Source organism: Lynx rufus, unplaced genomic scaffold, assembly GCF_022079265.1.
Source record: "Lynx rufus isolate CCGP_SWC_20201006 ecotype Redwood Valley unplaced genomic scaffold, mLynRuf1.p SCAF_14, whole genome shotgun sequence".
NCBI lineage: Eukaryota > Metazoa > Chordata > Mammalia > Carnivora > Felidae > Lynx > Lynx rufus.
In genome coordinates this window covers 53,278,650-53,422,828 of record NW_025814828.1, presented here as the reverse complement: position 1 = coordinate 53,422,828, position 144,179 = coordinate 53,278,650, and the positions used below count along the sequence as shown (strand labels likewise).

General features: G+C 36.9%; 2 protein-coding genes and 2 pseudogenes across 2 annotated transcripts in view; 2 read left to right on the top strand and 2 right to left on the bottom strand.

Moving 5' to 3' along the window:
* Positions 1–20,886, top strand: part of SATL1 (spermidine/spermine N1-acetyl transferase like 1) — a 24,945-nt gene extending 4,059 nt beyond the window's left edge. Inside the window, exons 3-6 of the mRNA XM_047076285.1 lie at positions 4,713–4,793; positions 5,199–5,300; positions 6,117–6,157; positions 20,716–20,886. Coding sequence (XP_046932241.1) covers positions 4,713–4,793; positions 5,199–5,300; positions 6,117–6,157; positions 20,716–20,886 — 395 coding nt within the window. The remainder of the gene's footprint in view (positions 1–4,712; positions 4,794–5,198; positions 5,301–6,116; positions 6,158–20,715) is intronic.
* Positions 20,887–24,028: 3,142 nt separating this feature from the next.
* Positions 24,029–139,122, bottom strand: APOOL (apolipoprotein O like). The gene is made up of 9 exons (XM_047076283.1): positions 139,090–139,122; positions 91,391–91,495; positions 57,192–57,311; positions 55,579–55,633; positions 53,984–54,082; positions 42,419–42,510; positions 39,328–39,441; positions 39,001–39,118; positions 24,029–24,580 (listed from the first exon to the last, which is right to left on the bottom strand). The coding sequence occupies exons 1-9, from the start codon at positions 139,102–139,104 to the stop codon at positions 24,492–24,494; spliced, it is 807 nt and encodes a 268-aa protein (XP_046932239.1). The 5' UTR covers positions 139,105–139,122; the 3' UTR covers positions 24,029–24,491.
* Positions 53,686–53,801, bottom strand: LOC124509762 (uncharacterized; annotated as a pseudogene).
* LOC124509563 (vacuolar protein sorting-associated protein 72 homolog) lies at positions 82,799–83,795 on the top strand (annotated as a pseudogene).
* Positions 139,123–144,179: the final 5,057 nt, after the last annotated feature.

Below are 144,179 nucleotides of genomic sequence, written 5' to 3'. Positions count from 1 at the left end.
CCCACCTCCTTCAACCCATAGTTTGTTCTCTATCATTAAGAGTCTCTTGTGGTTTGTTTCCCTCTCCACTCTTTTCCCTTCTTTTTTTTTTTTTTCTAATTTAGATAGCTTTTATTTCTTTTTCTAATAGTTCTGGGTATAACTTCCAGTACAATGTTGAACAGCAGCAGTTAAAGTCAGTATCTTTATCTTGTTCTTAATCTTAGGGGGATGCTTTAAGCCATTCACCATTGAGCATGAAGTTAACTATTTTTTTAAATGAGTATCCTTTATTATGTTGAGGAATTTCCCTCTATTCCTAGATTTCTGAGGGATTTTGTCATGAAAGGGTATTGTATTTTGTCAAATGCCTTTTCTGCATTGAGATGTTCATGGTTTTTTCTTTTGTTATGTTAATGTTATATATTATATTAATTGATTTTCTTATGTTGAACAATCCTTTCATTCCTAGGATAAATCACACTTGGTCATGGGTCATGGTGAATGATTCTTTTACTATGGTGTTGGATTTAGTTTGCTTATACTTTGTTGAGGATCGTTGCATCTACATATATACAGTTTATTTATTTATTTTGAGAGAGAACACACAATAAGGGGAGGGGCAGAGAGGGAAAGAGAGAATCCCAAGCAGGCTCTGCACTGTCAGAGAGGAGCCCAATGCAGGGCTCAAACTCACAAACCATGAGATCATGACCTGAGCTGAAACCAAGAGTCAGACACTTAACTGGTTGAGCTACCCAGGCGTCCCATCTTTGCATATATACTAATGATGGATACTGGTCTGTATTTTTGTTCTCCTGTGATGTCTTTATCTGCCTCTGATATCAAAGTAATACTGACCTCATAGAATGAGTTAAAACATATTTCTTCCTCTTCAAACTTTTTTGAAGAGTTTGAGGATTGTGTTAATTCTCCTTTAAATGTTTGATAGAATTCACCAGTGAAACCATCTCAAAGTCCCTGACTTTTCTTTGCTGAAATTTTTAATTACTAATTCAAACTCTTGTTATAGGTCTTCTCAGATTTTTCTTTTCTTGAATAAGTTTAGGTCATTTGTAATTTTCAAGGAATTTGTTCATTTCTTCTAGGTTATCTAATTTGTTGGTATACAATTCATAGTATTTACTTATAATCTTTTTTTTTTATCTCTTTAAGGTCAGTAGTAGTGTTTTATTTCTGATTTTAATTACTTGCATCTTCTGTCTTTTTGTCAGTCCAATTGTCAATTTGTTGACATTGTCGAAGAACCAACTTTTGGTTTTATTGATTTTTCTCTATTGTATTTCTATCCTTTATGTTGTTTATATCTGTTCTAAACTTTATTATTACTTCCCTTCTGCTAGCTTTGGGCGTAGTTTTCTCCCTTTTTTCTAGTTTCTTAAGGCATACGTTTTTAGGTTATTGTTTGAGATCTTTTCTTTTTTAAATGTGGGCATTTATAGCTGTAAGTTTCTAAGCACTGCTTTCACTGCATTCCACAACTTTCATATGTTGTATTTTCATTCATTCATCTCTGTTTTCTAATTTCCCTTGTGATTTCTTCTTTGACCTATTGGTTAAGAGTGCATTAATTTCTAAATATGTGATATTTATAGTTTGCTTCTGCTGTTGATTTCTAGTTTCATTGAAAAGATACTTTGTATGATTTAAATCTTCCAAAATTTATTGTTTTGTGGCCTAACATATAGTCTATCCTAGAGAAACTTCCATGTGCACTTGAGAAAAATGTGCATTATGTTGTTGTTGGATGGAGTGTACTGTATATTTCTTTTAGGTCCATTTGATCGGTATTGTTCAAATGATCTAGTAAATTAATTTTCGTCTGTCTGGTTGTTCAGTACATTACTGAAATTGAAGTATTGAAGTGTTCTACTATTATTGTAGAGCTATCTTTTTCTATCTTCAATTCTGTCAATATTTGCCTCATGTATTTTGGAGCCCTGATTGGTACATAAATGTTTATAAATGCTGTATCTTCTTGGTGAATTGACCCTTTTGTTATTATTATATAACCTCGTTCTTTGTTTCTTGTAATAGTTTTTAACTTAGAGTCTATTGGGTCTGTTATTAGTACAACCACCTCAGCTTTCTCTTGGTTACTATTTGCATGAAATATCTTTTTCCATTATTTCACTGTCAACTTTTCTATGTGTGTTTTTAAATCTAAAATGAGTCTCCTATAGACAGCATAGAGTTAGATTATTTTTTTAATCCATTCTGCTAAACTCTGTCTTTTGATTAGACCATTTAATCCATTTACATTTAAAGTAATCACTGAGGAGTGACTTCTGCCATTTTGCTGTTTTCTATATGCCATACAGTATTTTTGTTCCTTATTTCCACCTTCTTTTGTGTTTTGTTGATTTTTGTGTTGAAATGTTTTGATTCCCTTCTCAGTTCCTTATGTGTATATTTTATAACTATTTTCTTTGTGGTTATTACTGGGACTAGATTTAACATCCTAAAATTATAACAATCTAATTTGAATTTATACTAGTCTAATTCCAATGGCATACAAAATAATAAATTTCCATTCCCCCCCTTTGTATGTTATTGATGTTAGAGATTACATCTTCACAGACTGTGGGCCCAATAACATATATTAATAACTAATTTTATGCAGTTATCCTTAAATCATATAGAAAATAAAAGTGGAGTTACAAACAAAATTAAAATAACTCTAGTCCTTTCCTTATAATTGCTCTTGCATTTACCTTTAACTAGGTGCCTTTATTTTTATTTCTTCATGTGGTTTTGAGTTACTATCTAGCTTTCTTTCATGTCAACCTAAAGGACTCCTTTTAGCATTGTATCCAGGGAAGGTCTAGTGATAATGAAATCCCTCAGGTTTGTTTGTTTGCTTTGGTGGTGATCTGGGGATGTCTCAATTTCTCCTTCATTTTTGAAGCACAGTTTTGGTGGAGACAAAATTCTCAGTTGACAGGTTCCCTCCAGCATTTTTAAAGATCAATCCCCTGCCTTCTGGTCTCCAAGGTTTCAGATGAGAAATCAGAAGATGATCCTATTGGGGTGCCTGGGTGGCTCAGTCAGTTAAGCATCTGACTTCAGCTCGGGTCATGATCTTGAGGTTTGTGAGTTCAAGCCCCGCATCAGGCTCTGTACTGACAGCGTAGAGCCTGCTTTGGATTCTTTGTCTCCCTCTCTCTCTCTGCACCTCCCCCACTCACACTCTGTGTGCGTCTCTCTCTCAAAGATAAACAAACATTAAAAAATTTAAAACAAAAAAGATGATCCCATTGATGATCCATTGTATGTGACAAGTTATTTCTTTCTTGCTGTCTTCAAGATTTTTCTCTTTGTCTTTCAGCAGTTTCATTATAATGTGTCTTGGTGTTGATTTTTTTGGATTTATACTACTTGGAGTTTATTGAGCTTCTTGGATTTGTAGATTCATTTCTTGATTCAAATTTGGGAAGTTTTCAGCCATCATTTCTTCAAATATTCTTTTTTACTCTTTTTCTCTCTTTTATCCTTCTGAGAATCTGTCTTATACTGTGTATGCTGGCCAACTTGATAGTGTTCCACAAAGCCCTTAGGCTCTGGTTTACTTTTCTTCATTATTTTTCTTTTCCTGACTTGATAATTTCAATTATCCTATATTCATATTCACTGACTTTTTTCTTCTGCTAGCAGAGGTCTGATTTTTAACCTCTACAGTGCATAACTCATTTCAATTATTATACTTATCAGCTTTAGAATTTCTTGTTCGGGGGTTCTTTTTTTCAATTTGTATTTTGTCATTGATATTCTTATTTTGTTCATACTTTTGTTTCCTGTTTTTGTGCATGTTTTTCCTTTAGCCCTTTGGGCATCTTTAAGACATTTGTTTTTGTCTTTGTCTAATAGTATATCTGGGCCTTCCTCAGGTATGTTTTCCATTGATTTACTTCATTCTTTTGAATGGGGCATACTTTCCAATTTCTTTGTATGCCTTGTGATTTTTCTTGAAAACTGGACATTTGAGTCTTCTAATATGTTAACTCTGGAAACAAATTCTCCCCCTTCCCAGGGATGGATGTTTTTTTGTTTTGTTTTGTTTTGCTTTTTAATTGTTTTGGTGTCTCTGTGTCAGAGATCAGCCTGAGTTAAATGTTTATGGTGTTCTGAATGTTTACGGTGTTCTGAGGTTTTTTTTCTGTATCTTTCCCTTGTCATGCATGGTAGCTTTCTAGATTCTCTGTATATGTGGTTGGTTTTGAATGCTAAACAAAACAGGTGTGGCTCCTTTTACATCTGGAAGCTGCTTTATTTGGTGGAGATTGGAAGAATGATGGCTAACTTCAAAGCTCTAACCTCAGCCTTCAGAATAGCAATTCATGGTAAGAACACAGAACTCCAATATTTGGAGGATAAGTTCCCTAATGCCTACCCTGGCTCTAGCAAACCACTCAGCAATTCTAGTTGCTATCCCTACAGCTGCTGCCATGAGGCAAGCAGGGCAGGGGAAGCTTGGAAGCCACCAGTGGGATGATGGCTGTATTTGACCAAAATTAACTGCAATTTACCAGCCAAGCTGCCCTCTGGAAGCTTCAAGTATTCAAATAAACTCTAGAGTTCCAAAATATTTACTTCAGGTTCTGCCAGTACAGTTGTATAGGTGAAGAGATGAATTCTTGATGCTGTCTACTCTACCATCTTCCTTTCCTCTACTATAAACTTTCTAACATATTGTATATGAATTAATATTTCAGATTTACTCGGGGATGGCTTTGGGAACAATCCCCTTTTCTATTGCCTGATTGCAGAAGTACACAACCAACAAAAACCATCAGGTAAAAGAAATCCTTCTCCAATTTAATCTGTAGTATACTTTCTCTACCCTGAAAACGAAGAACAGTTTGATAGCATATGATTACTATTAAACAGAGAAGAATATAAGTACATAAACTCAGGTGTTTTTTTTTTTAAAGAAAATGTGTGGTATATATTTATGTTTGTATATGCATAGAAAAAAATTGGAAGAATATACTCTACATTGTTAAAAGATGGCTTATCTTTTAAAGATTGTGTTATAAGGGGCTTAAGCTTACATTATACATTTTTGTATTGAAATTTTGTCCAGTAAGCTTTTATTAGTTTAATAGCTAAAGAAAACACTAAGATATTCAATTTTAGAAGAAAGAACACTGTAAGATTTAAAGCATTAACTTCGTTGTACCCTCTCTTCCCTTTTCTAGGCAAAATGACTATTGGATTTGCCATGTACTACTTTACGTATGACCCCTGGATTGGCAAGTTAGTTTACCTAGAGGACTTTTATGTCATACAAGCTTACCAAGGTCAAGCTACACTTATATATTACTTATAGTTTAAAAATTAAAATGGTATATTTTAAAGAGTAGAGATAGGGTTTCAGTACAAATATGGTGTTTAAGTTAGTTTATGTAACTCACTTCTATTTCATGAACCTGATCACTATTCTAGTTATCCCCGCATATGGTGAAAACTCAATCACAGGTTAGAAAAATACTTTCTTATTAGTTCCCATCAAGGCTTGAATAAGCCAAATTATCATAGCTACCTTTTTATCTTTAAAAAGCATGCTTTTATATTTTGGGTTGTTTTGTCTAAAAGTGAATAAGAAATATACTATATTATGATAGTGACAGGGTCTCATTTCTGCTTCACCAATCTTTAAAATAAATCCAAAATCTTTTCTATTACCTTTGGAACCTCATTAAAATTAGGAAAAAAAATTAATACATTAATGAGTTGAGTTTCAACACAAGCTATTAAGAATATATAATGGTCAGATACAGGTTTTAAATTTTACTTCTTTAAGATTAAAGTAAATAAATGTGTTAAGTGGATTTTTTCAACTCATGGTTCATTTCCTATTACCTATTTATTTATTTTTTTTTAATTTTTTTTTCAACGTTTATTTATTTTTGGGACAGAGAGAGACAGAGCATGAACGGGAGAGGGGCAGAGAGAGAGGGAGACACAGAATCGGAAACAGGCTCCAGGCTCTGAGCCATCAGCCCAGAGCCTGACGCGGGGCTCGAACTCCCGGACCGCGAGATCGTGACCTGGTTGAAGTTGGACGCTTAACCGACTGCGCCCCCCAGGCGCCCCTCCTATTACCTATTTAAAAGGTCTAGGTATTGGAGCAGAAATGCTGAAAAGGTTAAGTCAGGTACATATTACATTTAGTATTGGTATTCTATATACTATCTTTTTCTTCATTAAATATTATTTAATTGGGTATAAATTGGATAATTTTTCTCACATTCTGAACATAACCTCAAAATGTACTTACTTTTTGTTTCAACTAAACTAGATCTTCAAATCAGATACTCATATAAATTATATTTGAATTATATGTAACCAAAAATTGATTTCTATATAATCCACAACCATACTACATACCTCTGCTATAAAGCAGAAGTAAGCAAAAGGGAGATTAGAAGGCAATTCTACCCATAAAATAGGTCCATGGTATGAATATAAGAATAACATAAAAACGACTTCTAGAAGTTGGAGGAGTAGGAGCCTCCTAAGCTCACTTTGGCCCAGGAACACACCTAGATACCAGCTACTTCAGTGCAACCAACCCAGAAAATGACCCAAAGACTAGCAGAACAGACTTTCCACAGTTATTCAAAGAGAGAAGGCCACATTTAAAAGGATGAGACAGGCAGAGATAAGGTCAGGAACCAAATTCTGGGGAGACTAAACACAAGTGAGAGGGACACCATAAGCACACAGAAGGGAGCCCAGGCATGGGGGAATCTTCCCTGAAGACAAATCCCCCTAACATTTGGCTTTGAAAACCATGGGACTTAACTTCCTGAGTTTTTACAACCAGCTGGGCTTAACTCTAAGAACTTTAGCAATCAGTGGGATTAGTACTGAGAGCAAAAGGGAAATAGGAAACTGAGTCCCCAACCTTAAAGAGACAGTATAACAAACAACCTCACCAGATACAACATAGAAGCAGCAGTGTGAAAAGTGCCTGGGGTATCCCAGAAGATTTATTTACAAATCTCAGAATATGTGCTAGAGGGGCAGAGATCTTTGGGAGACTACTCAAAGAATAAAAGAGGTGCTGGGAACCATTTCTCTCCTTGTGCTCCCCCCCCCCCACCGCTTACCTCCCACCCTAGATAGCTGGAGACTTGCAGGTAATAGGGGGTAGATTGCATCTACCTTACAAATACCATTCATCCCACCCAACATTCCACTGTGGATCCACTCTGTCAAACCTGCTTCATTCAGCAGGAGTCCCAAAGCAGCTCCTGCCATGTCTTATTCAAGCAGCTCTGGCAGTGACCTGCACCAGTCCAAAATGACTCCTGCCCTGGAGAGAGGGAAAGATAACCACACACATCAGTTCGACTGTAGCCTTAAGCAGCCAAACCTTATAACTGGCGGTGCAAAGAGAGTACCAAGCTGATCAGTGCATCTGGAACACTAGAAGATGGACTGGGGTTAGGGATGTGATCTGAAAACTAGCCCTGTCCACCAACCAAAATCTCTCAGGGGTAGCACAGGGAGAGAGTCCTACAGCTTGGGGTTACTGTAGCTATAGCAGTTTGGGGGCAGGCATCTGGTCTGCCAGCCCTGCCCACTAACAAAAGCCTCTCAGGGTATAAGGCAGGGAGAACACCTTGCAGGTTGGTGCTACCACAGCCCTAAGAGACAAAATGGTGACAGGCATCTGATTTGTCTGCAGCCTCTGCCCACCAAAATAAACCTCTCAGGAGACAACACAAGGACAACACTGCAGTTTGGCATGACCTCAGCCCCAGCAAACCAGGTATAGGGAAGGCATTTGATCTGACTTCTGACAATGCCCAACTATAAGTGCACTGTAGCCACAGAATTGACCCTTAACAGCACAGGACCAAACATGGCCCATAATAGTCAAGTACAGGAGGCAAGTACAACCAACTGGAATGAAAGCAAATAAGGCTTAACCACAACAGTAGGGTACACGCAAACCACATAGAAGATATCCATGAAGCATCTGGTTCTGGTGAAGAGAGGACATTGTGCTACAGGGCACCACAGGACCTCTTCTTTGTAAGGCCACTACATTCAAGATCAGGAGTCATAACTGACTTTCCTAATAAATATAAACAGAGAGTTAGACTAAATAAGACACAGGAATATATCCAAAATGAAAGAACAAGACAAAACCACAGCAAAAGAGCTAAATGAAATGGAGGTAAGATACTTGATAATGAAACCAAATTAATGGTCATAAAGATATTGGACTTGAGAAAAGTGGAAAATCTCAGGGACACCTTCAACAAGAGATAGAAAACATAAAAAGAACCGATCAGATGACTAATTTAATAACTGAAATGAAAATTAGACTAGAGAGAATCAATAGATTAGAGGAAGCAGAACAGATCAGTGAACTGGAAGACAAGAGTAACAGAAAGTAACAAAGGTGAACAGGAAAAAGAAAAAGGAGGTAGAAAATTTATTTGAAGAAATAATAGCTGAAAACTTCCCTAAATCTGGGGAAAGAAACATACACCCAGATCCAGAAGGCACAGAGTCTCCACAAAATCAACCCAAGGAAATTCACACCAACACACATAATAAATAAAATGGCAAAAAAAAGTAGTGATAGAGAATTTGAAAAGAAGAGAAAAGAAAAGGTGCATACAAGGGAAACACCATAAAGCTATCAGCTGATTTTTCAGCAGAAATGGCAGGCCAGAAAGGAGTGGTATAATATATTCAAAATGATGAAAGGAAAAAAAAACCTGCAACCAAGAATACTCATTTCATGGCTATCCAGCAAGGTTATCATTCAGTATAGAAGTAGAGATAAAGAGCTTCCCAACCAAACAAAAATTAAAGTTCATCACCACTAAACCAGCCTTACAAGAAACATTAAAGGGAATTCTTTGAGTGGGAAGAAAACGTGATAATCAGGAGTAAGAAATTATGAGAGAAAAAATTTTCATTGAATACAAACAAATTAAAAGCCATAGATAAATCACTTATAAAACCAATATGAAGGTTAAAACACAAAAGCCGTAAGATCAAGTGTATCTAGATATATCAAAGGATTCACAAAATGAAAAGATGTAAAGTAGGACATATTATACATAAAATGTGGGGGGAGTATAAAAACTTACTTCTCTTAGAATGGGTTCAAATGTAATCAACCATTAACTTAATATAGACTGCTACACTGTATGCATGCTATATATGAGCCTAATGAAAAACCACAAATCCAAAATGTCTAATGGGGCTCCAGGGTGGCTCAGTTGGTTGAGCTTCTGACTCTTGATTTTGGCTTAGGTCATGACCCCAGGGTTGTGGGTTTGAGCCCCACATTGGGCTCTGCACTGAGTGTGGAGCCTCCTTGAGATTCTTTCTTTCTCTGTCTCTCTCTCTCCCTTCCCTCTGCCTCCTCCCCCACTTACACTCTCTTAAAAAAATGTCTAATAGATACACAAAAAATTAAGAGAAAGGAACCCAAGCATATCAATATGGAAAGCTATCAAAGACAAGGGAAGAGAACAAGAGAAAAAGATAATTGAGAAGAACTAAAAAGATACCTGTAAAACAACTAACAAATGACAATAATACCTATCAATAATTATTTTAAATGTAAATGAACAAAATGCTGCAATCAAAAGACAGAGGGTGACTGAGTGGATATAAAAGCAAGCCCCATTGATATGCTACCTACAAAAGTCTCCCTTCAGAACTAAAAGTTACATGCAGATTGCTAGTGAAGGGATGGAAAAACATTTACCATGCAAATGGAACTGAAAAGAAAGCTGGGGTACCAATACTTATATCAGACAAAATAAACTTTACACAAATACTGTATAAGGAACATTCTCCAGAACAGACCACGTTAGGCCACAAAACACGTCTCCATAAATAAAAAGATTAAAATCTATCATGCATCTTTTTCTAACCACAATTACATGAAAACTAGAAATCAAACACAAGAAAAAACTGGAAAGAACACAAATACATGGATGTTAAATAACATGCTATTAAACAATGAGTGGGTCAAACAAGAAATCAAAGAGGGGGGAAAAAAGTACATGGAGACAAATGAAAATGAAAACACAATGATCCAAAATCTTTGGGATCCAGCAAAAGCTGATTTAAGAGGAAAGATTAGAGCAATATAGGTCTACTGGAAGAACTAAAAAAAAGCTCAAGTAAAAAACCTAACCTTACACATAAAGGAGCTACAAAAAGAACAAAGCCGAAAGCCAGTAGAAGGAAGGGAATAATGAAGATTACAGCAGAAATCAATGAAATAGAAACTAAAAAAAGAAAAGCAATAGAACAGATAAATGAAACCAGGGGCTAGTTCTTTGAAAAGATCAACAAAATTGATAAACCTTTAGACAGACTCATTAAAAAAAGAAGAGAGAAGACTCACAAAATTAGAAATGAAGGAGAAATAACAACCAATACCTCAGAAATACTAAGAATAAGAGAATATTATGAAAAATTGTATGCAACAAATTAGACAACCTATAACAAATGCATAAATTTCTAGAAATATATGACCTTCCAAAACTGAATCAGGAAGAAACAGAAAATTTGAATAGACTGATTACTAGCAATGAAGTTGAATCAGCAATCAAAAACTCCAAACAAATGAAAGTCTAGGATCAGATGGCATCACAGATGAATTCTATTAGACATTTAAAGAGGAGTTAATACCTTTTATTCTTCAGTTAATCCAAAAAATGAAAAAGAAGGAAAGTTTCCAAACTCATTTTCCAGTATTACCCTGAAACCAAAGCCACATACACTACAAAACAAGAATACTAAAGGCCAATATCTCTGATAGACATGGATGCAAAAATTATCACGTAATATTAGCAAACCAAATGCAACCATTCATTTTAAGACAATTATTCCCTATGATCAGGTGGGATTTATTCCATGGATGTAAGGGTGAGTCAATATTCACAACTCAATATGATACATCACATTAACAAGCAAAAGGATAAAACTATATGATCATCTCAGTAGACGTAGCAAAAACATTTGACAAAGTACATCATTCATTCATGAGAAAAACTCTCCACAAAGGAGGTCTAGAGGAAATATACCTCAACACAATTAAGGCCATATATGGAAAACCCACAGTTAACAGCATCCTCAATGGTGAAAAACTGAGAGCTTTTCCTCTAAGATCATAAACAAGACAAGGATGTCTACTCTTACTATTGTTATTCAACAGAGAACTAAAGTCCTAGCCACAGAAACCAGACAAGAAAAAGAAAAGGCATCCAACTTGGTAAGGAAAAAGTAAAACTTTCAGTATCAGCAGATGACATAATATATAGAGAAAACCCTAAACATTTCAACCAAAAACTAGTAGAACTGATAAATGAATTCAGTAAAGTCATGGAATACAAAATTAATATACCAAAATCTGTTGCATTTCTATAATACTTATAAAGAAATATCAGAAAAATAAATAAAACAAGTCCACTGACCATTGGACAAAAAAGAGTAAAATGCCTAGGAATAAACTTAACCAAGGAGGTGAGCAATCTACTCCAAAAACTACAAACCACTGATGCAAGAAATTGAAGATGACACAAACAAACGAAAAGGGATTCCATGCTCATGAGGTGGAAGAACCAGTATTGTTGAAATGTCCATACTACCCAAAGCAGTCTACAAATTGAATGCAGTCTTTATCAAAATACCAATTTGTTTTCACAGAATTAGAAAAAAACAATCTTAAAATATCTATGGAACCACAGAAGACCCTGAATGCCCGAAAGCAATCTCAAAAATGAACAAAACTGGAGACATCACAATCCCAGGTTTAAAGATATACTACAGAATAATCAAAACAGCATTTTACTGACACAAAAATAGACACATATATCAATGGAACTAAACAGAGTTCAGAAATAAATCCATGCTTTTAATGCCAATTAATCTATGATAAAGGAGGCAAGAATATCCAATGAGAAAAAGACAGTCTCTTCAACAAATGGTGTTGGAAAAATGCACAGCTACATGAAAATAATGAAACTTGACCATTTTCTTACATCATACACAAAAATAAACTCGAAATGGATTAAATATCTAAGTGTAAGACCTCAAACCATAAAATTCCTAGAAGAAAACATAGGCAGTAATTTATTTAACATCAACCATAAAAATATTTTTTAGATGTCTTGTCTAGCAAAGGAAACAAAAGTAAAATTATGCTATTGGGACTATAGCAAAATAAAAACCTTTTAGACAGGAAAGGAAACCATCAGCAAAACAAAAAGTGTATCTACTGAATAGGAGAAGATATTTGCAAATGTCATATCTAATATCAGGATAACATCTAAAATAATGTAAACAACTTATACAACTTAACACCAAAACAAATAATCTAATTAAAAAGTGGACAGGGGACCTGAATAGATATTTTCCCAAAGAAAACATACAGATGGCCAACAGACAAAAGAAGAGATGCTCAACATCACTATCAGGGAAATGCAAATTAAAACCACAATGACATATCACTTTATACCTGTCAGAATGTCTAATATCAAACATACGAGGTGAGGATGTAAAAAACAAAAAAGGAACTCTCATTTACTGTTGTTGAGAACAGAGGTGGTACAGCCACTGTGGAAAACATTATGGAGGTTCCTCAAAAAATTTAAAAAAGAAGATGGTGGCATAGGAGGATACTGGGCTCACCTTGTACTGCTGATCACTTAGATTCCACCCATATTTGCCTAAATAACCCAGGAAACCACCTGAAGACTAGCAGAACAGACTCTCCAGAGCCAAGCATAGACAAGAGGCCCACTGAACAGGGTAGGAAGGGTGGAGAGGCAATGTGTGCTATATGGACGGGCGGGAGGGAGTCGGGCAGCGGAGGGGCAGCCCAACAGGCAAGGCAAAGCCCCTGAAGTCTGGCTTGCAAAAGCGGAGGGGCCGGACTCCGTGAGTTCTGACAGCCAACGGGACTTAATATCTGGAATGTTAAAGGTCAACAGCTCTGCACTCGGAGCGGGGAGGGTGAGAGGACGCAGGGAGGGGAGAGTTGTTGAGCCCCGGAAGAGAGAGCTCAGCTCTGAGGGGGAGCAAAGGTGGTGTGAAGCATGATCTCCCTCTCCCATCCTCCAGCCGAAATTCCAAAGGGAACCAGTTCCACTCACCGAACTTGCTTGCACCCTGCAAACGCCCAATGCTGTGCTTCTATGGATCCATCTCTCCCGGTGCTGCAGGGCCCCTCCAACGGCAAATCAAGCTAAGCCTGCCCCTCCCGCCCCTGTGCACCCCTGCTAATATGCCAGATCCCATTGAAGCAGCACAAGCCTGGCAGGGTGCAAGTAGCCCATATAGGGGCCACACAACTCCACAGTGAGTCCTGCCCCTGGGAGAGGGCAAGATATGGTACACAGCAGTCTGATTGTGGCCCCAGCGGTGGGCTGGGGGCAGACATCCAACCTGACTGCGCCCCGCCCACGAAGGAAAGTTATTCCACACAGCACAGTGGAAGTGCCCTGCAGTTTGGAGCCACCACAGGAACTACCCGAGTGACGAAATGGAAGAATTTTCCTCAAAAGAAACTCCAGGAAGTAGCGACAGCTAAAAAATTGAATAGGAAAAAAAAAAGGTTAGAGAGGGAGAGATCCAAAGCATAAGAGATTCTTAAAAACTGAGAACAGGGGCGCCTGGGTGGCGCAGTCGGTTAAGCGTCCGACTTCAGCCAGGTCACGATCTCGCGGTCCGTGAGTTCGAGCCCCGCGTCGGGCTCTGGGCTGATGGCTCGGAGCCTGGAGCCTGTTTCCGATTCTGTGTCTCCCTCTCTCTCTGCCCCTCCCCCGTTCATGCTCTGTCTCTCTCTGTCCCAAAAATAAATAAACGTTGAAAAAAAATTTAAAAAAAAAAAAAAAACTGAGAACAAACTGAGGGTACATAGGGGGTGGGAGGGAGGGGAGGGTGGGTGATAGGTATTGAGGAGGGCACCTTTAGGGATGAGCACTGGGTGTTGTATGGAAACCAATTTGACAATAAATTTCATATTAAAAAATACAATACAATACAATAAAATAAAGACCATCTACTCAATGTGAAAAAAAAAAGAACGATTTAAGCAATATAACAGAACAAGAATTTAGAATAATAGTCATAAAATTAATCGCTGGGCTTGAAAAAAAGCATAGAGGAGAGCAGAGAATCTATTGCTACAGAGACCAAGGGACTAAGAAATAGTCATGAGGAACTAAAAAATGCTATAAATGAGGTGCAAAATAAAATGGAGACAGCCATAGAACACATTGAAGAGACAGAGGAGAGAATAGGTTGAAGTAGAAGATAAATTTATGGAAAAAGAGGAAGCTGAGAAAAGGAGACATAAAAAAAAATCCAGGCGTATGAGGGGAGAATTAGAGAGCTAAGTAATGCAATCAAATGGAACAATATCCATATCATAGGAATTCAAAACACAAAGAGAGAGAGAAAGGGGCTGAAGGTGTACTTGAACAAATCATAGCTGAGAACTTCCCTGACCTGGGGAAGGAAAAAGGCATTGAAATCCAAGAGGCACAGAGAACTCCCTTCAAACGTAACTTGAATCGATCTGCATGACATATCATAGTGAAACTGGCAAAATACAAGGATAAAGAGAAAATTATGAAAGCAGCTAGGGATAAACAGGCTCTAACTTACAAAGGTAGACATATAAGAATGGTAGCAGACGTATCCACTGAAACTTGGCAGGCCAGAAAGGAATGGCACGAAATCTTCAGTGTGATGAATAGGGAAAATATGCAGCCAAGAATCCTTTATCTGGCAAGTCTGTCATTCAGAATAGAAGAGATAAAGGTTTTCCCAAACAAACAAAAACTGAAACAATTAATCACCATTAAACCAGCCCTACAAGAGATCCTAAGGGGCATTCTGTGAGTGAAATGTTGCAAGGACCACAAAGTACCAGAGACATCACTACAACCATGAAAGCTACAGACATCAGAATGACTCTAAACCCATATCTTTCAATAAAAACACAATGTAAATGGACTAAATTCTCCAACCAAAAGACATAGGGTATCAGAATGGATAAAAACAAACAAACAAACAAAACAAGACCCATCTATTTGCTGTCTACAAGAGACTCATTTTAGACCTGAGGACACCTTCAGATTTAAAGTGAGGGGATGGAGAACTATCTGTCATGCTACTGGAAGTCAAAAGAAAGCTGGAGTAGCCATACTTATATCAGACAAACTAGACTTTAATTTAAAGGCTGTAACAATGGGGCGCTGGGTGGCTCACTCGGTTAAGCGGCCGACTTCGGCTCAGGTCATGATCTCGCAGTCCATGAGTTCAAGCCCTGCGTCAGGCTCTGTGCTGACAGCTCAGAGCCCAGAGCCTGTTTCAGATTCTGTGTCTCCCTCTCTCTGACCCTCCCCCGTTCATGACCTGTCTCTCTCTGTCTCAAAAATAAATAAACGTTAAAAAAAAAAATAAAGGCTGTAACAAGAGATGAAGAAGAACATTAAATAATAATTACAGGTCTATCCATCAGGAAGAAATAACAATTATAAATGTCTATGCACCGAATACGGGAGCCCCCAAATATATAAAACAATTAATCACAAACATAAGCAATCTTATTGATAAGAATGTGGTAATTGCAGGGGACTTTAATACCCCACTTACAACAATGGATACATCACCTAGACACAGGGTCAATAAAAAAAAGAAGGGCCCTGAATGATACATTGGATCAGATGGACTTGACAGATATATTTAGAACTCTGCATCCCAAAGCAACAGTATATACGTTCTTCTCAAGTGCACATGGAACATTCTCCAAGATAAATTACATACCGGCTCACAAAACAGCCCTTCATAAGTATACAAGAATTGAGATCCATGCACACTTTCAGACCAAAATAATATGAAACTTAAATCAACCACAGGAAGAAGTCTGGAAAACCTCCAAAAGCATGGAGGTTAAAGAACACCCTACTGAAGAATGAATCAGTCAACCAGGCAATTAGAGACGAAATTGAAAAATATATGGAAACAAATGAAAATGAAAATACAACAATCCAAATGCTTTGGGATGCAGCGAAGGCAGTCCTGAGAGGAAAATACATTGCAATCCAGGCCTATCTCAAGAAACAAAAATCCCAAATACAAAATCTAACAGCACACCTAAAGGAAAGTGATGCAGAACAGCAAAGACACCCCAAACCCAACAGAAGAAGAGAAATAATAAAGAACAGAGCAGAAACAAACAATATAGAATCTAAAAAAAAAAAAAAAAAATTACGCGGATCAATGAAGCCAAGAGTTGTTTTTTTAAAAAAAGTAAACAAAATTGATAAACCTCTAGACAAGCTTCTCAAAAAGAAAAGGAAGATGACACAAATAGATAAAATCATGAATGAAAATGGAATTACAACCAATCCCTCAGAAATACAGCAATTATCAGGGAATACTATGAAAAATTATATGCCAACAAACTGGACAACCTGGAAGAAATGGACACATTCCTAAACACCCACACACTTCCAAGACTCAATCAAGAGGAAATAGAAAGCTTGAACAGACCCATAACCAGCAAAGAAATTGAATCGGTTATCAAAAATCTCCCAACAAATAAGAGTCCAGGACCAGATAGCTTCCCTGGGGAATTCTACCAGACATTTAAAGCAGAGATAATACATATCTTTCTCAAGCTGTTCCAAAAAATAGAAAGGGAAGGAAAACTTCCAGACTCATTCTATGAAGCCAGCATTACTTTGATTCCTAAATCAGACAGAGACCCAGCAAAAAAAGAGAACTACAGTCCAATATCCCTGATGAATATGGATGCAAAAATTCTCAATAAGATACTAACAAATTGAATTCAACAGCATATAAAAAGAATTATTCACCTTGAACAAGTGGGATTCATTCCTGGGCCGCAGGGTTTGTTCACCATTTGCAAATCAATCAATGTGATACATCACATTAATAAAGGAAAAGATAAGAATCATATGACCCTGTCAATTGATGCAGAAAACGCATTTGACAAAATTCAACTCCTTTCTTGATGAAAATCCTCAAGAAAGTCGGTATAGAAGGAACATAAACATCATAAAATCCATTTATGAAAAGCCCACAACTAATATCATCCTCAATGGGTTAAAACTGAGAGCTTTCCCCCTGAGATCAGGAACACGACAGGGATGTCCACTCTCACCGCTGTTGTTTAACACAGAGTTGGAAGTTCTGGCATCAGAAATCAGAAAACAAAAGGAAACCAAAGGCATCAAAATTGGCAAAGATGAAGTCAAGCTTTCACTTTTTGCTGATGACATGATACTATACATGGAAAACCCGATAAACTCCACCAAAAGTCTGCTAGAACTGATACATGAATTCAACAAAGTTGCAGGATACAAAATTAATGTACACATATCATTTGTATTCTTATACACTAGTAATGAAGCAACAGACAAATAAAGAAACTTATCCCATTCAAAACTGCACCAGGAATCATAAAATACCTATGAATAAACCTAACCAAAGATGTAAAAGTTCTGTATGCTGAAAACTATAGAAAGGTTATGAAGGAAACTGAAGAAGATACAAAGAAATGGAAAAACATTCCATGCTCATGGATTGGAGGAATAAATATTGTTAAAATGATAATACTACCCAAAGCTATCTACACATTCAATACAATCCCAATCACAATTGCACCAGCATTCTTCTCGAAGCTAGAACAAGCAATCCTAAAATTTGTATGGAACCAAAAAGACCCCAAATACACAAATATTGAAAAAGAAGACCAAAGTGGGAGGCATCACAATCCCAGACTTTAGCCTGTACTACAAGGCTATAATCATCAAGACAGCATGGTATTGGCACAAAAACAGACACATAGACCAATGGAATAGAATAGAGACTCCAGAATTGGACCCACAAAAGTATGGCCAACTAATCTTTGACAAAGTAGGAAAGCATACCCAATGGAAAAAAGACAGTCTCTTTAACAAATGGTGCCGGGAGAACTGGACAGCAACATGCAGAAGAATGAAACTAGACTACTTTCTTACACCATTCACAAAAATAAACTCAAAATGGATGACGCACCTGAATGTGAGACAGGAAACCATCACAATCCTAGAGGAGAAAGCAGGAAAAGACCTCTCTGACCTCAGCCGCAGCAATTTCTTACTTGACACATCCCCAAAGGCAAGGGAATTAAAAGCAAAAATGAACTATTGGGACTTCATGAAGATAAAAAGCTTCTGCACTGCAAAGGAAACAATCAATAAAACTAAAAGGCAACCAACGGGATGGGAAAAGATATTTGCAAATGACATATCAGACAAAGGGCTAGTATCCAAAATCTATAAAGAGCTCACCAAACTCCACACCCGAAAAACAAATAATCCAGTGAAGAAAAGGTGAGAAGACACGAATAGACACTTCTCTAAAGGAGACTTCCAGATGGGCAACAGGCACATGAAAAGATGCTGAACATCTCCCCTCATCAGAGAAATACAAATCAAAACCACACTCAGATACCACCTCACGCCAGTCAGAGTGGCTAAAATGAACAAATCAGGAGACTATCCCTGCTGGAGAGGATGTGGAGAAAGGGCAACACTCTTGCACTGCTGGTGGGAATGCAAACTTGTGCAGCCGCTCTGGAAAACAGTGTGGAGGTCCCTTAAAAAAATTAAAAATAGACCTACCCTATGACACAGCAATAGCACTGCTAGGAACTTGCCCAAGGGATACAGGAGTGCTGATGCATAGGGGCACTTGTACCCCAATGTTTATAGCAGCACTTTCAATAGCCAAATTATGGAAAGAGCTTAATGTCCATCAACTGATGAATGGATAAAGAAGTTGTGGTTTATATAGACAATGGAATACTATGTGGCAATGAGAAAGAATGAAATAGGGCATTTTGCAGCAACATGGATGGAACTGGAGAGTGTTCTGCTAAGTGAAATAAGTCATACAGAGAAAGACAGATACCATATGTTTTCACTCTTATGTGGAACCTGAGATCCAGAAGACCATGTGAGAGGGGAAGGGGAAAAAAAAAAGAGGTTAGAGAGGGAGGGAGCCAAAACATAAGAGACTCTTAAAAACAGAACAACCTGAGGGTTGATGGGGGGTGGGAAGGAGGGGAGGGTGAGTGATGGGTATTGAGGAGGGCACCTGTTAGGATGAGCACTGTGTGTTGTATGGAAACCAATTTGACAATAAATTTCATATTTAAAAAAAAATAAAATAAAAAAATAAAAATATGATTATTAAAGTAAAATAAATCTCATATTAGAAAAATAAAATAAAAAATCGAATGAACTCTACACAAAAAATTTAAAAAAGAAATTACCATATGATACCATAATTCCTCTACTGAGTATTTATCCAAGGAAAATGAAAATATTGATTCAAAAAGATATATGCACCCCTATGTCTACTGTAGCATTATTTACAGTAGCCAACCTGTGGAAGCAACCTATATGTCCAACAACATATGAATGGATAAGAAAGTGTGGTATGTATATACACATACATATACATAAACACACAATGAAATATTACTGAGCCACAAAGGATGATTTGCAACATGAATGTACCTAGAGGATATAACTGAGTGAAATAAGTCAGAGAAAGAGAAATACTTTATAACTTCACTCATATGTGTAATTTAAGAAACAAAACTAATGAATAAAGAAAAAAGTCAAACAAAACAACACTCTTAAATACAGAGAACAAACTGGTGGTTGTCAGAGGGGAGGTGGGTGGGAAGGATGTGTGAAATAAAAGAGGATTTTTTTTTTTATATATATGAAGTTTATTGACAAATTGGTTTCCATACAACACCCAGTGCTCATCCCAAAAGGTGCCCTCCTCAATACCCATTACCCACCCGCCCCTCCCTCCCACCCCCCATCAACCCTCAGTTTGTTCTCAGTTTTTAACAGTCTCTTATGCTTTGGCTCTCTCCCACTCTAACGTCCTTTTTTTTTTTTTTCCTTCCCCTCCCCCATGGGTTCCTGTTAAGTTTCTCAGGATCCACATAAGAGTGAAACCATATGGTATCTGTCTTTCTCTGTATGGCTTATTTCACTTAGCATCACACTCTCCAGTTCCATCCACGTTGCTACAAAACTCTCAACAATAGCCAAATTATGGAAAGAGCCTAAATGTCCATCAACTGATGAATGGATAAAGAAATTGTGGTTTATATACACAATGGAATACTACGTGGCAATGAGAAAAAATGAAATATGGCCTTTTGTAAAAGAGGATTTAAGAGTACACTTGATGAGCACTGAGAAACAGAATTTTTGACTCATTATATGGTACACCTGAAACTAATATAATATTGTATGTTAATTACACTTTAATAAAAAAAAAAGCATAGTATAAAAACAAGGTCCTTTTGTTCTTTGGAAATGCATATGAAACTTTTAGAAACTTTTTTTATAGAATAAATAAAAAAAACTGAATAGGATTTATAGAAAAAACAATGAGTAGACTTTGCAAATTACTTCTGGACTTTTTAAAACTCAACAGGGCTTTTTTATTCTTATAGCTTTAGAGAATTTCAAGGGTAACTATTGTATTATTATTTGGAAGTATTATACAGACACAGTAACTTGCAAATTGACCTTAAATAAATGTGTTAATGAAGATTATGCTTTCAAGTAAAAATAATCTCTATTTGTTTTTAAACCTCTATTTGTTTTTAAACAGATAGCCATCAGAAGCCAATGTAACTGCATGCACTTTCTTGTTGTCATTTGGAACCAGGCTTCTATTGACTACTACACTCATCGAGGGGCTTTAGATCTTTCCTCTGAGGAGGGGTGGCATCTGTTCAGGTTTAACAGACAAGAACTCATGGATATTGCAAAAGAAGAGTGAAAGATGACTCATTTCAACTAGCCCCAACATGTGCTCCAACAGTTGAATGTCACCTGAGTCCAACAGCAGTTTGACTTTGAGTGTTATACAATACAGCAAGTGATCAAACTCTGGTTTGAGCAGATCTTTTACTTTGAAACAGATTTGGCAGATACAGTCAACTTTCCTTTCTTTATCCAAACTAATATACTAATGACTAGTAGCAGAGCTGATGATCCAAAAGAGCAGATAAATCAAGAATCACTTAAAAAAAATCACTTTATACTTAGCATTAGGATATTTTTTACCTACCATATCTCACTAAATTTAAGATGCTTGTATTTTCACATCTTTAACACAGCTGAAATTGGGATAAGTATAATGATCAACTTGCATCATTTTAAGAAAAAAGGTAAATACTGTGTCTTAGATTTGATGAAATATGGATTCGTTTGATTATAAAACGATCTAAGGTACAAAAAACTCATTTAAAATACTGAAGCTAAATTTTGAGGAGCTTACTTATGAAAACTTGTAAGTGAACTATTTCCCCACCTTGAGCAGCTCAAGTACCACTGCCTCCTTAACATCACCTCAGAACAACATTTTATCTCTGAGCATTTATAGCTCTTTGGTTGTATTTATCTTAGGGAAAAAACTACATATAACACTGTATATACATACGTTTCTTTCCTTTCTAGTAGAATATAAGCATTTTGATAGAATTATAATTACTTTCGCATCCTGTATTGCAATCAGCATAAAACGTGACTTCTTACTATGTACTAGCTATTTCATGGGCATAAAAGTTACACAATGATAAGTCAGTCCTACCTATAAGGTATCTTGTCTGTGAAAAAATACTAAACTAGTTTTAGTTTTATAATAAATTGGATGGGTTGGCACAGCTGTAAACACCATTTCTATAAAGGTATGTAGAATAGAGAGCATTTAAATCCTACCTTGGAGGATTGAGAAAGGTGACACTGGAACAAGGTCTGAAGGATGAATACGAAGTTGGAATATGGAACAAGATGAGACAAAAAAAAAATTCTAAGAGGAAACACCAGCATAGGCAGAAAAAAAAAACTTAAAATAACAAAGCATGTTCAAGAAGCAAGCAATATAGCATTATAGATAAAATATAGATTAGCAGTAAGGTGGGAGAGGAAAGGGAAGATAGGATTAAAGTTGAACTGGGATCATAAATGAAGGGCCTTGTAGGTCATGCTTAGGGGTCTTGATTTGAGTGTATAGGCAATAATGAGTTTCTGAAAATTTTAGAGACAACTAACCCTAATGGTTGTTAGGAAGACAACTATGTCATAATATTATGACTGATGAGTTAGAAGAATAGGGTAGCAGACACTATATGTTAACTGAAACTCAACACCCATTCCATATCTCTTACTCCTTGCCTTCCTCACCACAGAAAAAAAGTATGATTTGCCAATTTTCCTTGAGCTAAGTGTGGCCACATGACGAGTTTTGGTCAAGATATAGACAAGAATTCTGAGAGGAGTTCAAAGAAAGCATTTACTTTTCTGATAATAGAGGGTCAGAATCATCTAGTACATTTATCCTAATTTTTCTTCCTATTTTGAATGTGTAGGTGCTCCCCAGAGAAACAACAGCCATTTTATGAATATAAGGTGACAAATCAACATACTAAAGAGCAGAGTGGAAAGAGAAAATGTTTAGGTTCTTGATGTCACTAATAAGCTACTGAACTAACCCTGTACTGTCTAATTCCATACTTGAAATAGACTCTTATTTAAGCTACTGTTAACTGGTTTACTGCTACCTGCAAACAGAACACATTCTGAAGTGACAGAAAGCAAGACTGATAAAGGGCAGATGGAGGGCTATTGTAACAATCCAGGAAGGTGATGATGAAAACTTGAACGGGAGCAAGGATTAGAGAAGAGTAGAGAATGTAGAGTGGATTTGAAAAACATATAAATAAGAGAGATGTAGAGACAATTTAGTTTTAAGCATATTCACATTGGGGATATATATGGAATGTAAGGTAGATGCAATAATAAATAACTAGAAAATAGGTCTATGGCTCTAGAGAAATATGGGAGCTGGAAATATAAATGGTGGCTGAAGCCAGTGAAGTATGTTAAATGAAAATGAGAGATCACATAAAATGAGAAAAGATGACTAGGAATGCAACCTGAAGAACCACAGCATTTACGGGATTCAGAGCAAGAGAATGATGAAGAATGACAAGATAAGCAGGAATAACAGAGAGAAAAGGGAGGAGTGAGTTTCAAGGAGGGAGTGTTCAAGAGTCAATAATTCCAGAAAATTCAAATAGGTATAGAGGCCAGGGATCACAAGTTAGTATGGAATCAAAACTGAAGAAGTAAGAAAGTGACACTAATTATTTTTTTATGAAGTATGAAAATCATAGAAAAGAGAAAGGAAAGATAGCTTGAGAAGTAGAGGCAGGGTCAAAGAAAGGTTTTTGTTGGAGTGCTTGGGTAGCTCAGTTGGTTGGATGTCTGATTCTTGATTTCAGCTCACATCATGATCTCATGGTTTCTAAGTTCGAGTCCCTCACTGAGTTCCACGCTAAAAGTGTGGAACCTGCTTGGGATTCTCTTTCCCTTTCTCCCTCTCTGCCCCAACCCGCATGCTCTCTCTTTCCCAAAATAAATAAACTTTTAATTTTACTGTTGTTTTTGGACAAAGACTATCTGAAGCTATTTAGAGACTGAGGAAAAGAAACAAATGAAAAGAGAAACCAAAGACTGAAGATTAAACAGGATGGAATATGGTACTGGAAAACATGGGAAAGAATGAGATCAGGAACACAAATAAATATTAGCCTTAATGAGGGGGGTATATGGCTGAAAAAAAGGTAAGTCTTGAAGGCAGTGGAGAAGAAGTTGAAAATGGTCATGTCTAATAGCTAATTTTTTTCCCTGTATGTAATAGGAGACAGTCATCTTTGGTGGGTACAGGAGACTTGAGAATAAAAGGTTTGTAGTACCTCTCCTGAAGAACAGAATAGGAAACCACCTAAGGAGCCAGTAAGATTGCTAAGCAGCACTGGGGTCTCTTGTAGAATATGGTCTTCTTAAATAGAGGTGTTTTTGTACATTTAAGAGGAGTTAACATTAATAAAACAAAGAGACGAAGCCAAGTCCAAGCGTCATAAAATATGAATATTTTATTCCAGCTCTGGGAAATGAAAAAATGGGGAACACATCCTTCCACACAATATTCTAATTTAGCTGACATTAGTTTCAAAAAGGTAAAACAAATATATATGTGTATCTGTATAAATATTTATGTGCCCACATACATATTTGCTCAGATTTTAGTCTCATCAGTGTTTATATATTTAGTCTATTTTTGTAAACACTGCTAAAAATCATTAAATGCATCCCAATACTTCTACTTCTGCCTCTTTGTCAATCATTTAATATTGTTTGAATTGAATTCAGTTTGTGTTTTAATCACTTATGTGATTAGTCAAACTGTACATTACATTAGAAGATGTACGGGAAAAACTTGGTTTAGGTTATATTCTATGTATCACAGTTACCCTTTACATGATTTTTTCATCATTATTTTCGACTTCACACATCTTGTAGTTCTGTATGCAGACTATTTCAGCTTCTAGTGCTGTACATATCTATATCTTCTGGATGGGACTGCCCGTGATCCATGAGCTTGGGGTCAGGCATAAACTGTGTAGCACCTGATAAAGTATTAAAATGAAAAAAAAATTAGTCATTCATTTCACAAATTTATTGTTGGTACTGGGAATGCAGCAATGAATAAAAGAAAAATCTCTGTCAACATCGACCTAACATTTAAGTTGGGCAAGAGAGATAATAAATTAAGTAAAAGATATATCAGATGATAGTAAGTGCTACGCAAAAGAATAAAACAGGGAGGGGCATATAGAGTGCTTGAGTGATTTGCAATTTTAAACAGGGTGGCCTTCTAGTTAGGTGATAACTGAGCAAAGAACTGAAGGAGGTGAGTGAGGGTGTGAGCCCTGTAGATATTGGAGGAAAATACCTTGCAAGTATAATGGACCTGATGCATGTCTGAGGAAACACAACATGGTCAATATGGCTGGAACAGACTAGGTAAGCCACACAGAGCTATAGTGTTTCTCTTTTATTTTAATGCTAGATGGACAATTTTGAGCAGAGCAGTGACATGATGTTGTATTTTTTAAAAGATCACTCTTGTCTGTGGGGAGAAGAGACTATAGGGAAATAAGGGTGGAAGCGGGCAGACCAGTAGCTGTGGAGGTGGTGAAAAGGGATTGGATTCTGGGTAACTTCTAAAGGTAGAATGGACAGAATTTCCTAAGTGGTTTGAACATGCTATGTGAGAGAGACTCTAACTTGAGAAACTAGAAGGATGGAGTTGACATTTACAGAGATAGGGAAAAATGTGGGAGAAGCATGGGAAAGGCAAGTGAAGTGCCAAGTTTTGGATGTGTTAAATTTGTATTGCTTACTAGATATCTGAGTACAAATGTTGAGTAATCTGTTGGAAATGTGAGTCTCTACAGCTCAGGAGAGGCCTTGGCTGCTTTATAAATTTTATAGTACTAATTTATATGCGACATTCAAATTACAGGACTATGAGATCATCTAGAGCATCAGAGAAGAGGTCCTTTGATGAATGCACCCTGTGGATACTCCAATTTTTTTAGTTAAATAAAATTAGGAGAATGTATGAGAGAAGGCTGAGAAGGAACAGCCAGTCAAGTGAAGTGAGAGACTCAAGAGCAAGTGGTATCCGACAAGCCAAGTGAAGAGATTCTTTCCACGAGGAGGGAGTAATCTTCTGTGTTAAAAATTACTGATGGACTGCAAAAGATGGAGATTGAAAATGTACCAGAGTTGGCAATATGTGGACCAATGATGATCTTGATAAGCGGATATTGTGCCAGACAAGATACTACATTATTTTCATTCATTATCTCATATTACCACCATGAGACAGATGATATTTTTATATTATCCTTGTTTTACAGATAAGGACATTTTAATTTAGAGAGGTCAAGAAAATTGACTAATCTCACTTAGTTGATAAGAGGAGCCAAGACTGAATCCAAGTTAGTTTGACTCTCTAACACAACAACCCTGGCTCCTGTAAAAAGGGGGCTAGAGCAGTAACAATGTCACACAATTATTTTTAATATTCAGTATAATAATACATACAAAGTTCTGCATATAACAACCTGGGCATGGCAAGTAGACAAGAAACAACTATTTTTATATTTACTTTATAAGATTTTAATTTTTTTCAGAAACTTGTTTTTATTTTAAATGTTTTTCAAAATGATTTATTTTAAAATAATTTTGTTACATTTGGGAAACATATCTTTTTCCCATAGAGGAATTTAATTTATAGTTTTATGATAAAAACAAAGGGGAGAAATAGATTTACATACAATCATTTATGCCTATCTCTTAAGAAACTTTTTCTATTCCATAAAGTGTGATATATCTATATATAACTTCACCACATATATTAAAAAGATCATAAGTAATCACTATCCATACACTAATACAGTTCTCCATAGGATAGTAGTTTTTTTTTTTTTGGATAGAAATTCTTAACATGGGGTCCCTTTGGCGGTCTGTGGATAAAGTTCATGTTACCTATGAATTTAAATGTAGGAAATTTGTCTTTATTTTCATTAACCTCCGACTGAAAATGAACATTTTCTTCAATAATGAATGAAGGCAACAAACCACAACAGTATTAGCATGACCTTAGATTCTGTCACTAATAGAAATCATAAATATTTTCATATCATGCTGCAGTTGCAAATATCTTGAAATATTTGTACTTAGCACAACTTTAAAACTATGGCTTTTATTATATATGTTAGATACTGTTGTTAAATAACTTTAAGGGAGCTCATATATTACCATGTATTTTGTTTTATCCATTTGAAAGCATTATTCTGCGAAGGGGTCCATAACACACAAAAAAGGTTAAAAAACTGGTTCTGCCTGCTCCCTTCTCATTGTATCTTTAACCGCCGCCTTTGCTCAGTATGAGTGAAAAGTGTACTAAGAGAGTTTTCTTCTTATCAGACATAATATAGTAAGCATATGACAAATAATTATTTTATATAAGTCTGAATGTGCCTAATTTGCTTAACAATGCCCATCAGTTGACTAAGTTCTCTAACACTTCTACTTACTTCCTTAATATATATTCTTGTCTACAGTCTAGCCAAAGCTTCAGCTCACCCAAGTTTGAAAGGCCCCTTTGCATTTGGATCTCTCTCTCTCAAAATCTGTTGAAAAGTTTCAAAATTTTAATTTATCCATACCTTATGTCAGGCAAGAAATATGCATAGAGAAATGCCTTTGGAGCTTTTCCTACAATCCACCTGCCTAACCTCTGGAGATTCTAATTTATAATTCTTAGGCAGAGTGAATTTTAGGAAAAACAAACAAACAAAAAAACAACTTCAGTAATTGTAACATGGATCCCTCTGGTTTAGAACCACTTAATGTAGGTCACTTGTTTTCTGCCTTTTAAAAAAGATTCATCTGCTTTTCTGAATAATTAAGGATTACATCTTTTGCTCTTAGAAATTTCTTCACCCCTTGAACTGATCAAGGGCTCCCTGTCTTCCCAAAGGATTAGCAGTCATAAAACTCTTCTTGAATCTCAATCCCCTAACCCTTTTGTTTGCAATCTATCATATTTTTAATCCTTCATAAAAAGTTGTTTTTATACATAAAGTTGTTTAGAAGACTTTTCAAAAAGCTGGTGGTATCATGTTGTGATGAGCACAGGTGTTATATGGAAGTATCGAATTACTATATGGTACACCTGAAACTACTATTACATTGCATGTTAACTAACTGGAATTTAAATAAAACTTTAAAAAAAAGAGCTGGTGTGGGGCACCTGGGTGGCTCAGTCGGTTGAGTGTCACACTCTCGATTTCAGCTTAGGTCATGATCTCACAATTTTGTGGGTTCGAGCCCCACATCAGGCTCTGTGGGCTCACCCTGCAGAGACTGCTCAGGATTCTCTACTCACCCCCCTCTCTGCCCCTCTCCTGCTCATAGTCTCTCTTTCTCAAATAATAAGATAACATTTTAAAAAAAGAGCTGGCATTACAACAAACAGGAAAAAATAAAGATATTTAAAGTTATAAAATAAAAATAAATTAGTGCCTTAAAAAGCCCTTAGGTGTTATCTATTCACTGATAATTTAGTTCACATATTATCTCATTTATATTTCAGCAGTTAGGTACCAAAAAGTGGGACAGATCACTAATAAATTCCTGAGTGAAGTTAAGATAGTTAAAAATTCAATTTTTGTTTCTTTTGTATAAATTTGAGATCATATTCAGCATTCAGCTCATCAGTAATTGAAATACTTAAATATACTAGTCACTGCAAGTTACTTTCTCACCCTTTGTTCTATTCCTTTCATTCTTTTTTTCTCTCTTTGCTTCACTTTAGCTATATTCTATTGAATTGTATCTGAGTTCATTACTTCTGTCCTCTTTTACACAGTTGGCTCTTAAATCCATCCAATGAGTCCTTAGCTTCAGGTACTATATTTTTCACTTCTAGAATATCTGCTTGATTTTTTAAATAGATTCCAATTCCTGTGAAAATCTCCATTTTTTCATCTATTTTGTTCTTGTTTTCTATTTAACATATTAATCACAGTTAAAGTCCTTTTCTGCTAACTTCAATATTTAGATCACCTGTAGGTTTGCTGTTATTTTGTTTGTCAGTCACATCTTCCTACTTCTTTGCATGACTAATATTTTGTTTGTTTATATGGTGGACATAGAAAGCATGGTATCTTCTACCAGAGAAGTGACCCTTATCCTCTTAAGGAAGGGTAAGGTACTTATCATCTTAATCCAGACACTGAGCTGAGTTGCAGTGTTAATAAGAGTCACTCAACCTCTGGTTCCTCTCTTTTCTTCAGGTATAGCACTCCAAAGGTGCTGATTGAGAGCCTGATGAGTTTCTGTCTCCCTTGCTATAAAAGACTAGGAAATTTGGTTTTGCCCTTCAGATGTTTGGAGCTTAGCTATTTAGTCTCTTGTCCCATAGAAAATCTAGCAAATATTATGAGGGGGAGATGAGTCGTGTATTTATGGCACACCTCATCCTTCTACAAGTAGTATCAGCAATCTTTTTCTGCAATGGGCTGGAGTAAATATTTTGATTTTGTAAACCGTAAGGTCTCCTTTGCTCAATTCTGCAACTATAGTATGAAAGCAGCCACAGTCAATATATAAATGAACGAGTGGACCTGTATTCCAATAAAACTTTATTTACAGACACTAAGACTTACATTTCATATGTTCTCTTTTCAAAAAATGTATTTTTTATTTATTTAGAATGTTTTTTTTTTCAACCATTTAAACTATGTAGAAACTATTCTTGGCTTGTGGAAGGTACAAAAATAGATGGTGAGCCAGATTTAGCACAAAGGCCATAGTCAGCCAACCTCTGGTTTAGAGGGACATTAATCTTGTGAGAATGAGAGAGATTTCATTCTGCTTTCATCAGATTTCAGAGGTCCATGTAACCAAATTTCCTAATTTGTTATGCCTAAAATAACATAATTTTTATTATAAATGTATATGGATGACAGAGAACAAATGAACTCATATTCAGAGCCACAACATATAATTGGATAGTATACCCAACATAGTCTGTACGGTGGTAAGTAGTAGCTATTTAGCTCTCTAGCTAAATAATGTGCTCCCAAACTTTGCTCAATGGAAATAATCTTGTTTATCAGCAAAATGGCTAATTACTCTAGGCAAATGATAATGATATTTTCTAACACATTGAGACCTTAGCATGTGGTTGACATTGTACTTTGTGCTTTACATGCAACATCTCATTTAATCCTCACAACTATGTGAGAAAAACACTATTATTATCTCCCATTTATGGATGAAGGGACAGGCTTGAGATATTTGATAATTTGCCACAGGTAACAGAACTAGCAAATGTTGGATCTAGGATTCATATCCAGGTCTTATTCTTAAATCTGTGCTCCTAATTACTACTGTATTCCATGTCTTGGACCTTTAGGATTGCATGTGAAATGTCAAAATGGTGAACCCAAAAAGTATTCTGTATAATCAACTCTGAATGATATATGATAAGGAATAAGGATGAATAGTACTGGCAAATCTTGCTCCTCTACATGTGAACTTTGAATGATTTTCATATACATTACCCATTACAAGTGGGTAAAATGTTCCAGAATCCAGATGTGTGAAGAAAAAACATTGACTAGGGACGGTTCGGTGCCACTGTTAAGGTGTAATGTGTTTCATCTCTACAAAGATACTCTGAAGTTGACAGGTGTTTAGAAAGCTGACGGGATATATTATATACTTGTGGGAATATGATCAACTGTGGATTATCAGAAAGAGTCTAGGGGCACCTGGGTGGCTTGGTCGGTTGAGCGTATGACTTCGGCTCAGGTCATGATCTCATGGTCCGTGAGTTCGAGCCCCGCATAGGGCTCTGTGCTGACAGTTCAGAGCCTGGAGCCTGTTTCAGATTCTGTGTCTCCCTCTCTCTCTGCCCCTCCCCTGTTCATGCTCTGTCTCTCTCTGTCTCAAAAATAAATAAACGTTAAAAAAAATTAAAAAAAAAAAAGAGTATAAAACTGCAAACCATCCTGAAACAGAGAAGATGGTGGCAGAGTAGAAGGATTCTAGGCCTACCTTAACCCATGAATACAACTAGATAACTGTCAAATAATCCTAAATACCACAGAAATTGACAAGAAGACTGGAAGAACAAACTCCACAACGAAAGGTAGAGAGAAGACCACACTAAAGAAAGTAAATAGTGTGGAGACGAGGTTTAGAAGAAAAATAGATGGTGACCACTACAGTGGGCAGGTTGTTGCAGTCTCAGAGAAGGGTGACAGACAAACACACAGAGGAGTGCACAGGGAAAATGAATCCCCATAGCAAACTGTCTTGGAAAGTGAGAGGGCCCAAATTTTAGGAGTGCTTCCAATGAGTGTGGTTTAAAGCCTGAGTCCTAAAGGTCAGTGGGCTTGGCTCAAGGAGAGCCTGGAAGCATTGGAGCTGTTCTTGGAGAGAAGGCAAAGCAAACAGCTTGTGGACATACAGTGTGGAAACAACAATCTGAAGAATACCTGGGGCACACAGGGCAGTGGTTATTTGCTCATCTCAGAGCCCGTTCAAGAGAGGCAGCATTCACAGAAAGTCTCCTCCAGAAACAAAGGAACTGACAGACACCAACTCCCCAAACCCTAGCCCCTCAACATGCACAGAGCCAAATGCAGAAACCAGCACATCCCCCACACTCACTACCTAACTTACTTATAACAAGCCATGCCCCCACACCTGGTGGAAGTACCCCTCCTAGGCATACTTGCCTCAGTCCCAGAGCAGAGGGCCCTCTCCCCCAGAAGACCAGCCCCAACTCCTACCCAACTAAGTCTCCCAACCCGGGAGATTTGCAGGTCCTCAGTTCTGGCAGTGGTGGTGATAGGTTTCATTTCACAAGTACACCAGAGCACACCTAGTTAAAACTCGCCACATTCAGACCAGGGACCAAACACTGCCCACAAGAGGCAAATAGAGCCTCTGCAGACAACTGTCCTAAAGGATAAAGTGGCCAGGACATAGTAATAGAGCACAGGCAGGACACTCCTGGAAACACCAGGCCCCGGAGAACAGGGAACACAATACTAGAGGGCACTACAAGATATCTTCATAAGGCCATTACCCCCAAGAACAGAAGATGTAGCTGACTTTTCTAACACACAGAAGCAGGCACAGAACCTTAGACAAAATGAGAAGACAGGGGGTTTTGTCTTCAATGAAAGAACAATACAAGATGACAACCAGAGAGCTAAGTGAAACAGATATAAGTAACATGTCTAATAGAGAATTGAAATAAATGATCATAAAGACACTCATTGGAATTGAGAAGAGTGGAAGGCATCAATGAGACTCTTAAAACAGAGATTCCTTAAAACAGGAATAATAGAGTATAGATATATGGTTCAATAAACAAAATGAGAAACACACTTGATGGAATTAACACTATGCTGTAAAAAGAATGAATTAATGACCTAGAAGACAGAATAATGGAAAGTAATCAACTTGAAAAAAAGAAAGAAAAAAGAATTATACAAAATGAGAGTAGACTTAGAGCACTCAGTGACTCCATCAACAGTAATATTATTCACATTACAGGAATACCAGAGGAAGAATATTCACATTATAGGAATACCAGAGGAAGAAGAGAGAAAAAGGGGAACAGAAGATGTATTTGAAGAGATAATAGCTAAAAAGTTCCTTAATCTGGGGAGGATAGAGATCTAATAGGCACAGAGAACCTGCAACAAAATAAATAAAAACAGACCCACACTAAGACATACTATAATTAAATGACAAAATATAGTGGTAAAGAAAAAAATTTTAAAGTGGAAAGACAAAAGTAGACAGTTACATACAAGGGAAACCCCATAAGGCTACCTAGCGATTTTTCAGCATGAACTTTGCAAGCCAGAAGGGAGTGGCATGATATATTCAAAGCGCTTAATGGGAAAAATCTGCAGCCAATAATACTCTACTCAGCAAGGCTTTAAGAATACAAAAAGAGATAAAGAGTTTACCAGATAAACAAAAACTTAACGAGTTTGTGTCCACTAAACCAGCCCTGAAAGAAATACTAAAGGGAGCTCTTAGAGTGGAAAGGAAATACCAAAATTGACAGTATACAAGTAGGAAACACAAAAGCAGGAACAATGATTATTTCTGTAAAAATCGGTCAAGGAACTCACAAAATGTAAGGATATAAAATATGAAACCATATACCTAAAACATAGAGAAGAGAGGAATTTAGAATGGGTTCAGGGGCACCTGGGTAGCTCAGTTGGTTGAGTGTCCGACTCTTGATTTTGGCTCAAGTCATGATCCCAGGGTTGTGGGATCAAGCCCCGCATTGGGTTCCACGCTGAGTGTGGAGCCTGCTTGAGACTCTCTCTATACCCCTCCCCTGCTCAGTCATCCTCTCTCTAAAAAAAAAAAAAAAGAATGGGTACAAACTTAAATGACCATCAGTTACTATAGACATCTTAAGCCAAAGATGTTATATACAAATTTAATGTAATGATATATCAAAAACCAGTAACAGATACACAATGAAAAAAGAGAAATCAAATATATCACTAAGGAAAACCAGCAAACCATGGAAGAGAGAAGGAAAAGAAAAGATCAGAAGAAATCTCCCAAAACAACCACAAAAACAGATAATATATTGGCAATAAATACATATTTATCAATAATTACTTTGGATGTAAATGCTATAAAAGTTCCAATTAAGAGACATGGGGTGTCAAAGGATTAAAAAACAAAACAAAAAAAGTAACAAGATCCATCTATGTACTGCCTAGAAGAGACTCATTTTTGACCTGAAGACACCTGCAGATTGAAAGTGAGGGGATGAAGAAACATCTATCATGCAAATGGATGTCAAACAAATTTATATTGGACACAACAGACTTTAAAACAAAGACTGTAACAAAAGTCAAAGAAGGGTACTATATAACCATAAAGGGGACATTGCAACAAGAAGACAGAACAATTTTAAATATTTATGCACCCAACATGAAAGCACCCAAATAGATAAAACAGTTAATAACAAACATAAAGGAAACTAAAAGATAATAATACAATTATAATAGGGGATGTTAACACACCCCACTTACATCAGTAGAGCATCTAAAACAGAAAATCCACAAGGAAACAATTGCTTTGAATGACACACTGGACCAGATGAATTTAACAGATATATTCAAAACATTTCATCCTAAAGTAGCAGAAAACACATTCTTTTCAAGTGCACATGCACCATTCCCCAGAAGAGATCACATATGAAGTCACAAAACAAGCTTCAATAAACTGAACAAGATTAAAGCATACCATACATCTCCTCTGACCACAATGCTATGAAACTAGAAGTCAACCACAAGAAAAAATCTGGAAAGACCACAAACACATGGAGTTTAGTTAAAGAACATGCTACTAAACAATAAATGGTTCACCAGGAAATAAAAGAAGATAGAAAAAAATACATGGGAACACATTAAAATAAAAACACAACAATTCAAAACCTTTGGGACTCAGCAAAAGTGGTTCTAAGACGGAAGTATAGAGCAATACAGGCTATCTCTAGAAGCAAGAAAAATATCAAATGACCAGCCTAACCTTACACCTAAAGGAACTAGAAAAAGAATGAAAAAACAAACCTAAAAATAACAAAAAGGAGGAAATAATAAAGATTAAAGCAGAAAAAATGATATGGAAATTAAAAATACAACAGGTCAATGAAACCAGGAGCTGGTACTTTGAAAAACCTGATAAACTTGATGAATGTACAGCCAGACTTATCAAGAAAAAAAGGGAAAGGAGTCCAATAAATCAAATCATAAATGAGAGAGGAGAAATAAAACCAACACTACAGAAATACAATTATAAGAGAATATTATGAAAAATTATATGCCAACAAATTGGACAACCTAGAGGAAATGGATAAATTCCTAGAAATATATAAACTACCAAAGATGAAACAGGAAGAAATAGAAATTTTGAACTAACTGAATAGATGCAGAAAAAGCATTTGACAAAGTACTTCCATTCATGATGAAAACCCTTAACAAAGTAGATTTTGAGGGAACATACGTCAACATAATAAAGGCCATATATGAAAAACCCATAGCTAATAATACCATATTCCATGGGGAAAAAACAGAGCTGTTCCCCTATGGGCAGAAATAACACAAGGATGTCAACCCTCAGTTTTATTCAACATAGTACTGGAAGTCTTAGCTATAGCAATCAGACAACAAAAAGAAATAAAAGGCATCCAAATTGGCATGAAATAAGTAAAACTTGCAATCTCTGCAGATGACATGATACTATATATAGAAAACCCTAAAGGGGCGCCTGGGTGGCTCAGTCAGTTAAGCATCTGATTTCGGCTCACGTCATGATCTTGCAGTCTTTGAGTTTGAGCCCCATGTCGGGCTCTGTGCTGACAGCTCAGAGCCTGGAGCCTGCTACGGATTCTGTGTCTCCCTCTCTCTCTCTGCCCCTCCCTGCTCGTGCTCTGTCTCTCTTGCTCTCAAAAATAAATAAAACATAAAATTAAAAAAAAAAAAACCCTGAAGACTCGACCAAAAAAATGCTAGAACTGATTAATGAATTCATTAAAGTTTCAGGATACAAAATCAACATGCAGAAATCTGTTGCATTTCTATACACCAAGAATAAAGCAGAAGAGGGGTGCCTGGGTGGCTCAGTCAGTTAAGCGTCCAACTTCAGCTCAGGTCATGATCTCTCCATTCCCGAGTTCAAGCCCCAAGTCGGGTTTTGTGCTGACAGCACGGAGACTGTATCCTGCTTTGGATTCTGTGTCTCCCCCTCTTTCTACCCTTCCCCTGCTCATGCTCTGTCTCTCTCTCTCAAAAATAAACATTAAAAAAAAACTTTTAAAAAAGACTGAAGCAGGAGAAAGAGAAATTATGGAATCAATACCATTTACAACTGAACCATAAACAATAAGATACTTAGGAATAAACCTAACCAGAGGTGAAAGACCTTTACTCAGAAAACTATAAACACTGATGAAAGAAATTGAAGAGGACTCCAAGAAATGGAAAGACACTCCATGCCATGGATCAGAAGAACAAATATTCTTAAAATATCTACGTAAAGCAATCTACACATTTAATGCAATCCCTATCAAAATACCACCAGCACTTTTCACAAAGCTAGACCAAACAGTTCTAAAATTTCTATGGAACCACAAAAGACCCCAAAGTGCCAAAGCAACCTTGAAAACGAAAAGCAAAGTTGTAGGCATTACAATTCCTGACTTTAAGTTACATTGCAACACTGTAGTGATCAAAACAGCATGGTACTGGCACAAAAATAGACACATTGATAAAAAATGAACAGAATAGAAAACACAGAAGTGAACTGACAACTGTATGGTCAATTAAACTTTGACAAAGCAGCAAAGAAAATCCAATGGGAAAAGAATGTCTCTTCAACAAATGGTGTTGGGAAAATTGGACAGCCACATACAAAACAATGAAACTGGACCACTTTCTTACATCATACACAAAAAATAAATTCAAAATGGATTAAAAGACCTAAATGTTAGACCTGAAACCATCAAAATCCTGGGGGAGAACACAGGAAATAACTTCAACATTGCCTGTAGCAACTTCTTTCTAGATATGTCTCCCGAGGCAGCGGAAACAAAGTAAAAAAAATAAACTATAGGGACTATATCAAAATAAAAGCTTCTGCACAGCAAAGGAAACAATCAACAAAACCAAAAGGCCATGTATGGAATGGGAGACGATATTTGCAAATGACATATCTGAAAACGGGTTAGTATACAAAATATTTAAAGAGTTTAAAATGCAATGCCCCGGGGCGCCTGGGTGGCGCAGTCGGTTAAGCGTCCGACTTCAGCCAGGTCACGATCTCGCACTCCATGAGTTCGAGCCCCGCGTCGGGCTCTGGGCTGATGGTTCAGAGCCTGGAGCCTGTTTCCGATTCTGTGTCTCCCTCTCTCTCTGCCCCTCCCCTGCTCATGCTCTGTCTCTCTCTGTCCTGAAAATAAATAAACGTTGAAAAAAAAAATTCCTTCCAAATTTATTAAAAAAAAAAAAATGCAATGCCCCAAAATCTAATAATCCAATAAAAACTAGGCAGAAGACATGAATAGACATTTTTCCAAAGAAGACATAGAGATGGCCAACAGACACATGAAAAGATGGTAAACTTCACTGATTATTAGGGAAATGTAAATCAAGACTACAATAAGATATTACCTCACACCTGTCAGAATGGCTAAATTCAACAACACAAGAAACAATAGGTGTTGGCAGGGATGTGGAGAAAAGGGAACCCTCTTACACTCTTGGTGGGAATGCAAACTGGGTCAGCAACTCTGGAAAACAGTATAGAGGTTCTTCAAAAAGTTAAAAATAGAATTACCCTATGATTCAGCAATTGTGCTAGTGGGTATTTATCCAAAGGATACAAAAACACTAATTCAAAGTGATACATGCACCCTTATGTTTCTAGCAGCATTATTTACAATAGCCAAGATATGGAAGCAGCCCATGTGTCCATTGATGGATGAATGGAGAAAGATGTGGTGTATGTGTGCATACAATGGGAGTATTATTTAGCCATGAGAAAGAATGAAATCTTGCAATTTGCAACAACATGGATAAAAAGTATAATGCTAAGCAAAATAAGTCAATCAGAGAAAGACAAACACCATATGATTTCACTCATATGTAGAAGTTAAGAAACAAGTATCATATGATTTCAATATATAGAAATTGAAAACAAAACAAATAACCAAGAGAAAAAAGAAGAGAGAGAAAGAGGGATACGCCAACTAACAGACTTTTAACTACTGAGAACAAACTGATGGTTACCAAAGGGGAGCTAGGTGGGGGGGATGCATGAATAGTTTATGGGGATTAAGGAGCACACTTGTGATGAGCATAAGGTGTTGTATAGAAGTGTTGAATCAATATATTGTACACCTGACACTAATACAGTGTTTGTTAACTATATTGAAATTGAAATTAAATAATAACAAAAATAAATACTGTAAATCATCAGATTAGAATTGAGAGGTGACATAATAAAACAGTAAAACTCTTATCAGGCTTGTTACTCAGTGACAGCTTTTATAAAGATTAACATAGAGAAGACAGTTGAAATCAGAGACTAAACTCTGGTTTTAAATGAGATAATCTATACACAATAGAAAGAGTTTGGACTTTGGTGTTAGGAAGATCCAGGCTATAAATACAACTCTACTACTCATAAGCTATAGGATTTTGGAGAAGTTACTTAAGCTTCCTAAGTCTGAATATGTTCATCATGAAACGGTCATAATTACATGTACACAAGAGTTTTTTGTTTTGTTTTGCTTTTGGGTGAGAATAACATATTATATTTATAGCTCTTTACACCACAGTAGGTGATCAGTATACGGCACATATTATCATTACTTCCTACTTCCTTATCTCTGAGTTGGTCCTGCTTCCTTTGCAATAAAACAATGAGCATTCACATTGTACAGAGAGACAATCCTGTGCAACCCAGGAAATAGTGAGTTTATGTGAATACACCCCTCAAATGGTACTAAACACTCTGCTGCCTTTTTAATGATTGCAATAAAACCATGGTAGTATTTGCCTAGAAAGTATAATTGTCACTATGTGGCCCTACAAAGTATTAATTGCCAGCATCTAATATTAAAACGTTTTTAGTATTATAATTGGTGTTATTTCACTATTTCATGCTGAATGTTCTCCTGGTATCTAAACTAAATAAAAGTGATGGTGGAAACTAAGAATGATAAGGGTATACAGCATAAGAAATGGAAAGCTAATATTTCTTTTATGTAGATTTGACTCATAGTCTATAAATTGGAATCTTCTACATTAGGTGCATATGTAATTAGGAGGCGCATTTTCCTCCACCTCATCACAAAGCTCACATTTATAGAGTGATTTAAATGCTTCACTCATCCAACCCACCAGTGCTACTCTATATTCCCATATGCAAAGATTGGTATTATGAACTATGTGGCAATTAGAGTCCCAAGTACCCAAGTATCTCATTATCTAAAAAGATATATAGACTACTATGTTATAGGAAACATATATATAGGACTACATATATATATATATATATATATATATGTGTGTGTATGTAGTCATAGGACTACATAGTAGTCCTATATATAGGACTACATATATATATATGACTATGTAGTCATAGGACTACATATATACATATATAGGACTACATACATATATATATACATGTATATATATATACATGTATACATATATGTATATGTATGTATACATATATATATATATATATATAGTAGTCCTATATATAGGACTACTATGTTTTTCCTGTTATAGGAAAAAACATTTATGAAGAAAGCACAAAAATAAGTTCAAACTACTACTAACAATACTATAAAATTATTTAAGAAAAGAAGGAAAACAAAATTGAATTATTTCCAACAAACCTGAGGTAGATTCCGATTCTGTCTTTGTTTCAAAGATGAGTTCTGTTGACAAAGGCACTGAAAATTTCAGGTTGTGAGTTGTTTTTGCAGATATTTCTATTTCACCAGAGTTTTCTATCTGTTTAACAAAAAGATTTTTCCTTCATAAGTAAATCATATTGCTAAAACAATAAAACATACTAAAAATGTACAGCATGCAATGATATTATGTTTCTTCATCTCCTTTCATTCTACCCTTGAACTTTGTCCAGGACTCCCATTATAAGCCAATCTCCACCCCAACCAAGAAAACTCAATGTCTACCTTTTTGATTCATTTAAACTCTACCTTAGTTCTTTCTTTAGGTTTAAGGAGTGACTCTTTTTTGTTGTTTTTTGTCCACAATGATTTAACTGCTTCATAAATTTGCTGGCTTGTAGTATATGCCTTTTTCCCAGTTACCTAATTAAAACAAGAAGTGAGTCAAATAAGTTATATTTTTAAAAGGTAAAATAACAAGTATTAAAAAAATTATCTCAGGTATTTTATGTGAATACTCAGGACAGAATCAATATCACAGATTTAAATCTCTAGATCATACAACACAAAGCCCCATTTTCTAAATCTTACATGAAAAATTATTTGCTTCATGTAAAAATCTAAAAAATATATAGTTACTACATCACCAAGAGTGAATCCTAATGTAAACTGTGGACTTTGGGTGATATGTGTCAATGTAGGCTTATCAACTGCAAAAAATGTACCACTCTAGTGGGGTATGCTGATAATGGAAGATACCAAGCATGTGTGGGAACAGGGTGTGTATAGGAAATCTCTTACCTTCCCCTTAATTTTGTTATGAACCTAAAACTGCTCTTAGAAAAATACTTAAAAATGTGTAGTTTGCATTCACACTGTAACATGTGAATTTAAAACTATGTCTTTTTAATAGAAGCAGGAAAGATAGTTTTGAGATAATAAACAGTTGACTGAGAAAATAAGATTTTAAGATGCTATGAAATTAGTGTTTTTGTTCAAATGTTTATGGTGCTTTCTCCTGTCATAAATAAAAAGCACTAATGTATTTCTCCAGAGAATAATACTCTTCTGGTAGAAACATAAAGTTAAAAATGAACTACAAACACACTGAAGAAAAGGCTGCTGATACTTTCCTTCATATCTTTTTCCCTTTAAAAATGTTCTGATTCCTTCTTTCTATTATTTCCCCACCCTTTTGTTCCTTATGGTTAAAGTAATTTCAATAGCTATTGATTTTTAAAGATTTAAAGAGGTTTTGGGAGATTTCCAGGATTACACTTTATATAAACATAAACTTATAAAACTTTTTAGAACTGTGACTTTCTTGCTTAGATTTTTTTTGCTAACTATTACCTACACTTAAGAAAAATAAATCAGTCAACTAATATAAAGAAAATCCTCTTCCTCCCCCCAATGTAACATTTGTTCACAGTTGTGTGCATATTCTTCCTGAGTTTTTCCTCTTATATGTGCATTAGATACAAACACAATTTTAAGACAAATGGAATGTTGAGACGTATAGATAGATCTACCAAAAAAGATGAGATTTATATGCACTGACATGGGTTTCCATGATGAATCACTGTAGTGAAGAGATGAGAGAACAGATATACACTACAATCTCAATTATGTTTTATTTAATTAATTTATTTTTTTAATATTAAATGTATTGTTAAATTGGTTTCCATACAACACCCAGTGCTCATCCCAACAGGTGCCCTCCTCAATGTCCATCACCCACCCTCCCCTCCTGCCAACCCCCATCAACCCTCAGATTGTTCTCAGTTTTTAAAAGTCTCTTATGGTTTGGCTCCCTCCCTCTCTAACTTTTTTTTTCTTCCCCTCCCCCATGGTCTTCTGTTAAGTTTCTCAGGATCCACCTAAGAGTGAAAACATATGGTATCTGTATTTCTCTGTATGACTTATTTCACTTAGCAGAACACTCTCCAGTTCCATCCACGTTGCTACAAAAGGCCCTATTTCATTCTTTCTTATTGCCATGTAGTATTCCATTGTGTATATAAACCACAATTTCTTTATCCATTCATCAGTTGATGGACATTTAGGCTCTTTCCATAGTTTGGCTATTGTTGAGAATGCTGCTATAAACATTGGGGTACAAGTGCCGCTATACATCAGCACTCCTGTATCCCTTAGGTAATTTCTAGTAGTGCTATTGCTGGGTCATAGCGTAGATCTATTTTTAATTTTTTGAGGAACCTCCACACTGTTTTCCAGAGTATAGCTTGATCACATAACAAACTACAAAGGGCACTATATCTTTGTCATTCCTAAAATACTGAGTAGACAGTTTCACCTACATCAATAATTAAAGAAATGTAGTAACAAGAATACAAGTACAGAAAGTCCTTCTGGCAACACTACATACTACTTCAAGTGCAAGGGGGAAATGTTAAATGTTGCTAATTGAAAGAAACAAAAGAAGAAAAAACTGCATAACCCAAAACTCTCCTTCTGAATCTAAATATATATTAAAAGTAAAATACTGACACAAACTGTTCAAATCATTGAGAGAATGTTTGGATTTGTAGGTAAGCTGAAAAGAAAATGACAAAGCATCTATAATATGGACTCAGGGCAAGTGTTACTTAGTTCCAGGTGGTATCAAAATTGAGTTTGTGTATATAAATTTTTTTTTTTACCTTCAGAAGCCTCTGTTATCTATCAATTCACTGTTCCTTGCATCATGTTAATCTGATGAACTGACAGCAGCCAGCAGGTATAATTTTCTAATTAAAAATTGAATTTCACAGAGCCCAACAACAGAGCAGTATTTCTCCCCATAAATTATAATTCAGAATTCACTGTATCTGGACTTAATCCCAAAGTGGCATTTATATTGTTGAATTATATTTAAACAAATTCATCCTATTTATTTGTGAGACTAAATAATTAGGAATAGCATTTACCATGCTCAAATGTGAATGTGATTTTGCCAAGATAAGAGTTGATACCAACCATATTTCTCTGAAAATTGAATGTTGCAGATACTTATGACATTTAAATACTGTCACATTAAGAGTTTAAACAAATACTGAAATGTAGGTATCACTTAAGAAGAAATACCATATGACTTCACTCATATGAGGACTTTTAGATATAAAACAGATGATCATAAGGGGAAGGGAAGCAAAAATAATATAAAAACAGGGAGGGGGACAAAACATAAAAGACTCTTAAATATAGAGAACAAACAGAGGGTTGCTGGAGGGGTTGTGGGAGCGGGGATGGTCTAAATGGGTAAGGAACATTAAGGAATCTACTCCTGAAATCAATGCTGCACTATATGCTAACTACCTTGGATATAAATTAAACAATAAAAAAATAAAAAAAATAAAACAAGCCAAAAAAAAAAAGGAAAAAAAGAAAAAGAACTTACCTTTGCAATTATTATTGACTGAACTGGGTAGCAAACAGTTGCTCCTAAAGTGGCCAGTCCCAAGGGATAAGCAATTTTCTTAAACCTGGAACCTATGAATTTCAAATAAACTGTTATATTCCAAACAGATGCTAGCAGAGACTTGATGCTTTTATAACTTTAATATTCTCTTTGTTCCCCTTTAAGTCATTATCCTATGTTAATTTACTCTTTAGATAATTATATCAATTAAATGGTAGCTAAAATATCCTTAAGGATCACAAATCAAATAAAACCTCTTAGTTGTCATGCCCAAGTTTAGAAAAGTGTTCTCAATTTAAAATTGTTAATTAACTACACATAGGGGGTTAATGATTTTCTTCTTTTTAAAAACTAGGTATTTTTTTCATATCCCAAGAAACCCAAAGTTGTAAACACATTTGTTTCAAGTATCTCATAAAGCATGATAATATGGAGAATTGAACAACTATCATGCTTGTGACACCATGTTAAAGTGAAATGGGCTCTCTTTACATACCCTGTTTTGATTATGTCCTTAAGAAGACGAAAGATGCAACTAACTAATCAGCTAAGGACTTTGAACTCATTTCAAAAAAGTTCCTAATCTAAGCATCCAGGAGACATTTTCAAACTTTTTTTTAACAGCAAAATCCTTTAAAATATCTTCAAAATACAATCTCACTACAAACTTCATATATAAAACTTACAAAGTTGAAGCTACTCTGGTTAGCCTGGGGGAGGGAAGCTTAGTATTAAGCCCTACCTGCATGCTCTTCCCTTATCTCCCTAACAACTGTAAACACTTTCAAGGAACCCTAAGTTCTGTAGAATAGTTTGAAACCCACCACTCTAAACCATAGCTTAGTTCCAACAGACAATTGGTTCAAAACAATATGTATCTTAAATGCTTGAATGGGTACCTTGGACTCTTTAAATATGATTTGGGCAATTAGATGATGGGATTTCTAATTGGGTAAGTACTTTTATTCTCTGAAACAGCTCTTACAACCCTTACTTTAAAAATGAAACAGCCTATTTGGCATATCAGTAAAGACTAAAGAAAAAAATAACTGGCAGTGTTTGCAAATAAAAGTGAGCTATTTTTGCATCTGGCTTACCCAATAGTAAGAAAGCCTTCTACAGCCATGTCTACAAGACTGAGCTAGGGGGGCGCCTGGGTGGCGCAGTTGGTTAAGCATCCGACTTCAGCCAGGTCACGATCTCGCGGTCCGTGAGTTCGAGCCCCGCGTCGGGATCTGGGCTGATGGCTCAGAGCCTGGAGCCTGTTTCCGATTCTGTGTCTCCCTCTCTCTCTGCCCCTCCCCCGTTCATGCTCTGTCTCTCTCTCTCCCAAAAATAAATAAACGTTGAAAAAAAAATTAAAAAAAAAAAAAAAGACTGAGCTAGGGAAGGGCTGCTGGGTGGCTCAGTCAGTTAAGGGTCCAACTCTTGATTTTAGCTCAGGTCATGATCTCACAGTTCATGAGACTGAGCCCTACATCGGGCTCTGCGCTGACAGCATGGAGCCTTCTTGAGATTCTCTCTCTCCCTCTCTGACTCTGCCCCTCCCCTGCTCACTCTCTCTCTCAAAATAAATAAATAAGCTTAAAAAAATAAGACTGAGCTTGGGAAAGGTGGGTAAGTAGGCTACTTCAACCTCTAATTTAGCTTTCTTTTGGTTTTAAACTGTTTTGTCTGATAATGTGAAAGAGGGTCTAGATCTGCTAAAACATATCTTAAGTTAGAAGAAAATCTGTCTTAACTTGCTCCTTTACTCTCGTCCTGCTCACTATTATTCTAATATCCATAGTTTGGTTTTTGATTTTACTGACCTAACATCTCTTAATGCAGGTTTCCTTGACTTAGCCAAATCCCCCTAATTATGCTGCTCCTAACCTTGGAAAGTGACATTTTTTCCTTGATGTATCATTTTAAACATTAAAAAAACTTCTCTTTACTTGATAAGAAAGGCCAGTCTACCAGAACATAAATTTCATTTGAATTAAATAGCCCTACTCCAATAAGTAGGAAAGGCTCTAGACACAGCCACTAAACAAGTTATGTACTATGAAATCACTGAGTGATTTTCCTTCTCTGGACTTCTATCTGTAGCTAATGGGATTAGACTAATCAACAGCTTTCATATATTTTTTGACCACGTCTCATATTAAAGAATAAATTTTACATTATGAGCTATGACCTATCTTTTTTTTTTTTTCTTAAAGTACGCTCCAGGCCCAGCATCGAGCCCAACACGGGGCTTGAACTCATAACCCTGAGGTCAAGACCTGAGTTGAGAACAAGAGTTGGGACACTTAACTGACTGAGCCACCCAGACTCCCTGACCTATGACCTATCTTACACACACACACACACACACACACACTCCATGGAAACAAAAATTTCACAATATTTACCATACTAAGTACAGAACACTGATATTTGCTGTTCTCCCCTAATTTTTTAATAAAATGTCTCTTGAGATTCACTATGTTTACTTCACTAATAATAGGTTGAGATCTGCAATTTGAAAAACATTGGGTTAGATTATTCTAGTTCTAACATTTAGCAACAATGTGAATGACCTAAGGAACATATTCTTTTGCAAGTGGATTATGAGTTTCATACTGAGAATCAAGTAGTATGTTTTTCTTTGAGTTTTACTGCTATATAGAGTGATCTGAGTTTTCAATTTTTTTTCCTAATAAATAATTTATAATATGTATCCAAGCAAAAGCTGCTCAACAGTGTTAGAATTAAAAATGAGATAACAGGAACCATTAATATTAGCTATAAGGGAGAGTGTTAGGTCTACTGAGATGCGATATATGGGCTGAAGTTAGAATGCTGGAATGTTCTTTCAATTCACAAACGTTTTGTATCTGATTAGGTATACTTGAGACTACCTTTTTTTTTTTAGAGACAGAGACAGCACAAATGGTAGAAGGAAAGAGAGAGAGCATCTCAAGCAGGCTCCATGTCCATTGCAGAGCCCAACACGGGGCTCAATCTCACAACCTTGAGATCATAACCTGAGCCAAAATGAAAAGTCAGACACTTAACTGACTGAGCCACCCAGGCACCATGAGTTGAGACTACTTTAGGGACCAAAGTTGGGCAAACCAACCATAAGGTGTTTGATATTAGATTTCAGACTGGTTCAGAGCTGTGACTTCAAACCACATGTAATTTAGTATGGGGACAATCACTGGCAAATGAGTTGTGGAGGTACATAAATGGAAGGTGACCAAAATGGCTATTGACCAGAGAACCATAATAGCTTAGTCGGGGTTTGCATGAGGAGGAAAAGCAGTAATGCCTACTTAGAGGAATTTCCATACCCAAAGGTTGAAGATGGGAAAATATGAAATTCACCATATGCTTATGAAAGGTAGTTATTTAATAATGTGCAGAAAAGAGTTAACATAGTATCTTGAGACTGCCATTGTTAGAAAGGTCTGCTTGCAAAGCTGGCCCTTCGCTGGCATCTGGGGACTTGAAAATATTCTCTGAATGATAAGAATGATGCACTGTGCCTAAACTGCTTGTTGAAATAATATGGTTTATGCTGAAAAACTACTTTCCTTCTGGGAGTCTGGAGTTCTGGACATACTAGAGAGATAGTGCTTATGTGATCAGCCACTAGTAATAACCTTGACTGCTCATTCTCTACTGAGCTTCCTTGGCTGACAACATCTAACACATATTGTCACAATTCATTAGTTGAAGAATTAAGTACATCTTATATGACTCCACAGGGAGAAGATTCCTGGAAGGTTGTTCCTGGTTTCTTACAAGCTTTGCCCCATGTGTCTTTTCCCTCTGCTTACTTTACTTTATAACTTCTCACTGTAATAAAGCCTATTATTACAGACTGAGTCCTCTAAGTCTTCCTACTTATTCATCAAACCCATGGGTGGTCTTGGGGACCCTCGATAAAAGTGGTAGAGTCAGAAGGAATGGCAAGGTTGACAGAGACACATGGTAAAAAGAGGGACAAAAGATATTAAGCATATCAAGACTCATGTGCTGAATGAGAGTGATGAGTTGTCTAGTTTCACAAACTCCATTCTGAGGTGGCTAATGTCAGTTCTAGCAACCTTGGTCAGGATGAGAAGATAAGAGAAAAAAATATTTTTCTGGTACCAGCATCTCTGTCTCCAAAACTTAATATAGCCCCCAGAATATGGATAGTTATGACAAAGCAGAGAAAACAAGTTTGAGTGGTTTGTATACATTTTTACATTAACATAAAATTCCCAAGGTCTTTTTTTGTTTAATAGCCAGAGACTCTAAAATTTTTTGTAGAAAGGGAGTAGAGGATGATGGTGGAGGACTTTAGGCTCACCTCATCCCAGAAACACAAGTAAGTAAGTAAGTAAAGTAAGAGGACTTTAGGCTCACCTCATCCCAGAAACACAACTAGAGAACTATCAAATCATCCTAGATAAACCAGAAATAGATATGAAGACTGGCAGAACAACCTCTACAATTAAAAGGAGAGAAGAGGCCAAATCAAAGAAGGTAGGAAGTGCAGAGATGTGGTTTAGGGGAGCAACGGATCCTAGCTGCTGCAGAAAAGAGGGAGCCATGGTATAGAGAAGGGCGAGACAGAGGGAAACACACAGGGAAATGGAAAAAGAGACTTCCCCAAAGCCATTGGCTTGGAGATTGAGAAGTGCTAATTTTTTGAGTTTCTGCAACCTGTAGGAATTAAAACATGGAGTTTTATAAGTCAGTGGACTTGGCTGTGATACAGCAAGGCAGGCACTGCCCTGCTCCTGGAGAGAAGGGGGGCAAATAACCTAGGGGCAGAAAGTGTGGAAACAGTGATAGGAAGTGCGCCTGGGGCACACAGTGGGGAGCTTGTTTGCTCTTAATGGAGTGCATCCTTGAGAGGCAACATTCACAAAGATACTACTCTGGGAACAAAAGAGCTGTCTGGCACCATTTCCCTCTCCTGCCCCTCAGCACAAACATAGAGCTACTGACAGGAAGTAGTGAAGTGCCAACACTGCCTGCCTAATTTATATACACCAAGCCCTACCCTCTGCATTCTGGTAAGGCTGTCCTTCTCAGTCACACTTGCCTCATTCTCACCATGGTGGGACCCTCACCCAGAAGACCAGCATGAAACCCTACTAACACTGTATCTACCAACAAGAGAGTTCTACAGGGCTTCAGTTCTGGTGTAGGTGGTGCTAGGTCTCATTTCACAAGCGGACCAGAGCACACCTAATTTAAACTCACCATATTCAGGCCAGGGATGGAAACTGCCCATAGCAGACAAAGAGAGCCTTTGTAGATGACTGGCCGGAAGGATACAGCAGCCAAAACACAACAGCAGAGTGTATGCAGCACATACCAGAGATACCCCCTGAAGGGCCAGGTCCTGGGTACTACAGCACCTCTTCTTCATAAAGCCACTTCTCAGGAGCAGGAGATGTGACTGACTTTTCTAACACAGAGATAAAGGTAGAGACTTAGACAAAATGCAAAGATGGAGTAATTGATCCCAAATGCAAGAACGAGATAGGGCAAGGGCCAGAGATCTAAGAGAAACAGATGTCAGCAACATGTCTGATGGAGAATTTAAAGCAATGATCATAAGAAGACTCATGGGCTTGAGATAAGAATAGAACACATAGGTAAGAGCCTTATCACAGAGATAAGAGAGTTAAAAAGGAACCAACTGGAGACAAACAGTGCAATAAAAGAGATAAGAAACAGGCTTGATGCAATGAACAAGAGGCTGGAAGAAGTAGAGGAACGAATTACTGACCTGGAAGACGAAATAATGGAGATTAATGAAGTTAAACAAAAGAGAGAAAGAATAATTATGGAACACGAAAATACACTTAAGGAACTTAGCGACTCCATCAAATGTAATAACATTTGTATTATATGAATACCAAAAAATGACAAGAGAGAAAAGGGGACAGAAAATTTCTTTGAAGAAATAATAGCTTAAAACTTACCTAAATCTGGGAAAGGAAGCATACATCCAGATCCAGGAACAGAGAACTCCCATCAAAATTGACAAAAGCAGGCCAATACCAAGACTTATTGTAATTAAATTTGTGAAATATGGTGATAAGGAAAAGAATCTTAAAAGCAGCAAGGCAAAAGAAGTTCTTAACTTATCAGGAAAAACTCACAAGGCTAGCTGGAGATTTTTCAAAGAAACTTTGCAAGCCAAAAGGGAATAACATAACATATTCAAAGTACTGAATGGGAAAAATCTGTATCCAAAAACACTCTATCCAGGAAGGTTATCACTCAGAATAGAAGGAGAGATAAAAAGTCTCCCACACAAACAAAAACTAAAGGAGTTAATGACCACTAAACCAGCCCTGCAAGAAACAGTAAAGGGGACTCTTTGAAATAGTAAAGGAGGCCAAAAGTGACAAAGGCAAGAAAGGATAAGAGAAAATCTACAGAAACAAGGGCAAAACAAGTAATAAAATGGCAATAAATACATATCTATCAATAATTACTTTGAATGTAAATGGAATAAACACTCCAATCAAAAGACATAGGGTATCAGAATGGATTAGAAAAGAAGACCCATCTATCTGCTGCCTACAACAGTCTCACCTTAGACCTAAAGACACGTGCAGATTGAAAATGAGTAGATGGAGAAAACTTTGCCATGCAAAAGGATGCCAAAAGAAAGCCAGAGTAGCAACATTTATATTGGACAAAAGAGACTTTAAAACAAAGACTGTAAAAAGAGACAAGGAAAGATACTATATGATAATAAATGCACAATCCAACAAGGAGATATAATAATTGCAAATTATGCAGTCAACATGGAAGCAACCAAATATACAAAGTAGTAACATAAAAGAATTGACTATAACATGATAATATTAGGTAGGGGCTTTGATACCCCAATTACATCAATGGACAGATCATCTAAACAGAAAAACAATAAGGAAACAATGACTGTGAATGACAGAGATGGACTTGACAGATATATTCAGAATATTCCATCCTAAAGCAACAGAATACACTGTTTTCAAGTGCACATGGGACACTGTCCAGAATAGATCACATGTTAGGTTACTAAACAGGCCTCAAGAATATCAAAAAGACTGATACCATTCCATGCACCTCTTCTGACCACAACACTAAGAAATTAGAAATCAACCACAAGAAAAAAATTTGGAACAACCACAAATACCTGGAAGCTAAACATGCTGCTAAACAATGAATGAGTCAACCAAGAAATCAGAGAAGAAATTAAAAAATAAATGAAAACATAACGGTCCCCAACCTTTGGGACACAGCAAAAGCAGTCCTAACAGAAAATATATAGCAACACAGGCCTACCTCAAGAAGAAAAATCTCAAATATGCAACCTAACCTTACACCTAAAGGAGCTAGAAAAAGAACAAGAAGCAAAGCCTAAAGCTAGGATAAGGAAGGAAATTATAAAGACTAGAGCAGAAAAAAATGATATAGAAACTAAATAAAACAAACAAACAAACAATAAAACAGATCAATGAAACCAGGAGCTGGTTCTTTGAAATAACTAACAAAATTTATAAAACTCTAGCTAAACTTATCTAAAAAGATCCAAATAAATAACATTACAAATGAGAGGAGAAATCACAACCAACACCACAGAAATACAAAAAATCTTGAGAATATTATGAAAAACTCTATGCCAACAAATTTGGCAACTGGGAAGAAATGGATGAATTCCTAGAACTAACAAAACTGAAAAAGAAAGGTGGAGAAAACTTGAACAGACCAAAAAGCACCAAAGAAATTGAATCAATAATCAAAAATCTCTGAAAAAACACAAGTCCAGGGCCAGATGGCTTCACAGGCAATTCTGCCAAACATTTAAAGAAGAGTTAATAACTATACTTCACAAACTATTCCAAAAAAAAGCAAAGGAAAGAAAACTTCCAAATTCATTTTATCAGGACAGTTTCACCCCAATACCAAAACCAGATAAAGACCTCCTAAAAAAGAGAACTATAGGCCAAAATTCCTGATAAACATGGATGCAAAAATTCTCAATAAAAAACCAGCAAACCAAATCCAAAAATATATTAAATAAATCATTCACTATGATCAAGTGATATTTATTCCTTGGCTACAGGGTGAATCAATATTCACAAATCAATCAATGTGATATACCAAATTAATAAAAGAAAGGATAAGAACCATATGATCCTTTCAATAGATGCAGAGAAAAACATTTGACAAAGTACAACCATTCATAATAAAAACCTTAAACAAAGTAGGGTTAGAGGAAACATACCTCAACATAATGAAGGCCATATACTAAAAACCCATGACTAATACATGCTAAATGAGAAAAACTGACAACTTATCCTTGACAGTCAGGAAAGAGATGGGGATGTCCACTCTCACCACTGTTATTGAACATTTTACTGGAAGTCCTAGCCACAACGAGATGACAAAAATAAAAAAAGCCATCTGAATCGGCAATGAAGAAGTGAAACTTTCACTATTTACAGATGACATGATACTATATACAGAAAACGTGAAAGACTCCACCAAAAAACCGGAGTAATAACTTCAGTAAAATGGCAGACACAAAATCAATGTATAGAAATGCATTTCTATACACCAATGATGATGCAGCAGAAAGAGAAATTAAGGAATCAGTCCTATTTACAATTGCACCAAAAACAAGATACCTAGGAATAAATCTAACCAAGAGGTGAAAGAACTATACTCTGAAAACTATAAAACACTGATAAAAGAAATTAAAGATGACAGAGGAAAGGGAAAGATATCCCATGCTCATGGACTCAAAAAACAAATATTGTTAAATTGTCTATACTATCCAAAGCAATCTTGGCTCAGTCGGTTAAGCATCCGACTCTCGGTGTCAACTCAGGTCATGATCTCATGGTTCATGAGTTTGAGCCCCACGTTGGGCTCTGCGCTGATTGTTTGGAGCCTGCTTGGGATTGTCTCTCTCCCTCTCTCTCTGCCTTTCCTCTGCTCATGCTGTCTCTGTCTCTCTCAAAAAAATAAACAAGACAAAATTCCAACAGCATTTTTCACAGAGCTAGAACAAAAAACCCAAAAATTTGCATGGAACTACAAGAGACTTTGAATAGCCAAAGCAGTCTTGAAAAAAAAAAAAAAGCGAACCTGAAGACTCACAATTCCAAACATCAAGTTATATTACAAAGCTGTAGTGATCAACACAGTGTGGCACTGGCACAAAAACAGGGACATAGATCAATGGAACAGAACAGAAAACCTAGAAATGAACCTACAACTATATAATCAATTAATATTTGACATAAAAGGAAAGAATACCTACAAGAAAAAAGACTGTCTCTTCAACAAATGGTGTTGGGAAAACCATTGGTGTTGGGACAGCCAAATGCAAAAGAAATTCGACCACTTTCTTACACCATATACAAAAATAACCTCTAAGTGGATGAAAGACCTAAATGTGAGATAGGAAACCACAAAAATCACAGAAGACAGACAAACACAGGCTGTAACTTCTTTGACACTGGCCATAGCTACTTCTTTCTCAATATGTCTCCTGAGGCAAGGGAAACAAAGGCAAAAATAAACTATTGGGACTTCATCAAAATAAAAAGCTTCTGCACATCAAAAGAAAAAATCAACAAAACTAAAAGGCAACCTATGGAATGGGAGAAAATATCTGCAAATGACCTATCTGATAAAAGGTTTGTATCCAAACTATATAAAGAACTTCTAAAACTCAACACTCAAAAAACAATCTGATTAAAAAGTGAGCAAAAGACATGAATAGACATTTTTCCAATGAAGACATACAGATGGCCAAGAGACACTTGAATAGATTCTCAACATCACTCATCGTCAGGGAAATACAAATCAAAACTATAATACCTGTCAGAATTGCTAAAATTAACAGATAAGAACCAAGATGTGTTGGTGAGGATGTGCAGAAAGAGGAACCCTCCTGCACTGTTGGTAGTAATGGAAATTGGTGCAGCTTTTTGGAAAATAGTTTGGAATTTCCCAAATAGTTAAAAATAGAACTATGCAAAGTCCAGCATTTCCACTTTTAGGAATTTACCCAAGGAATACAAAAATACTAATTCATAGGTTTACATGCATCCCAATGTTATAACAGTATTATCTACGATAGCCAAAATATGGAAACAGCCCAAGTGTCCATCAACTGATGAATGGATAAAGAAGATATGGTATATATTTACAATGGAGTATTACTCAGCCATAAAAAAACATGAAATCTTGCCATTTGAAAGGACATGGATGGAACTAGAGAGTATTATGCTAACTGAAGTAATCACAGAAAGACAAATACCATATGATTTCACTCATATGTGGAACTTAAGGATCAAAACAAATGAGCAAAGGGAAAAAAAGAGAGAGAGAGAGGCAAACCAAGAAACAGACTCTTAACTATTATAGAGAACAAACTGATGGTTACCAGAGGGAAGGTGAGTAGAGGGATGGGTTAAACAGAATAGGGTTTAAGGAGTATACTTGTGATGAACACTGGGTGTTGTATGGAAGAGTTGAATCACTATATTGTACACCTGAAACTAATTATTACACTGTATGGTAACTTATTTAAATTTAAAAAATATTTAAAAAGATGAGAAACAAAGTATAATCATAATTAATTGTATTTGTAATTATAATTACAATTTTAATAGGAATAGCTATATTTTTTAAATTGTATTTGATATGATCATACAGAAAAGTCAACACTTTTCGTCTACAGTTCTATCAATTTTAATACATGTATAGTCACATAACCACCAGTATAATCAGGATATGGAACAGTTATTTTCACTCTTAAGAAAATCTCATGCTATCACATTATAGTCACACCTTTCCACTCCTAACTCCTAGGAACCACTGACCCTTTTTTTTTTTTGTTTGTTACTATAGTTTTGTCTTTTTGAGAAAGTCATATAAATGGAATTATACAATATGTTAACTTTTTTAGACTGGCTTCTTATTGTCAGATTCATCAAGACTGTTGCATGTGTCAATGGTTTACTCCTTTTACTGGTGAATACAATTTCTTTGTTTAGAAATGCCAAAATATAGTTTACTCCTGAAAGATATTGAGGTTGTTTCCAGCTTTTGGTAATCATAGAGTTACTATAAACATTTATGTACAGATTTTTCATTTTTCCAGGGTAAATACCCAGCAGTGGGATTACTTGGTCTCATGGTAAGTACATGTTTAAGTTTACAAGAGAAATTTTCAAACTGATTTCCAGTTTTTTTTTTTTTTTAATATGGAATGCTTCACCAATTTGCATGTCGTCCTTGAGCAGGGGCCATGCTCGTCTTCTCCGTCTTCTCTGTATCGTTCCAATTTTAGCATATGTGTTGCTGAAGCAAGCACTGGAATAGCTATATTTTTAAAAACACATTCTTAATAAAAGTAAACATGCTGTAAAATAGACAAATTTTTTTCACAGTAGCCTATCCTAACAATATTCAATAAAACATAAGAGGTTTTCCCATGACAGTAAAATTCACAATATATTGGTATTAAAAGAGAAAATGTATTTTTTTAAACCCTACCTTTTCTTGCTGAAAACAAGCCTGCTAATCCTGAAACTGTAATCACTCCAATTTTTGGAAGAAAATCTCTAGGTGGATTCTTCAGATAGACATAAGCATCTTTTAAGAAAGACATAAGCATCTTTTAAGAAATAAGCTAAAAATTAATATAAATGACTTATTATAACTAGGCACTGTATATATGATGCAGAAAAGCTAAAGAAATTTGTTATCATAGTAGCAGATGGTGTAAACACTTCAGAAAAGCTACACAAAAGAATGATTTGAATAGTAATTTAAAAAGGTGTTTAAAATAGTCCTTGTTACAAAATAAAATCTTCCTTCCACAGCTGATTTGATAATTGTTTTCTTAATACAGGCAATTATTACTCTTTAATTAAATATGATGCACGAGTATACACTTTAATGTGAATTACTGTAAACTAAATGCCTGATTGTGTATATACTATATCCCTATCATTGATTCAAAATGCTTCTGGCATTATGTGTTCAAACTGTGGCAGGATCCAGTAAGAATGGAAATACTTTATTAGAGAACTTTGAATAACTAACTAGGGATACATGTAACTTCTAGACCCTGCATGCCACTACTCCCCAATACCCAGAGGAGCCACTGTTCTTGGTTAAAACCAATGATCAGGATTAGAAGTGACCCTAGACCAAAAGTAGATGAAGAGTGGACACAAGTCTAGATTTCCTGGCTTTTTATATACATAAATTATTTGTTTCCATATAACTCAAGAAAATACATTCTTCTATCACAATTATTTAATGCCAATCACTTATTTAATCGTATTCTTCAAGACAAATGAGGAATATAGTTTGGAATTCCAACATACCTTAAGTAATGATAACACATACTTAAGTAATGATAACACATTACTTAAGTAATGATAACACATTATATGGAAACATTTAAAAATGATCTTTCTGTCTCCCGTATACACTTATGTTGACAACTGGCTGAGGCCAAGAATATTAGGAAGATATGTCTACTGCCAAATACCATTATCAAACTAAAGAGTCAAATACAAGTGCTATCCAACATTAGCTCAAACATTCTAGAGTGACTAGTGGGTATAGTGTTTCCTAGGAATAGATAGCAAAATTCTACATATTTTAACAGCAAATAGCACTTATTTAAACTAACTGATAACAATGGAGACATATTGCTAATTTGTGGTTTGAGTATATAATATGGGCTTTGCAGCTAAAACAGACCTCAGTTTGAGTCCAGGTGCTGCCATTTACTAGCTATGTGACCTTGGTAACCAACTTAACCTTTCTAAACCTCAGTTTCCTTATCTGTAAAAAGGGAATAATTATAATACCAACACTCATAGAATTATTATAAAAATTAAATTAGATAAATTATGTACAATGTTTATCATAGTGTCTTTGCATATAATAATTGCTTAATAAGTGATCGGTACTATTACTTTGTTACTGTTATCATAAAGTGCTATACAGAGTATTTTCTCAGTTCATAAAACATGATAATGAATAACATAACATGTTTATTTTTCTCACATTTAAATCTGTCAAGTTAAAAAGACAACAGAACATTTCTAATTATGGATGGTTCACTCACCTACCTTTTCCAAATTGTACTGTATCCATTATCCCATTTTTCACAAAGACATAAACACCCTAAGCAAAAAGAAAAAAAAAAAAAAAAAAGGACAGCTGAGTTTTTCAAGATGTTGACAATTAAACAGTCCACATCTCATGAGACCAAGTGTTGAGTTACCACTACACCCAAATCTAAGTCTAACTTTCCCATTTATTCACTATGAGAATACTTGTTTTACTTAGCTTCTTTTCATTTCTTGCTTTTCATTCTATTTAACACGAATAATACTTATTTACTATTTTCCTCATATAAACAGGTGAAGTAATGCCTACAGTCAGAGCATCTCACAGATAATTTATTGCAGAAACACAAAGGTTTATCATCTTATTTTATAAAGGCTTAAAAAATGAATGAAATTTAAATAAAGCAGGGATAGAGGTATATTTCAGCTTAGCAATATCTGACTAATAAAGATATGGCAGCAACAACATAATGTTTGTGAAGGAAGTAATAACAACAAGCCTAAAGTGCTTCGTCTTCTCCTTTTTTTAGTGTGCATTAGAATGGGAAAAAAACCTAGACATTTATCTTAAGATACAAATCATCCTACATAGACTAGTGTTTGTTTTTATAGAGGAACATAAATTATCTACAAATCAAGATTATATAAATCCACTGAAGGGATTAAAGTCTTCATTTTTTCCTTTTACCTGTTTCTAACTATTTTAATGCAACAAATATAGTTATATTCATTTACTGAGCAATAGGTACTATCTCAGTTACATCAGAAGGAAAATGAAGGCACAGAATGATTTACCTATAGTAATCATCCACAGTCATGCTTTACTCTATTGAAGAAACCAGAAACGCAACTGAAATATATGGTCTCCATCTCTAAACTAGCTGCTATGAAACCATGGAATAAAAACAACAAAAAAGATTTTCAAAGCAAAGAACACAGAAATAATTACATTAGACAAGAAAGAAATAAGTCACTGTTATTGTGTTATCTTGGTATTAGTAACTTTGTCTTAGAGATTTTAATGCAGAGGTTCATCCTGTTCATCATGGTTTCAAGCTGTACAAACCAACACAGATCATAAATGCCACTGAATTACTTCTCTTTAAAGACTGTCTCTTGGGGCGCCTGGGTGGCTCAGTCTGTTGAACGTCCAACTCTTGATTTTAGCTCACATAATGATCTCATAGTTGTGAGATTGAGACCCATTTCAGGCTCCACGCTGAGCATGGTACCTGCTTGGGATTCTCTCTCCCTCTCTCTCTGCCCCTCCCCAACTTGTGTCCTTTCTCTCTCTCTCAAAATAAGTAAATAAGCTTAAAAAAAAAAGGACTGTCTCTTGAGAACACTACACCTTCAAAGTTATAATATCTATTGACCAGACGACTGCAAACATGGGTGCTTCAGTCAACATTCCTAGCTGAGTCCAGCCTTCTAGCCATCTGTGACAAAGCGCTACAGATGTGAATGAAGCAGTCTTAGATCCTCTACATTAGCCCATTCACCTGATGAATAACACTGAAGAACTTCTGACAATACCAAATGCAACATGAGAATCACGTGTCCAAACAAATCAAAAACCTCCAACATTAAACCACTATTATAACTTAACTTACCTTACACCAGCCAATATAATGACCAGTTGTTTTGCGGATGGATGCAAAGCCCATTTGTAAATGACCAGGCTGCTCTTCAACATATTTAGACTGCAGAGGTGGTGTGGTATATATGGGGAGCTAGAGACAAAAAAAAAGTTCATGTTAAAAATATAAAATGATGGACATCCTTTTCCAGGAGTAAGGCAGAAGAGAAATCCTCATGAACCTTCCTCCTATAAAAGCAACTAAAAATGCTGACAAAATATTCTTAAAAACCATCTTAAATGGGAGGAATGATCCTGTAAGCTGTTTATAAAGACTGTTCAGAAACCCAGAATTAAAAAAAAACAGCTGAAATGCAGAGATAAACAATAGAGTCAGCTTTTACCTTGTTGTCATTTGCTGTAAAACAGATGGTTCATGGAGTATGGAATCAAGAAACAAAACCCAGAAAAAGCTTGAGGTGGGCAATCTTAGTGGGGACCCTATAAAGCTGGCATCTCAAAGTTATAATATCATCAACTTAAAAGTGAATTAAGAATAAACAGTTCACTGCAAATAACTGTTAGGAAAATTGACTGTATCAAAGTCTGGGCACCAAGTACAGAGGAAAAAAAATATTTCCTAAGAACTGGCAAACACAAGTGAGAGCTCATATAACCTGCAGCATTTTAAACTAACTGGGTAATTGGAGAAATCTTAAACCAATAATACATTTAAAGTACTTCTAAGCTGGTAGCCCTCACATATGCTTGGCAGAAACAAATCTCTCCCCTCTGGAGGAAGCTACCAAGACTTGAAAGAATTTCAACAGATAAAGTTCCAAGAAATATGAGCCCATAATGTTAAGAAGAAGAAGAAGAAGAAGAAGAAGAAGAAGAAGAAGAAGAAAAAGAAAAAGAAGAAGAAAAAAACAAAGAAGGTAAATAAAGTTAGAAAACACAAGGAAGTATCTGGACAAGAGCTAGCAGAAACAACAAAGAACAGACTCAGATCCACAAAGAATGTATAAATGGAACATGTAATATCAAGCACATTTATTGTTGTTTTTAAAGAAATAAAAGAAGGAAATATGGGTTCAGAGGAAGAGAGTACAAAAATTACCAAAGCTAATGTAAACAGAGAACTTCTGGAACTGGAAATTAAAAAAATAAAGAACTCAACTGGCAGGCGAGGGAGATGGCAGAGTAAGGGGACCCTAAGCTCACCTGGCCCTGTGGATACAACTAAGTAACACATCAGTGTAAATAACCCAGAAAACAATGCAAAGACTGGCAAAACAAATTCCATGACAAAAGGTGGAGAAGAGACCACAACAAAAAGTACAGGAAGAGCAGAGACCTGGTGTGGAGCTAAAAGAGCCCTGGGCATCCAGAGTCAGGAGGGGAACCTAGGGGCAGAGAATTCTGGCAAGAAACAATCACAGTGGGGAGCCCACACAGGGATGGCAGGGGGAAGAATCCCCAAAATATTTGGCTTTGAAAGCAAGAAGGGTCAAATTTTGTGAGTTCTTAAAGCCAGAGGGACTTAAAACTTGGAATTTTAAAACTCAGCAGTCTTAGCTCTGGAAGACCCCAGAGGGCATTAGGAAGCTCAGTCCCACCCTTAAAGAGATAACACTATAAGCAGTCTGATGAGATCTAGAGTAGAAGCAGCAGTTTGAAACACACCTGGGGCAAACAAGGAGAATTATTTACTCACCTCAGAGCAGTCCCAGATAGTCTGGGATCCCAGGGAGGCCCTTCCAGGAATAAAGGAGCTGGCAAGTGACATTTCCCTCCCCTGTCCCTCAGCATAAACACAAGGCCACCTGAAGGAACCAGTGCAGCACTGACACTAAGTAACTTTCTTATACCAAGCCCCACACCCTGTGATTTGGCAGATCCATCCATTCCAGTCATACGCTTTGGGTTCCCTATCCAGAAGACCAGCATTAACCTCACCAACAACGCATCTCCTGATCCACACATTTTCCAAGCCTCAATCCCAGGGGGCAATGACTGATCACCCCCCAGAGACTATGTGCACACCTTGTTAAAACTAAGCCCCTCACATACAAAAACTGGGGAGGGGGTAGGTCACCTGGCTCAGTCGGTTAAGCATCCAACTCTTGTTTTCAGCTCAGGTCATGATCTCATGATTGTGAGATTTGAGCCCCACATCAGGCTCTATGCTGATAGCACAGAGTTTACTTGGGATTCTCCTTCTCTCCCTCACTCTCTCTGGCCCCCTCCCATGCTCTCTTTCTCAAAATAAATAAATAAACAAACATTAAAGGAAAAAAACCTCACACCCCCTACCCACGTGTGCTTTTTGAACCAGCCCTGGACATCCCCAGTATCCAAACTACGTGCCCCCTGTGGAAGAGGACCAGTGCCACCTTGTTAAAAGTGTGCACCCCTCCCACTACTTTCAAGAGCATAAGACCTAGCTGAGTTTCCTAATGCACAGAAATAGACACAGAGAGTTAGACCAAATGAAGAGACAGAGAAATATGTCCCAAATGAAAGAACAGGCTCAAACCACAGCAAGAGAACTAACTGAAATGAATATAAGTAATATGCTAGATATAGAATTTGAAATAATGATCATAAAGATATGCACTGGACTTGAGAAAAAGTAGAGGACATCAGTGAGACCCTTAAGAAAGAGATAAAAATGAACCAATAATAGTTGTAGAACACGATGAATGAAATTAAAAATAAACTTGATGGAATTAATAGCATGCTAGAGAAGGCAGGAAAATGAATTAATGACCTGGAAGACAGAGTAATGAAAAGTAATCAAACTGGGCAGGTGAGGAAAAAAATGTGCAAAATGAGAATAGACAGGAAACTCAGTCACTCCATCAAGAGTAATAACATTCACATTAATTGGATTCCAGAATAAGAGAGAGAAAAGGGGGAAGAAAAGTTTTTTTTGAAAAAATAATACCTGAAAACTTCCCTAATTTGTGGAAGGAAACAAGATATCCCAATCCACAGACATCCCCCAACAAATTCAACCCAAGGAAGTCCACACCAAGGCACACAGTAATTAAAATGACAAAAAAAAATTGTGATAAAAAAAGAATTTTAAAGGTTGCAAGAGAAAAAAGATACTTGTATACAAGAGAAACACCATAAGGCTATCAGCAGATAATTCAGCAGAAACTTTACAGGCCAGAAGGGAGTGGCATGATATAAGAAATGAGCAGAAAGGGAAAATACACAGCCAAGAATACTCCATTCAGCAAGGCTATCATTCAGAATAAGGGAGAGAGAAAGAATTTCTCAAACAAAAACTAAAGTATTTCATGACCACTACACTAGTCCCACAAGAAATATTGAACAGGACTCTTTAATGTTTATCTATTTATTTTGGGAGAGGGAGAGAGAATCCCAAGTAGGTTCCACATTGTCAGTGCAGAGCCTGGCATGGGGCTCAATCTCACAAACGGTGAGATTATGACCTGAGCCGAAATCAAGAGTTGGAGGAGGCTTAACCAGGTGAGCTGCCCAGGTGCCCCTGAAGAGGACTCTTTGAGTGGAAAGGAAATATCATAAGAGTATGAAAAGTCAAAAATACAAAAGCAGTAAAAACAAATACATTTGAAAAAAGCAGTCAAGGGATTAAAATATGACACCATATATCTAAAATGTGGGGAACAGGGCATACTGGACAAGTTGCAATCAAAAGAAAACTACTATAAGCTATATTAATATTAGACAAAATTTTTAAAAATATTAGACAAGATAGACTTTAAGACAAAATCCATTATTAGATATAAAGTGACTCTATCAAGACAAAAAGCTTAAATAACTAGAAATATTATAATCTTAAACTTGTATGCATCTATTAACATATCCTCAAAATATCTGAAACAAGAACAGACATATTCACTATCATAGGTTTAACTTAACTCTCTCAGCAATTGGTTGATCAAAAGAAGATTTAAAAAATAAATAAATAAGATTTCTGCAACATCGTGGCATTCTGAAAAAGATCTGAAAACTAGATGAACTACTTCTCCACAAAAAGCATAAAAAGACCACACTGAGACAAGTAAGTGAGACAAAGATACAGTCTCACCAAAAACAGCTCCCCGGCAAGGCAACACACAATAGGGAGGAATCTAACAATCCAGTACTGCTTCTGGAGGAGCAAGGGATTGATGGCCCACATCAACCATCCCAATGCCTGGAATCTGCACTTCAGAGATGGCGCCACACACAGAAAAGTCTACCTGAGAAAACCAAAGGTATTAACATCCAAGGGACCCAATTCACTACAGGAAACTGAGACTACCCTTTTAAAGGGCTTCTTTCACTCATACTGAGATCCAGTGAAAAAACAACAGTTTGAAAGCACCTACACTATATGTAAAGGAGAATTATTTGCCTACCTAAAAGCATCCGATGGAGAGGGAGGGGACAGTTGAAATTCTCTTCAAAGACAGAGGTGCTGACAGACACTAATTTTATATTCCCCACCTACTCTGATAGCACAGGTGGGCGCACTCAGACATGGCAATCTCTCACTGACTTGGTAATACAGGTAGAGTGAAAGAAAGGTTGAGGCACTATCCTGCTGCCTTGCTGAAGGCAGAGAGTGTGAGCGGTTGCAGCACTACCTTGCTTCTAGCTGGGGCAAGCTAGCACAAACAATCACAGCACTCTCCCACTCCCTGGCTAAAGTCACTAAGCACAGACATTTGTGACACTCTGCCCTTCCCTGGCTAGGGCTAGCAAGTGCAAGTAGTCATGGCATTCTCCTACAGACAAGGCATTCTCTCATTGAATTCTTGAAGCCCAAAGGTATGGGTAGACAAAATATTTCCCCTGCTGCCTTTCTAAAACCAGTGAGTATGCCCAACCCCCTACACTCTCCAGCTAAAGCCAGTGGGCATACACAGTTCCCAAAGAAGATACACCTTGATGACTTAGGCCTGGAGGCCAAGGAGGCTGGCTTCCCTGAGTTCCATGGAAATGTAAAAATTGGAAAGATAGTCTTTAGCAGGTCTCCAACCCAGGGCACTGCAGACAAGAGAATGAAACACAACCCCAGTCTTCCTATGAAAAAGTCCTATATGCTTAGCCTGGAGCTTTAGTCTAGGGACAGGCTTCAGGTTTCCCATATATCTAGAGGCTAAGGAGGTATTCCCAGGAACATAAACAGGGAGATGTCATCCTTGTACACCCCTTTGACTTTGAGATGTCCCAGAAAGGAGCTTATATATTCATCTGGAACCCTAATTTTTGCAAGTATCAACCAGGGCATACCAAGATCTCATGAAATGGAGGACAGCAGAAATTATAAATGTGGCACTACAAAAATGTAAATACTTACATGCTTTCAAAGCTGCTTCCTGATATCAGTCTGAAATTAGGTGCTAAGTAAGATTACTCCACTTGTAATGATGACAGTCTTGGTACACCCTCACAATAGGAACACATTACGAAAACATCAGGTAGACTAAACAACCACAAACGTTTGAGAGACAACCAAGCACTAGGGCAAGGTTGAATAAGAAGTATGTATCATCAACTACATAAGACCACCACTTTAAGATAGGAGAGGCAACTGTTTTGCCTAATACATATGAACAGAAACAGAGTCAAACAAAATGGAAAAAAAAAACAGTAATATGTTCCAAATGAAACAAGATAAAACCTTAGCCAGGGTGGGGGGGTGGGGGGGAACCTTAATGATACAAAGATAAGTAATCTACCTGATAAAGAATTCAAAGTAATGATCCTAAAGATGTTCACCAAACTCAGGAACCAAACAGAACAGACACAGTGAGAATGTCAACAAAGATGCATAAAATATAAGAAGGTACCAAACTGAAGTCACATAGCTGAAAAATACAATGAGCGAACTGAAAAATACACAACAGGGGTTCAACAGCAGACTGGATGAAGCAAAATGGATTAGTGATCTGGAATACACAGCAATGGAATTCACCCAGACAGAGCTGGAAAAAGAAAAAAGAATTGGGAAAAAAAAGAGAGAATTTAAGGGACCTCTGGGACATCACCAAGCAAAATAATGTTGGCACTGTAGGATAACAAAAAAAAAGAGAAAAGGACAGCAAAATTATTTAATGAAATAATGGCTAAAAACTTCCCTAACCTGGGGAAAGAAATAGACATGTAGGTCCTGGAAGTGCAGAAAGTTCCAAACAAGATGAAACCAAAGAAAGACATATCAAGACACATTATAACTAAAATGTCAAAAGTTAAAGACAGAATCTTCCAAGCAATAAGAGAAAAACAAATTGCTACACACAAGGGAGATCCCTAAGGCTACCAGAAGATTTCTCAGCAGACACTGCAAGCCAAAAAGGAATGATATGACATATTCAAAGTCCTGAAAGGAAAACAACTTCTAACCAAGAATAGAGGCAAGATTATCCTTTACAACAGAAGTAAGAGAGTTCCAAATAAACAAAATCTAAAGGAGTTCATCACTATTAATCCAGACTTAAAAAAAAAATTTAAAAAGACTATTTTAACCTGAAAAGAAATGACACTAATAGAAAGAAAACAAAACAAAAATACCATTAGAAAAGGTAAATGTATATTAAAGGAAGTGGACCAGTCACTTATAAAAATGCAATAAAGGTTAAAAGACAAAAGCAGTAAAATTAACTAAAACTATAATAATTAGTTCAGAGACATAAAATGACATAAAAAAGATAAAATGTGGAAGGGGAATAAAAATGTAGTTTTAGAATGTGTTCAAATTTAAGTTGCTATCAACTCAAAATACAGTTATATATATGATATATGTGAAACTCACAGTAACCACACACAAAAAAAGTTATAGTAAACATATAAAAGAAGATGAGAAAGGAAACCAAACATATCACTAAAGAAAGCCATCAAACCACAAGTGAAGACAGAGGAAAAGAACAGAGAAGAACTACAAAAATGGCCAGAAAACAATTAATGAAATGACAATAAGTATATAACTATCAATAATTACTCTAAATGTAAATGGACTAAGTTCTCCAATCAAAAGACATAAAGTGGCTGAAAGAATAAATATCCAGGACACATTTATATACAACCTACAGAAGACACACTTCAGAAGTAAAGACAAACAGACTAATAGTGAAGAGATGGAAAAGTATTCCAAGCAAATAGAAAAAAAAAACAACAAAAAAGATGGTGTAGCTACACTCATATTAGACAAAATATTACTTTAAAACAAAGACTGTAAAAAAAAAACAAAGAAGGGTGCTACATAAAATAAAGGGGTCAATCCAGCAGAAAGATGTAACATTTATAAATATATATGCATGAGCCATAAAACACCAAAATATAGAAAGGAAATAATAAAAGCCCTAAAAGGAGAAATGGACAGCAACACAATAATAGTAGGGGATTTTAATACCACACTTATATCAATGAATATATCATTTACATAGAAAATCGACAAGGAAACATTGGCCTTAAATGACACATTAGATGAGGCAGACTTAATAGATATATACAGAATATCTCATTCCATAGCTGCAGAATACACGCTCTTTTCAAGTGTACATGGAATATTCTCAAGGATAGATCACATGTTAGGCCACAAAACAAGTCTCAAAAATGCAAGAATGAAATCCTATCAAGCTTGTTTTCAAACCTCAATGGTATGAAACTAGAAATCAACTATAAGAAAACTATAAAAACTATAAACACATAGAGATGAAACAGCATGTTACTGAAAAACTACTGGGACACATTTTCTGGGTAATAGAAGAAATCATGAGATAAATAAAATAATACATAGAGACAAATGAAAATAGAAACATGACATACCAAAAGCTATGGGATGCAGCAAAAGCTGCATGTCATAAGTTTATGGCCTATCTCAAGAAACAAGAAAAATCTCAAATAAACAATATAACTTTTCACAAAGTAACTATAAAAAAGAAGAACAAAGCCTGAAGTTAGTAGAAGGAAGGAAATAATAAAGATCAAAGTGGAAATAAATGAAGAGACAAGAAAGACAATAGTAAAGATCAAACTAGGAACCAGTTTCTTGAGAAGATAAACAAAATCAGTAAACATTTAGTTAGACTCACATACACACACATGCGTGCATGCACACACACACACACACACACACACACACACAAAAGAGGAGGGGCTTCAAAATTAAATCAGAAATAAAGGAGTAGTTGCAACCGGTACTACAGAAACATGAAGCATCAAATAAGACTACAGGGAACAGTTATATGCCAACAAACTGGAAACTATAAATAGACTTATAGAAACATGCAATTTTCCAAGACTGAATCATGAAGAAATAGGAAATATGAATACACATAATTGAGTCAGTAATCAAAAAACTCCCAAAACACAAAAGTCCAGCACCAGACGGCTTCATTGATGAATACTACCAAACCTTCAAAAAGGATTTAATATGCATCCTCAGAATCTTCCAAAGAATTGAAGATGAGGAAACTCTTCCAAACTCATTGTATGAGGCCAGTATTACTCTGCTATCAAACTAGACAAGGACGCTGGAAAATAAATACAGGCCAATATCCCTGATGAACACAGATGCAAAAATCCTCAACAAAATATTAGCAAACTGAGTTCAACAGTAAACTAAAAAGATCATACATTATGATCAAGTGATTTATTTCAGGGACACAAGGATATTCAACATCTGCAAATCAAACATGATACACCATGGTAACAAAATGAAAGATAAAAACCACATGATCATCTCAATAGGTAGAGAAACATTTGACAAAATTAAAAAACCATTTATGACAAAAACTGTAAACAATGTGGGTAAGGAGGAACATACTTCAACATATCAAAAGTCATATATGACAAACCCAGGGCTATTCAATGATGAAGAACTGAAAAGTTTTTCCCCTAAGACAATGAATAAGACGAGGATGCCCACTCTCTCTGCTTTTATTCAACATAGTATTGTACGCTTAGTCACATCAATTAGGTAGGAAAAAGAAATAGAAGGCATCCAAATTGGAAAGGAAGAAGTACAACTGCCGTATACACACAGCATATTATGCATGGAAAACCCTGAAGAACCCACAAAAAATAATTTGTTAGAACTAATGCATGAATTAGATAAAATTGAAGAATACAAAATTAACATACAGGAATCTATTGTGTTTCTAAACACTAATAACTATCAGAAAGAGAAATCAAGGAAACAGTCCCATTCACAATTGCATGAAAAAAGGAAAATGACAAGGAATGAATTCTTCCAGGGAGGTGAAAGATCAGTAGAATGAAAACTATAAGACATTAATTAAAGAAAGTGAAGACACAAAAAATGGAAATATATTTCATGCTCTTGGACTGGAAGAGTTAATGTTAAAAATGGCTATAAAACCCAAGGCAATTAACAGATTCAATGCAATCCCTATAAAAATTCCATGGCATTAATTCTGTGGCATTTTCCACAGAAACAGAAGAAATAATCCTGAAATATATATGGAATGACAAAGACCCTGAAGCTAAAACAATCTTGACAAAGAAAAAAGCCTGAGGTATCACACTATACCTGATTTCAAACTACACTACAAAGCTATAGTAATGAAAAAATTATGATATTGGCATAAAAACAGACATACAGGGGAGCCTGAATGGCTTAGTCAGTTAAACAACCGACTTTGGCTCAGGTCATGATCTCGTGGTTCGTGGGTTCAAGCCCCATGTCAGGCTCTGTGCTGACAGCTCAGAGCCTGGAGCCTACTTCAGATTCTGTGTCTCCATCTTTCTCTCTCTCTGTTCCTCCCCTGCTCACACTCTGTCTCTATCTCTCTCAAAAATAAATAAACATTAAAAAAAAAAAAACAGACACACAGATCAACAGAACAGCAAAGAGTCAAGTAATAAAACTATCCATTTATGGTCAATTTCTGTCAAAGGATGCAAGAACATACAATATGGAAAGGAAAGTCTCTTCAGTAAATGGTGCTGGGAAAATTTGACAGCTACACAGAAAAAACTGAAATGGTGGGAAAATAGAACCTTTGGAGCCATACAGATTTTGTCATGTATCACAATGTTAATTTTGCATGTTTTGGATTCTCTACTGAAGATTTTGCTTAAAAAAATTCAGGGAAAGAGTAAAGAAGGCAGAGTTGTAGGAGGATCTTCTCAGTGCTTTGTCCCTCAAACACAGCTAAATAATTATCAAGTCATTCTGAACACCCAGGAAAACTATCTGAGAACTGAGGGAACAAACTGCACATCTAGAGGAAGAAAAGAGAAAACACTGTGGAAGGCAGGAGGTGTGGAGACATGATGTGAGGGAGAAAACAATCATGGATAGTACAGAAGGGAGGGAGCCCTGATCACAGAGAGAAGAGAGAGACAGGAAGAGAGAGACAGGAAGAGAGAGAGAGACAGAGAAGAGAGGGAGATAAAGTAGCACTGAGGAGACTGCACAAGAAAAACACCTCCCCCAAAACATTGACTGGAGAAATGAGAAGGGCTGATTATTGCAAGTTTTTACAAGCAGCTGAGCTCAAAGTCTAAAATTTTAGAAGTCTTCATGATCACTCGTTCTGAGGATCCCCTGGATCACACTGGGAGAGACTTCCTGCACCCAGTGCATTTGGAAGAGGTGACACTGCCTCTCAAGGAACAAAAGAGCCAGTGGGTGCCAATGAGCTGCCTGATTAATTAGCATTCAGAGACACACCTGCTGAGAACAGCTACCTGGATGCCAAATGTTTGCTTTACCATACAATCCAAGCCCATGCGTGGTCATGCAACTACTTTTCTAGGACAAACCGGTACCAGCCAAAGCACAGCAAGAGCCTCCCCCAGAGGATCAGCATGGATCTCTGCCATGCCAGGTCCCTAAAATTTGCAGTTCTGAAACACAGTTGCACACCTGAGATAAAACAGGAGAACTGGGCTGCTAGGAATCAAGACAACTTCGACATGGACAGGATAAAGGTAGTAATCTGACAGAAACCTGGGACACAAGATGAGACTGTTCACTCTTCTGTGAGTGATTCCTGCACAGTGGCAGACGTGAACTCCCTTATCCAGGTAAGAGGGCAGGCTGACACCATTTTTCAAACTTCCCATCAGCATGGACAGACTTCATCAAGCAGCACAGAGCACACAGAGGAGGTTTGAGCCTCTTGAAACAAGTTCCACACCACTGTGCTGTGCAGGTGCCTTTTTACTGGGGAAAGTGTGATTGAGAGCCAGAGCAGTAGCAGGTATCTCTTCCAGAAGACCAGCACAAAACCCCCACACACAACAGGTACACTGACCACAGAGTGCTGCAAAGTTCAGTTCTTTTTTTTTTTTTATGAAATTTATTGACAAATTGGTTTCCATACAACACCCAGTGCTCATCCCAAAAGGTGCCCTCCTCAATACCCGTCACCCACTCTCCCCTCCCTCCCACCCCCCATCAACCTTCAGTTTGTTCTCAGTTTTTAACAGTCTCTTATGCTTTGGCTCTCTCCCACTCTAACCTCTTTTTTTTTTTCCTTCCCCTCCCCCATGGGTTCCTGTTAAGTTTCTCAGGATCCACATAAGAGTGAAACCATATGGTATCTGTCTTTCTCTGTATGGCTTATTTCACTTAGCATCACACTCTCCAGTTCCACCCACGTTGCTACAAAAGGCCATATTTCATTTTTTCTCATTGCCACGTAGTATTCCATTGTGTATATAACCCAGTGAAGAAATGGGCAGAAAACATGAATAGACACTTCTCTAAAGAAGACATCCAGATGGCCAACAGGCACATGAAAAGATGTTCAGCGTCGCTCCTTATCAGGGAAATACAAATCAAAACCACACTCAGGTATCACCTCACGCCAGTCAGAGTGGCCAAAATGAACAAATCAGGAGACTATAGATGCTGGAGAGGATGTGGAGAAACGGGAACCCTCTTGCACTGTTGGTGGGAATGCAAATTGGTGCAGCCGCTCTGGAAAGCAGTGTGGAGGTTCCTCAGAAAATTAAAAATAGACCTACCCTATGACCCAGCAATAGCACTGCTAGGAATCTACCCAAGGGATACAGGAGTACTGATGCATAGGGGCACTTGTACCCCAATGTTCATAGCAGCACTCTCAACAATAGCCAAATTATGGAAAGAGCCTAAATGTCCATCAACTGATGAATGGATAAAGAAATTGTGGTTTATATACAAAGTTCAGTTCTAATGCAAATAGGACCAGAAACACTTTCCTAACACACAAAAAACAGAGTCTTAGACAAAATTCCAAGACAGAGGAATTCATCCCAAAAGAAAGAACAAGAAGAGGTTGAGGTCCTGGTGGTAATCAAAATAGATATAAGTAATATGCTTAAACCAGAATTTAAAACAACATAAGAATACTGGCTGGTCCTGAAAAAAGCATAGTAATAGAGACCATTACCTAAAAGATGACAGACCTAAAAACTAGCCAGGCCAAAATAAAAAATGCTGTCACTGAGATGCAAAACCAACTGAGAATAATGACAACAAGGATGGAAGAAGTACAGGGAGGAATAAGTGACACACAGAATGAAATTATGGAAAAAACGAAGCTGAAAAGAGGGGAAGAAAAATATTGGATCATGAATAGACTTAAGAAAATCAGTGACTCCATAAAGCATAATAACGTTCACATTATAAGAGTCCCACAAGAAGAAGAGAGAGAAAAAAGGGCAGAAAGTTTGACCAAATTATACCTGAAAACTTTCCTAATCACGGGAAAGAAACATAACTCTGAATCCAGGAGACACAAGAACTCCCATCAAAATAAAAGCTGGCCAACACCAAGACACACTGTAGGTAAAATTTGTAAAATACAGAGATAAGGAAAGAATCATGAAATCAGCAAGGGAAAAGAAATCCCTAACCTACAAGGAAAGACACATCAGGTTAGCAGCAGATCTCCCCACAGAAACCTGGCAGGCCAGAAGGCAGTGGCATAATATATATATTGTGCTGCTGAAGGGGAAAAATATGCAGCCAAGAATAATATAACCAGAAAGGTTGTCATTCAGAATAGGAGACATAAAGAGTTACCCAGACAAACAAAAACTAAAAGAATTCATGACCACTATACCAGCCCTACAGGAAATACTGAAAGAAATCTTTTGAGTGGTAAAGAAAGACCAAAAATAACAAAGACTAGAAAGGAACAGAGAAAATTTCCAGAACCAACCACTTCTCTCTTTTTTTTTTTTAACGTTTATTTTTTTTGAGAGAGAGATAGAGCACAAGCAGGGGAGGGGCAAAGAGAGAGGGAGACACAGAATCTGAAGCAGGCTCCAGGCTCTGAGCTGTCAGCACAGAGCCTGACGTGGGGCTCGAACCCACAAACCGTGAGATCATGACCTGAGCCGACGTCTGGCGCTTAACCGACTGAGCCACCCAGGCGCCCCCCAACCACTTCTCAAATAATACAATAGCATTATATTCATATCTATCCATAATCACTCTGAATCTAAATGAACTAAATGCTCCAATCAAAAGATATAGGATATCAAAATGGATTAAAAAAAAAAACCATGTATATGCTGTCTGTAAGAGACTCATTTTAGACCTAAACAAACTTACAGATTAAAAGTGATAGGATGAAAAACCATCTCTCATGCTAACAAACATCAAAATATAGCCAAACTAGCCACACTTAAAACTACATTTTAAACCAAAGACTATAACAAGAGATAAATAATGGAACTATGTCACAATAAAGGGAATTATACAACAGGAAGATCAAACAATCATAAATATTTCTGCCCCAAACTTGAAAGCACCCATATATCTATATATATAAATTAATAACAAACATAAACTGGGACACCTGGGTGGCTCAGTCAGTTAAGCGTCGAACTCTTGATTTCGGCTCAGGGCATGATCTCACAGTTCATGAGATCAAGCCGCACATTGGGCTCTGCACTGACAGCGACGAGCCTACTTGGAATAATTTCTCTCCCTCTCTCTCTGCCCCTCCCTCACGCTCTCTCTCTCACAGTAAATAAACATTAAAAAAATAACAAACATAAAGAAACTCATTGATAATAACACAATCATAGTAGTGGATTTCAACACCCCACTTAGAGCAATGGACAGCTCATCTAGGCAGAAAACCAACAAGGAAACCGTGACTTCAAATGACACACTGGACTAGATGGATTTAACATATACAATCAGAACATTTCATCCTAAAGCAGTAGAACACACATTCTCTTCAAGTGCACATGTAACAGTCTCCAGAATAGATCTTATACTGGGTCACAAATCAGCCTTCAACAAGTAAAAAAGATTGAAATAATAACATGTATGTTTTCAGACCACAATGCTATGACACTTGAAGTCAACCACAAGAAAAAATGTAGAAAAGACCATACATACATGGAGATAAAAGAAATTCTTGTAAAGAATGAATGGGTTAACCAGGAAATCAAAGACGATATAAAAAAAAACTTAGAGACAAATGAGAATGAAAACATAACCGGCTGGAACCTTCGGGATGCAGTAAATGTGGTCATAAGAGGGAAGTATATAACAATATAGGCCTACATCAAGAAAATAACATTCAAATTCACAACCTAAACTTATACCTAAACGAGCTAGAAAAAGATAAGCAAATAAAGCCTAAAGCCATCACAAGAAGGTAAATAATAAAGATTAGAGAGCACAAGTAAACAGTATAGAAACAAATAGAAAAAAAACCTACAACAAACCATCAAAACTAAGAGGTGGTTCTCTGAAAGAATTAATAAAATTGATAAACCCCTAGACAAACTTATCAAAAAGAAAAGAGAAAGGACCCAAATAAATAAAATTACAAATGAAATAGGAGTTATCACAGCCAACAAAACAGAAATGCAAACAATTAAAAGACAGTATTATGAAAAATTGTAAGGGAATCCAGGCAATCCGTAAGAAATGGATAAATTCCTAGAAACATACAAACTACCAAAATTGAAAAAAGAAATAGAAAACCTGAACAAAAACATAAGCAGCAAAGAGACTGAGTCAGTAATCAAAAATCTCACAACAAACAAAAGCCCAGGGCCAGATGGCTTTGAGGGGAATTCTACCAGATATTAAAAGAAGAGTTAGGGGGATTCTGGGAAGATGGCGGCGTAGGAGGATGCTGGGCTCACCGCGCGTCCTGCTGATCACTTAGATTCCACCTACACCTGCCTAAATAACCCAGAAAACCGCCAGAGGATTAGCAGAACAGAGTCACCGGACCCAAGTGCAGACGAGAGGCCCACGGAAGAGGGTAGGAAGGGCGGCGAGGCGGTGCGCGCTCCACGGACTGGCGGGAGGGAGCCGGGGCGGAGGGGCGGCTCGCCGGCCAAGCAGAGCCCCCGAGTCCGGCTTGCAAAAGCGGAGGGGCCTGACGGACTGTGTTCCGACAGCAAGCGCGACTTAGCGTCTGGGAGGTCATAAGTTAACAGCTCTGCTCAGAAAGCGGGAAGGCTGGAGGACAAAGGGAGGGGGAGCTGCGGAGCCCCCGGACTACAGAGCTCAGTTTGGCGGGGAACAAAGGCGCTAGCCAGCGCCATCTCCCCCGACCATCCCCCAGCCAAAATCCCAAAGGGAACCGGCTCCGGCCAGGGAAATTGCTCGCTCCACGCAAACACCCAACTCTGTGCTTCTACGGAGCCAAACCTCCGGCAGCGGATCTGACTCCCTCCGGCTGCCACAGGGCCCCTCCTGAAGTGGATCACCTAAGGAGAAGCGAGCTAAGCCTGCCCCCCCTGCCGCCGTGCACCTTGCCTTCCCACCCCAGCTAATACGCCAGATCCCCAGCATCACAAGCCTGGCAGTGTGCAAGTAGCCCAGACGGGCCACGCCACCCCACAGTGAATCCCGCCCCTAGGAGAGGGGAAGAGAAGGCACACACCAGTCTGACTGTAGCCCCAGCGGTGGGCTGGGGGCAGACATCAGGTCGGACTGCGGCCCCGCCCACCAACTCCAGTTATACACCACAGCACAGGGGAAGTGCCCTGCAGGCCCTCACCACACCAGGGACTATCCAAAATGACCAAGCGGAAGAATTCCCCTCAGAAGAATCTCCAGGAAATAACAACAGCTAATGAGCTGATCAAAAAGGATTTAAACAATATAACAGAAAGTGAATTTAGAATAATACTCATAAAATTAATCGCTGGGCTGGAAAACAGCATACAGGACAGCAGAGAATCTCTTGCTACAGACATCAGGGGACTAAGGAACAGTCACGAGGAGCTGAAAAACGCTTTAAAGGAAATGGAAAACAAAATGCAAACCACCACGGCTCGGATGGAAGAGGCAAAGGAGAGAATAGGTGAACTAGAAGATAAAGTTATGGAAAAAGAGGAAGCTGAGAAAAAGAGAGATAAAAAAATCCAGGAGTATGAGGGGAAAATTAGAGAAGTAAGTGATACACTAAAAAGAAATAATATACGCATAATTGGTATCCCAGAGGAGGAAGAGAGAGGGAAAGGTGCTGAAGGGGTACTTGAAGAAATAATAGCTGAGAACTTCCCTGAACTGGGGAAGGAAAAAGGCATTGAAATCCAAGAGGCACAGAGAACTCCCTTCAGACGTAACTTGAATCGATCTTCTGCACGACATATCATAGTGAAACTGGCAAAATACAAGGATAAAGAGAAAATTCTGAAAGCAGCAAGGGGTAAACGTGCCCTCACATATAAAGGGAGACCTATAAGACTCGTGACTGATCTCTCTTTTGAAACTTGGCAGGCCAGAAAGAATTGGCACGAGATTTTCAGGCTGCTAGACAGCAAAAATATGCAGCCGAGAATCCTTTATCCAGCAAGTCTGTCATTTAGAATAGAAGGAGAGATAAAGGTCTTCCCAAACAAACAAAAACTGAAGGAATTTGTCACCACTAAACCAGCCCTACAAGAGATCCTAAGGGGGACCCTGTGAGACAAAGTACCAGAGACATCACTACAAGCATAAAACATACAGACATCACAATGACTCTAAACCCGTATCTTTCTATAATAACACTGAATGTAAATGGATTAAATGCGCCAACCGAAAGACATAGGGTATCAGAATGGATAAAAAAACAAGACCCATCTATTTGCTGTCTACAAGAGACTCATTTTAGACCTGAGGACACCTTTAGATTGAGAGTGAGGGGATGGAGAACTATTTATCATGCTACTGGAAGCCAGAAGAAAGCTGGAGTAGCCATACTTCTATCAGACAAACTAGACTTTAAATTAAAGGCTGTAACAAGAGATGAAGAAGGACATTATATAATAGTTACAGGGTCTATCCATCAGGAAGAGCTAACAATTATAAATGTCTATGCGCCGAATACCGGAGCCCCCAAATATATAAAACAATTCCTCATAAACAGAAGCAACCTTATTGATAAGAATGTGGTAATTGCTGGGGACTTTAACACCCCACTTACAGAAATGGATAGATCATCTAGACACACGGTCAATAAAGAAACAAGGGCCCTGAATGAGACACTGGATCAGATGGACTTGACAGATCTATTTAGAACTCTGCATCCCAAAGCAACAGAATATACTTTCTTCTCGAGTGCACATGGAACATTCTCCAAGATAGATCATATACTGGGTCACAAAACAGCCCTTCATAAGTTTACAAGAATTGAAATTATACCATGCATACTTTCAGACCACAATGCTATGAAGCTTGAAATCAACCACAGGAAAAAGTCTGGAAAACCTCCAAAAGCATGGAGGTTAAAGAACACCCTACTAACGAATGAGTGGGTCAACCAGGCAATTAGAGAAGAAATCAAAAAATATATGGAAACAAACGAAAATGAAAATACAACAATCCAAACGCTTTGGGACGCAGCGAAGGCAGTCCTGAGAGGAAAATACATTGCAATCCAGGCCTATCTCAAGAAACAAGAAAAATCCCAAATACAAAATCTAACAGCACACCTAAAGGAACTAGAAGCAGAACAGCAAAGGCAGCCTAAACCCAGCAGAAGAAGAGAAATAATAAAGATCAGAGCAGAAATAAACAATATAGAATCTAAAAAAACTGTAGAGCAGATCAACGAAACCAAGAGTTGGTTTTTTGAAAAAATAAACAAAATTGACAAACCTCTAGCCAGGCTTCTCAAAAAGAAAAGGGAGATGACCCAAATAGATAAAATCATGAATGAAAATGGAATTATTACAACCAATCCCTCAGAGATACAAACAATTATCAGGGAATACTATGCAAAATTATATGCCAACAAATTGGACAACCTGGAAGAAATGGACAAATTCCTGAACACCCACACTCTTCCAAAACTCAATCAGGAGGAAATAGAAAGCTTGAACAGACCCATAACCAGCGAAGAAATTGAATTGGTTATCAAAAATCTCCCAACAAATAAGAGTCCAGGACCAGATGGCTTCCCAGGGGAGTTCTACCAGACGTTTAAAGCAGAGATAATACCTATCCTTCTCAAGCTATTCCAAGAAATAGAAAGGGAAGGAAAACTTCCAGACTCATTCTATGAAGCCAGTATTACTTTGATTCCTAAACCAGACAGAGACCCAGTAAAAAAAGAGAACTACAGGCCAATATCCCTGATGAATATGGATGCCAAAATTCTCAATAAGATACTAGCAAATCGAATTCAACAGCATATAAAAAGAATTATTCACCATGATCAAGTGGGATTCATTCCTGGGCTGCAGGGCTGGTTCAACATTCGCAAATCAATCAACGTGATACATCACATTAACAAAAAAAAAGAGAAGAACCATATGATCCTGTCAATCGATGCAGAAAAGGCCTTTGACAAAATCCAGCACCCTTTCTTAATAAAAACCCTTGAGAAAGTCGGGATAGAAGGAACATACTTAAAGATCATAAAAGCCATTTATGAAAAGCCCACAGCTAACATCATCCTCAACGGGGAAAAACTGAGAGCTTTTTCCCTGAGATCAGGAACACGACAGGGATGCCCACTCTCACCGTTGTTGTTTAACATAGTGCTGGAAGTTCTAGCATCAGCAATCAGACAACAAAAGGAAATCAAAGGCATCAAAATTTGCAAAGATGAAGTCAAGCTTTCGCTTTTTGCAGATGACATGATATTATACATGGAAAATCCGACAGACTCCACCAAAAGTCTGCTAGAACTGATACATGAATTCAGCAAAGTTGCAGGATACAAAATCAATGTACAGAAATCAGTTGCATTCTTATACACTAACAATGAAGCAACAGAAAGACAAATAAAGAAACTGATCCCATTCACAATTGCACCAAGAAGCATAAAATACCTAGGAATAAATCTAACCAAAGATGTAAAGGATCTGTATGCTGAAAACTATAGAAAGCTTATGAAGGTAATTGAAGAAGATTTAAAGAAATGGAAAGACATTCCCTGCTCATGGATTGGAAAAATAAATATTGTCAAAATGTCAATACTACCCAAAGCTATCTACACATTCAATGCAATCCCAATCAAAATTGCACCAGCATTCTTCTCGAAACTAGAACAAGCAATCCTAAAATTCATATGGAACCACAAAAGGCCCCGAATAGCCAAAGGAATTTTGAAGAAGAAGACCAAAGCAGGAGGCATCACAATCCCAGACTTCAGCCTCTACTACAAAGCTGTCATCATCAAGACAGCATGGTATTGGCACAAAAACAGACACACAGACCAATGGAATAGAATAGAAACCCCAGAACTAGACCCACAAACATATGGCCAACTCATCTTTGACAAAGCAGGAAAGAACATCCAATGGAAAAAAGACAGCCTCTTTAACAAATGGTGCTGGGAGAACTGGACAGCAACATGCAGAAGGTTGAAACTAGACCACTTTCTCACACCATTTACAAAAATAAACTCAAAATGGATAAAGGACCTAAATGTGAGACAGGAAACCATCAGAACCTTAGAGGAGAAAGCAGGAAAAGACCTCTCTGACCTCAGCCGTAGCAATCTCTTCCTCGACACATCCCCGAAGGCAAGGGAATTAAAAGCAAAAGTGAATTACTGGGACCTTATGAAGATAAAAAGCTGCTGCACAGCAAAGGAAACAACCAACAAAACTAAAAGGCAACCAACGGAATGGGAAAAGATATTTGCAAATGACATATCGGACAAAGGGCTAGTATCTAAAATCTATAAAGAGCTCACCAAACTCCACACCCGAAAAACAAATAACCCAGTGAAGAAATGGGCAGAAAACATGAATAGACACTTCTCTAAAGAAGACATCCAGATGGCCAACAGGCACATGAAAAGATGTTCAGCGTCGCTCCTTATCAGGGAAATACAAATCAAAACCACACTCAGGTATCACCTCACGCCAGTCAGAGTGGCCAAAATGAACAAATCAGGAGACTATAGATGCTGGAGAGGATGTGGAGAAACGGGAACCCTCTTGCACTGTTGGTGGGAATGCAAATTGGTGCAGCCGCTCTGGAAAGCAGTGTGGAGGTTCCTCAGAAAATTAAAAATAGACCTACCCTATGACCCAGCAATAGCACTGCTAGGAATCTACCCAAGGGATACAGGAGTACTGATGCATAGGGGCACTTCTACCCCCATGTTCATAGCAGCACTCTCAACAATAGCCAAATTATGGAAAGAGCCTAAATGTCCATCAACTGATGAATGGATAAAGAAATTGTGGTTTATATACACAATGGAATACTACGTGGCAATGAGAAAAAATGAAATATGGCCTTTTGTAGCAACGTGGATGGAACTGGAGAGTGTGATGCTAAGTGAAATAAGCCATACAGAGAAAGACAGATACCATATGGTTTCACTCTTGTGTGGATCCTGAGAAACTTAAGAGGAACCCATGGGGGAGGGGAAGGAAAAAAAAAAAAGGACGTTAGAGTGGGAGAGAGCCAAAGCATAAGAGACTGTTAAAAAATGAGAACAAACTGAGGGTTGATGGGGGGTGGGAGGGAGGGGCGGGTGGGTGATGGGTATTGAGGAGGGCACCTTTTGGGATGAGCACTGGGTGTTGTATGGAAACCAATTTGTCAATAAACTTCATAAAAAAAAATAAAAAAAAATAAAAGAAGAGTTAAAACTTATTCTTCTCAAAGTGTTCCAAAAATAGAAATGGAAGGAAAAGTCCAAACTCATTCTATCAAGTCAGCATTACCTTGATTCCAAAATGAGACAAAGACCTCACTAAAAACGAGAATTAAAGGCCAATATCCCTGATGAACATGAATGCAAAAATTCTCAACAAGATTCCAGTAAATTGAATCCAATAGTACATTAAAAAAAATTTAGGGGCGCCTGGGTGGCGCAGTCGGTTAAGCGTCCGACTTCAGCCAGGTCACGATCTCGCGGTCCGTGAGTTCGAGCCCCGCGTCGGGCTCTGGGCTGATGGCTCGGAGCCTGGAGCCTGTTTCTAATTCTGTGTCTCCCTCTCTTTCTGCCCCTCCCCCGTTCATGCTCTGTCTCTCTCTGTCCCAAAAATAAATAAAAAACGTTGAAAAAAAATTAAAAAAAAATTTATATTCACCACAATCAAATGGGATTTATATCTGGGCTGCAGGGCAGTTTCAGTTTTTGCAAATCAAACAACATAATACACTACATTAATAAAAGGAAGGGTAAGAACCATATGATCCTCTCAATAGGTGCAGAAAAAGCATTTGACAAAATACAGCATCCATTCTTGATAAAAACCCTCAACCAAGTAGGTGTAGATGGAACATAACTCGGCATCATAAAAGTCATATACTACAGACCCACAACTAATATTATTGTCATTGGGAAAAACATAGCATTGCCTCTACAGTCAGGAACAAGAAAGGGATGTCTACTCTCACCATTACTATTTAACATAGTACAGGAAGGCTTAGCCTCAGGAATTAAAAAAAAAAAGAAAGAAAAAGCATCCAAATCAGTAAGAAACATGTCAAACTTCCACTGCTTGCAGATGACATTATACTGTATGTAGAAAACCTGAAAAACTCTGCCAAAAAATTGCTAGAATGCATGAATTCAGCAAAGATATGGGATATAATATCAACATACAGAAACGTGTGGCAATTCTGTACACCAGTAATAAAGCAGAAGAAAAAGGAATGTTTCAATTTACAATTGTACCAAAATCAATTAACAGACCCAGGAATAAACCTATCCAAAGAGGTAAAACATCTGTACTCAGAAAACTTATGAAAGAAACTGAAGAAGACAGAAAGAAATTGGAAAAAATTCCATGCTCCTATTTTAAAGAAAAAATGTTAAAATGTCTATACTAGCCAAAGCAATCTACACGTTTAATGCAAACCCTATCACAATACCACCAGCATTTTCACAGAACTAGAAGAAACAATCCAAAAATTGATATGGAACCACAAGACTGCAAATAAATAGTCAAAGCAATCTTGAAAAAGAAAAGCTGGAGGCATCACGATTCTGGATGTGAAACTATATTGCAAAGCTGTGGTGATCAAAATGGTGTGGTACTAGAACAAAATAACAGTATGGAGTTTCCTCAGAAACCTAACAACAGAACTTCCCTACGATCCAGCAATGGCATTATTAGGTATTTACCCAAAGGATACAAAATACAGATATGAAGAGGTACATGCACCCCAATGTTTATTGGCAGCATTATCAACAATAGCCATACTATGGAGAAAGTCCAAATGTCCATCTGGTGAATGCATAAATCAGATCTGGTATATATATAAGGAATGGAATATTTCTCAGCCATCAAAAAGAATGAATTCTTGCCATTTGCAATGTCATGGATGGGTCTAGAATGTATTATGCTAAGTGAAATAAGTCAATCAGAGAAAGACAAATATCATATGACTTCACTGATATGTGGAATTTAAGAAACAAAACAGACGAACATGTGGGGAAAAGGGTGAGAAAGAGAAGGAAACAAACCAAAAAAGCCTATTAAGGATAGAGAATAAACTGAGGGTTGATGGCAGGAGGTGAGTGGGAGATGGACTAGATGGGTGATGGGTATTAAGGAGAGCACTTGTGATGAGCCCTGGGTTTTGTATGTAAGTGACCAATCACTGAATTCTACTCCTGAAACCAATACACCAATATTGTACTGTACATTAATTAAAATTTAAATTAAAAACAAAACAAAAAAAGTAACCCAGACTCTTAAATACAGAGAAGAAACTGGTAGTTGCCAGGGAAATTAACGAGGGTGGGTAATGGGTGAAATAGATAAAGGGAATTAAGCATACACTTATCTTGATGAGTACAGAGAAATGTATACAATTGTTCAATCACTATATTGTAAACCTAAAACTATAATACTGTATGTTAATTATACTTGAATTAAAAAAATTACAAATGCCAATAATCCAACTAAAGCAAGATCAATCTCACTTAGAACTGAAATGCAAACAAGCAAAAAAATACAAAGTCTCAGAAGCACAGAGCAGAATAGTGGTCACCAGAGGTGGGTGGAGGAGGAAATGTGGAGGTGGCCAAAGAGTAAAGTTTCAGTTATTAAAGAATAAGTTCTAGAAATATAGTTAGTGTACGGTGACTATAGTTAACTATATTGTATTGTATACTTGAGATTCATATTGTATACTTGAAATTTGTTAAGAGGGTAGATCTTAAGTGTTTTCCTTTCCAAACATACACAAAAGAAAATGTTAAGTATTTGAGGTGACAGATCTGTTAATCAGCTTCATTGTGATAATCATTTCATAATATATACATGTCAAAACATCAAGTTTTATACCATGTATACATATATACACATATATATGTATAGATACATATAATATATATACATATATATGTGTATATACATATATATATGTACACATACATACATATAATTCCTATTTGTCAGATATAAAGTTGAGAAAAAAGATTTCAACTCTACTGTGAGAATTCTGTTTCCACTGAAGGAAGAACATTCTTACTATAGATTAGAAGCCTTACTATAGGTTACTATAGGGCTTAAATGGGACTTACTGTATAAATACAACTTGTTTGTACTCTCAGAAATTCTAATTAGATTAAGTAAGCTATAAAGTCACAAAAAAACACATTTAAATTAAATTGAACCAAAGTAACTAGAACCCTCAAATCAATATTTCTTCTCTGTTATTTTTTTGGTAAAAACAAGCCAATGACAATAAGTCAAACTCATATCACAGAAATATTTAAAAAAGTAACATGCAATGATATTTATGGCTTATTGTATACACACAGCACAGTTGCATTATTTTACAGATCTGAATAATGCAAATTTCATGGTTTAAAGAAATGATTACCCCCTGGCTCTGCAGTTTCCTAATAGACAAATTTAATTATATTCACCAGATGGTACTTAATAAGATAGGAGTATACTGAAACTTTTTAAAAAGATGTTTAACCAACAAGAATTGAACTATAAAAGGATTTTCGAGTTAACCACAAATTTACCAGAAGATTCAATTAACCAGGACACCTCAATCATGTTTTGGTTTAGTAGAGGCTTTATTGTAAATAAATTTAAAAAGAGGCAAAACTCACTTTACCTGGAAATATTGCATGCAAATCACATTTTCCTTCCTTCATAATTCTAAGTTCTTCAAATACTGGATCCCATCTTTGGGAATATTTTCTAGTACCTAGCTGGCAACCAACTTAGATAAGTAATTCAATTAAATTCTATTTTAAATGTATTGTGAAATACAATAAATACTAAGGAATTCTGTGTATTCTATAATAAAGAGCACAAAGTTACTTGAAAATTAAGTAATATGTAAATTCAACTATGTGGGACAAATGCTACTTACCCTCCTACCTAGATTTTCAGCTTTCCAAGATGAGTGTCAAAGTAAGCTAAAAAAAATCATCATGTCTCTAAGATTAATAAAAAAGAGAAAGAACACTAATAGTTAACAAGTATGTAGGGAAGTGGATCTATCCCAGACTGCTAATGAAAATTAATAAAACATTACCCAGTGCTTATAACAGTGCCTCTTATAACAGTGCCTCACACACATACAAGAGGAATTCAGGAAATATTTTTGGTTAAATGAGTACTACCTTTATGCATTTCGATTTGGCACTGTATTGATATATATATTTTTTTAATTTCTTTTAACATTTATTCATTTTTGAGAGAAAGAGACAGAGCACGAGTTGGGGAGGGGTGGAGAGAGAGGGAGACAGAGAATCTGAAACAGGCTCCAGGCTCTGAGCTGACAGCACAGAGCCTGATGAGGGGCTCAAACTCACAAGCCATGAGATCATGATCTGAGCCAGAATCAGACACTTAACCAACTGAGCCACCCAGGCACCTCCCTATATTGATATTTTTTATGCTTTCTGGCCTACAATTCCATTTCTAGAAATTTATTTTAAGTAAATATTGATAGATGAACATAAAGATTTGTGTACAAGGTATTTTATCAAAGTACTGATTATAATAGCATAATAACTGGAAATATGCTAAGTTTCCAAAAAATTATGTAAACTGTAGTTTGATAATGGTACATTCATATATTTATGCCACCATTAAGAATTCTCTCCAATGTCATCCAACTAGTCAGTGGTGGAGTCAGAATTCAGATTCAAACTTACATATATTTCTCTAAGAATGTAGATAAATCTGAGGTGACTTAAGACTAGAAAAGATAAAAAGTACAATGGTGAACAGGGCACTGGGTGAGGGGTTGCTATTAGTAGCACAGTCTCAGTAGGCAGTATGAGTTTGGCTAAGGGCCAGGTCCCCAGGAAGACGGCAGGGAACCAGCTTTCTGGGATCCTAGAGACAAGAGAGGAAGAGGAGTTCTATCAGACGACTTACGGGGGTTTCACAGAGGAATTAGGAGATGATGAGTATCAAGGGCACCAGTCAAACACAGAGGATTAGGTGGACTAGGACTCTGACATCAATGAAGGGGATGAACCATTCAGGGATAGAGAAGCAGAAGAGCCAAGAAGGAAGCTCTGAATAGTTACCAAAGCAATAAGGAGCCTCTCAAGAGCCTGAGGACTCAAAATGTCAGCACTCCAGCTGGTAGCTCTCAGAAGGCCTGAGAAGACAAGGCACTACTGCCACTAGAACTAGAGGAACATGGCTCTGACAGAATTCCATGCATCAGTCTACAGGTGAGCATACATTCCAGACATTCCTTTGGGTACAGGGGAGAACAAGATCAGAGGAGTTCAACTTATGTTCACTAGAGACATATGTACAGCTCGAGGCTGACAAAAAGCAAGTACAGAAGAAGTGGAAGTGCCCTAGGCCCATAAACACCTATCATTTGGTGACAGTGCCACTTGTTGGGGAGCCAGGTCCTAAAGAAGAGAATGTGAACGTGGAAGGACTGGATACTGCTCCCATTGCTTCTGCACTGACTACCCATGACAGTCCTGAACCCATCATGCCTCCTGCTTGCTGCTCCCATACCTTCACCACTTTTAGTGATTATACATTCAAGGAATGATGTCCTCTAGGGTAGCTCCCAAAGGTCCCTGTTCCGGAGGTCTGCCCTGTGACCCATGACCCAACCCTGTACCGGGACCATGTCACAGACATCAGCTGTGCCACTGCTTGAGCCTTCAAGATCATCAAGTAGTAGAGCACTGCCTAGAGGCTGCTACCCACTGCCTCAGTACTGGGCCCTGGCCCACCAGATCCCAAGCCCCTGGCTGGCTCTGGGACGCAAGCCTACCACCAGAAAATTATAGTCAAATAAAGAGATGTTTAGTCCTTAGAAACTTCTTTCCTGCCCTGACTTGGGGCTTTTAACGTTCCCCCTCCTCTCCCTGCTTCTCCCCTTTGTCATCTCTGAGCTTTTCCCAAAGTTCTCCTGGTTTTATGTGGGGGATAAGCTTAGGAATCCCCCGGACTTACACCAATGGGTTAACAAGGCATAAAGAAGTACAAAGTCATAACATGTTCACACACAAGTTTGGGTACACCAGATTGGCACCCCAAGAATAGGAGGGTGCAAAGGCAACCTGAGAATAGGGAGGCACAAAGGCACGAGGAACAGGGCGGTGCAAAGGCACCCCAAAATAGAGACTGGGTGCAGAGCCCCCAGAATAGAGAGGGAGAGGCAAAGGCCTAAAATAGGAACGGGCGCAAAGGTGCCCAATATATAGGTATATAAAATAAACAAGATTAGATATTCAGGGTGGAAGCACCCCCATTTAGTACTGTAGCAGAAAAGCTGCTTTCACAAGAAGATAGGGCCAGGTTAGGTAAACTGGTAATTAGACTATGGACCCCTGCACTGCAGGCGAAGCAGCCCAGAGCAGAGATGGTTAACAAAAGAAAAGGTGCCTTATTAACCCTGATGTTATTTCCCCTGTCTCATCCCCTAGGCTAGCTAAGATAAACAGAGATGCTGCCTCATATCTGCTGTAAAGAACCTTCCTCCCAACTGCCTGGTGCCCGGATTTTGTTTTGTATTAACCCAAACCCCTAACCATGAATATCTTCAAGAACCCCTTTCCCTCACGTCCACAAGTTAATGTTCACAGATTCATTGTCCCTTTGTGCATGCCCATCGCCATGTTTGTAAGCCTTCTGATTCTAATAAAAACGGGACAAGGACCCTTATTCGGGGCTCTTGTCTTTTCCCGGACATTAGCCATCTCTCACTTTCAATCCTGAGTCCTGCTCTTTTGCTAGACAAGAGAGAACTCTAGACCCATAGTCTATGACAGTTTTATTTGTGTTTTTTAATCTAATAAAAGAGAAAGATCCCCCTAAAAAAAGTACAATGGCAAGGAGAAATCAATAACCACAATTAGATATGATAGACTGGATCAGTAAGATTTAAGTTAAACAGGCATAATTGTCCCTAGTCTACATGCATGAGTACAGATTGGAAAAAGACATAGCTTATCAGTAGCCCATGTAAAGAGGTTGAATTAATTTTAGAGAACTCCAACTTCACTATGTCATGGTTAAAGGTAAATTATAAGCAAGGTTGACTGTAAGGACACTTAAATATAAATATAAAAATGAATGTGTTCTTAGATAGTATAAATAGAAATATATTACCTAGAACAAGAGAAGTCAGAATCTGACTCTATTCTATAGTTGTCAAAATACATCTGTTAGAAAACACTATGCTACATATTTTTGGCAAAGAATGATCATTATACACAAGAACTCCAATTTATGGTATATGAGGATTAAAATTAATAATATACTTATCCAGTATGCAAAATTAGTTAAAGTATAACTGAAATATGCAGTGTTGTTTTATGGAAGAGGGATGAAATTTTTTCTGTATAGCACCAACCGAAGAGCAGCAAAGCAAATGGATAGAACTTATTATGAGACAGGTTTGTGTTTGACATAAGGAAAGACCTTAGGTAAAATGAGAGCTGCCAGAAAATGGATGGACTGCCTTAGGTTCTTTTATCCAGAGTTTCATTATTGTAAAAGATAAATGGCCACTCTGTGTGCCTATCATAGAGGGGATTACAGAACCATACAGAAGACTAAACTAGAAAATATCCAAGGTCACTTTCAAAACTGAGGTCTTAATGAATTTCTTAAACAAAGGTTTGCAAATATCAGGTATGCTCACATAAATTTGTTGAGAAAAAAATCAAACTGCTTATAATTACTAAGCCCCTGTACATTGTTATTCACTAAGAAAAATTAGTAACTTTTTTTCCATTGAAGTTAGGATTTTAGATGCTTTATTTTTAATCCAACTTTTATTTAAATCTTAGTTACATACAGTGTAATACTGGTTGCAGGAGTAGAATTTAGTTATTTGTAACATACATATAACACATAGTGCTCTTCATAAAAAGTGCCCTCCTTAATACCCATCACCCATTTAGCCCATACCCCACCCACCTATCTCCATCAACCCTCAGTTGGTTCTCTATCATTAACAATCAAATGGTTTGTTTCCCTCCCTTTTCCCCCCATGCTACATATTGATCTATTTTGTTTCCTAAATTCCACATATGAGTGACATCATATGGTATTTGTCTTTCTCTGATTGACTTATTAATGCTCAGCATAATACATTCTAGCTCTATCCATATACTTGCAAATAGCAAAATTTCATTCCTTTTGATGGCTAAGTAGTATTCCATCATATATATAAAATTTCTTTATCCAGTCATCAGTCAATGGACACTTAGGCTTTTTCAATAGTTTAGCTATTGTTGATAATGTTATTAAAATCAGGGTGCATGTTGCCATGAATTAGTATTTTTGTATCTTTTGGATAAATACCTAGTAGTGCAATTTCTGGGTCATAGGGTAGTTTTAACTTTTTGAGGAAATTCCATACTGTGGCTGAACCAATATGAATTCCTACCACAGTATAAGAGGGTTCCCCATTTGCCACAATCTTGCCAACATCTCATTTCCTGTGTTGTCAATTTTAGCCATTGTGAAAGGTGTGAGGTGATATCTTATTGTGGTTTTGACTGGTATTTCCCTAATGATGAATGATGACGATCTTTTCATATGACTGTTAGCCACCTGGAAGTCTTCTTTGGAGAAGTGTCTATTCATGTCTTTTGCACATTTCTTCACTGGATTGTTTTTTTGGGTGTTGAGTTTGATAAGTACTTTATAGATTTTGCATACTAACCCTTTACCTGATAAGTCATTTGCAAACATCTTCCCCCATTCCATGGGCTGCCTTTTAGTTTTGTTGATTGTTTACTTCACTGTGAAGAAGCTTTTTATCTTGATGAGATCCCAATAGTTCATGTCTACTTTTGTTTACCTTTCCTCCACTGACATGTCTAGTAAGATACTCTGGCCAAGGTCAAAGAGGTGGCTGCCTGTGTTATCTCATTGGAGTTTGATGGTTTCCTGTCTCACATTTAGGTCTTTCATCCATTTAGAATTTATGTTTGTATATGGTGTAAGAAAGTGGTCATTCTCTGCGTGTCAATGCCCAGTTTTCCCAACACCATTTGTTGAAGAAACTCTTTTCCATCAGATATTCATTCCTGCTTTATCAAAGATTAGTTGACCATATAAATGTGGGTCCATTTCTGGGTTTTCCATTCTGTTCCATTGATCTACATATCTAGTTTTGTGCCACTACCATTCTGTCTTGATGACTACAGCTCTGTAATTCAGCTTGATGTCTGAAATTGTGGTGTCTCCAGCTTTGCTTTTTTTTCAGGATTGCTTTGGTTATTCAGAGTCTTTTATGGTTCCATGAAAATTTTAAGATTGTTCTAGCTCTGAGAATAATTCTGGTGTATTTTGATAGGGGTTGCAGTAAATGTTTAAGTTGTTTTGGTTATTATAGACATTTTAACAATGTTTATTCTTCTAATCCATGAGCATGGAAAGTATGCCATTTCTATGTGTCCTCTTCAATTTCCTTCATAACCATTCTATAGTTTTCGGAGTACAGATCTTTTACCACTTTGAGTATGTTTTTTCCTAGGTCTATTATTGTTTTTACTGCAACTGTCAATGGGGTTATTCCTTCATTTCTTTTTCTGCTGCTTCATTATTGGTAAATAGAAATGCACCATATTTCTGTATGTTGATTTCTTTTCCTGCAACTTTGCTAAATTCATGTGTTAGTGATGGCAATTTTTTGGAGTATTTCAGGTTTTCTACATAGAGTTTCATATCATTTGCAAACAGTGAAAGTTTGACTTCTTCCTTGCTGATTTGGATGTAATTTCTTTTTGTTGTCTGATTGCTGAGGCTAAGAGTTCCAGTACTATATTAAATAATAATGAGTGGACATCTATGTCTTGTTCTTGACCTTAGAGGAAAAGCTCTGTTTTTCCCCATTGGGGATGATATTAGCTGTGGGTCTTTCATATATAACTTTTATGATGATGAGTTAGGTTCAATCTGTATCTACTTGGTTGAGGGTTTTTATCAAGAATGGATGCTGTATTTTGTCAAATGCTTTTTCTGCATTTATTGAATCATATGGTTCTTACCCTTTATTTTATTAATACAGTATATCACACTGTTTGTGTAGCCCAGGAATAAATCCCAGATGATCGTGGTGAATGATTCTTCTAACGTACTGTTGGGATTCAATTTGATAGTATCTTATTGAGAAATGCTGCATCCATGTTCATCAGGGATATTAGTCTGTAAATCTCCTTTTCAGCAGGGACTCTGTCTCATTTGGAATCATCAAAAAGCCAAACACAGGGCTCGAACTCAAAACCATGAGATCATGACCTGAGCTGAAATCAAGAGTCAAACGCTTAACCTACCAAGCCACCCAGGCACCCCTGCGTTTTTTTTTTTTTATATCTGTTCTGATACTCTATGTGTTTTGATAAGAGCATTTAGTCCATTTATATTCAGAGTAATTATTGATAGATATGAATTTAGTGCCATTGTGTTACTTGAAATTGGTGTTTCTGACGATGTTCTCTGTTCTTTTGTAGTGGTTGCTGCTTTTGGTTTATTCCCCCCCACCAAAAGAGCCCCTTTAATATTTCTTATAGGACTTTTTTAGTGGTCACAAACTCCTTTTGTTTTGTCTGGGAAACTCTATCTCTGCTTCTATTCTGAATGACAGCCTGCCGGATAAAGTATTCTTGGCTGCATATTTTTCCCATTCAACACATTGAATATATCATACTACTCCCTTCTGGCCTGCCAAGTTTCTCTACAAAGATATGTTGGGAACCTGATGTCTTTCTTTGTAGGTTAAGGACTTTTTCCCCTTGCTACTTTCAGGATTCTTTCCTTTCCTTATCTATGTATTTTGTGAATTTGACTATGATATATCTTGGTTATAGTCAGCTTTGTTGAATTAATCAGAGTTCTCTGTGCATCTTGGATTTTGATGCCTATTTACTTCCTCAGATTAGGGATGTTTTCAGCCAAAATTTGCTCAAATAAAGCTTCTGCCCCTTTCTCTTTCTCTTCTTCTGAGATGCCTATGATACAAATATTATTATGTTTAAGGAGGTATTGAGTTCTATATATATTTGTAATCCAATACCTTTCTTTCCCTCTTTACTTTGGCTTCAGTTTCTTCCCATAATTTTATCTTCTATATCACTGATTGGTTCCTCTGCTTCATCCATCCTCAAAGTCTGCATATATTTGGTTTTGCATCTTGGTTACAGCATTTTTTTATTTCAGCCTGAGTAGTTTTTAGTTCTTTTATCTCTGCAGTAAGGAATTCACTAGTGTCTTCTATTATTTTTTCAATCCCAGCTAGTGTCCTTATGATTATTGTTTTAAAGTTTGGTTCAGACATCTTACTTGTATCTATATTGATTAAATACCTGGCTGTGACATCCTGTTCTTTCTCTTGGGGTGAATTCCTCCATCCTGTCATTTTTGTCCGAATCACTGCTTTTTTGTATGATTGTTTAAAAAGCCTATTATTGGGACACCTGAGTGGCTCAGTTGGTTAAACATCCGACTTCAGCTCAGGTCATGGTCTCATGGTTCTTGTGTTCGAGCCCCATCATTGGGCTCTGTGCTGACGGCTCAGAGCCTGGAGCATGCTTCGGGTTCCATGCCTCCCTCTCTCTCTGCCCCTCCCCCACTCATGCTCTGTCTACGTCTCTCAAAAATAAATTAAAACGTTAAAAAATTTTTTATAAAAGAAGCTACGTCCTAGGTGTGTTTTGGTCTGCTTGTTAAAAGAAGCTAGATCCAAAAAAGGTAAAATAATAAAATTAAATTAATTTTTTTAAATAAATAAAATAAATTATTCTGTATCCCATACAAAAAGATTAATAAAAACAAAGGAAGTTAGATCCTATTTCCCCTAGGGCTTAAGCTTTGTAGCACTTTATGATCACTAGATTTGGTACACACAAGGGGGTTTGTGCTGGTTGTCTGGGGATGGGGATGGGGCCCGGATTCTCAGGCAGACTTGTCCTAGGAGAGATTTACCTGCACTTTTTCCTTACCTCTGAGGAAGCCTTCAGAGAAGAGGAAATGATGACCACTCCTGTATCCCAGGCTTCTCTCAGATCACTGCCTTCACCCTGCCTGCATCTGAGCTGTCTGCCTGCAAGCTGGCACAGCACTCCTGTGTTTTATCTCAGGCATGCAGCTGGTTTTTCAAAACTCCAAATCCAAGAGATCCTAGTGGCACAGACCTGTGCAGATCCTCTGGGGGAGGGTCTCACTGCACTGTGGCAGGACATCAGCTTGTCCCAGAAAACAGTTACATGACTGCATAGCGGCTCTGAGTTTATAGTAAAGAGAAGCAAGAAGCCCACACAAAGGCTTGCCACACTCACCTGGCATCCCTGTTTCTATGTTAGTGAACGGGGACACTCAATGATGCCTGCCATGTCTTTTGTCCCTGGAAAGACCATGCCACCTCTCCCAAATGCACTACAAGAAAGGGAAGTGCTTCTCCTTGTGCAACCCTGGGGATCCTCAGGCCACCCTTCCTGCTCCTGGTTTTTTGCCCTCCTTCCCCACCAGAGCACTGCTAAGCCCACCAGAGGACACTGGCAACGGGACAGACCTCCAAAACTTCAGACTCTGCACTCCATTGCTTACAAAAACTTATGGTATTTAGCCTCTCTCCTTTTCCAAGTCAGTGGGTTTCGGCAAGAGGTTTTTGTCATGCAATCATTTGTGCGTGTTTTCACTCTTTCTCTCTCTGTCGCTCTCTCTCCTCACATTCTCTCTCATTCTCACTCCTCTGTCATGATCAGGGCTCCCTCCCCTCCTCAATGCCCACAGCTCTTTTATCCTCCAAATCAACTCTCTGCAATTCCTACCTTCCATAATGTGGCAGTTTTTCTTATCTCTAGTTGTGCAGTTTGTTCGCTCAGGCCACCGATCTATTTCTTGGGTGATCAGAATGATTTGATATTTATCTAGCTGTTTTCAAGGGACAAGGCAAGCCTGGGTCACCCTACTCCTCCACTATCTGAATCTCCTCCTAGATGTTTGATTTAAATATAATAAATACAGTATTTATTTTGATACACCCTATAACTATTTCTTTCAACTTCCTTTTTTATTTTTTAATGTATATTTATTTTTGAGAGAGAAAGAGAGAGAGAGAGAGAGAGAGTGTGTGTCAGCAGGCAAGGGGAAGAGAGCGAGGGAGACACAGAATCTGAAGCAGGCTCCAGACTCCAAGCTGTCAGCACAGAGCCCGATGTGGGGCTCGAACTCATGAACTGCAAAATCATGACCTGAGCCAAAGTCAGATGCTTAACTGACTAAGCCACCTATGTGCCCCTCTTTCAACTTCTAAAACGTGCTTAACATTTTCATTAAAGATATATTTTTGATGAATGGATATAACTCAAAAAAAACACTCATGGCTTTTGCATATTTATGTTATACAAAATTCACAAACTTTTGTAGGCAAATTACCTGCTCTGGTTTTACTAGCTGCTTTTTCAATTCTTCTTCTTTGGCTGCATGTACACTTATAGATGCACACATCAGACCTGCAGGTATGGTTATCAGTTTTCCCATCTGAGAAAGATATATCAAAAACATATTTTTAATTGAAAAGCTCCTCATCTTCCATTTCCTGATAAATTTGGTATCCTAGAACACTAATGGGTTTCATTTGAAGTAGTAAAAACTCAAGCACTCCAAATTGCTTCATACATTTTTAGAATATAATTCCTAAAATTCTCTTACCATACTAGATGGTAAAATATTATTTTTATTAATTTTTTAACTGTGTACTTCATGTAGAATATATCAATAAAATAATTATTAAGAAGTGAATACAAAATCTGAGTGATGAAGTAGAAAAGATCATGGTATTCATCAGTCTACAAATAAATGTCAGACCATGCTCAGGAAATACTATCAGACCACACCCTCCATGCCTAGGATATTATCAGTAAAAAAAACAAAGATTCTTGCTCTTATGGAGCTGACATTCTAGTGGAGCACAAACAGGCAATAAACACAATAAATAAATGACATATTACAAAATGATAAATGGAGAAAGTAAAAGACTAGGGTGATAAGGAGTACTAGGTGATTCAAGCTGTATCTTGAAATACAACTTATATTATTTATAAAAGTTATTTCTTACCATTACAAATCCTTTTTCCTAACTTCTCAACACATTGCTCTTTCTCTGTCTCGTGCTTAATCTAAAGCCAAAAGTGACCTCTGTTTCAGATATAGCTTGATTTGAAATAAGAATGCAGGAAAATCACTGGCTCTTAGAACAAAGTGCTCCAGTGTTCATTCAGGTACCAAAATAATTCCTAAAGATTATGTGTTCAAGGCCAAATGAAAAGCTTTCCAGGGAACAAATACTGTTAAAGTTTTACATAGGAAAGGAGGTTTGATGAAATTGACAAAGGACATCCAGAGGAAAGAGGTCTCTTGATTACACACAAGTGAAATTGTACAAGAACTGGAACAAATACTAGCCAAAGAATTTTACACGTTCTCTGATAACAGTGATAGTGTCTAAACTTCATTTCTAACACAGTTTTCAATATTTTCTGAGCAGAATAAGGGAAGCTACTGAAACTAGTTAGGCAATTTCTTGTTTGAGCCAGGCATAACTCTGATTTAGATTGAGACTCCAGAAACACGGGGTAAAATGAAGACTCAAAACTGATAAAGATTTGTTCACTGTTTCTTTCCTTCAAGCTTCCCTTTGGTACATATGCCAGCATCACAGAATAATTTATCTAGGCCTGCCTTCCCAAAAGACATTACTTTTGATTTTTTACACTTGGTATCCACTAATGAAATAAGATTTCTACATCATATCTGTGTCATTTTTCAGCAAAAAAATATTAAAGCTGATGTAATCAATGATACTCTCTCCCATGCACCTGAGAAATCTTGTTAATATATCTGAAGTGATTAAAGAATGTCAATTCTTACACTTAAAAACTATTTTAAAACACCTGGTTAGACCTTATTCCTTAGATACAAAAAAAAAAAACACCACTTTTGAAGTAAGTTAATACCTAAATATTTTTCAATACCCAAATCTTCTCAGGGTGTATTTATCTTACTTTGCATAATACAATAACATAAAACTATTTTATATAAACTATAAAATATGTTCATATTGTTTGATATTTATGATCTAGTGCTCCAGAGTCTAGATTAACTAAACTAGTGGCCTAAAAAGTTAACATATCTTGAAAAATGCCTACGTAAATTTGCATTTACTACATTTTCTACTCAGTAGGGTAGGGTCAATCCACCTTTTATTTATGAGGCAGTGTGGTATAATGGAAAAAACATGAGCTTAGGAGTTACACAGGCCTGGTTTTGAATTCCAGTTGTGGAACTGTCTAAATCTGGACAAGTTACTTAAGCTCTTAGAGTTATGCTGCACAATATGGTAACTATTAGCTGCTTGTGGTTATTTAAATTAAAATAAAGTAAGTAAAATGTTAAATTTATTTCCTTAGTCATATTAGCCCCATTTCACATGCTCAACAGTGTACTGTACAGCACAGATACACAGTAATTCCATCATTGAAGAAATTCCTACTGGACAGTACTATGCTCATGTCCCAGGTTATATATCTGAAAAACATGGGAATGCCTTTCTTTTTATGGTAATCATAAACATTATATGTATAATGTAAAACTGATTTGTCTTTGGTAAATAGGCAATTAATTTTTGCTCCTCAATCTTTCCTCCCTGGACGAAGATGTTAAGTGGCTGTGCTTACACTTCATTTTTCTTCCTCCATGTATTTGATGTTTATCAGGCTCTGGTTGAGAAACATAATAACAATAAAATATAGCATATTTGTTGTCTCTAAACAAAAAAGGCCAAGATTTTGGTCCAAAGAAAATAGCACATTGGCATATTCAGGCTTTTCAAAAACAGGTTATACTGATGAAGAAGGGATCCCTACCCAAAGAGAGGCAGCTGACTGCATACCACAGTGAAAATTTTAGAATAGGAATTGGCAACCTACCGCTCTTGGCTAAATCTGGCCTGGTCTCTGAACTAAATTTTTTTATTAATATGTAAAGGTTTATGAAAATAAAAATAAACAAAAATCAAAGAAGGATATGTGGCCTTATGTTCTGTACAGTCTAAAAACTTACTAATCCTTTATAGAAAAAAAATGTCAATTCCTGATTTAGAAAATTAAACAAGATATTCAAAAAGTATTAGAGTTTGGGGGTAGTATGCAAACATACAAGCTAATAAAGCTGTTAAAGAGCATTAAAATTGAACAAAGCCAATCGTACTTTTCACAAGGTAAGACCTTGCATTAAAATTATTCGTAACTTCAAAATAATGACTTAAAATTATTTGTAACTTCAAAATAATGATTTGTCGATTCAAAATTATAAATGACTTGTTTAAAATTAATGAGAGATAAAAACTGGCTTCCTCCAGAAGTTAACAGGTTGACTTGTTTAAAATTAATGAGAGATAAAAACTGGCTTCCTCCAGAAGTTAACAGGTTTTAGGACAAAATTCTATTGTAAAAGAGATTTACAAAAACCAAGACTGAAGATGAGCATCAGGATAACTCCCATATAAGACACAAACCTTCCAAACACTTCTGTAATCAAACTATAGTTGACTGTCATTATTTGCAGTAGTTGCAATTCACAAAGTAGCTGTGAAAATTTATTTAAGGAATACTGAAACACTGCTCCTAGGGAAAATAAACACTTAATTTCTCGCAAGCCTCTGGTTATGTTTTCATCAGCTGACCAATATGTAACCTTGATTTATACGTGTTTCCATTTAAATTTTGTTTAATGTTTATTTATTTTGAGAGACAGAGACAGAATGTGAGTGGGTTGGGGCAGAGAGAGAGGGAGGCACAGAATCCAAAGCAGGCTCCAGGCTCCAAGCTGTCAGCACAGAGCCTGATGCTGGGCTTGAACTCATGAGCTGTGAGATCATGACCTGAGCTGAAGTCGGACACTCAACCGACTGAGCCACCCAGGTGCCCTGATATACGTGTTTCCATTTAAAAACACCTTAGTTCTAAAAAAAGGATTTAAAAAAATAAAAACACCTTATTTAATACACATTGTTAACTCATTAACATTAAACTTATGGCCAACAGCACTATAACTCATTCTTAAACAAAATATATTGAACACACATATTTTCTCTATAAGGAATATCATATTTCTTGCACTTAAAAACACAAGATAAACTTGTGCACTATGCATGAGAACTATTTTAAATACCAGCATCACCAAAAAAATGTGAAAAAAATATAAGACCAATTGGATCACAGAAGGGACACCAACCAGGTCACAATATGACAGCTGAAATAATATGGTAAAATAGTGCCTTATCCAACTTCACTGGGAACATAAACATAGGGGTTTCCTCTTCTTTACTAATAGAATTAAAATTTAAAGCTCTCTTCTATAAGAAATTGTGCTAGCTATTTTGTAATAAACAGCATTAATTATAGTCTAACATAAAAACAGTCCCTAATTATTAGTTCTGCTTTAGAAATGTATCACCATGTGGCAAAGGACTTTTTTTTACTAAAGAGTCCTGTGAAAAGTATAAAATTTTTTCAATTTAAAAATGTAAAGTTAAAAAGGTAAGCCTTAAAAATTAAAAGGAAAATGAAATAAACCATTTAGAGGCAATGAACACAGAGAAGAACAATTCATAGTGTACCTACAACCATGCAATTAATTGTTCATTCCTTTTTTTTTAATGTTTATTTACCTTTGGGACAGAGAGAGACAAGAATGTGAGCAGGGGAGGGGCAGAGAGACAGGGAGACACAGAATCCGAAGCAGGCTCCAGGCTCCAAGAGGTCAGCATAGAGCCCTACATGGGGCTCGAACTCATGAGCCATGAGATCATGACCTGACCCGAAGTTGTCCACCCAACCAACTGAGCCACCCAGGCACCCCTGATTGTCCATTCCTAATGGGCAATATACCCAAAGGACAGAGAGAACAGCAAAAAATACAAATGTAAAAACAACAAAAAATTTAAAACTTCTTAGTAATGTGTTTCATAATGGTTCTAATCGTATTGTTGGTAGTAGTGATGTCATTTTATTATGAAACTGCTAGGTGTGTTTTGTAGAATAACACAATTAGAGTATGCTGGTATTTGAAAGACTGAGATTTTTAGTAGGGGATAAAGATTAATGAAGTTAAAGCAAAATCTTCCAGCTCTCAATTTAAATACGAATTATCAGTTAGCTGCCCTATACTACCTTGATACATAAGATAAAGACAGTGAAACAGACACCCTAGGAATTCATTAAAAATTTTTCAAGAATTCAGAAACTCTATAGGGCAAATGACATAACCTGATTTCCTCAATAAATAAACAAAGCAAAATGGAGTGAAAGACTTGAGAAACTTAAAAATAATAAATTCCAATATGTGGATACTATTTGGAATGAGAATTAAAAAATGAACTTCAAAAACTTATGACAAATTCAGGGATTTTTTTAATGTACTCTTTTCTGTAATGTTTATTTATTTTTGAGAGAGAGTGCACAAGTGAGGGAAGGACACAGGGAGAGGGAGACAGAGGATCTGAAGTGGGCTCTGCACTGACAGAGAGCCCAATGCAGGGCTTGAACTCACAAACTGCAAGATCATGACTTGAGCTGAAGTCAGATGCTTAACTTGGCTGAGCCACCCCGACACCTCTTAAATGTACTCTTTAATAACCACTGTGAAGTTCACCCATTGCCCATCCACCTCCCATCTGGTAACCACCAGTTTGTTCTTAGTTAATGGTCTGTTTCTGGGTCTATTTTTCCTTCATTCATTTGTTTTATTTCTTAAATTCCTCATATGAGTAACATCAAATGGTACTTGTCTTTCTTTCTCTGACTGACTTATCTCGCTTAGCATTATACACTTTAGCTCTGTTCATGTTCTTGCAAATGGCAAGGTTCCATTATTTTCCATGGCTGAAAAATATTCCACTGTGTATGTGTGTATATATATATATGTTTACACTGTATATATATGTGTATATAAACATATATATACACATTTACATGTATACATTTATATATAGACATATTTTCTTTATCCATTCATCTACTGATGGACATGGGCTGCTTCCATAGTTTGAGTATTGTAATAATGCTGCAAATAAACAGAGAAGTGCATGTAACCCCTTGAATTAGTGTTTTTGTATTTTTTGTGTGAATACCCAGTAATGCAATTACTGGATCATAGAGTTACTTCTATTTTTAATGAGCTGAAAAACATCCATACCATTTTGCACAGTGGCTGCACCAGTTTGAATTCCCACAAAGAGTGCAAGAGGGTTCCTTTATCTCCACACCCTCACTAACCTTTCTTATGTCTTGGATTTTACCCCTTCTGACAAGTGTGAGGTGATAACTCATTGTAGTTTTCATTCAGGTTTCTCTGAACATCAGTGATAATGAACATCTTTTATGTGTTCATTTTATCTTTGGCCCTCTGTATGTCTTCTTTGGAAAAATGTCTATGAATGTCTTCTGCCCATTTTAATTGGATTTTTTGTTTTTAGGGTGTTGAGCTCTTTATGTATTTTGGATACTCTTTATCCAATATATCATTTGCAAATATCTTCTATTCCATAAGCTGCCTTTCAGTTTTGCTGTTTCCTTCACTGTGCAAAAGATTTTTATTTTGATGAAGTCACAAAAGTTTATTTTTGCTTTTGTTTCCCTTGCCTCAAGAGACAAACCTAGAAAGAAGTTGCTCTAGCCAATGTCAAAGCCTGTGTTCTCTTCTAGGATTTTTATAGTTTCAGATCTTACATTTAGGTTGTTAATCCATTTTTAATTTGTTTTTGTGTATGATATAAGAAAGTGGTCCAATACTTGTGCATGTTGCCATCCAGTTTTCCCAATACATTTGTTGAAGAGAATGTCTTTTTCCAATTGGATATTCCTTCCTGCTTTGTCAAAGATTAATTAACCATGTATTTGTGGGTTCATTTCTGGATTTCCTTTCTATTCCATTGTCTGTGTCTATTTTTATGCCAGTACCATACTATTTTGACCATTAAAACACTGTAATATATCCTGAAGACTACAAGTGTGATGCTTCCAACTTTGCTTCTCTTTTTCAAGACTGCTTTGGCTATTCAGTGTCTTTTGTGAGTTCAAACAAATTTTAGGATTATTTGTTCTAGGTTTGTGAAAAATGCTGGTGGTAGTTTGATAGGGATTGCATTAAATGTACAGATTGCTTTGGCTAGTATAGACATTTTAACAATATTTGTTCTTTCAGTCCATGAGCATGGAATGTCTTCCCATTTCTCCGTGTCCTTCAATTTCTTTCTTCAGTGTTTCATAGTTTCAGAGAATAGGTCTTTCACCTCTTTAATTAAATTTACTCTAAAGTATCTTATTGTTTTTGATGCAATTGTAAATGGGATTCATTCCTTGATATCTCTTTCTGCTACTTCATTATTGGTGTATAGAAATGGAACAGATTTCTATACTTTGATTTTATATCTTGCAAACTTAATGGATTCTTTCATCAGATTTAGCAGATTTTTGGTGGAGTCTATCAGGTTATTTGCATAATAATACTATGTCACCTGCAAATAGTAAAGCTTTTACTTCTTCCTTGCTGATCTGAATGCCTTTTATTTCTTTTTGCTGTCTGATTGCTATGACTAGCACTCCCAGTACTATATTCAATAACAGTGGTGAGAGTGTACATTGCTGTCTTGTTCCTGATCTTTGGGGAAATGCTCTCAGTATTCTCCCCATTGAGGATGATATTACCTGTGGGTTTTTAGTACATGGCCTTTATTATGTTGAGGTATATTCCTGTAAACCTACTTTGTTTATGGTTTTTATTATGTATGGATGTACTTTGTCAAATGATTTTTCTGCATGTATTGAAATGATCACATGGTTCTTATCCTTTATTAATATGGTGTATCACACTGATTGATTTGCAAACATTAAATCACCCTTGCAATCCAAGAATAAACCCCACTTTATTGTGCTGAATGATTTTTTTAATGCAGGTAGGAATCAATTGCTAGTACTTTGTTGAGGATTTTTTAATCCATGTTTGTCAGAGATACTGACCTGCAGTTGTCTTTTTCAGTGGTGTACTTATCTGATTTTCTTATCAGGGAAATGCTGTCCTCATAGAATGAATTTGTAATTTTTCCCTTTTTTTCCTATTTTTTGGAGTATTTTGAGAATAAGTATTAACTCTTCTTTACATGTTTAGTAGAATTTACCTGTGAAGCCATCTGCTCCTGGACTATTGTTTGTTGGGAGATTCTTCATTACTAATTCAATTTCTTGTTGGTGCTGTGTCTGCTCAAATTTTCTATTTGTTCTGTTTCAATTTTGGTAGTTGATATGCTTCTAGGAATTTATCCATTTCTTCTAGGTTGTCCAAATTTTTGCCATATAGTTTTTCATAGTATTCTCTTATTATTTGTATTTCTATGTTGTTGGTTGTTATTTCTCCACTTTCATTCACGATTTTATTTATCTGGATCCTTTACCTTTACTTTTTGATAAATCTGGCTAGGGGGTTATCAATTAATTTTTTCAAAGAATGGGTTCCTGGTTTCATTGACTTGTTCTATTGTTTTCTCAGTTTCTGTATCATTTATTTCTGCTCTCATCTTTATTATTTCCCTTCTTCTACTGGCCTTAGGCTTTATTTGTTGTTCTTCTACAAGTTCCTTTAGGTGTAGGTAAGTTTCTTTACCTGAGATTGTTCCTGTTTCTTGACATTGGCCTATATTACTGATACTTCCCTTAGCACCACTTGTTGCTGCATCCTAAACATTTTGGTAGTTGTGTTTTCATTTTCATTTGTTCCCATATATTTTTTTATTTCTTCTTTTATTTCCTGGTTGACTCATTCATTCTTTAGTAGTATGTTCTTTAACCTCCAAATATTTGTGTTCTTTCCAAGTTATTTCTTGTTGTTGACTTCTAGTTTCATAACATTGTGGTCAGAAAAGGTACATGGCATGACTTCAATCTTCCTGTATTTGTTGAGTCCATTTTTGTGACATAATATGTGGTATATTCTGGAAAATGTTCCATATGCACTAGAAAAGAATGTGCATTCCACTATCTTAAGATGGAAGTTCTGAATATGTCTGTCTAGTCCATCTGGTCCAGTACGATACTCAAAGCCATAGTTTCCTTGTTGATTTTCTATTTGTAGGACCTGTCCATTGTTGTAAGTGGGGTGTTAAAGTCCCACATTATCTGTTATTATATTACTATCAATTAGTTCCTTAACTTTTGTTATTAATCGCTGTATGTATTTAAGTGCTCCCATCTTGGATGCATACATATTTACAATTGTTCTATATTCCTGTTGGACTGTCCCCATTATTATGTGTCTTGTTATTGTGTCTTGTTATAATCTTTGCTTAAAGTCGAGTTTGTCCTATATAAATATTACAATTGTGGCTTTCTTTTGACATCCATTTGCATGATAAATATTTCTCCATCCCCTGACTTCCAATCTGAAAGTAGCTTTAGGTCTATAATGAGTCTCTTGTAGGCAGAATAATGATGACCTTGTTTTTTTATACATACTGACACACTATGTCTTTTGATTGGAGCATTCAGTCCATGTACATTCAAAGTACTTATTGATAGATTTATATTGCAATTTTATTCCGTGTTTTGTGTTTGCTTCTGGAGATTTTCTCTGATCCTTTCTTGCATTTCTCTCATGTTTTGCTGATTTTCTTCAGTAATATAATAGGATTTCTCTTTATACTTTGCATGTTTATTAATGGTTTTTAATATATGGTTACCATTAAGTTTGTATATAACCTCTTCTGCAAATCAAGTATCAATCCATTCTTTCTTCCTCTCCTCATCATGTTTTAGATATGTTATTACATTTTGTCTTTCTTCTGAGTTCCTTGACTGGATTTTTACAGAAATATTCATTTTTACTGCTTTTGTGTTTCCTGCCCTAATACTGTCACTTTCGGTCTCTCCTTTCCACTCAAAGAGTCCCCCTTAATATCTGTTACAATGCTGGTTCAGTGATCACAAACTCTTTTAGTTTTGTCTGGAAAACTATTTTTTGCTCCTTCTATTCTGAATGATAGCCTTCCTGTCTAAAGTATTCTCTGCTGCAGATGTTTCCCATTCAGCACTTTGAATACCTCATGCCACTCCCTTCTGGTTTGCCATGTTTCTGTTAAGAAATCTTCAGCTAGCGTTATGGATTTCCCCTTGTAAAATTAGGATTTCTTTTGTCTTGCTGCTTTTACAATTTTTTTTCTTTTTTCAAAATGTTTATTTATTTGGGGCACCTGGGTGCCTCAGACGGTTAAGCGTCTGACTTCGGCTCAGGTCATGATCTCACAGTTTGTGAGTTAGAGCCCAGCGTGAGGCTGTGTGCTGACAGCTCAAAGCCTGGAGCCTACTTCAGATTATGTGTCTCCCCGTCTCTCCACCCCTACCATGCTCATGTTCTGTCTCTCTGTGTCACAGTAATAAATGTTAAAAAATTTTTAAAAAATAAAATAAAAAATAAAAAAGTTTATTTCAAGAGAGGGTGGGGAGGGGCAGAAAGAGAGGGAAACCCAAGCCGGCTCCATGCTGTTAGTGGGCAGCCCAACAAGGGGCTTAGTCTCACAAACCATGAGATCATGACCTAAGCTGAAACCAAAAGTCAGACACTTAACTGACTGAGCCACCCAGGCACCCCTTCAGATATTTTCCTTATCACTATATTTTGCAAATTTCATTACAATACGTCTTTGTGTGAGCCTGTTTTTGTTGATTTTGTTGGGAATTATCTGTGCCTCTTAAGTCTGGATGTGTGTTTCCATCCCAAGATTAGGAAAGTTTTCAGGTATTATCTCTTCAAAAAATTTGCTCCCTTTTCTTCTTCTTCTTCTGAGACGCCTATAATACAAATATTATTATGTTTGGTAAAGTCACTGAGTTCTCTTCATCTATTCTTGTTTTGCAAAATTCCTTTCTTTTGTTCAGGCTCATTGCTTTCCATTTTGTTGCCTTCTAGGTCATTAATTCATTCCTCTGCTTCTTCCAGCCTACTGTTCATTGCATGAAGTATATTTCTAATCCGGTTTATTGCATTCTTCATCTCTGATTCTTTTTTAACTTTTATCTCTGTGGTAATGGTCTCCATAATGCTTACATTCTTTTCTCAAGTCCAGTATATATACTTATGATCATTGCTTTAAGTTCTCCATTAAGCATGTTACTTATATCTGTTTCGCTTAGATCTCTGTCTGTGACCTTATCCCATTCTTTCATTTGGTATAAAGTCTACATTTTGTCTAAGTTTCTGCCTTCTTCTCTGTGTTAGAAAACCAGATATATCCTGCTCCTTAGATTAATGCCTTTATAAAGAGATCATGCAGTATCCAGGGCCTGGCACTTCAGGAAGTGTCCAGTGTGTGCTGCATGCACTTTGCTGTTCTATTCTGGCTGCTCTATCCTTCAGGCCCTTCATCTGCAGAGGCTCTCCTTGCCTGCTTTTGGCAGTGTTTGGTCCCTGGCCTAAATGCGGTGAGTTTTAACTAGATGTGTTCTGGCCTGCTTGTGAAATAAGACTTGTCAACACCTCCACCAGAACTGAGATCCTGAAGAAATCTCTGGTTGGATACACAGTGTGGGCAGGGGCTGGTGCTGGTCTCAGCAGGGAGAGGCCTGCTGCGTTAGGATTGAAGAAAATGTGACTGAAAAGGGAAAACCCACCAGAGCACTGTGGCAGGGGGGGGGGAGGGCTTGGTGTGTTCAAGTTAGGCAGCCTGGGTATGTGCTGTGCTGTTTGCAGGTTGGTCTTTATTTATGCTGAGGGTCAGGGGAGGGAAATGGTGCCAGCTAGCTCCTTTGTTCCAGGAGAGGCATCTCTGTGAAGAGTTAATAATATCCCCAATATGTACCCCAGGCACTCTTCAGCAGATCACTGTTTCCAAGCTGTCTGTCCCTGGGGTTGTTTGCCTATCTTCTCTCCAGGAGCAGCACAGTGTCCTCTAGGCTCTATCCCAACCAAGCTCACTGACCTTTAAAAAATCCAGGTTTTTAAAAAAAAATCCAGACTTTAAGCTCTGCTGGTTGCATAAACTCATTAAATTAGCACCTCTCATTTTTCAAGCCAGTGGCTATGGGGAAACACTCTCTTTGTGCATCCCCCTATATGCTCCTCTCTCTTTCACCCTTCTCCACCTCAGCTCCCTCCCCTCTGCAGCAGCCAGGATCTGTTTCTCCCCTAAACCATGTCTCTGCACTTCCTACCATCTTGGATGTGGCCTCTTCTCTCCCTTTAGTTGTGAAGTTTCTTCTGCCAGTCCTCAAGTTGGTTTCTGGGGTATTTAGGATATTTGACAGTTATCTAGTTGTGTTCATGGGTTAAGAGGAGCCTAGAGTCCTCCTACTCTGCTGCTGTTTTCTTGTCTTCTCTTTATCACTACTTTTTGGCATTTTAATTACTATGTGTCTTGTTGTGGCCTTCCTTCATCTGATTATGTTGGGGGAATCTCTGTGCCTCCTGGATCTAAGTATCTGTTCCTTCTCCACATTAGGGAAGTTTATAGCTCTTATTTCTTCAAAACAATTTTCTGCCCCCTTTTCTCACTCTTCTTCTGAGATCCCTATAATGCAGATGTTATTACGTTTGATGGGGTCACAAAGTTCCCCAAATTTATTCTCATTTTGAATGATTCTTTTTTCTTCTATTTTGGTCACCTTGATTAATTTCCTTTACTTTGTCTTCCAGATCAACTCATTCCTCTGTTTCCTCTATCCTACTATTTATTCCATCAGGTGTATTTTTAATTTTATTGTGTTCTTTATCTCTGATTGGTTCCTTTTTTTTTATCTCTTTGTTATAGTCCTCACTGATGTTGTCTACTCTTTTCTCAAGTCCAGTGCATATCTTTACAATCATTACTTTAAATTCTCTCTCAAGCGTATTACTTACATCCGTTTCACTCTGGTCTCTTGCTATGGTTTTTTTCTGTTCTTTCATTTGGGACATATTTCTCTGTCTCCTCATTTTGTCTGTTTCTGTATGTTAGGAAAGTCAGCTATGTCTCTTGCTTTTGAAGGTAATGGCCTTATGAAAAAGATATCCTGTAGTGCCCTGCAGTGCAGTGTTCCCAGTTCCCAAGGGCATAGCATTTCAGGGATTGTGTCCTAGGCATGTTGTGTGTGCCCTGCTGTTGAGTCTTGGCCTCTTTTTCTTTCAGTCTAGCTGTCTGCAGAGGTTCTCTCTGCCTACTGTGAGCAGTGTTAGGTTCCCAGCAGGTTTGGGCATTTTTTAACATGGTGTGCAGTGGTCTGCTTTGAAATGAGACCTGCCCCCTGCACCCCTAGAACTCAGGTCCTACAAAACACACAGGTCGGGAGATGTGGTACTGGCAGGGTTTGCCCCTATCTTCTGGGGGAGGGGTTTGCAGCCCTGTGACTAAGGGAAATATGACTGGGAAATGAGGATTCACAGAAGCATGGAGGTGGGGGGTAGCTGGGCTTGGTGTAAGATGTTAAGAAAGGAGTGTCAGTGGTGCTCTGATTCCTGCTGGTGGTTGTTGTTTATGGCTGGAGGCAATGAGAGGGAAATGGTGCCTAACATCTTCTTTGTTCCTGGAGGGGTCTCCCCGTGATCCTTGTCTGGGACATGCTCTAAGGTGAGGAAATAACTCTACCTCCCATATGCCCCTGGTGTTTTTCAAACTGCTGCTTCTAAACTGTATCTCTGAAGTTTGTTCTGCCAATTGTCATACCATTTTCTAGGTTACTTATGCTGATATGTCATCTAGTGGTATCTGTTGATCAAGGCAAGCTTAGGGTCCTCCTACTACATCATCTTCACAGCTGACCTCATATTCAGGGACATTTTGACATTGACCAGATATATGGCATTAGGGCATTTTTATGTGTAATAATTTTTTAAAGATTTCCAGTTTTTTAAGATATATACTGTTTTAACAGATGAAATATGCCTGGGATCTGCTTCAAAATAATCCAGGGGTGGGGTATACATGAAACCACATTTGCCAGGACTTGATAATTATTGAAGCTGGGTGACAGTCATATATTAAATATGTATTATTAAGTATTATGTTATACTATATCATATTATTATATTTCACATTATTCTCTATACTTTTGTAAATGTTTGAAATTTTCCATAATAAAAAAAAATTTAAAGACTCCTATGAAACTTAGGATACATCTCATAATTTGTCAACAGTGTTTTTTAGTTGAAATGAGGGGAGTTTACTAATACTGGTAAAAGGCAAGAACAGAAGGAAGCATTCTAGTATTACCAACTTTAATATTCTACTGTTACTCAATTACAAAAATAGTTTGTTTATATCTCTTTCTTACTCTTTACTCTTTATTCTTTCATTCAACAAATATTTGCAAGTGCCTACTGTACAACTTAGGTGCTGGGTTACTAAATGATAAAGATATGATCCATGTCCTCAAAGAATCATAGTCTAATAGAGAAAACAAGTATATAATACAAAAAGACCCCATAGTGATGAGTGTTATAATACAGGTAGGTAGAAAGTGCTATAGGGTCCACCAACCTAGACCAGGCCTTTATTGCCTAGTTGGTAAAATAGTGGAGAGAGGACAGACTTCAGAATTAGACATAGATTCGAATTCGAGCTCTACTACTTACTAGTGGTGTGGCGTTGGGGAAGTGATTTGACTGGGTGTCAACTTTAACACATTGTAATACTATGTATCACACAGGGACAAGCAAAGGAAAAGCACTCATATATATTAATTATTACCATCATCATCATCATCATCACCAATCTCCTGGCCAATGGTCACCACTCCATTCACATCTAATTTCAACCAACTGTAATTACCACTGTCAAACTAAAATCATTATTTTGTCAGTCAGACTACTACTCTGCTCAAGAAAATAAGCTGTCCCCCTTTTGCCTAGCATACTGTTTAAAACCATTCTGTATTTTTCAGGCTCTCCATAATCTATCTGTAATCTATATAGGTAGTCTTATTTCCCATTATTCCCAACAATTTTCCTTAGCTTCTTATTAGTCACTGGTGTTAGTACCTTCTCCCCAAGTAGACTGTTTTACTCCTTGGGAACAGAGGAACAGTATATACTTGTTGCTGAGATTAGTTTCCTGACATTGGTGATCCCTCTGTTACACATGCAAATTTAAACATCAAACACATGGGTCTGGGAAATTCATAAGTTTATGGCTGTGCATCTGTCACCTTTGAAGCATCACCAGTACATTTTAAATGTCAGTCTAATCATGTCAACAAATGCTGTGGCAAGCTAGAAGAGTTGCACTACTGCAGGAAACTGAAATAAAATACTACCTTTCATTCCTCCAGTCACCAGTCTGGCCTGCATTATATCTCAGCCTCACAACATTCCAACCTGCAACATTTGGCCTTTGACCAATACAGTTCAAAAAATGACTATGCGTTTCCACTTCACTCAAAAGAAAAAATAACCATATTTTTGACAACTGTGGGGGTGGGTACAATCCTCAGGAAACAATGGCATATTAGAATATAACTATGCAACAAGTAACCCATGCAAACCGCCAGACAGACAGACGTTCAAATCAACACTTGTAAAAAAATTCAATGTGCTTGTAATATTGCAAATGTAAAATGCTTTTAAATATCTGGCTCAAGAACTTGGTGTGTCTACTTCCAGCATTTCATGAGCTGGGAAAAGTTGAGATTAGTCATCAAAATTTAGGACAGCCATTAGCAGCTTAATAGAACTTTGTACACTGCAGTGCTGTTTAATTTGTTCACTTATGAAGATCTGAGATGCAACAGTAATTTAGTGGAAAGAACACCAGGCTTTGAATTGGAAAAGCTAGCTTCTAGTCTGGGCTATACTGATAACTCACCATGACATCTTTTACAAGTAAATTGCCCTTCACTGTGTGTCAGATTGCCCACGTGTGACAGGAGGCTGCACTATAAAACATCCAAAGTTCCTCCTAATTTTGACAATGCAAAACTCTTAAGTTCAGTGATAATATCCAAGTGTATAATATGCTACAGATAAGATATTGCCACTTTGTTTCTCTTAAAAACACAAGGAAAGTTATGAACAAATAATTACCTTATATTAAAATGATACTCTAGATTATATGACCAGAATCACTTTACCCACACTGAACATCTTGAGTATGGAGACCACAAAGGGAATTTCAAAAATTTAGAAGCAGAAGTAATTTAAAATCACATACAACGAAAACTTATTTCCTAGTTAAATAAATTAATTTGAAAACTTCATCCTAAGACATTTTTTTTTGATGGAGCTAGTGTAGGTATATGTGAAGGAGAGGAAGCAGAAAAGAGAAATGGGTAATTGTAACTAAACACAATAAAGGGAGTAAAAGTAATACCATTTGATTAACAACTGAAAACTTTCAATGTTCAAAAAAAGTTTTCCATATCTAGTAATACCACCAACTTTGGCATCAGGATACCTGTGTTTAATCCCAGCTCTGTTCTTAAACAACTACATAATCTCTGGTTAGTCATGCTAACTCTCAAAGTCTCCTTATGTGTAAAATGATAGACCTTAAGCAGAAAATCTTAGGACCCTTAAAACGGTACTGTCCAATATGGTAGCCACTATCCACGTATGCTATTTAAATTTATATTTCCATTAATTAAAATTAAATAAAGTTGAGAAGTCAGTTCCTCCATCCCCCTAGCCACATTTCAAGGCCTCAAAAGATACACAGGACTCTAGTGACTACCATACTGGACTGCACAGAAATAGAACATTTCCATCATCAAGGAAAGTTTATTAGACAGCACTGCCTTAGAGCTCCAACATTCGATTTGTCTTATGATTCTATCAAAAAGAAGAGACTATGATTTCAATGAGATATATGCACTCCCATGTTCACTGCAGCATTATTCACAATTGCCAAGATATGGAAACAACTGAAATTTTCATCAACAAATGAACATATGAAAAAGGATGTGGTACATATACACAACAGAATATTACTCAGCCCTGAAAAAGAATGATATCCAACTATTCGTTAACAACACTGATGGACCTTGAGTACATTATGCTAAATGAAGTAAGTCAGAGAAAGACAAATACTGTATGAAATCACTTATATATGAAATCTAAAAAGTCAAACCTGTAAAAAACAGAATAAAATGGCAGTAACCAGGGGATGGGGGTAGATAAGATTGATGGGTATTACAAGCTTGTAATAAGTAGTGACACATTGAATGCACAGTACAATGAACACAGATAATATTGTACTATAATCATGTAATATGATAAATATCACTACAATGACAATCATATTACAATATATAAACATATCAAAGTAACACGCTGTACACCTTAAACTTACACAATGTTAAGTGTCAAATTTATTTGACAATAAATTAAATTATTTACATGGTTTCTGCTTTTCAACATACCATTCTTAACTCTATATCCATCAATTTATGCTGACCTAAAGACAGCAGAATAAAGAACTGGATGTTGTTTATGCTACTGCAGAAAAATATAATGGCATTACATGTTCAAGAAAGTAAGAGGAAAATTTGAAAATGAGTGATTTTATCCTTATATAGGAATGGTTCTGAAAGACGATCTACATCTATAAATCAGAGAATAGTCTCACAAAATGATAAAAACAAACCTTTTATATATATTTTATTTACATTTTCCCCATTCTTTAAACTAAGATTACTCAAAACAATGCTAGGTACTAGGAATACCTTGTGTTTGTTCACTACTCTACTTCAAGAATTCTTTGATGCAGCTAAACTCAACTGGTGCCAGTCTCCATGTCGTTACCCCCAGTAATACCCTCTCTACTAAAATCCTGGCCATTCTGAAAAACTACTTGTTATGACACTCTTCATGCAGTCTTTCCTACCCTTTAATTATATCTGTTTTGTCACTCTATTTTGAACTCCACAGACTGCATCTTAGTTGAAGACAATGATTAAATCTTAGCAGTGCTGTAGCTACTTTTCCCCAGCCTTGTACAAACTACACTTTTTAGTATAATTAAATGATAGAACATTAGGTCAAAATAACCTATATTTGGAAAAATGTAAGATCCAAGGACTAGAATATGAAGTAATCATATCATCTGTATCCATTTAGATTTTCATTTGGCCTACAAATCATCACCGCATTTCTGAAATGGTAAAACTTAGAACAATGGATAACAAGTAGCATGCTAAAGATGACCTCTCTGTTTACACATTATTATGTATTATTCCATAGCTTTAAAGTTAGAATAAGCCAGCTTTATGTATCAAACAGGTCTTTAATCTAAAATTTGTTACACTATGAAACAGAATGCTGATGAAATACTAACATGGCTTAGTGTGTTAATGGTCATCAAAAGTCTACAGATAAATACAAAATCTATTAGACACTATATGTTGGCTATTTGACAGGAAAACTGTCAAATCATGAATGTGCTTATTTTTCCTCCAGCCCTGAACTGACATTTTTGTTAAAAACAAAAAAGTACCACCTGGGAAAAATAATGAAGCCTTCTACTTGTACTATAAATATAAGGCTGCTTTCTATGATAGTTACCCACTATCATCCAGCATTTATCTAAAATGATATACAAAATACTTGTACAGCAGTTTTATTAGCTCTAGTCTAACAACACTATGGGGACACATGATGATCAAGCATAATCCCAAAGTGAAATAAGTGGGTTGGGGACATTCTGCAAGAAAATATATTTTTTACCAATGATGTCAAACTTGACCAATGTTAAGATTTTTTTAATTTAAAAATAGACAAGGTATTATGGATCGTATCCCCCAAGCCTCAACCCCCTAATGTGATAGCATTATAAGGTGGGGCCTTTGACAGGTAATTAGGTTTAGAAGAAGTCACTAGGGTACTGGCACAAAAAAAGGACACATAGATCAATGGAACAGAACAATGGAACAGAGTCCAGAAATAAACCCACACTTTAATGGTCAGTTAATTTATGACAAAGGAAACAAGAATATACAAGGGGAAAAAGACTGTGTCTTCAACAAAAGGTGCTGGGAAAACTGGACAGCAACATGCAAACCAACAAAACTGGACCAGTTTCTTTCACGATACACAAACTAAAATGGATAAAAGATCTAAATGTGAGACTGGAAACCATAAAAGTCCTAGAAGAAAACATAGGTGATAATTTCTTTGACACTGGCCATAGAAACATTTTTCTAGATGCCTCCTTAGGCAAGGAAAACAAAAGCAAATTTAAACTATTGGGACTACAACAAAATAAATAGTTTTTGCAGAGGGAAGGAAACTATCAACAAAACAAAAAGGCAACCTACTGAATGGGAGAAGATATTTGAAAATGATAAAAATGCCATTTTATTTTTGTATTTAAATAAGTTATTTTAGGGGGTGCCTGGCTAGCTCAGTTGGTACAGCATGCAACTCTTGATCTTTTTTTAAATTTTTAACGATTATTTATTTTTAAGAGACAGAGCACAAGCAGGGGTGGGGCATAGAGAGAGGAAAACACAAAATCTGAAGCAGGCTCCAGGCTCCGAGCTGTCAGCACAGAGCCCAACGTGGGGCTCAAACCCAAGAACCATAAGATCATGACCTGAGCTGAAATCAGATATTTAACTGACTGAGCCACCCAGGTGCCCCATGACTCTTGATCTTGGCGTGGTGAGTTCAAGCCCCACCTTGGTGTAGACCTTACTTAGAAAATAAAAATTTTAAAAAAATGCTATTTTAACTCCAGTGTAGTTAACAGTGTTGTATTAGTCTCAAGTGTACAGAATAGTGATTCAACAATTCCATTTCTCACTTCTCATCAAGTGTACTCTTAATCTCCTTCACTATTTCACCCATCCACCTACCTACCTCCTCTCTAGTAACCCTCTGTTTGTTCTCTACAGTTAAGAGTCTGTTTTTTGGTTTCTCTCTTTTCTTTAAAAAAAATGTCATTTTATGGATAAAGGACAGGAATGTGAGACAGGAAACCATCCAAACCCTAGAGGACAAAGCAGGAAAAAAAACCTCTCTGACCTCAGCCGCAACAATTTCTTACTTGACATATCCCCAAAGGCAAGGGAACTAAAAGCAAAAATGAACTATTGGGACCGCATGAAGATAAAAAGCTTCTGCACAGCAAAGGAAACAATCAACAAAACTAAAAGGCAACCAATGGAATGGGAAAAGATAATTTGCAAATGACATATCGGACAAAGGGCTAGTATCCAAAACCTATAAAGAGCTCACCAAACTCCACACCCAAAAAACAAATAATCCAGTGAAGAAATGGGCAGAAAACATGAATAGACACTTCTCTAAAGAAGACATCCAGATGGCCAACAGGCACATGAAAAGATGCTCAATGTCACACCTCATCAGGGAAATACAAATCAAAACCACACTCAGATACCACCTCACGCCAGTCAGAGTGGCTAAAATGAACAAATCAGGAGACCACAGATGCTGGCGAGAATCGGGAGAAATGGGAACCCTCTTGCACTGTTGGTGGGAATGTAAACTGGTGCAGCCACTCTGGAAAACAGAGTGGGGGTTCCTCAAAAAATTAAAAATAGATCGACCCTATGCCCAACAATAGCACTGCTAGGAATTTACCTAAGGGATACAGGAGTGCTGATGCATAGGGACACTTGTACCACAATGTTTATAGCAGCACTTTCAACAATAGCCAAATTATGGAAAGAGCCTAAATGTCCATCAACTGATGAATGGATAAAGAAATTGTGGTTTATATACACAATGGAATACTACGTGGCAATAGGAAAGAATGAAATAGGGCCTTTTGTAGCAACGTGGATGAAACTGGAGAGTGTTCTGCTAAGTGAAATAAGTCATCCAGAGAAAGATACCATATGTTTTCACTCTTATGTGGATCCTGAGAAACTTACCAGAAGACCATGGGAGAGGGGAAAGAAAAAAAAAAAAGGTTAGAGAGGGAGGGAGCCAAACCATAAGAGACTCAAAAACTGAGAACAAACTGAGGGTTGATGGGGGCTGGGAGGGGGGGGAGGGTGGATGATGGGTATTGAAGAGGGCACCTGTTGGGATGAGCACTGGGTGTTTTATGGAAACCAATTTGACAACAAATTTCATATTTAATAAATAAATAAGTAAATAAATAAAAAATGTCATTTTAAATGGTACATAAGATCTGGTCTTTTCTTGGAAATCAAATATTAAGGAACACTAAGAGAAAGTAGTGGCACATCTACAAAATGAAGTAATCTGAAGATGAATGTGCTTATAAAATAATACTAGTGCTCTAATATGTTAGTAAGAGGAAAGGAGCAAATAATATTTTTGAATGCCAACTATGCATCAGAAAGTATTTTATGTTAATGGTAGAGAACGCATACTAATATTTTCAATGTAAAAGGACAACTAAAGGACACAAATACCAGCAGTGAACTTTGGAGGACAGAAAAATATTTAGAAAAACATTGCTTTTGCTTTTGATTTATTGAGCATGTTACATTGCCACAAAGGTAAGAAATTATATATATATATATATATATAATATACATATTATACATACATAATTATAAATAAATTATACATACCACACACACACACACACACACACACTTTATTTCATGTTTATGAGACAAAAGCAAATGACACCAGAAACCTTTTTAAGATAGCATAATTCTAAGGTTATTTCTGTGTTCAGTACTCATTCAGGTTCACTATATTCGCATTTTCATTAATAAGTTATAGCATACAACATATTACAACTGGCAAAGTTAAATAAAGACAGTGAATGATGAAAATGGGTTAAACTCTCAGGTTTAAGATGGAAGGGAATTACGCAGTACCTGTCAATTATAGTCTTCATCAAAATTAAAGCTCTAGCACCTACAAAGCCCATCTTAAGTTAGCCAGAATAACTGCCGAGCTCAGTGTGGCTTGAATAAATATGGTTCTTAATGTATTATTAAATTATAGAATATTAATGTTAAAACATGAATAAAGCACAGAGCGTTTTAATTATGATATTGTATGAAAGAACAAAACTATTTTGGAATTTCTAAATACTCAATAATTATGATATAATTATTACTGAATAACACCTGAATATGTCAAAAGTTTATCTTAGATAAATAAAAACTTAAGAAGTGGAAAATTTAAAATAAAAACATATATAGGGAATATAGGAGTTACACAAATTTACAGTTTAAAAAATCCTTCAGAAATGATACAAGACTAGCAAAATTCAACTCTAGGCAGTTTATGCTAATCAAGATCTGATAAATATAACAATTGTCAAAATCAGCAATTGAATTTAAAAGAAAACACCTAACAGCTCCGTTTTACACACACATATATACCCGTGCATATGCTATATATAAGAAAAAAATTAGGCTATATCTACCTTGTGGGGATGTGAGAAAAGAATACTGAGAGCACTGTATTTACTTGAAAAGACAGTACACTCCAACAAAAGATGATTTTACTCTATCCCTCTCTATATACCCTCTGACCTTAGCCAAATTAATCTTCTTAGGCCCAAACATGTCAAGCACATTACTCCCTCAGTACTTTCACTCACTTCTTTTCCCTGCTAAAATGTCTTCCCATCTCCTGCGCCTAACAGTGCCTGGCACATAGCAGGTACTCAAAAAACATTTGTTGAATGAGTATGTTTACTTAAACACTTCATTGAAGGCCTAGCTCAAGTTCCATTAGCTCACTCGTAGCCATCCCTATAAATTCATATAGCTCTTACCTGTGTGAAGCACTAATTTAGTGTTAAACGAATCTGTTATAATTTACCTTTTAAAATGTATGCAGCCTATTTTTCTGCTAAAAGGTAGGCTCCTTATTTATACTCTTATGCCGCTTTGTGCCCAAAGGGCTTTGGATCTCAAAACTAAGTAATAATTCACAGGTTTAAATAAGGCAGTGCACATAGGTAGTTTAGCAAATTCTTTCATGTTTTATTGAATGCCTATGTGCCAAACAATTATGGAGGTAAATGATAACCAAAGATCCTAAAGCTAATCTGATATTGAAAGACTGATTGAGTAGTATTAACTTTTTGAGAATCTAATGAGAATTGTGAACTACGGCCCCCCCCAAATGTAGTTATTCTCAAATTTTTAAATATGCTTATAGGCATATTTAAATGCCTCTCAGAACCATTTGAAGACCTAATTAATCTAGCCCCACCGCAAATAACATTTATCACAAGTACTTTTACATAAAATATGGATACCTTACAGAATATTTTCCTCCTTCTTCAAAATCTTGTAGGAATATTCTAAGATCAAATACTATAATAGATGGAATTTATAAACTGTTTACTGCTAAATAAATGGAAGGCAGTATTCTTCTGACTAAATTTTTACCTTCTGAATATTGTCCCTGAATAAATACAGCAAGAGTGATTCTTTCTTACTGGAAACAGCATTCTACTTCGCATGTGCCATGACAAAATTTCTTTATCAAATTAATGCAATGATTATTATACTGTATCAAATAAGTGTTTTAAAATAGAATAATTTCTACTCAAGGAGAACTATAGATCAATTTCCCTGCTGAACATGGATGCAAAAATCCTCAACAAGATATTAACCAACCGGCTCCAACAATACATTAAAAAAATTATTCACCACGACCAAGTGGGATTTATACCTGGGATGCAGGGTTGCTGGTTCAATATCTGCAAAACAATTAACGTGATTCATCACATCAATAAAAGAAAGGACAAGAACCATATGATCCTCTCAATAGATGCAGAGAAAGCATTTGACAAAATACAGGATCCTTTCTTGATACAAACCCTCAAGAAAGTAGGGATAGAAGGAGCATACCTCGAGATCATAAAAGCCATATATGAATTACCTAATGCTAATATCATCATCAATGGGGAAAAACTGAGAGCTTTCCCCTAAGGTCAGCAAAAACACAGGGATGTCCACCCTCACCACTGTTATTCAACATAGTATTGGAAGTCTTAGCCTCTGCAATCAGACAACACAAAGAAATAAAGGCATCCAAATCGGCCAGGAAGAGGTCAAACTTTCACTCTTCGCAGATGACATGATACTCTATATGGAAAACCCAAAAGATTCCACCAAAAAACTGCTAGAATTGATTCATGAATTCAGCAAACTTGCAGGATATAAAATCAATGCACAGAAATCGGTTGCATTCCTATACACCAACAATGAAGCAACAAAAAGAGAAATCAAGGAATCAATCCCATTTACAGTTGCACAAAAAAACATAAAATACCTAAGAATAAATCTAACCAAAGAGGTGAAAACTCTATACGCTGAAAACTATAGAAAGCTTATGAAAGAAATTGAAGACACAAAAATATGGAAAAAGATTCTGTGCTCCTGGATAGGAGGAACAAATATTGTTAAAATGTTGATACTACCCAAAGCAATCTACATATTCAATTCAATCCCTATCAAAATAATACCAGCATTCTTCACAGAGCTAGAACAAATAATCCTAAAATTTGTATGGAACCAGAAAAGACCCCGAATAGCCAAAGTGATCTTGAAAAAGAAAACCAAAGCAGGAGGCATCACAATCCCAGACTTCAAGCTATACTACAAAGCTGTAATCATCAAGACAGTATGGTACTGGCACAAGAACAGACACTCAGATCAATGGAACAGAATAGAGAACCCAGAAATGGACCCACAAATGTATGGTCAACTAATCTCTGACAAAGCAGGAAAGAATATTCAATGGAATAAAGACAGTCTCTTCAGCAAGTGGTACTGGACAGTGACATGCAGAAGAATGAACCTGGACCACTTTCTTACACCATACACAAAAATAAACTCAAATGGATGAAAGGCCTCAATGTGAGACAGGAAGCCATCAAAATCCTTGAGGAGAAAGCAGGCAAAAACCTCTTTGATCTTGGCTGCAGCAACTTCTTACTGAACACGTCTCCAGGGGCAAGGGAAACAAAAGCAAAAATGAACTCCTGGGACCAAATCAAAATAAAAAGCTTCTTCTGTACAGCAAAGGAAACAATCAGCAAAACTAAAAGGCAACTGACAGAATGGGAGAAGATATTTGCAAATGACATATCAGATAAAGGGTTAGGATCCAAAATCTACAAAGAACTTACCAAAGTCAACACCCAAAAAACAAATAATCCAGTGAAGAAATGGGCAAAAGACATGAATAGACACTTCTCCAAAGAAGACATCCAGATGGCCAACTGACACATGAAAAAATGCTCAACATCACTCATCATCCGGGAAATACAAATCAAAACCACAATAAGATACCACCTTACACCTGTCAGAATGGCTAACATTAACAACTCAGGCAACAACAGATGTTGGTGAGGATGCAGAGAAAGAGGATCTCTTTTGCATTGTTGGTGGGAATGCAAGCTGGTACAGCCACTCTTGAAAGCAGTATGGAGGTTCCTCAAAAAACTAAAAATAGAACTACCCTATGACCCAGCAATTGCACTACTAGGCATTTATCCAAGGGATACAGGTGTGCTGTTTCGAAGGGACACATGCACCCCCATGTTTATAGCAGCACTATCTACAATAGCCAAAGTATGGAAAGGGCCCAAATGTCCATTGATGGATGAATGGATAAAGAAGATGTGGTATATATATATACAACGGAGTATTACTCGGCAATCAAAAAGAATGAAATCTTGCCATTTGCAAGGACGTGGATGGAACTGGAGGGTATTATGCTAAGTGAAATTAGTCAGAGAAAGACAAAAATCATATGACTTCATGCATATGAGGACTTTAAGAGACAAAACAGATGAACATAAGGGAAGGGAAACAAAAATAATATAAAAACAGGGAGGGGGACAAAACAGAAGAGAGTCATAAATATGGAGAACAAACTGAGGGTTACGGGAGGGGTTGTGGGAGGGGGGATGGGATAAATGGGTAAGGGGCACTAAGGAATCTACTCCTGAAATCATTGTTGCACTATATGCTAATTTGGATGTAAATTTAAAAAAATTAAAAATAAAATTAAAAAAAGAATAATTTCTATTTAAATTGATATATTTTTTTACCTAGAATGGTCAATAACACCTTGATTAAGGAACCCCTTACCGAAAAATATTTCTATATACTGTATTGCTTAAATATATATTTTTAAAAAGCTTCATTTTGTGGAGGTCAAAAGTTCTAGAAATAGAAAGAGTTGGGAACATATGAAAAGATCCCCTTTCAGTGTGGGACCAGTTTTCTAGGAGCTGTTCAAAAGAAAACTCTCAACACCACATGGCTGTTTATAACCGTAGATCACAAGACTTGAGTGGGGAAGAGAGGGAAGTTACAGTCTGCTATCCTTGGGAAAGAAAAAAGTAGATTACCCATCTCTAATCACTCCTACTTTTTGCTCTTTCTGCTCTTCACCTCTTTACTCTACCCCTTTATTTTTTTCGGCAACTATTTGCTCCAACTGATTTTAAAGTTTTATTTTACCTTTCTATTTTTTTCTTCTTTCTCCCTTTCTTTCCTTTAGTAGACCTGAAGTGCTAATAGCTTGCCTCATCAGCAGGGGAGGGGGGACTGTGACTGACTACACTAGTACTATTCTTTCTGGGTGATTTTGGTTATCCACAGACCTAATGTACAAATACTCTTGAGATAAACAGAAACTTAACTCTACAACTGAGGAAGTTTAGTCTCTTCTGAAGTATCAGGTAGCATCACAAATTGGCCTGAAAAATCAAGCACTGCGCCTGAATAAACTAATGATTATTGAATCCAACATAAACTGGCAAAAGAGAGACTGGTTTCAAAATATGGGGCTGTGTTTCAGGCATATCACCTTCTTTGTACTAAAGCTTCAGTCTAGGAATGCAAAGGGACCTTAAAGGTCTTCTGGTCCAACCATTTCTCTCATTTTGAATCCCTCCTATAACACACTACCAAGTGACCCTCCAGTTTATGTATGGCCCCTTTTGGTAAGGGGTAATTCCACTGATAAATCATTTCATCTTTTTATAGCTCTATGAGAAAGTTCTTCCATAGATAAACTGAAACACATGTCCATATAATTTCCACTGGTCCTGGTTTCACTCCTTTGGGTCATTCAGGACAGGCCCAGCCATATTTGCCCATGAAAACATTTTAATTCCCTTTTAGTGATTTCTTAAATGCACTCGTGTCTCCCACACTCTTTTTCAAGAGTAAGAAAGTTTCTGACAATGACCAAGTGCTACTGAACTCATCCTCTGCTTTAACACAGATACTACTGTATTTTTTTCTAAAAGTAAAGCAAGAAAAGATGTTAATGCTTCATTTTGTAGCCACAGCCTAAGAGCTATTTCTCGACACCAACATAAAAGTCTTACACAAAGATGCAGTTTTAGAGTAATCACTACTGAGTCACTAACAAAAGATTTGTTTATATCATAGAGCTTATTTTCTTTAGAAAATGAGTGGGTGAGTAATCTCTAAGAGAATAAACTACATTAAATCTACATTAAATCTGCATTATCAATAAATCTACAGAAAACAGTAGTCTACCAGCTATGTCATTATTCATTATACTGCTATATGGAAAGAAGATACTTTGCTGAAATAGAAAACCTTAAAACTCTGTCTATATTTTCTCACAAAATCCTTGAAAAATATAGCGGCACTGAAGAACAAATGAACAAACTACAAAAACATACCTATACAATTTGGTCCTTCTATGATTACATATCAAATATTCTATTTCAAAGGACTGACATGCTAATTGAGAGAGAAGATGGTGGTGGAGTAGGAGGACACTAGGCTCGTCTTGTCCCAAAATACAACTAGATAACTATCAAATTATTCTAAGTACCTCAGAAACTTACCTGAAGACTGACAGAATTAACTCCACAACTAAAGGGAGAGAAGAAGGCACTCTGAGGAAGGTAGGAAGTGTGGACACATTATTCAGGGCAGAAAGAGACTGTGGGTGCTGCAGAAGAGAGGGAGCTGTGGTCACAGAGAAGGGTGAGAGAGAGTAGAGCACACAAGGGAACACACAGAACATTTATCCAAGGCCACTGCATGGGAAAAACAAGAGGGGCTGATTTTCAGGAGTTCTTGCAACCAGCAGGATTTAATGCCTGGCGTTCTAAAGGTAGGCAGACTCGACTGAGATAGAGCCCTGAGGGCACTGCCCTGCTCCTAGAGGAGGCAGGCAAACAACCTTGGGGCAGACAACATGGAAATATGGATTTGAAGAATGTCTGGGGCATACAGTGAGGAGATTATTCACTGTACTTGGAACATATCCCTGAGAGGTAGCATTCACCTATGCCCCTCCCAGGACAAAGGAGCTGGTTGATGCCCTTTCCCTCCCCTGCCCTTCAGCATAAACCAAAAACCCACCTGAAGAAAGCAGCTGAGCCCCAACCCTAGCTGCCTATTCTGCTTACACCAAGTCCCACATCTCTGAGCTCTGGTGCAACTGTCGTTCTCAGTCAGCCTTCCTCAGTCCCAGCATGTTGAAACCCTCCCCCAGACCAGTGTAGGCCCCTGCCCACACCACATGCTAAGGCCTGGAGTTTAAAAGGCAATAGACTTTTGGCTGGGACAGATCTCAGACGGCACTGCCCTGCTCCTGGAGATAGAGCAGGCAAACAACCCAAAAGCAAACAGTGTAGAAACAGAGATTTGAAAAAAGTCTTGGACATACAAGAGGGTTATTATTTGCTCTTCTGAGTGTTTCCCTGAGAGTAGCAAGCACTGAGACCCCTCTCCAGAGACAAAGGAGCTGGCTAGTACCATTTCCCTGCCCCACCCCTCAGCATAAACACAGAGCCACCTGCAGTAAACAGCACATTACCTACAGTGTCTGCATAACCTGCTTATACCAAGTCCCACACCCCTGCACACTAGAGGTACTGACCTTCTTAGTCAAACATGCCTCAGTCCCAGCACAGCAGACTCCTTCCCCAGAAGACCAGCAGAAACCCCCTGCCCACACACATCTCCTGCCCAGAGAGCTCTGCAGGGCTTGAGTTCTAGTGGAAATACTATCAGGTCTTACTTAAACAGCAGACTGGAGAACACCTAGTTAAAACTTTCTACATTCTGGTCTAGAACCAAACACTGCCCACTGAAGACAAGGAGAGTCTCTGCAGTTGACTAGCCTGAAGGACAGAGCAGCCTAAACATAACAGAAGAGCACAGCACACACTGCACACACCAGGCACACTCCCTGAAGTAGGATGCCCTGGACAATACATAACATCTTCATAAAGCCATTAATTTCAGAAGCAAGAAACATAACTGGATTTTCTAAAACATAGAACACAGAAGAAAGCTAAGACTTAGACACAATGCCAAGTTGGAGGAATTCATCCCAAATAAAACAACAATATAAGGGCAAAGCCAGAGATCTAAACAAACCAATATAAGTTAACATGCCTGATGGAGAATCTAAAGCAACAATCATAAAGATAATCTCTGGGGTTGAGAAGAGAATGGAAGACATCAGAGAGGCCCTTGCCACAGAGATAAAAGAGTTAAAAATCAGAAATGAAAAATGCAATAACTGATATTGGACACAGGCTTAATGCAATGAACACAAGCCTGGAAGAGGAGAGAAATGAATAAGTGATACAGAAGACAAAGTAATGGAAATTACTGAAGTTGAACAAAAGAGAGAAAGAACTATGCAACACGAAAATAGACTAAGGGAACACAGTGACTCCATCAAATGTAATAACATTCATACTATAGGAGTCTCAGAAGAAGAAAAGATAGAAAAGAGGGCAAAAACATTTTTTTGAAGACATAATAGCTAAAAACATCCCTAATCTGGGGAAGGAAACAGACATCCAGATCCAGGAGGCACAGAGAACTCCCACCAAAATCAACAAAAGCAAGCCCACATCAAGACATATTGTAATTAAATTTGCAAAACATGTGGATAAAGAAAAAATCATAAAAGCAGCAATACAAAAGAAGCCCCTAACTTACAAGGTTAGCCTCATAAGGGGAACTACAGATTTCTTAACAGACACTTGGCAAGCCAGAAGAGAGTGGCTTGATACATTCAATGTGCTGACTGGAAAAAATCTGCAGCCAAGAGTACTCTATCCAGCAAGGCCATCATTCACAATAGAAGGAGACATAAAGAATTCCCCAAACAAAAACCAAAGGAGTTTGTGACCACTAATATTACAAATATTAAAGGGGACTCCTTGAGTGGAAAAATCTCCAGAAACAATGACGCAACAAGTAATAAAATGGCACTAAATACATACCTATCAATAATTACTCTTAATGTAACTGGACTAAATCAAAAGACATAGGGTGTCTTTTGCATAAATGTATTAAAAAACAAGACTCATCTATACACTACCTACAAGAGATTTATTTTAGGGGCACCTGGGTGGCTCAGTTGGTTGAGCATCTGACTTTGTCTCAGGTCATGATCTCATGGCTAATGAGTTTGAGCCCCTCATCGGACTCTGTCAGCACAGAGCCTATTGTGCTGCTTTGGAGCCTGCTTCAAATTCTGTGTCTCCCTCTCTCTCTGTCCCTCCTCCACTCTCACTCTTGGCCTCTCTCTCTCAAAAATAAACATTAAAAAATTTTTTTTAAAGATTTATTTTAGACCTAGAGACACCTACACATTGAAAGTGAGGGGAAGGACAAACATCATACAAATGGATGTCAAATGAAAGCTGGAGTAGCAATACTTATATGGAAAAACTAGATTTTAAACCAAAGACTGCAATAAGAGATGAAAAAGGGCACTACATCATAATAAAGGGGCCAATCCAACAAGAAGATCTAACAAATGTAATTATTTATGCATCAAATATGGGAGCACCCAAATATATAAAACAATAACACAAATATATAAAACAATAACAAACATAAATGAACTCATTGAAAATAATACAATAATAGTAGGAGACATTAACACCCCACTTACATCAATGGACAGATAATCTAAACAGAAAAACAACAGGAAACAATGGCTTAGAATGACACACTGGACCAGATGGACTTAACAGCTATATTCAAAACACTCCAACCAAAATAGCAGAATACACATTCTCTTCACATTCACATGGGACATTCTCCACAACAGAGCACATACTAGGTCACATATCAGGCCTCAACAAATACAAAAAGATTGAGATCATTTCAAGCATTTTTTCCGACCACAACACTATGAAACTTGAAGTCAACCACAAGAAAATATTAGGAAAGACCACAAATATATGGAGGTTAAACAACATTCTATAAAACAATGAATGGGTCAACTAGGAAATCAAAGAAGAAATTTAAAAATACATGGAAAGAAATGAAAAGAAAACACAATGGTCCAAAACCTTTCAAATGCAGCAAAAGTGGTCCTAAAAGGGAAGTATATGGCAATACAGATCTACTTCAAGAAGCAAGAAAAATCTCAACCCAACTTTATACCTAAAGGAGCTAGAAACAAAACAAAGCTTAAAACCAGTACAAGGAAGGAAATAATAAAGATTAGAGCAGACAAAAAGTGATACAGAAGTTAAAAAAAAAAAAAACCAATAGAATAAATCAATGAAACCAGGAGCTGGTTCTTTGAAAAAATTAATAAAATTGATAAATCCTTAGCCATGTTTATTAAAAAGAAAGGCAAAAGGGCCCATTTAAATAAAATCATAAACAAGAGAAGAGAAATAACAAGCAACACCACAGAAATAGGCAACCAATGGAATGGGAAAAGATAATTTGCAAATGACATATCGGACAAAGGGCTAGTATCCAAAACCTATAAAGAGCTCACCAAACTCCACACCCAAAAAACAAATAATCCAGTGAAGAAATGGGCAGAAAACATGAATAGACACTTCTCTAAAGAAGACATCCAGATGGCCAACAGGCACATGAAAAGATGCTCAATGTCACACCTCATCAGGGAAATACAAATCAAAACCACACTCAGATACCACCTCACGCCAGTCAGAGTGGCTAAAATGAACAAATCAGGAGACCACAGATGCTGGCGAGAATCGGGAGAAATGGGAACCCTCTTGCACTGTTGGTGGGAATGTAAACTGGTGCAGCCACTCTGGAAAACAGAGTGGGGGTTCCTCAAAAAATTAAAAATAGATCGACCCTATGCCCAACAATAGCACTGCTAGGAATTTACCTAAGGGATACAGGAGTGCTGATGCATAGGGACACTTGTACCACAATGTTTATAGCAGCACTTTCAACAATAGCCAAATTATGGAAAGAGCCTAAATGTCCATCAACTGATGAATGGATAAAGAAATTGTGGTTTATATACACAATGGAATACTACGTGGCAATAGGAAAGAATGAAATAGGGCCTTTTGTAGCAACGTGGATGAAACTGGAGAGTGTTCTGCTAAGTGAAATAAGTCATCCAGAGAAAGATACCATATGTTTTCACTCTTATGTGGATCCTGAGAAACTTACCAGAAGACCATGGGAGAGGGGAAAGAAAAAAAAAAAAGGTTAGAGAGGGAGGGAGCCAAACCATAAGAGACTCAAAAACTGAGAACAAACTGAGGGTTGATGGGGGCTGGGAGGGGGGGGAGGGTGGATGATGGGTATTGAAGAGGGCACCTGTTGGGATGAGCACTGGGTGTTTTATGGAAACCAATTTGACAACAAATTTCATATTTAATAAATAAATAAGTAAATAAATAAAAAATGTCATTTTAAATGGTACATAAGATCTGGTCTTTTCTTGGAAATCAAATATTAAGGAACACTAAGAGAAAGTAGTGGCACATCTACAAAATGAAGTAATCTGAAGATGAATGTGCTTATAAAATAATACTAGTGCTCTAATATGTTAGTAAGAGGAAAGGAGCAAATAATATTTTTGAATGCCAACTATGCATCAGAAAGTATTTTATGTTAATGGTAGAGAACGCATACTAATATTTTCAATGTAAAAGGACAACTAAAGGACACAAATACCAGCAGTGAACTTTGGAGGACAGAAAAATATTTAGAAAAACATTGCTTTTGCTTTTGATTTATTGAGCATGTTACATTGCCACAAAGGTAAGAAATTATATATATATATATATATATAATATACATATTATACATACATAATTATAAATAAATTATACATACCACACACACACACACACACACACTTTATTTCATGTTTATGAGACAAAAGCAAATGACACCAGAAACCTTTTTAAGATAGCATAATTCTAAGGTTATTTCTGTGTTCAGTACTCATTCAGGTTCACTATATTCGCATTTTCATTAATAAGTTATAGCATACAACATATTACAACTGGCAAAGTTAAATAAAGACAGTGAATGATGAAAATGGGTTAAACTCTCAGGTTTAAGATGGAAGGGAATTACGCAGTACCTGTCAATTATAGTCTTCATCAAAATTAAAGCTCTAGCACCTACAAAGCCCATCTTAAGTTAGCCAGAATAACTGCCGAGCTCAGTGTGGCTTGAATAAATATGGTTCTTAATGTATTATTAAATTATAGAATATTAATGTTAAAACATGAATAAAGCACAGAGCGTTTTAATTATGATATTGTATGAAAGAACAAAACTATTTTGGAATTTCTAAATACTCAATAATTATGATATAATTATTACTGAATAACACCTGAATATGTCAAAAGTTTATCTTAGATAAATAAAAACTTAAGAAGTGGAAAATTTAAAATAAAAACATATATAGGGAATATAGGAGTTACACAAATTTACAGTTTAAAAAATCCTTCAGAAATGATACAAGACTAGCAAAATTCAACTCTAGGCAGTTTATGCTAATCAAGATCTGATAAATATAACAATTGTCAAAATCAGCAATTGAATTTAAAAGAAAACACCTAACAGCTCCGTTTTACACACACATATATACCCGTGCATATGCTATATATAAGAAAAAAATTAGGCTATATCTACCTTGTGGGGATGTGAGAAAAGAATACTGAGAGCACTGTATTTACTTGAAAAGACAGTACACTCCAACAAAAGATGATTTTACTCTATCCCTCTCTATATACCCTCTGACCTTAGCCAAATTAATCTTCTTAGGCCCAAACATGTCAAGCACATTACTCCCTCAGTACTTTCACTCACTTCTTTTCCCTGCTAAAATGTCTTCCCATCTCCTGCGCCTAACAGTGCCTGGCACATAGCAGGTACTCAAAAAACATTTGTTGAATGAGTATGTTTACTTAAACACTTCATTGAAGGCCTAGCTCAAGTTCCATTAGCTCACTCGTAGCCATCCCTATAAATTCATATAGCTCTTACCTGTGTGAAGCACTAATTTAGTGTTAAACGAATCTGTTATAATTTACCTTTTAAAATGTATGCAGCCTATTTTTCTGCTAAAAGGTAGGCTCCTTATTTATACTCTTATGCCGCTTTGTGCCCAAAGGGCTTTGGATCTCAAAACTAAGTAATAATTCACAGGTTTAAATAAGGCAGTGCACATAGGTAGTTTAGCAAATTCTTTCATGTTTTATTGAATGCCTATGTGCCAAACAATTATGGAGGTAAATGATAACCAAAGATCCTAAAGCTAATCTGATATTGAAAGACTGATTGAGTAGTATTAACTTTTTGAGAATCTAATGAGAATTGTGAACTACGGCCCCCCCCAAATGTAGTTATTCTCAAATTTTTAAATATGCTTATAGGCATATTTAAATGCCTCTCAGAACCATTTGAAGACCTAATTAATCTAGCCCCACCGCAAATAACATTTATCACAAGTACTTTTACATAAAATATGGATACCTTACAGAATATTTTCCTCCTTCTTCAAAATCTTGTAGGAATATTCTAAGATCAAATACTATAATAGATGGAATTTATAAACTGTTTACTGCTAAATAAATGGAAGGCAGTATTCTTCTGACTAAATTTTTACCTTCTGAATATTGTCCCTGAATAAATACAGCAAGAGTGATTCTTTCTTACTGGAAACAGCATTCTACTTCGCATGTGCCATGACAAAATTTCTTTATCAAATTAATGCAATGATTATTATACTGTATCAAATAAGTGTTTTAAAATAGAATAATTTCTACTCAAGGAGAACTATAGATCAATTTCCCTGCTGAACATGGATGCAAAAATCCTCAACAAGATATTAACCAACCGGCTCCAACAATACATTAAAAAAATTATTCACCACGACCAAGTGGGATTTATACCTGGGATGCAGGGTTGCTGGTTCAATATCTGCAAAACAATTAACGTGATTCATCACATCAATAAAAGAAAGGACAAGAACCATATGATCCTCTCAATAGATGCAGAGAAAGCATTTGACAAAATACAGGATCCTTTCTTGATACAAACCCTCAAGAAAGTAGGGATAGAAGGAGCATACCTCGAGATCATAAAAGCCATATATGAATTACCTAATGCTAATATCATCATCAATGGGGAAAAACTGAGAGCTTTCCCCTAAGGTCAGCAAAAACACAGGGATGTCCACCCTCACCACTGTTATTCAACATAGTATTGGAAGTCTTAGCCTCTGCAATCAGACAACACAAAGAAATAAAGGCATCCAAATCGGCCAGGAAGAGGTCAAACTTTCACTCTTCGCAGATGACATGATACTCTATATGGAAAACCCAAAAGATTCCACCAAAAAACTGCTAGAATTGATTCATGAATTCAGCAAACTTGCAGGATATAAAATCAATGCACAGAAATCGGTTGCATTCCTATACACCAACAATGAAGCAACAAAAAGAGAAATCAAGGAATCAATCCCATTTACAGTTGCACAAAAAAACATAAAATACCTAAGAATAAATCTAACCAAAGAGGTGAAAACTCTATACGCTGAAAACTATAGAAAGCTTATGAAAGAAATTGAAGACACAAAAATATGGAAAAAGATTCTGTGCTCCTGGATAGGAGGAACAAATATTGTTAAAATGTTGATACTACCCAAAGCAATCTACATATTCAATTCAATCCCTATCAAAATAATACCAGCATTCTTCACAGAGCTAGAACAAATAATCCTAAAATTTGTATGGAACCAGAAAAGACCCCGAATAGCCAAAGTGATCTTGAAAAAGAAAACCAAAGCAGGAGGCATCACAATCCCAGACTTCAAGCTATACTACAAAGCTGTAATCATCAAGACAGTATGGTACTGGCACAAGAACAGACACTCAGATCAATGGAACAGAATAGAGAACCCAGAAATGGACCCACAAATGTATGGTCAACTAATCTCTGACAAAGCAGGAAAGAATATTCAATGGAATAAAGACAGTCTCTTCAGCAAGTGGTACTGGACAGTGACATGCAGAAGAATGAACCTGGACCACTTTCTTACACCATACACAAAAATAAACTCAAATGGATGAAAGGCCTCAATGTGAGACAGGAAGCCATCAAAATCCTTGAGGAGAAAGCAGGCAAAAACCTCTTTGATCTTGGCTGCAGCAACTTCTTACTGAACACGTCTCCAGGGGCAAGGGAAACAAAAGCAAAAATGAACTCCTGGGACCAAATCAAAATAAAAAGCTTCTTCTGTACAGCAAAGGAAACAATCAGCAAAACTAAAAGGCAACTGACAGAATGGGAGAAGATATTTGCAAATGACATATCAGATAAAGGGTTAGGATCCAAAATCTACAAAGAACTTACCAAAGTCAACACCCAAAAAACAAATAATCCAGTGAAGAAATGGGCAAAAGACATGAATAGACACTTCTCCAAAGAAGACATCCAGATGGCCAACTGACACATGAAAAAATGCTCAACATCACTCATCATCCGGGAAATACAAATCAAAACCACAATAAGATACCACCTTACACCTGTCAGAATGGCTAACATTAACAACTCAGGCAACAACAGATGTTGGTGAGGATGCAGAGAAAGAGGATCTCTTTTGCATTGTTGGTGGGAATGCAAGCTGGTACAGCCACTCTTGAAAGCAGTATGGAGGTTCCTCAAAAAACTAAAAATAGAACTACCCTATGACCCAGCAATTGCACTACTAGGCATTTATCCAAGGGATACAGGTGTGCTGTTTCGAAGGGACACATGCACCCCCATGTTTATAGCAGCACTATCTACAATAGCCAAAGTATGGAAAGGGCCCAAATGTCCATTGATGGATGAATGGATAAAGAAGATGTGGTATATATATATACAACGGAGTATTACTCGGCAATCAAAAAGAATGAAATCTTGCCATTTGCAAGGACGTGGATGGAACTGGAGGGTATTATGCTAAGTGAAATTAGTCAGAGAAAGACAAAAATCATATGACTTCATGCATATGAGGACTTTAAGAGACAAAACAGATGAACATAAGGGAAGGGAAACAAAAATAATATAAAAACAGGGAGGGGGACAAAACAGAAGAGAGTCATAAATATGGAGAACAAACTGAGGGTTACGGGAGGGGTTGTGGGAGGGGGGATGGGATAAATGGGTAAGGGGCACTAAGGAATCTACTCCTGAAATCATTGTTGCACTATATGCTAATTTGGATGTAAATTTAAAAAAATTAAAAATAAAATTAAAAAAAGAATAATTTCTATTTAAATTGATATATTTTTTTACCTAGAATGGTCAATAACACCTTGATTAAGGAACCCCTTACCGAAAAATATTTCTATATACTGTATTGCTTAAATATATATTTTTAAAAAGCTTCATTTTGTGGAGGTCAAAAGTTCTAGAAATAGAAAGAGTTGGGAACATATGAAAAGATCCCCTTTCAGTGTGGGACCAGTTTTCTAGGAGCTGTTCAAAAGAAAACTCTCAACACCACATGGCTGTTTATAACCGTAGATCACAAGACTTGAGTGGGGAAGAGAGGGAAGTTACAGTCTGCTATCCTTGGGAAAGAAAAAAGTAGATTACCCATCTCTAATCACTCCTACTTTTTGCTCTTTCTGCTCTTCACCTCTTTACTCTACCCCTTTATTTTTTTCGGCAACTATTTGCTCCAACTGATTTTAAAGTTTTATTTTACCTTTCTATTTTTTTCTTCTTTCTCCCTTTCTTTCCTTTAGTAGACCTGAAGTGCTAATAGCTTGCCTCATCAGCAGGGGAGGGGGGACTGTGACTGACTACACTAGTACTATTCTTTCTGGGTGATTTTGGTTATCCACAGACCTAATGTACAAATACTCTTGAGATAAACAGAAACTTAACTCTACAACTGAGGAAGTTTAGTCTCTTCTGAAGTATCAGGTAGCATCACAAATTGGCCTGAAAAATCAAGCACTGCGCCTGAATAAACTAATGATTATTGAATCCAACATAAACTGGCAAAAGAGAGACTGGTTTCAAAATATGGGGCTGTGTTTCAGGCATATCACCTTCTTTGTACTAAAGCTTCAGTCTAGGAATGCAAAGGGACCTTAAAGGTCTTCTGGTCCAACCATTTCTCTCATTTTGAATCCCTCCTATAACACACTACCAAGTGACCCTCCAGTTTATGTATGGCCCCTTTTGGTAAGGGGTAATTCCACTGATAAATCATTTCATCTTTTTATAGCTCTATGAGAAAGTTCTTCCATAGATAAACTGAAACACATGTCCATATAATTTCCACTGGTCCTGGTTTCACTCCTTTGGGTCATTCAGGACAGGCCCAGCCATATTTGCCCATGAAAACATTTTAATTCCCTTTTAGTGATTTCTTAAATGCACTCGTGTCTCCCACACTCTTTTTCAAGAGTAAGAAAGTTTCTGACAATGACCAAGTGCTACTGAACTCATCCTCTGCTTTAACACAGATACTACTGTATTTTTTTCTAAAAGTAAAGCAAGAAAAGATGTTAATGCTTCATTTTGTAGCCACAGCCTAAGAGCTATTTCTCGACACCAACATAAAAGTCTTACACAAAGATGCAGTTTTAGAGTAATCACTACTGAGTCACTAACAAAAGATTTGTTTATATCATAGAGCTTATTTTCTTTAGAAAATGAGTGGGTGAGTAATCTCTAAGAGAATAAACTACATTAAATCTACATTAAATCTGCATTATCAATAAATCTACAGAAAACAGTAGTCTACCAGCTATGTCATTATTCATTATACTGCTATATGGAAAGAAGATACTTTGCTGAAATAGAAAACCTTAAAACTCTGTCTATATTTTCTCACAAAATCCTTGAAAAATATAGCGGCACTGAAGAACAAATGAACAAACTACAAAAACATACCTATACAATTTGGTCCTTCTATGATTACATATCAAATATTCTATTTCAAAGGACTGACATGCTAATTGAGAGAGAAGATGGTGGTGGAGTAGGAGGACACTAGGCTCGTCTTGTCCCAAAATACAACTAGATAACTATCAAATTATTCTAAGTACCTCAGAAACTTACCTGAAGACTGACAGAATTAACTCCACAACTAAAGGGAGAGAAGAAGGCACTCTGAGGAAGGTAGGAAGTGTGGACACATTATTCAGGGCAGAAAGAGACTGTGGGTGCTGCAGAAGAGAGGGAGCTGTGGTCACAGAGAAGGGTGAGAGAGAGTAGAGCACACAAGGGAACACACAGAACATTTATCCAAGGCCACTGCATGGGAAAAACAAGAGGGGCTGATTTTCAGGAGTTCTTGCAACCAGCAGGATTTAATGCCTGGCGTTCTAAAGGTAGGCAGACTCGACTGAGATAGAGCCCTGAGGGCACTGCCCTGCTCCTAGAGGAGGCAGGCAAACAACCTTGGGGCAGACAACATGGAAATATGGATTTGAAGAATGTCTGGGGCATACAGTGAGGAGATTATTCACTGTACTTGGAACATATCCCTGAGAGGTAGCATTCACCTATGCCCCTCCCAGGACAAAGGAGCTGGTTGATGCCCTTTCCCTCCCCTGCCCTTCAGCATAAACCAAAAACCCACCTGAAGAAAGCAGCTGAGCCCCAACCCTAGCTGCCTATTCTGCTTACACCAAGTCCCACATCTCTGAGCTCTGGTGCAACTGTCGTTCTCAGTCAGCCTTCCTCAGTCCCAGCATGTTGAAACCCTCCCCCAGACCAGTGTAGGCCCCTGCCCACACCACATGCTAAGGCCTGGAGTTTAAAAGGCAATAGACTTTTGGCTGGGACAGATCTCAGACGGCACTGCCCTGCTCCTGGAGATAGAGCAGGCAAACAACCCAAAAGCAAACAGTGTAGAAACAGAGATTTGAAAAAAGTCTTGGACATACAAGAGGGTTATTATTTGCTCTTCTGAGTGTTTCCCTGAGAGTAGCAAGCACTGAGACCCCTCTCCAGAGACAAAGGAGCTGGCTAGTACCATTTCCCTGCCCCACCCCTCAGCATAAACACAGAGCCACCTGCAGTAAACAGCACATTACCTACAGTGTCTGCATAACCTGCTTATACCAAGTCCCACACCCCTGCACACTAGAGGTACTGACCTTCTTAGTCAAACATGCCTCAGTCCCAGCACAGCAGACTCCTTCCCCAGAAGACCAGCAGAAACCCCCTGCCCACACACATCTCCTGCCCAGAGAGCTCTGCAGGGCTTGAGTTCTAGTGGAAATACTATCAGGTCTTACTTAAACAGCAGACTGGAGAACACCTAGTTAAAACTTTCTACATTCTGGTCTAGAACCAAACACTGCCCACTGAAGACAAGGAGAGTCTCTGCAGTTGACTAGCCTGAAGGACAGAGCAGCCTAAACATAACAGAAGAGCACAGCACACACTGCACACACCAGGCACACTCCCTGAAGTAGGATGCCCTGGACAATACATAACATCTTCATAAAGCCATTAATTTCAGAAGCAAGAAACATAACTGGATTTTCTAAAACATAGAACACAGAAGAAAGCTAAGACTTAGACACAATGCCAAGTTGGAGGAATTCATCCCAAATAAAACAACAATATAAGGGCAAAGCCAGAGATCTAAACAAACCAATATAAGTTAACATGCCTGATGGAGAATCTAAAGCAACAATCATAAAGATAATCTCTGGGGTTGAGAAGAGAATGGAAGACATCAGAGAGGCCCTTGCCACAGAGATAAAAGAGTTAAAAATCAGAAATGAAAAATGCAATAACTGATATTGGACACAGGCTTAATGCAATGAACACAAGCCTGGAAGAGGAGAGAAATGAATAAGTGATACAGAAGACAAAGTAATGGAAATTACTGAAGTTGAACAAAAGAGAGAAAGAACTATGCAACACGAAAATAGACTAAGGGAACACAGTGACTCCATCAAATGTAATAACATTCATACTATAGGAGTCTCAGAAGAAGAAAAGATAGAAAAGAGGGCAAAAACATTTTTTTGAAGACATAATAGCTAAAAACATCCCTAATCTGGGGAAGGAAACAGACATCCAGATCCAGGAGGCACAGAGAACTCCCACCAAAATCAACAAAAGCAAGCCCACATCAAGACATATTGTAATTAAATTTGCAAAACATGTGGATAAAGAAAAAATCATAAAAGCAGCAATACAAAAGAAGCCCCTAACTTACAAGGTTAGCCTCATAAGGGGAACTACAGATTTCTTAACAGACACTTGGCAAGCCAGAAGAGAGTGGCTTGATACATTCAATGTGCTGACTGGAAAAAATCTGCAGCCAAGAGTACTCTATCCAGCAAGGCCATCATTCACAATAGAAGGAGACATAAAGAATTCCCCAAACAAAAACCAAAGGAGTTTGTGACCACTAATATTACAAATATTAAAGGGGACTCCTTGAGTGGAAAAATCTCCAGAAACAATGACGCAACAAGTAATAAAATGGCACTAAATACATACCTATCAATAATTACTCTTAATGTAACTGGACTAAATCAAAAGACATAGGGTGTCTTTTGCATAAATGTATTAAAAAACAAGACTCATCTATACACTACCTACAAGAGATTTATTTTAGGGGCACCTGGGTGGCTCAGTTGGTTGAGCATCTGACTTTGTCTCAGGTCATGATCTCATGGCTAATGAGTTTGAGCCCCTCATCGGACTCTGTCAGCACAGAGCCTATTGTGCTGCTTTGGAGCCTGCTTCAAATTCTGTGTCTCCCTCTCTCTCTGTCCCTCCTCCACTCTCACTCTTGGCCTCTCTCTCTCAAAAATAAACATTAAAAAAATTTTTTTAAAGATTTATTTTAGACCTAGAGACACCTACACATTGAAAGTGAGGGGAAGGACAAACATCATACAAATGGATGTCAAATGAAAGCTGGAGTAGCAATACTTATATGGAAAAACTAGATTTTAAACCAAAGACTGCAATAAGAGATGAAAAAGGGCACTACATCATAATAAAGGGGCCAATCCAACAAGAAGATCTAACAAATGTAATTATTTATGCATCAAATATGGGAGCACCCAAATATATAAAACAATAACACAAATATATAAAACAATAACAAACATAAATGAACTCATTGAAAATAATACAATAATAGTAGGAGACATTAACACCCCACTTACATCAATGGACAGATAATCTAAACAGAAAAACAACAGGAAACAATGGCTTAGAATGACACACTGGACCAGATGGACTTAACAGCTATATTCAAAACACTCCAACCAAAATAGCAGAATACACATTCTCTTCACATTCACATGGGACATTCTCCACAACAGAGCACATACTAGGTCACATATCAGGCCTCAACAAATACAAAAAGATTGAGATCATTTCAAGCATTTTTTCCGACCACAACACTATGAAACTTGAAGTCAACCACAAGAAAATATTAGGAAAGACCACAAATATATGGAGGTTAAACAACATTCTATAAAACAATGAATGGGTCAACTAGGAAATCAAAGAAGAAATTTAAAAATACATGGAAAGAAATGAAAAGAAAACACAATGGTCCAAAACCTTTCAAATGCAGCAAAAGTGGTCCTAAAAGGGAAGTATATGGCAATACAGATCTACTTCAAGAAGCAAGAAAAATCTCAACCCAACTTTATACCTAAAGGAGCTAGAAACAAAACAAAGCTTAAAACCAGTACAAGGAAGGAAATAATAAAGATTAGAGCAGACAAAAAGTGATACAGAAGTTAAAAAAAAAAAAAACCAATAGAATAAATCAATGAAACCAGGAGCTGGTTCTTTGAAAAAATTAATAAAATTGATAAATCCTTAGCCATGTTTATTAAAAAGAAAGGCAAAAGGGCCCATTTAAATAAAATCATAAACAAGAGAAGAGAAATAACAAGCAACACCACAGAAATACAAATAATTATAAGAGAATATTATGAAAAACTATGTGCCAACAAATTGGACAACCTAGAAGAAATGGATAAATTCCTAGAAAGATATATATTACCAAAACGGAAACAGGAAGAAACAGAAAACTTTAACAGATTGATAACCAGCAAAAAACTGAATCTGTATTCAAAAATCTCCAAACAATCTAAAGTCCAGGGCCAAATGCCTTCAGAGGAGATTTCTACCAAACATTTAAAGAGTTAATATCTCTTCTTCGCAAAATTTCCAAAAAATGGAAAAGGAAGGAAGACTTCCAAATTAATTCTATGAGGCCAACATTACCACGATAACAAAACCAGATAAAGAAAGACAGCCCTAAAAAAGAGAACTACAGGCCAATATCCCTGATGAACAGGGATGAAAAATTCTCATTAAAATACTAGTAAACCAAATACAAATGTACATTAAAATAATCATTCACTATGAACAAGTGCGATACATTCCTGGGTTGTAAGGGTGGTTCAATATTCACAAATCAATCAACAAGATATACCACATTAATCAATGAAAAGATAAAAACCATATGACCCTTTCAATAGATGCAGAAAAAGCATTTAATAAAGTACTTCCATTCATGATAAAAACCTTCAACAAAGGAGGGTTAGGGTTAGAGGGAACATACAGCAACATAATAAAAGCTATCTATGAAAAACTCGCAGCTAATATCATCCTCAATGGGCAAAAACTGAGAACTTTTCCTCTATAGCAGGAACAAGACAGAGATGTCCATTCCTACTACTGTTATTTAACACAGGACCAGCCACAGCAACCAGACAACAAAAAGAAGTAAAAGGCATCCAAATTAGCAAGGAAGAAGTCAAACTTTCATTATTTGCAGATGACATAATATTCTATATTAAAAAACGTCCTAAAGACTCCACCAAAATATTGCTAAAATTGATAGAAGAATTCAATAGAGTCATAGGATACAAAATCAATGCACAGAAATCTGTTGTGTTTCTATACACCAAAAATAAAGCAGCAGAAAGAAATCTAGAAATTGATTCCATTTACAACTGTACCAAAAAACATTAAGATACCTAGAAATAAATCTAACCAGAGGTGAAAAACCTCTTTCTTTCATTCATCAAAGAAATCAAAGAGGGAACAAAGTAATGAAAAGACATTTCATGCTCATGGATTTGAAGAACCAATATTGTTATAATGTCTATACTACCCAAAGCAATCTACACATTTAATGCAATCCCTATCAAAATACCAACAGCAATTTTCACAAAGCTAGAACAAACAATCCTAAACTTTGTATGGACCCCCCCCCCCCCCGCCAAAGACACCAAATAGCCAAAGCAATCTTGAAAAAAAAAAAAAAAAAAGCAAAGCTGCGGGCATCACAATTCTGGACTTCAAGTTATAGTACAAAGTTGTAGTGATCAATAGAGTATAGTACTGGCACAAAAATAGACACATAGGTCAATGGAACAGAATAGAAAACCCAGAAAGGAACCCACAGCTGTATGGCCAATCCAACAAGAAGATCTAACAAATGTAATTATTTATGCATCAAATATGGGAGCACCCAAATATATAAAACAATAACATAAACGAACTGACTGAAAATAATACAATAATAGTAGGAGATATTAACACCCCACTTACATCAATGGACAGAAAATCTAAACAGAAAAACAACAGGAAACAATGACTTAGAATGACACACTGGACCAGATGGACTTAACAGCTATATTCAAAACACTCCAACCAAAATAGCAGAATACACATTCTCTTCACATTCACATGGGACATTCTCCACAACAGAGCACATACTAGGTCACATATCAGGCCTCAACAAATACAAAAAGATTGAGATCATTCCAAGCATTTTTTATGACCACAACATTTTATATTTTTTAAAGATTGTCTTATTAAAAGTATCATGAATAAGCAACAAGGGTCTTAAAACAATCAAAAGTGTAAGATGAAAGAAACAAGGCTGCATAAAAGTATTCATTTCAATTTAAAAAAATGATAATGTTAACACAACAAATTTCTTTTTTTTTTTAATATGAGATTTATTGTCAAATTGGTTTCCATACAACACCCAGTGCTCATCCCAACAGGTGCCCTCCTCAATGCCCATCACCCACTTTCCCCTCCCTGCCACCCCCCATCAACCCTCAGTTTATTCTCAGTTTTTAAGAGTCTCTTATGATTTGGCTCCCTCCCTCTCTAACTTTTTTTTCCTTCCCCTCCCCCATGGTCTTCTATTAAGTTTCTCAGGATCCACATAAGAGTGAAAACATATGGTACCTGTCTTTCTCTGTATGACTTACTTCACTTAGCATAACACTCTCCAGTTCCATCCATGTTGCTACAAAAGGCCATATTTCCAAAGTTCTTGATCAACATTCATCTTTAAAAAATTCTTTTCTAACCTCTTTTTTTTCCTTCCCCTCCCCCATGGTCTTCTGTTAAGTTTCTCAGGATCCACATATGAGTGAAAACATATGGTATCTGTCTTTCTCTGTATGACTTATTTCACTTAGCAGAACACTCTCCAGTTCCATCCACGTTGCTACAAAAGGCCATATTTCATTCTTTCTCATTGCCAAGTAGTATTCCATTGTATATATAAACCACAACTTCTTTATCTATTCATCAGTTGATGGACATTTAGGCTCTTTCCGTAATTTGGCTATTGTTGAAAGTGCTGCTATAAACATTGGGGTACAAGTGCCCCATGCATCAGCACTCCTGTATCCCTTGGGTAAATTCCTAGCAGTGCTATTGCTAACATAACAAATTTCTATTCTACTTGCCAGAGACTACTGACACTGTCACGGGAAACAGGTTATCAGTCCACTGGCCTGAAGGAGGTGTGACTTAAATGGGGATCTAAAGGTCAGAAAATATATGGCATTACACTAAGTGCTGGGAATATAAAGATTCTTTTTTTTTTTTTGAGAGAGCGGGCACGAGTGGGGGAGGGGCAGAGGAAGAGAGGAAGAAACTTAAGCAGGCTCCATGCCCAGAGTGATGCCCAGCGTGGAGCCCAACGTGGGGCTCAATCTCAGGACCATGAGATCATGACCTGAGCCAAAATCAACACCCCATAAAGATAATGCATTATGATTTGGGGCAGTTTACTTGAGTTCTCTCAACCTTAGTTTTTCATTTGTAAAACGGTGATCACAACTACAACATAAAGTTGTCCTGAGAGTTAAGTGAAATGACATACGTAAAGTATTTTAGCATGGTGCCTGGTCTTATAGTAACCACTTAATAAATGGTGGCTTCCAGTGACTTATTAATGGCCAAACAAAAAGACTGTTCAACTCCCTCCTCTAGGCTTCAGTGATAACACACTATGCTGGTTTGCTTTTTACCATTGGCCATTCCTCTGTCTCTGCATCTCCTCCATGAAGTCTTTATTACTTTCAACCAGGTTTGGGCTCTGTCTTTTGAACCCTCAGATCACTTTGTACTTCTCCTGAGGCAAGGTATTTCCCTTGCTCTGAATCACAGAATACACTACTTCATTGCCTGGCATTTATTTATTCCTGTAGATTTTACTGAGTACCTAATGTAAGTCCTACAAGTACTAGGGATACAAAAATTAGTATCATAAATACTGTCCTCAAGCATCTTATAGGAGGACAGAACAGGCAAGTAAATAGTATATTATTTGAAGTGCAGTTAAGTCATAAGTTAACAGTATGCCTAAGATCCTCTGGAAGCACAAAAACGAGTTATTTAAATTAGACTGGGAAAATCGGGAACAGGATCTTGGAAAACATATTAGTATATGAGGAGCTAGTACACAAATATCTGTTACATGAATGAATGGACTATGAATAGGAACTAACTAGATGAAGATGGTTCTCATCAGGTCCAGAGAAAGAGCAGGAGAAAATGCTTGGAGTACAGATGTTAACAAGATTTCCTGAGAGACAGAAGATGAAGCTGGAAAGCCAAGGCAGGGTTGGGTGTTCCAGACATAGGAGTCTTAACCTGACTCCAGAGGACAGATGACTGAATGCCAATAAAGGCTTTTAAGTAGTAAAGGGGTATAATCAGATTTGCACTTTAGCATAAGTCTGGCATTTCAGGGAAAATGGATTCCATGACAGCTTGGCTAGAGACAGCAAGTCCAGTTGGAAAGATGCTGTGGTAATTTAGATAAATTATGAGAACCAGAAATGTTGAAATGGAAGATGAATCAAGACGGATACTGACTCACCTTAAACTTTGGCTGAACTGAGTTATTCATATTTGTATCGTCTGCAAACAGTGCATTTTACACTTAAAACCCGCTACAGATACCTACCTGTAGACATTTGTCGACTACTGTTATTGAAACCTAATTAGGGAACTGCAGCTAACAGCCAGCTGAGTCACTTCCGGTACAAAGATACCTAAGTAAAAGCACCTTTTCCCATTACACAAGTCAAAAGAAACAGGTTTATTATTCAAACCTGGAGAGGGACAACAGTGAATACAAACACCGCGCACTGCAGAAAGACTTTGAGACGTCTCCATTCTGGTCTTTTTCACCCCCAAATGTTTAAACAAAGTCTTTCAAAGGGTCATGAGACCCCGCCCTGTGCGCCCAGTCGAATGCCTTGAATTTCTTTTCTCTTTCTGTTCAAGTTAGCTTGCTGCAACTTGTGGCCAGGCCAGCCTTTTTCACCCACCCGTTTCCCAGTTTTCACTGTGTCGTCGTATAAACAGCTAACCGCGGGAGTTTGAGAAAAGAGTACTATCACAGACTGAGGAAATCCAAGGGGGAGAGGTAGCTGTTTTGAGGTTTCTAACGTTTAAGACTCCCTGACCTTGCCAAATTTCTCACAACCCCACCTCCACCCCACCTCTTGCTGTGGCGCTCCCTTCTGAAGTTAGGAGGATCCTTGCTATAGTTAGTAGCAAGCTATATCCGCACCCAGAAACTACAAAAGGGTTTGTTTTTTAACTTACCCTGACAGCCGCCATATCTGTGACCTTCTCTAAGTTTTCATATGGTGGGCGGAGAGGGACAAAACAATTCAACTCCGCTCCACTCAGGAGCCCCGCCTGGTTACGTCTCGTCTACTGGTTCCGCCTTTTCTCTACCCTCCAATGCGGCTCTAGGAAGCTGCTACCATTGGTCAGCTGTCTTCCAGTAAAACCGTTCATCGTTGTGACTGACTGTTTCTATCCTTGATAAAGCCTTTCAGAATATCCTCCATAATCCAGTTGAAAGCTATTTGGCTGGGTGCAGAAGTTTATACTATTTTCGTTATTTCAGGCGTATGTGATTTGTCTAGATAAGGATCTAAAACCCAAGTCTAGGTGCTTTTATATCTATAAGTCAGGTCCAGGCAAATCGAACAAACCTTTCTTAAAAATGTAAGGAGAAAGGAAAAGAGTTTTATTCAAGCCCAAATTAAAACAGCTGCCCTTATACACACTCTTCACAAAGAAGAGAATGCTCCGGGGAAGGAACTTTTGATGCAGGTATATATATATATATTTTTTTTTTCCATAAAGAGTTACAAATCATCCTGAGGAAAGACATTTCAGAAGGTTAAAGACTTTATCTTATGTTGTTGATATGTGCAAGTCTGCATGACTAATCTTTTGGGAACCAGGGAGATTTTCTTTCTTTTTCTTATCATTATGTTTGGAATGCTCCTTTTTGGTTTTTTGGTTTTTTGGTTTTGTTTTTGTATTTTTTTTTTTTTTTTAGCGAAGCATATGTACAATATGTGCTTGGGGCAGAAATAGAGTCCATGCTTTGAAGTTTGCAGAGTCATTTTGACCTTCGTAAACGTTACAGAATACTTTCCCTGGGAGCCCAGCAGCAGGACCCACAAACACATGAAAAGTTGAAAATTTCCTTTATCAGTCACAAAAAGAACATGTTACCTCTGCAATACATGATCAAGTTCTTTCATTCTAAGACTATGTCACTATGAGCCTACTATATGCCAGGCACTTGTTCAAAATAGAGAACAAAACAGCTTATGTTTCCAAGAGGAAAAGACAAATAAATGTTACAAAGTGCCAACTGCTAAGAAGGAAAATAAAATAATATGGGGATAAGGAGAGAATTCACTTGTTTAAATAGGTTAGGGAAAGGCTTTCCGACAAGGTGACATTTGAGAAAAGTCCTGAAGGAATTTAGGGAAGAGCGTTTGATGTAGAAAGAACAACAATGAAGAAAGGCCAGTGTGGCTGGTGTGATAAGTTCAAAAGGAGTGAAATAACACACTAAGTACGGGCTTTTTGTGCCACCACACAGATTTTGGATTTGATTCTGATTAGGAGGGGAAGTCAATGGAGGGTTTTGAGCAAAGATGTGCCATGATCTAAGTTAGATTTTAAAAGGATCATTTTGGTGCTATAAGGAGAATATTCTGTGGATAGGTGCAACATATTCAACAGGAGCAAGATCTTCCCTAGGCCTCCAGTGAGTGATTCTAAGGAGAGAAGATGCTCATAATCTGACCATCAACATACCTAATATTAATTCATTTATTCATTCAACAAATATTTAAGTGCAAACTATATGCCTAGCATCAGTAACATACCTAACATATTTGACACTGTAAGCAGATCATAGTTTTAAAAATTTTTTAACGTTTATTTATTTTTGACAGAGACAGAGCACAAGTGGGGGAGGGACAGAGAGAGACACAGAATCCAAAGCAGGCTCCAGGCTCTGAGCCATCAGCACACAGCCTGACACAGGGCCTGAACCCATGAACTGAACCATGAGATCATGACCTGAGCCAAAGTTGGACGCTCAACCAACTTAGCCACCCAGGCACCCTGACACCAATGGATATCAATATCCATTGATAGATGATATGTGGAATTTAAATAACAAAACAAATGAATAAACAAAAGCAGAACCAGACCTATTAATACAGAGAACAAATTGATGGTTGCCAGAAGGGAGGGAGTAGGGGGTGGGCAAAATGAGTGAAGGGGAGTGAAAGATACAGACTTCCAGTTATAGAATAAATACGTCAGGATAATAAAAGGTACAGCATAGGGAATATAGTCATTGTATTGTAATAGCCATTTAATAGTCACCATTTATGGTGACAGATGGTACTATACTTGTGGTGAGTGTAACAATGTATAGAGTTATTGACTCACCATGTTGTAAACCTAAAGGTGTACAACTGTACTCAATAATAAATAAATATTAAAAAAAGAAATGATGATGAAATGAAACCTGTAATAAAGGCCAGAAAAGACACTGAAAAAAGTAATGGATCAATGTTTTCTAATTGCATTAATGTATTTTTTTTATTTTTTAATGTATTTTTTAAAGGAGAAAGAACTTAAACCTAGATATTGGTCTGCTGCATAATAAATAAAAAATATTACAGCTTTTACTTTTGAGCTTTAACATCTGCCTATTTGTCAATAACTTCATCAAAATCTAATATTTCTAAATATTCTTGGGGCGCCTGGGTGTCTCAGTCGGTAAGTGTCCGACTTCAGCTCATGTCATAATCTTGCACTCCCTGAGTTCGAGCCCTGCTTCAGGCTCTGTGCTGACAGCTCGGAGCCGGGAGCCTGCTTCTGATTCTGTGTCTCCCTCTCTCTCTGCTCCTCCCCCACTCACACTCCCTCTCTCTCTCAAAAATAAATAAACATTGAAAAAAATTTAAATATTCAGTAGATGATATAAGTAGACTTTTGATCTATTTTTGTTAATAGTTGAAAGATGAACACTTTTTTACTAATTTTTATTAGTAAGGTTTATTTAATATTAAGCAACATATACACAAATAATAAAAGTCTTAAATTTGGGGTGCCTGGGTGGCTCAGTCGGTTAAGCCTCCGACTTCAGCTCAAGTCATGATTTCAGTTTGTGAGTTCAAGCCCTGAGCCCTGTGTGGGCTTTGTGCTGACAGCTCAGAGCCTGGAGCCTGATTTGGATTCTGTATCCCCCTCCCTCTCTGCCCCTCCCTCTCTGCCCCTCCCTCTCTGCCCCTCCTCCGTTTGCGTGCTCCCCCCCCCTTGCGTCCTCCCCAGCTGGCGTGCTCACGCAGACTAGCTCTCTCTCTCTCTCTCTCTCTCTCTCAAAAATAAATAAACGTTAAAAAAGAAAAGTCTTAAAATTTTAAGTTTGAAAGAGAATTATAATAATCCTATTTCACAAAGTTCTATGAATTACAATGCCACCCATGTCTTTGTTTCTTAAGGATCAAATCCAGAGGCATACAAATTTTCTACAGTTGAAAGTTTCAACTAAATTATCCTCATCAGGAAATTAATTATACATTTCTAACTAGTAGGTAAAAACTTCAGAAGTTCTTCTTCTGTAGAAATCAGTGAAAAATGTACTAATGAGAAGGAACTTTGACATCATTGGATCCCCACTGCTTTAGAACAAGTATCCAGTGCTTTCTGCAAACTATCAAGGCATTCAGATACTGCCCTCTGGTTTCTTCTGGTAATGTCAGATAAGCATCTTCTGTCATTTCTCCTATCATTTTCTATGTAATGTCCATTTCCTGACATTCTATTGTTGCATAGAAAATTACTTTCTTCTCAATTTCTGTGACCCAATTTTCAAAGAACAGTTTAAGACTTGGTGTTTTTTTAGTGCTCAAGGCTAATTCTGTCTCTTTGTACATATTTTTTTCTGTCTGATTAATAACCTCATCTAAAGTTTAACATCAGAAAAATTCAAATTCAGTAAAATAGTTCATGATAAATTAAAAGTTACACTTTTCCAAACAAATATTACAAAGTTTGCACTCTGTTTCATGTTTTAAATTTTAAACACAAATACAAATACCAGGTGGTCACCTAAAATGGCAGAATTGAAGTAATCCAGGTTCTGTTTCTCTGTTTTTTCAATCTCTGTGCTATCATTGTTCCTTCCTAATCTATTAAAATGCAGGGATATATAGTACCACAGGGGATAGAGATACAACACGCACAGTGAGATCCAACAGTTTGGAAACTTTGTGAATCTGTTCTCTAAAAGAATTTGTGTAGTTCAGTCAACATGTTTTTGGACCCTGTATAACTGGGAATTCTCCAAATTAACTTTCATGGAGAGTACAATGTTGGTTAAAGGATAAGTTGTCAAAATTTGCTAATTTGAAGTTTACATATATATTATTAAAACTTAACAGTGACCAAGAGATTTGTTTAGAACTTAGATCAAAAAAATATTTTTTTCTAGGGCAGGAGTATTTTATTAGTGACATTGCTTAGAAATTCTAGAACATGGTAATAATGAAAAGAAGAATGATTTTGCTTTGTATTACTACTGGTTTTAAATTCTCTATAGATAATCTATTTCCTTATTGCCTGCAGTCAGGTCTGACTACTCCCATTCCTGCCCATGGGGCTCCATAGCCTGTTTTGTTCTATTTGCTGGATAGGAAACAATGAACAAAACAGACATGAGGGCACAACCCTTGGTCTGTTGGAGCTTAAGTGTAAATTTTTACCAAGAAAACAAAAAAAGAAACAAGATCATTTCAAGTAGTGATAAATACCATAGAGGATGAGAGGGTTGCGGTGGTAGTTACTCTATATTGGGAGGAAAAGAATACTTCTTCAAGGAGCAGACCCTTGAGCTGAGACTTGAGTAACAAGAGGGTTCACTTATGTGAATATGTGAGTATTCAGGTGAAAGGAACAATAAATGCGAAAATAATGAGGTGGGAACAAATTTACTAGAGGATCATGAGTGAGGCAGAAAGTAGAAGTCAGGCAGGAGCCAGATCATATGTAAAAAACTTCAATTTTCTTTTTTATAAGAAATAATTTAAATACTGTTTATTTTTTGATTTATTATTGTAGATTTTCCAATTGTTACTGATTGCTTTGGCACAAAAAGCTGCTCTGTGTAATGAAAAGCAGCTTGAAGGAAAATAAGATCTTGGTCTTTAAAAAAAAAAGTCTTAAATGCTATGTCACTTCCAGCACCACCATGTCAAGATTCTATACAGGCTTTTATCTAATGCTATTTGATCATCCCAGGTAACTTTGATATTCTTTTGGACCCATGAGGCCCTCATCTCCAATGGCTTTTAATCTTATTTCAC

What these genes read in the sequence shown, in the direction of transcription:
- APOOL (XM_047076283.1), bottom strand. An exon ending in TACAGTACAATTTGGAAAAG is followed by an intron (nt 54,083 to 55,578) that starts GTAGGTGAGTGA and finishes CTTTCTTAAAAG; the next exon opens with ATGCTTATGTCTATCTGAAG. An exon ending in AACCTAAAGAAAGAACTAAG is followed by an intron (nt 39,119 to 39,327) that starts GTAGAGTTTAAA and finishes TTTGTTAAACAG; the next exon opens with ATAGAAAACTCTGGTGAAAT.